This window comes from Eleutherodactylus coqui, unplaced genomic scaffold (genome assembly GCF_035609145.1).
Source record: "Eleutherodactylus coqui strain aEleCoq1 unplaced genomic scaffold, aEleCoq1.hap1 HAP1_SCAFFOLD_30, whole genome shotgun sequence".
Lineage (NCBI taxonomy): Eukaryota > Metazoa > Chordata > Amphibia > Anura > Eleutherodactylidae > Eleutherodactylus > Eleutherodactylus coqui.
The window spans coordinates 186,431-330,000 of record NW_027102247.1 but is presented as its reverse complement, the minus strand read 5'-3'; the positions used below and the strand labels follow the sequence as shown (position 1 = coordinate 330,000).

Below are 143,570 nucleotides of genomic sequence, written 5' to 3'. Positions count from 1 at the left end.
CTGTTCACTTCATTTTCATTACCTTCTATGACATTTATGGAAATGACACGGCACAGATTATTGTTAGGGGTTCCATCACACAAGGGGGAGACAGCGGCCTACCAAAATCTACTGGGTCATATGACGCGGCTGGCGGTGGGCGGGGAAGCGGTTTTTACTCTATCTTCCGCTGTGCTACAGCGGAAGATAGCGTGACGGACGGCTTCCATTGACTAGAATGGAGGCCGGCCACGCTTACACCCACGGCAAATAAAGCATACCGCGGGTGAGGTCGGGTGATTTCACGGTGCGGAAATCCGCAATGGAATGCCGCACCATGAGCATTGAGCTATTAGGTTCAATAGAACCTAATAGCTGCGGGCAATGCAGCGGACTTACGCAGCGTATTACGCATCGGAAATCCCTCCGTGGGAAGGAGCCCTAACTTTAGCCAGCAGAAGCATGTCTCCCTGCTGTCCTGTCACACAGCCGCCATTATCAGCCCTGAGGGTAATAGGTGGGCACAGCACTGTTGCACCAGCTCCCTGTATAGTCTGTCACTGAGCAGCACACCCCCAGCTACATGTCTCCCCTGTCCTGTCACACAGACGCCATTATCAGCCCTGGGGGTAATAGGTGGGCACTGCACTGCTGGTCCATGTATAGTCTGTCACTAAGCAGCACACCCCCAGCTACATGTTTCCCCGCTGTCCTGTCACACAGCCACCATTATCAGTCCTGGGGGTAATAGGTGGGCACCACACTGCTGGCCCATGTATAGTCTGTCAATCAGCAGCACACCCCCAGCTACATGTCTCCCCACTGTCTTGTCATAATTTCCTCCATTTGATATTGTATTTAGCTGGCGACGCTTAGCGATGACGCGGGTACCCACTGCCCGTACACAATGTAGTAACGTATGGGCTGTGGGTATATCCGTGACCATGAAGCACAATGGCCTCTATGTTGTGGATATCTGTGGTAAAATAGAACATGCTGCGTTCTGTTTCCTACGAGTGGATTACTTAATTCCGACCTGCTAATGTGAGCGGAAGTGTGTAATCCAATGCATTTGATTGATCCGTGTATTAGCACGGATCAAATGCGTGCGAATCCGCAATTTTTTATTAGGTCGTGTGAGACCGGCGTAAGGTAGATTGCTACCTTTTTATCACATGACCGGGGACCGCTGAACAAGGCTGCCGGTCACTGCTCCAGGCTCTCGGTTACCTTTAGTAGTCGGGAGCAGGAAGATTTTAAGTTTCCTGGACCCTCCCCGGCTCCTACGCATGTTTCCGGTATTTTGCAGGCAGATGTATGCGCAGAAGACGGCGAAGGTCCGAGGAGCAGGGTTGTGTCTGTGTTCAAATGCGGAGGCCTCAGGTAAGACGTTTCATCTGCTCTCACCAATCGCAACGGAGAGGGGAGATTAAACTTCAACTTTTACGTGATCACCATTATCATTTGGATAATGGTTGATCATGTGATGAAGGATAAAGATCCCGTCGGGGACATTGCCGGAGGCTTTAGGGAAATATTTTCATCTCCCCCTCACTGATTGGAGCCATGACGGGAGATGAAACATTAAACTTTTTTATTTTTACACGTAACCAGGGACCGCGGCCCATCGTGAAATCTCCAGGCTTTCAGCTACGTTTGCTAGCCAGCAACAGGGAGATTTTAAATTACCCCAGCAATCTGGGGTAAGGTCCGCGGATAAATCCGGGGGCTTTAGGTATGTAATTTCATCTCCACTCACGGATATGAGGAAAGATGAAATTTTTAATTTTTTAACTGTTTACTTGGATAACGGCAATAGCGTGACTGGGGGTCACTGCGGCAGCTTTCAACAAGGAGCTGTCATGTCCACAGCCCCCAGGGCTTTAATCCTCAGAGTGAGCATGTTTTTATGGCTGTGGGGATTAAAAACACTATAGGGCGGTCAATAAGGGGTTAAGGAGAAAACAGACGTTGTCACTAAGGCCTCTTTCACACAGAATGTTTTTTACAGCATTTAGCGTGGTTTGTGAAAAGCCGCAAAAAAACCCACTGATTGATCACAATGGAGCTTCTCAGGGAGCGTTCGAACACTACAATTTTCTAACGCTATCTGCTCTAGTTTAGTTTGTTTCAGCCCTTTTTAATGCCCCATATCACCCATTGTAATGATGGAGTGCGTTACACAACGCTGTTGAACACATTTAAAAATGGCGTTCGAAAACGCTTTAAAATGCAGCATTTTAACAGACGCCTGTGTGAAAGCAACCTTAGGGCTCATGTCCACGGGCGTATACGTAATACACTGTGGGTCTCCCGCGGTGTTTTATAAATTACAACCAATACTCTCTGCCGGCAGAGGTCGTGTATGTGGCAAGTATAGCACTGCGCATGCCCACTAATCTCACATCACGGACATGCGCAGTGTGATTTTTTTTTTTTTTTAAATTCCCGCTCTGTTCAGAGCAGGAATGTGTATCGAAACACTGCCCTCTCGCAATGTGTGCGTATGGACAGCGTATCATACGCAATCCATAAAAGGGCTGCATATCATGTGCAGAGAAATAGAGCATGTCCACTGACTTTCATTGCCTCCATTCACTGCGTGTCATGCAACGCACACTTGATACTCCATAAAAACACGGTCGTGGACATGAGCCCTGAGGCCAATTCACACGGGCGAGCGTGATGTGGGGCCGTGAATCCCGCCTCCATATCGTGCTGCTTACCATGTGATTTCCCCAGGGATGCGAGAGTTTTCATTGAAAAACAGCCTCGCATCCCTTCAGGGTCACAATTATCGCTGGGGAGTCACTATTACTGCCGCAGAGGTTTAGCCATTGCTTTCAATGAAGCCAGCGATGCTGCAGCCGACCCCATTAACCTCTTAGTGACCAAGCCTGTTTGCGCCTTAAAGGGGTTGTCTCGCGAAAGCAAGTGGGGTTATACACTTCTGTATGGCCATATTAATGCACTTTGTAATATACATCGTGCATTAAATATGAGCCATACAGAAGTTATTCACTTACCTGCTCCGTTGCTGGCGTCCCCGTCTCCATGGCTCCGTCTAATTTCGCTGGCTTCTTGCTTTTTTAGACGCGCTTGCGCTGTGCGGTCTTCTGCCTGGTGAATGGGGCCGCTCGTGCCGGAGAGCTGCTCACCGCGTCGTCATCGTAGCTCTGCCCCGTCACGTGTGCCGATTCCAGCCAATCAGGAGGCTGGAATCGGCAATGGAACGCAAGGAAGGAGAAGAAAATCCACGGTGCACCGTGGGAGAAGACTAGCGGCGCCATCTTTAAAAGAAGAATAGAAGAAGCTGCAGAACGCTGATGCAGGTAAGTGCAATGTGCTTTTTAAAAACTAACCTATGCTTTCTTTTTAACAGACTTTAAATGCACACAAAAGTAGAGCATGCAGCGGTTTTTTCGCATTTGGGCAAAAAAAGGAAACGAAAACCAATCCGTTGAAATCAATGGGTTTTATTCTCTGCATATTGTGCTCAGAAAGTTTGCGCATGCTAACACACGCGTGTAAATGTCCATGTGAAGGAACTCTTAAGCCTGGCTTCAGATGGGTGTTTTTGTGTGCGCATTTATGCAGCGAATAGAGCCCTAACGAACGGGTTCGTTCACAAGTGCGCATCTTTACATTTCATGCAAAAAAAAAAATATGCAGCATACTCTATTTTGCGGCACTTTTGCACACCAAAAGTCCCCATAGAAGTCAATGGGGATGCACAAATATACATGTGATATGCCAGGAGGTGCGTGATACGCTGCGTAATTGCGCAGGAAAGGAACACATCCAGAACTCGTTAGACTAATTCCATACATATTTTTAGGTGACTTGGACATTTTCGTTCCTAAGATCTGAGTTCGACCAACAGACCGGCCTAATGTCACACGATGTCAATAGTAAGTAGCTTGTGCCTCTTAATACTAGTAAGTAGCTTGTGTTCTCCCGCAGGGTTTTGAACGATAATTGTCCCATGTAAAAACATGCAGAAACTGAACGACTGGATCAGAATCGTCCAGTTGTTCACTTTTAAGCAGCTTAAAATCCAAACACATTTCTCGGTGTAAGCAGCAGCCGTCCAGTACTGAACGTCTGCTGCTTACAGTGAATGGAGGTGAGCAGAACTCTCCTCCAGCTGCCCCGCCTCCCTGCTGGCTGCGCTGTCAGCGATCCAGCAATGCTCGCTCCTGTGCAGAGCGAGCACCACAGGGATGAATGTCGGGCATTGTTTGCCTGACACTCGTTTTGTGTAAAAGGACCCTTGGACCTCCCTCACACAGGTGTTTTTGTACAGTTTTTAGTGCTGCGCTAAACGCTGTACAACGCACCCATACATTTCAATGGGGCTGCTCACACAAGGCTAAAAACGCTGTGTCTTCAACGCTGCGCTTTAACAGCGTTGCATGTTCTATTTTGGGACGTTTTCAGCCCTGTGTCACCCATTGAAATGAATGGGCAGCGGCCCGGGCTTCCCCTGCACTGACAAATGATCTATTGCTGTAAGCGAGGTTTGAGAACTCTCCTCCAGCAATAGATTGCTGTGATTGGACATCGAGCCAGCGTCGAGAAGCAATCACAGCCATTCATGGCTGTCCCAGGCAATCACAGCAGTCTATTGCTGGAGGCGAGTTCTCAAACCTTGTTTACAGCAATAGATCATTTGTCAGTGCAGGGGAAGCCCGGAGTAGTGGCAGAGATCGGTGGCCGGGACCCGGACGGCACATGCTTTTTTTTTTTCCAGCATCCTTGGCTGCTTTTTCAGCTGTGTGAGGGAAGCCTTAGACTGGTGTATAAAATGCTGGTTTAAGTAAATATCCTACAAAATGTTTAAAATTTGGAGACACGCTTTATTGTATACATATTTTTGATCAATTCAAAAAATGAAATACAATCCTATATAGATTTGGTTACATACTGTGCCATGTAATCCTGAACATTGTTTGCATATAAAAAATAATCCTTCTCCTCCTCCTCAGAGGGAACATAAACAGGCAGAAACTAAAAGGGAAAGATAAGGTCCAGTTAAAGGGAACATATCAGCACCCACATTATGGGGCTCAAAGCTGAGGGAGGAACTTGTAGAGGGGGGGGGGGGGGGGTGCTTTTTATACTCTCCAGGTCCCTCATTCCAGCGCTGTAACCCTGAGAAATCGGAGAAGCAGACAGCACGACTCTGCAGACGGCTCTGTAAGCATGCGCTCTCGTATAGAGTTTAATGAGAGAGCACATGCGCATTATCTTCTAAAAAGGGTCACGCTGCGCGTGTTCTGATTTCTCGGAGACACAGTGCTGGAAAAGAGGAACCTGGTGAGTATAAAGAGCAGCTCCCTGTTACCCCCAATTCCTTACCTTTCAGCCCCATAGCATAGTTTACTTTAATAAACAGGAATGATTCTACTACAGATCTCAGCTAAAACGTTTTGGGAACATTATATTTCATATAGTATTCCTTACCTCTACTTCTACATTGGTACAGACTTGACACACGGTCATGAGTAAAAGTTTTGCCCCGAGAATTGTAAGTAGAAGAAAAGCTGAATAAATAAATAAGTAAATAAATATAATAAGGGATCTTCCCATAGGATTATCATGTCCGTATGGGATACCTACTCCACTTAGCCAGAGGGGAGAGATGCCATCAAGCAATAGCTCTCGCTCAGGTAGACATTGGCCTTCTATGTAATACATGGCATTCATGTACTGGTCAGTAACACTAATACAGCTCTGTACTCCCAGAATACTGTAAACGTACAGGCCTATTGAACATTGAAGCTTCTAAGACTATGGCCAAAGACAAAAACTTGCTTGGTAGATCTCAGGGTAGGGCTTATATTTCAAGCCCCATTGAAAAATAATGGTAGAGCTTATTTTGTAGGTAGTTCTTATTTTTGGGGAAACAGGGTAGTTACTCCCATTCTCCACACCCTTTTTAGAGGACAGGATGTGTTAATGTAGAATATCCTAGCACCCCCGAAGGAAACAGACAGGCCTGGACAAGCTGATTTCTCCTGCGGAAACAAAGGCAAACCCCCATAGATTAAGGGCTCACTCAGACGGGAGTATGTGTCCCACGTATTTTTCATATGCACATTTACTACGCCTGTTAAATCCCCAAAAACTAGATAAGGTGCATATTCCGCACCAAAATAGGACACGTTGCAATTTTTTTTCCACAGACGTGAATAAAAAACGCTGGTGTGAGAAGCCCTAGACAAATCAGTGGGCTTTTAGCACTGCTTACTACGCATGTATTTTTCACATTGGGAGACATATGTCCATGTGAATTAGCCCTAAGGGTGTGTGTTCAGAGAAGAGTGCGCACAAGATACAAGCAGACCATGAGCATCTAGAATAGGGTTTTCCAACATTCCTTGGCCAAGTATTCCCTTCTCAAATAAATTACTTAAAAATTCAGCAAAGGTTATCATGGCACTATGTGTTGTACCTACCTTCATCACAATACCAGGACAGACTAAGTACTCCCTAGAGGCAATGACTGTACTCCTAGTCACTCTCCTGCCACACTAGTATTATAAATGGCACATGGTGGGGAAAGCCCTGTTAGGGCCCTAGAAGCTTCAAGGTACATCTCTAGCCCATGAGATACATATATGACTGGCTCAGAGCCAACCATCCGATGGTTTAACCCCTTAACGACCAGCCCATAGTGTTTTTACGTCCGATTAAATTGATACAACTGCCAAAATAATGAAAATTGAAATTTTTCCTACTGCTTAGATTTATTCAAAAATTGTGCGGTAAAAATACGCAGTACACCACTAGATGAATTCGTTAAGGGGTCTAGTTTTCAAAATGGGGTCATTTGTAGGGGTTCTCTGTCGTTTTGGCCGCTCAAGGGCTCTACAAGTGTGCTATGGGGCCGAAATCCCCTTCATGCTAAATTTCAGTTCTGAAAGCCACCGACTACTCCTTACATTTTGGGCCCCTTTGTGCATCCAGACATAAGATTAGGGCCACAATGGGTATGTCTCTGAACACTGGACAAACAGGGGTATCTATTTTGGGGTGCAAATCTTAATTCATGTGTGTGCTGTACAAAAATGCTGTTTTTAAAATGACAAAATTGCCAAAAAACGAAAATCACAATTTTTTTCCTTTTGCTTTGCTTGAATTCATTTAAAAGCTGTGGGGTCAAAATGTGCAGTACACCCCTAGATAAATTTGTTCTGGGGTCTAGTTTTCAAAATGGGGTCACTTGTGGGCGTTCTCTATGTAATGTGCAGGGGGGGGGGGGGGGGGATGGAAGAGCCAGGAGAAGGAACTGAGCTCTCGTCCCCCTCTCCGCCCCTCTGCACTATTTGCAATGGGAAGAGGCAGGGCGGGGCTAAGTTCTGAGAATTAGCCCCGCCCCTGTCCCACCTCTCCCCATTGCAAATAGTGCAGAGGGGCGGAGAGGAGGCAGAGAGGGGGGGCGGGAGCTCAGTTCCTGCTCCTGGCTCTTCCATCCCCCCCCCCTGCACACGAGGACAACGTATATCTGTGCATGGGGGAAGGGGGGAGAAAAAACCCCCCGCAGCTTTAGGCCTCTTTCATACAAGCGTTGCATTCACCCGCACCCGGCTTAGGTAGTTAACCATGTGCTGCCTGCTTGCTGGAGAAGAACCCCTCTGTCTGCTGGGAGTCCCCCAAACTATTGCAGATTTACATGCAATTCACCTAACAACCCTCCATCTGTAACCTGACTGACCAGCAGTGAATGCCCGCAGTTAACTCCTTCATGACTGACCTGGTTTAAGCACTAATGAGCAACCAGTTTTTCAGTCTTTATTTTTGTGCATTCCTGGGATCAGAACTATAAGGGGACTAAAGTACATTCGTGTGAAGGAGCCCTCGGCGCAATTTTATGCATATGAGAGCGAATTTGCTTACCCCCTTAGACTCTAATGGAATATCGGGAGCGCAAATGCACGTAAAAATCATTGCGGTTTCTGCGACCGCTTTTCTGCTAAATTTAGCACGCCGTGTGAAAGAGGCCCTAGGGCTTCGGTAGACGAATGTACACGCCAAGACTATTGTCGCAGTGGAGCGTATTTGTGCATAAACAAGGTTTACAGTAATCGGGTTGCGCTTGAAATGCCAGTTCACACGCGCGTTCACCCCTTTCCGTGGCATACAGTGGCGATGGTCATCTTCTCCCTGCGACGGCCGCCGGGTCACAACCCTTTCCTGTCATTTTTGTATGTAAAACGCAGAAAGATGAGGTGAGAAACACCCTTAGGGTCAGGGGCGTACCTAAAGGCTCAAGGGCCCGGGTGCAAAAGTTCAGCTCAGGGCCCCCCCTTACCTTTCTCACCGCGTACCCATACCTAAATCATGCTGCATACAGCTGCAAAATGAATTTCCATACATGAATTAGCCCTATTAACGCGTTTCCTGCACTAGATGAAAATCACACACACACACCGCTTTTTATTGCGGTATACTGCTTCCATTGATTTGAATGCGATTACTCAGACGTGAGCTCGGAAGCGGTGATTTTTAAGCGCTATCTGTCCTGTATTTGCGTTTTCTAACGCACCTCCCCACCCATCACAATTGTGGGGTGCATTAAAACCGCTTTACCATGCGTTCAAAAGTGCTGCTCAAAATTGAGGTAAAAAACCCACGATTTTAAGCTGTGTTTTCTGAATGCACGTCTTAGTGCAGAGGGGCGGAGAGGAGGCAGAGAGGGGGGGCGGAAATTCCACTGCCGGATTTCCTGCAGAATTTCCACCCATGGAAGCTGCCATAGGATTGCGTTAGAAAACGCAATCCTAGGCAGACGGCCGCGGTTTGTCCGCGCGAAATCACACGTGGAAAACAAACCGCGGCATGCTCTATTTCTGTGCGGGGTTCGCAGAGCCCCGCACAGAAACGTCACTCGCCGGCCGCTGGCACCGGTCTGCGCATTTAGGACGGCAACTCCCACAGCCTAGAAGTTTGTATGATCTAGAGGCTCAGTCACAGCAAATGTGGACACATAATACCATATGGAACCTGTATGCCTCAATTGCCCCCCATATCACATCTTGTATCCAAGCTAGAGGCGGTACAACAAAGTACTAGAGCCTCCATACTCGCCTGTATCACATCTTGTATCCAAGCTAGAGGTGGGACAACAGGGTACTAGAGCCTCCATGTTCGCCTGTATCACATCATCTTTTTTTATGATCGCAGGGAGAGAAAACGCATCAATTCTGCCATAGAATTTTGATTTTCTTTTTATAGCGTTAATCATGCAGCATAAATGATACACTACATTTTTTTCTGCGGGATGGTACGGTTACAATGATACCAAAATTCTTATATTTTTTTTAGGTTTTTCCACAATAAAAAGCCTTTTTTTGGAAATTATTATTTTTTTCTTAACTCACTGCATTCCAAGTCCTATAACTTTTTTATTTTCCCATGGACGGAGCTCTCTGAGGGCTTATTTTTTGCGGGACGAGCTGTAGTTTTTATTTGTACCATTTTGGGGTACATACGCTTTTTTAATCACTTTTATTGCGTTTTTTTGTGAGGCAAAATGCTAAAATACTTACTATAGCAATCTTAGGCGCTGGCAATACAGGACGCCAGTATCTGGCGTCCTGTTGCCATAACAACCAGCCGGGCTCTGCGATATGAATTCCTTTGGGTAAGTGAGATTTTTGGCCCGTGTGAAAGGGGCATTACTGTATGCTAAACTGTTCACTTCATTTTCATTGCCTTCTATGACATTTATGGAAATGGCACGGCACAAATTATTGTTAGGGGTTCCATCACAGGTGCGAAAATCAGCATCCCCACCACACTCCTTGTGCAGCTGTACCGCCTCCACACTCCCCGCATGTAACCGCGCCGCCTCCACACTCCCCGCATGTAACCGCGCCGCCTCCACACTCCCCGCATGTAACCGTGCCGCCTCCACACTCCCCGCATGTAAACGCACCGTCAATACACTCCCCAGCATGTAACCACACCGTCACCACACTCCCCGCATGTAACCCCACCATCACCACACCGCCCTTATGTAACCGTACCGCCACCACACTCCCAGCATGTAACCGTACCATCACCACACCTTCCTCATGTAACCATTGCGCCTCCACACTCTCCGCACATAACCGCACCGTCACCACACTCCCCGCACGTAACCACACCGTCACCACAATTCCCTCATGTTACCGCGCCGCCACCACACTCCCTGCACGTAACCGCGCCGTCACCACTCTCCCCGCACGTAACCGCGCCGTCACCACTCTCCCCGCACGTAACCGCGCCGTCACCACGCTCCCCGCACGTAACCGCGCCGTCACCACGCTCCCCGCACGTAACCGCGCCGTCACCACGCTCCCCGCACGTAACCGCGCCGTCACCACTCTCCCCGCACGTAACCCCGCCGTCACCACTCTCCCCGCACGTAACCCCGCCGTCACCACTCTCCCCGCACGTAACCCCGCCGTCACCACACTCCCTGCATGTAACCCCACCGTCACCACACTCTCTGCATGTAACCCCACCGTCTCCACACTCCCTGCATGTAACCGTACCGTCACCACACTCCCTGCATGTAACCCCAGGTCGCCACATTTCCCTCATGAAAACCCACTTCTCTCGCGTAACAATAACACCACCACACTCCCCTTATATAACCGTACCATCACCACACACCTCGTGTAACCCCACATAGGAATGTATATAAGAAAGATGGAGAGACCACACCATTCCCTGACTCACTTACACCCTAGGTGTCTCCACACACTTTTTGGGTGCTCACCTTAAGGAGAAAGGACACCGCTTATAATCCACATCATAGGCCCCTCACAGACTAAGCCAGAAGCCTGCTGCACACCTCCCCACCCATCACAATTGTGGGGTGCATTAAAACTGCTTTACCATGCGTTCAAAAGTGCTGCTCAAAATTGAGGTAAAAAACCCACGATTTTAAGCTGTGTTTTCTGAACGCACGTCTTAGAGCAGCCTTAGGCCCCGTGCACACGGGCGGAAATTCCGCTGCCGGATTTCCTGCAGAATTTCCACCCATGGAAGCTGCCATAGGATTGTGTTAGAAAACGCAATCCTAGGCAGACGGCCGCGGTTTGTCTGCGCGAAATCACACGTGGAAAACAAACCGCGGCATGCTCTATTTCTGTGCGGGGTTCGCAGAGCCCCGCACAGAAACGTCACTCGCCGGCCGCGGGCACCTGTCTGCGCATTTAGGATGGCAACTCCCACAGCCTAGAAGTTTGTATGATCTAGAGGCTCAGTCACAGCAAATGTGGACACATAATACCATATGGAACATGTATGCCTCAATTGCCCCCAATATCACATCTTGTATTCAAGCTAGATGCGGTACAACAAAGTACTAGAGCCTCCATGCTCGCCTGTATCACATCTTGTATCCAAGCTAGAGGTGGGACAACAGGGTACTAGAGCCTCCATGTTCGCCTGTATCACATCTTTTTTTATGATCGCAGGGAGAGAAAACGCATCAATTCTGCCATAGAATTTTGAGGTTTATTTATAGCGTTAATCATGCAGCACATGGTTAACTACCTGAGCCGGGTGCGGGTGGGTGCTGTCTGTCAAAGACCTCTGATGTCACCCAAAAAATGAGTAAGGAGACTTATAAGGTGATGCTAGCTCCTCTGGGATATCTATGCAAATAAGGATGGGAAAATACCTCTCTAGCGCCATCTATTGGATGACAGCATTCCTTCAAATCCAAGTGATTTATAACAAGCCTTAACAATGACTGGGAATATTAAACCAAGCCAGGAAGCCATGCTCAGACAGATTGTTTCATGGTGATTGCCCCTCCTCAGTGTGCAGCAGGCTTCTGGCTTAGTCTGTGAGTGGCCTATCATGTGGATTATAAGCGGTGTCCTATCTCCTTAAGGTGAGTATCCAAAAAGTGTGTGGAGACACCTAGGGGGTAAGTGAGTCAGGGAATAGTGGGGTCTCTCCATCTTTCTTATATACATTCCTATGTGGGGTTACACGAGGTGTGCGGTGATGGTACGGTTATATAAGGGGAGTGTGGTAGTGTTATGCACAGGTCCTTTCCTTAGGGTACTAGTGTATCTTGACGCCACCAGGATTTACTGGAGGAGTCAAGATTGACAGTGGTTGACGCCCCCTGTATCTGATTGGCTGGAACAGCTTGCTCTGCAGCAGGTCCTGTTAGTCCAGTAAGCTGAGGCAGCCGAAATGTTGGGATTCCTTTAGCTCCGTTTATTGCTGATCCGTGCATTGGGACACCTAAAACCCACTCCCCTTGCCCGGCAACAAGAACGGACCCCGCTGCTATGCAAGCCAGCTGAAACACCCTCGTCGTCGGCCCAAAAAAAGAATCCCCGCTTACATTCATGGAGGGCTGCACATATCTTTCTTGTTGGCCCCGCGCAGGAGGCGCGCATTGGTGTAGCTGAACGGGGCTCTCCGGCGGCAGGCAAGAGCAACGCACCCCGCTGTGTGTGACAGCGCTGAGCGGGGTGGCCTTCAGGGAACCCACAGGGCCGTGAAGCACGTTTCCCGGCGGCGGGGCTGAAGGGCCGCAGGTGGATTTGCCGCGGCCTAACACTGGACGGAATTTCCGTGACAAATCCGCCCTGTGTGAACCCAGCTGGTGAGATGCGGTGAACTAGACCGATCTGCACCAAATTCAGCACATGGGTCAATCGGGGGCTTTGGAAGGTTACAGACTGTGTATCGGCTCTCCAGAACCAAGACTCCAAAATAACGGGAGAGACGCGGCCAAACGACTGTTACACTTGCTGCCCATTTATGCAGAAGCTCCAATAACTCGCCAGCAATGTTCTAGAAGTAGATTACTGATTAAATACTTAAAAAAAACTGTCTTTGTTGCCCCTAGCAACCAGGGGGGCTTTCATTGTTGCAAACTGCTCTAGTAAAAGCAAAGTTGCCCTGTAATTGGTTGCTGCGGACAACAGAGTTTTTCTTGTAGCTAGTTCTAATAAATGAGGCCTGCTGTATATCAAACCAATGCTAGGTATTAGTGTACCTTGACGCCACCGGAAGCAAGGGGTTTGACAGGAAGAGGGAGGGGAGCGGAAGAAGACCAGAGACGAGAGACACAAGGAGAAGAAGGAAGATAGGAGCCGAGAAGACGAGCAGCAGAAAGAAAGAAAGCAACAGAAGACAGAAAATTGAGCAAGATCAGCAAAAGATCAGGACAGCGAAAAGAAGGCGAAATTCAGCAAAAGATCAGGACAGCGAAAAGAAGGCAAAATTCGCTTCAAGCGGCGAAAGCAAGCAAGAAGAGGGAGAGTGTGCCAGAGTGGTCCGTGGAAGCAAGAAGACCCAAGACTGAGGATGGAAGATTTGCGGCTACAGATTCAAGAAGCAATCCAGCGGGATGGCGCCGAGTGGCTGGAGGAGTTAATCGCCAGCTGCAGGTTGGGATCGGAGTCGGGGAGGCCACTCGAGCCAGCAGCAAGGGAGCCGGTATCCGGAGAGGAAGCAGCACAAGAGGGGGATGCCGGGCGAGGCCGCCCGAAGCGAAGAAACCCCCCCTTCCCCCCGGCGCGACTCAGCCCGAGTCCCGCTGCAAAGAGAGGCGGTCGTAAGAGCAGTCGCGGCGGCGAGAGGCCGCAAGGAGCAGGACGCGCCATGAGGTTTTTGGCGCCAAATTCAAACCGGGTGTCGGGGAGAGCGCCGGGACCGGTGCCCATCGTGAAATCTCCAGGCTTTCAGCTACGTTTGCTAGCCAGCAACAGGGAGATTTTAAATTACCCCGGCAATCTGGGGTAAGGTCCGCGGATAAATCCGGGGGCTTTAGGTATGTAATTTCATCTCCACTCACGGATATGAGGAAAGATGAAATTTTAAAGTTTTTAACTGTTTACTTGGATAACGGCAATAGCGTGACTGGGGGTCACTCGGGCAGCTGACAACAAGGAGCTGTCATGTCCACAGCCCCCAGGGCTGTAATCCTCAGCATGAGCATGTTTTTATGGCTGTGGGGATTAAAAACACTATAGGGCGGTCAATAAGGGGTTAAGGAGCAAACAGACTTTGTCACTAAGGCCTCTTTCACACAGAATGTTTTTTACAGCATTTAGCGTGGTTTGTGAAAAGCCGCAAAAAAACCCACTGATTGATCACAATGGAGCTTCTCAGGGAGCGTTCGAACACTACAATTTTCTAACGCTATCTGCTCTAGTTTAGTTTGTTTCAGCCCTTCTTAATGCCCCATATCACCCATTGTAATGATGGAGTGCGTTACACAATGCTGTTGAACACATTTAAAAATGGCGTTCGAAAACGCTTTAAAATGCAGCATTTTAACAGACGCCTGTGTGAAAGCAACCTTAGGGCTCATGTCCACGGGCGTATACGTAATACACTGTGGGTCTCCCGTGGTGTTTTACAAATTACAACCAATACTCTCTGCCGGCAGAGGTCGTGTATGTGGCAAGTATAGCACTGCGCATGCCCACTAATCTCACATCACGGACATGCGCAGTGTGATTTTTTTTTTTAAATTCCCGCTCTGTTCAGAGCAGGAATGTGTATCGAAACACTGCCCTCTCGCAATGTGTGCGTATGGACAGCGTATCATACGCAACCCATAAAAGGGCTGCATGTCATGTGCAGAGAAATAGAGCATGTCCACTGACTTTCATTGCCTCCATTCACTGCGTGTCATGCAACGCACCCTTGATACTCCGTAAAAACACGGTCGTGGACATGAGCCCTGAGGCCAATTCACACGGGCGAGCGTGATGTGGGGCCGTGAATCCCGTGGGTCCCGTGGGGACTATTCACTGCCAGAAAACAGTCTAGCTCGTTACAGAAGCTACAAAACTGACCTTCCTGTGAGCAGATTGAGTTTCTGGAGCATCACATTTGTGGGGTCAATTAAACGCTCAAAATGGCCAGAAAAAGAGAACTTTCATCTGAAACTCGACAGTCTATTCTTGTTCTTAGAAATGAAGGCTATTCCATGCGAGAAATTGCTAAGAAATTGAAGATTTCCTACAACGGTGTGTACTACTCCCTTCAGAGGACAGCACAAACAGGCTCTAACCAGAGTAGAAAAAGAAGTGGGAGGCCGCGTTGCACAACTAAGCAAGAAGATAAGCACATTAGAGTCTCTAGTTTGAGAAACAGACGCCTCACAGGTACCCAACTGACATCTTCATTAAATAGTACCCGCAAAACACCAGTGTCAACATCTACAGTGAAGAGGCGGCTGCGGGATTTTGGGCTTCAGGGCAGAGTGGCAAAGAAAAAGCCATATCTGAGACTGGCCAATAAAAGAAAAAGATTAAGATGGGCAAAAGAACATAGACATTGGACAGAGGAAGACTGGAAAAAAGTGTTGTGGACGGATGAATCCAAGTTTGAGGTGTTTGGATCACAAAGAAGAACGTTTGTGAGACGCAGAACAAATGAAAAGATGCTGGAAGAATGCCTGACGCCATCTGTTAAGCATGGTGGAGGTAATGTGATGGTCTGGGGTTGCTTTGGTGCTGGTAAGGTGGGAGATTTGTACAGGGTAAAAGGGATTCTGAATAAGGAAGGCTATCACTCCATTTTGCAACGCCATGCCATACCCAGTGGACAGCGCTTGATTGGAACCAATTTCATCCTACAACAGGACAATGACCCTAAACACACCTCCAAATTGTGCAAGAACTATTTACAGCAGAAGCAGGCAGCTGGTATTCTATCGGTAATGGAGTGGCCAGCGCAGTCACCAGATCTGAACCCCATTGAGCTGTTGTGGCAGCAGCTTGACCGTATGGTACGCCAGAAGTGCCCATCCAACCAATCCAACTTGTGGGAGATGCTTCTAGAAGCGTGGGGTGCAATTTCTCAAGCTTACCTCAACAAATTAACAGCTAGAATGTCAAAGGTGTGCAATGCTGTAATTGCTGCAAAAGGAGGATTCTTTGACGAAAGCAAAGTTTGATGTAAAAATAATGTTATTTCAAATACAAATCATTATTTCTAACCTTGTCAATGTCTTGACTCTATTTTCTATTCATTTCACAACGCATGGTGGTGAATAAGTGTGACTTTTCATGGAAAACACAAAATTGTTTGGGTGACCCCAAACTTTTGAACGGTAGTGTATGTATCTCATGGGCTAGAGATGTACCTTGAAGCTTCTAGGGCCCTAACAGGGCTTTCCCCACCATGTGCCATTTATAATACTAGTGTGGCAGGAGAGTGACTAGGAGTACAGTCATTGCCTCTAGGGAGTACTTAGTCTGTCCTGGTATTGTGATGAAGGTAGGTACAACACATAGTGCCATGATAACCTTTGCTGAATTTTTAAGTAATTTATTTGAGAAGGGAATACTTGGCCAAGGAATGTTGGAAAACCCTATTCTAGATGCTCATGGTCTGCTTGTATCTTGTGCGCACTCTTCTCTGAACACACACCCTTAGGGCTAATTCACATGGACATATGTCTCCCAATGTGAAAAATACACGCTACTCTGGGCTTCCCGCTACTCTGGGCTTCCCCTGCACTGACAAAGGATCTATTGCTGTAAGCAAGGTTTGAGAACTCGCCTCCAGCAATAGACTGCTGTGATTGGTTCTCGGCAATGGCTCGATGCCCAATCACAGCCATTCATTGACTGTCTCAGACAATCAGAGCTTGCCCGACATTCATCCCTGTGGTGCTCGCTCTGCACAGGAGCGAGCATTGCTGGATCGCTGACAGCGCAGCCAGCAGGGAGGCGGGGCAGCTGGAGGAGAGTTCTGCCCCCTGCTCACCTCCATTCACTGTAAGCAGCAGACGTTCAGTACTGGACGGCTGCTGCTTACACCGAGAAATGTGTTTGGATTTTAAGCTGCTTAAAAGTGAACAACTGGACGATTCTGATCCAGTCGTTCAGTTTCTGCATGTTTCTACATGGGACAATTATCGTTCAAAACCCCGCGGGAGAACACAAGCTACTTACTAGTATTAAGAGGCACAAGCTACTTACTATTGACATCGTGTGACATTAGGCCGGTCTGTTGGTCGAACGCAGATCTTAGGAACAAAAATGTCCAAGTCACCTAAAAATATGTATGGAATTAGTCTAACGAGTTCTGGATGTGTTCCTTTCCTGCGCAATTACGCAGCGTATCACGCACCTCCTGGCATATCACATGTATATTTGTGCATCCCCATTGACTTCTATGGGGACTTTTGGTGTGCAAAAGTGCCGCAAAATAGAGTATGCTGCATATTTTTTTTTTGCGTGAAATGTAAAGATGCGCACTTGTGAACGAACCCGTTCGTTAGGGCTCTATTCGCTGCATAAATGCGCACACAAACACACCCATGTGAAGCCAGGCTTAAGAGTTCCTTCACATGGACATTTACACGCGTGTGTTAGCATGCGCAAACTTTCTGAGCACAATATGCAGAGAATAAAACCCATTGATTTCAACGGATTGGTTTTCGTTTCCTTTTTTTGCCCAAATGCGAAAAAACCGTTGCATGCTCTACTTTTGTGTGCATTTAAAGTCTGTTAAAAAGAAAGTATAGGTTAGTTTTTAAAAAGCACATTGCACTTACCTGCATCAGCGTTCTGCAGCTTCTTCTATTCTTCTTTTAAAGATGGCGCCGCTGGTCTTCTCCCACGGTGGACCGCGGGTCTTCTCCCAGGGTGCACCGTGGATTTTCTTCTCCTTCCTTGCGTTCCATTGCCGATTCCAGCCTCCTGATTGGCTGGAATCGGCACACGTGACGGGGCGGAGCTACGATGGCGACGCGGTGAGCAGCTCTCCGGCACGAGCGGCCCCATTCACCAGGCAGAAGACCACACAGCGCAAGCGCGTCTAAAAAAGCAAGAAGCCAGCGAAATTAGACGGAGCCATGGAGACGGGGACGCCAGCAACGGAGCAGGTAAGTGAATAACTTCTGTATGGCTCATATTTAATGCACGATGTACATTACAAAGTGCATTAATATGGCCATACAGAAGTGTATAACCCCACTTGCTTTCGCGAGACAACCCCTTTAAGGCGCAAACAGGCTTGGTCACTAAGAGGTTAATGGGGTCCATTGTGGGTCCATTGTTTAATTTGGATACACTAATAGCTTTTATTTATTTTCTAGCAAACGTACAGGTGCCATCACAATACTGTACCAAATTAGCACACAGCTAACAAAGCTTCGGAAAAACATACCAATTGTCCAAATGAGATGTCTGGATCTATTAAAGTTGTGGTGAAGAAAAGCAGGGACAGTATGTAGCTTAGTATGTTTAGAGATTTATTAGCCACAAAGTACGCAAACCACCAGAATAAAGCAAACTTTTTTCCTTCTTCTTTACAGGTGAGCTGATAAGTTATTTCAAGATTACCACACTGCGTTTGCTCACAATCATTGTTGAAGCAGCAGAGAGACTGACGGTCCTAGATGTTGGCTCAGTAGGACGCTTTCAAGATGGGCATGTTTGCAAATCGAAGTGATTCTTACATTGTTTTTTCTGTGCCTTGTTGTACTTCGTTTAAGTGGTAAAAATGGGCAGTTAGAAGTTGTGTATATTAATTAAAATTAAGAATATTGACAACATTTTGAATAACTTGTAATTTTTTAACATTTGCAAATGTTATATCTCATATGTGCAAGCATACTCTACAAATCTTTGCCAACATATATTTCCATCTGTTCACTTTATTCTAGACGCACATTTGCAAAAACATCCTTTGTTTGGAACCATTTAGGAGACATTCAAGTTGAATCTTACTTTTCCTCATTTTGATAAACCCTTTTTTCTCCACCGAGCCAAGATTGCAAAGGCTCGTGGGTGTCAGAATACATACCCCCTAAAATGACCCTATTTTACAAAGTACACCCCTTAATGTGTTCACTGAGGGGTGTCAGGAGTAATTAGATCCCACATTTTCAGGAATTAATGCAATTTAGATTTAAAAAAAAAGTGTTCGGGTAATGTGCTATTCTAAATTTTTTTCCCCCAAAATCATTTTCATGTGCACTGACACCCCAAAATGGATACCCCTGTTTGTATTGTTTTCAGAAATGTACCCATTGTGGCCCTAATGTTATGTTAGTATGCACAAATGGGACCCAAAATGTAAACAGTACTATGTGGCTTTCTGAACAGACTGTTATGATCGTGTGGGCAGATTTAGCAGACTGCCAACACCATCGTGACCAAAGATGCACACAGGAAATTCACATGGAATCCATGCCACTGACCCTGTGCTAAAAGGGGGGGGGGGGGGTCGACAGTGGCCCAACCTAAGCGTAGACATCGCCCAAATAAGAGGGCGGCCCAGCGGTCTTCGGATCTGGGCCATAGCTGATCCTAGGAGCCACAGAACAGGACACACGCATGGCATATAACAGAGACGGAACAGAATACACAGAGATAGAAAACACTGCATACAGAAGCCAAAAATGCAACCACTACTAACAGATAGGCTGATTATAAAGAACAGGTATTACTTGACATTTTAGACAAAACGTGAAGCTAGCGGGCGAACTTCTAAGCTCCTGGTTATACCGCTATTCCCTACACTAATCATGAGTCCAGGAGACCCGGACAACATTCACACAGGAGATGAGGTAACACTAAACTGACAGAACGTAAACGTACAAACGGGCATGAAACTGCAAGACACAGATCACACAGAAAGCTTGCATCTGGGACAGGACAGAGCAGGGGGCACACTGCCAACTGCAAGTGGAGCAGGACATAGCATGGGGCACACCGCCAACTATCAAATATAGTGCCATCTCAATAATATAGGGGAATAGACAGTCAGCTACACAAGGTGAGATAGGAGACTGTGTCAAGTTACATTAACTGACACACAGAGCAGACAAGACGTACAGAGGCCACAGCTGTAAAGGGAATGCATATAACGGAGACGAGGACTACAGGTGTCCAAACCGTCTTCGGGAAGCTGAGAGACACATAACCACTTACAAGTTCTGCGTGGGAAAAAGGCAGATACCTCAAGACAAGGATTCATAACTGCTCAGTCTGAAACCCAGACACAGACTGCCAAGAGCTGGCTTTATATGTATGCACAGAGCCAGGAGATTGGCTTGCAGGAAGTACCACACCCAGGCAGCTCAATCAATTAACCCTCTCAGGGCTGTGCTGCTAGTAAACTGAAGCTTTGAGCAACATATACCAGCAGCAGACGTAACAGACATTTTGCTTGAAGGCCTTTAAAGCCCCATAGCACAGTTGTAGAGCTGTTGAGCAGCCACAAAATTTTAACAATACACCCCTTAATTAGTTTACCTAGGGGTATACTGCCCACTTGGCCTGTAGCAGCAGCCACAATGCATACTTGAGTATAGCCGATCCAAGTGTTAGCCGAGGTACCTAATATTACCCCTTGGCTTATACTCAAGTCAATAATTGACCCCAGGTTTTTGGGGTAAAAGTTGGTACCTTGGCTTATACTCAGGTCGGCTTAGACTGAAGTATATCTGATTACATGCAAAAACCTAATGAAATAAGAGCAATCGTTGCATGCAAAGCATTAACAGCGGGAATCGGTTGTCTCACCCATCCCCGCTGTGACTGCGGGAGGCCAACTGTCATTAGCAACAGTCTTCAGCAGTAGATGGGCTCAGATCTGTAGGATGTAGATGCAAGTCCATTCCAGAAAGCTGCTTTCTAACATATACATACATTCACGTGCTGCGGTGGCAAGGGGTTAAAAGGGTTCCCTGGGACTCCAGTACTGATGATCTATGCGCAGTGAAGTGTTGATCTGCCTCACAGAATCCCTGCCAATCAGCTGATGACGAGTGCGCACCGCTGCCACTTCAGTCTATGCCAGACGAAGCACCGTACATTTCCGGCTGTACACGCCTGCATAGGATTGCATTTCAATACGCAATCCTATGCAGAAGGCCGTGGTTTGTCTACGCGAAATCACGCGCAGAAAACAAACTGCGCCATGCTCTAATTCTGTGCGGGGTTCGCAGAGCCCCGGACATAAACGTCACTCGCTGGCTGCCGGCTCTGCGCATGTGCCGTCTGCTGGCACATGAGTTCCGCACTGCTCTCTGCAGGCGCTCAGGTCGGGTCCCGTTGCGAGCAGCTGGATGCGACACGGCCGTCTGCAGGCGGCCTTAGGCCTCATGTCCACTGGAAAAATACAATCCGCGTAGAATCAGCTTTCTATTGTATAATTTTTGCATGCAGATATCTGCACACATTGCTATCAATGTGATAGCAATGTGGCCGATCCGCGGTAAAATGGAGCATGCCGGGTTTTTTTCTCCCACGCGTGAAAAACGCAATTCTATTAAAATTCCATCCGCGGGTGCAAAAATCAGTTTAATGGACCACGGATGGCCAATGATTCCCTAGGGGCAAATCCGCTGCGGAAACCGCAATTCCATTTTGCTAGTGGACATGAGGCCTTAAGGCTCCTTCCCACAGACGGATCTATTCAACCTAATAGCTCAATGCTTACGGTGCGGAATTTCACAGCGGAATTCCGCACCGTAAAATCACCCCTCCTCACCCACGGCATGCTCTATTTGCCGCGGGTGTACGCGCGGACGGCTTCCATTGCAGTCTGTGGAAGCCGTCCATTCACGCTATCTTCCGCTGTAGCACAGCGGAAGATAGTGTGAAACCGCCTCTACGCCTACCGCGTCACATGCCGCTGCGGTGCGTCACGCGCTCGATTGCCCATGCGCGCTGAGGCGTCATGCGGGACTCCGAAACTGGAGGTAAGTATTGGGGTCTCTTGGGGCCGCCGTGACGGGCTCCGCCCCGGAATTCCATGGCGGAGCCCGTCACAGCCATGTGCAGCCGGCTTTACAGCGTGGGTAATCAGGAGTTAAAAACATAAATAAGGTAAAACAAAAAAACAAATTCAAATCACGTTTTATTATTTATTAAAAATGTGGATTTTACACCAAGTGTCATTCCCAGATAAAACAAAGGCCGCTGTGTTTGGGTATCTTTTCTGTTTACTCAATCGGTGTAAAATATTGCGCAGTTTTTCAGGATCCTCCGTCATAATTCTTTGAAAGAAAAAGCTTATTAAAAAAAAAAAAAAAGGTGAGTCACAGGCAAAAAGCAGTCCATAAAACGAAGGGTTTCAAGATTGCTGAACGTCGAGGGTCTCTTCACTGTCGGACAGCCTTCCCATTCTCAAGGACGTCAGATCTGCAGGAAATGATGAAAAATCAGCAGGTTAACAGTCACATCACACCAGTATTACTGATCTCTAGATCCGCTCCACCCACTTACATTGACCACTACTCCCCCAACCTGGTCAGAACAATCATATATAATAAATATATATACATACGTACACGTACGGCAATGCCTTATCAGTTACAGTAGTGATCATAGGTAATGGCAAGCAGGGACACCTGTTGTCATGGCAACCCATCGGCCCGCCATGATTACAAGGGCCAGACGACATAACATAGGGAGCACGCTCCCTTGGGGAATCCTTTACTTGCTGCCATCTCAAAACTTTGCAGGACAACCTATGGTTTCTCTTGGTATCATTTTGGACTACATGCCACTTTTTCATCGTTTTTTATGATATTTTTTTGGGGGGGGGAATTGAATGACCCAAAAAGTACAATTCTGACATTTTGGCTTTTTTTCTGACAACATAAATGATGCTGATTTTTTGAGAGTTCAAATTGTTATGGACACGAAGATACCAAATAGATTTTAGATGTTCTTATTTCATCACCGGTGCTCAGGAAAGATGTTACAGTATTGGAGGGGGTTCAAAGAAGAGCGACTAAACTAATACAGGGGACTCAGGCTAGCTGTGGTCCAGTTGCAAGGGCTGTGAAAAACCCAGTGGTAGACCCGGAGAGCTTGCCTTAGCTTGCTCGATGGGCCTGCCTCGATCTGGGAGGTCGAGGAGGGTCAACCGTTGAGGGCTGCGGGGTAGTGTAGGGACAGTTAGTAAAACAGACAGTTTCATTACTGCTAACCGTCATCAGAATATGCAGCATGATAGAAACACACGCTCATCATAACCTCAGGACACATTTTACCTGCACATAACCCTCAGGCGTCATTTGACGACACATTGCTCATTCTCGCCCCTGCCCTCTCCATCAAACTCAGAGAGATGGCGCTGATTTTGTACCTCCTTAACCCCTTATTGACCGCCCTATAGTGTTTTTAATCCCCACAGCCATAAAAACATGCTCATGCTGAGGATTACAGCCCTGGGGTCTGTGGACATGACAGCTCCTTGTTGTCAGCTGCCCGAGTGACCCCCAGTCACGCTATTGCCGTTATCCAAGTAAACAGTTAAAAACTTTAAAATTTCATCTTTCCTCATATCCGTGAGTGGAGATGAAATTACATACCTAAAGCCCCCGGATTTATCCGCGGACCTTACCCCAGATTGCCGGGGTAATTTAAAATCTCCCTGTTGCTGGCTAGCAAACGTAGCTGAAAGCCTGGAGATTTCACGATGGGCACCGGTCCCGGCGCTCTCCCCGACACCCGGTTTGAATTTGGCGCCAAAAACCTCATGGCGCGTCTTGCTCCTTGCGGCCTCTCGCCGCCGCGACTGCTCTTATGACCGCCTCTCTTTGCAGTGGGACTCGGGCTGAGTCGCGCCGGGGGGGGTGTTTCTTCGCTTCGGGCGGCCTCGCCCGGCATCCCCCTCTTGTGCTGCTCCCTCTCCGGATACCGGCTCCCTTGCTGCTGGCTCGAGTGGCCCCCCCGACTCCGATCCCGACCTGCAGCTGGCGATTAACTCCTCCAGCCACTCGGCGCCATTCCGCTGGATTGCTTCTTGAATCTGTAGCCGCAAATCTTCCATCCTCAGTCTTGGGTCTTCTTGCTTCCACGGACCACTCTGGCACACTCTCCCTCTTCTTGCTTGCCCGGAGCAGGTGAGTTTAATTCAGGCGCGGGTCTCCTGCGGATCCGGACGGCTTCCATAGGCCTCAATAGAAGCCTGCGGGAGCCGTCCCCGCGGGAGTCCCACGCCTGAATGTATCATGTCCGGATTTTTTTCTGCACATGGGACCCGCGCCTGCAGGAAAAATGACATCCGCAGATATTTTACTACCTGCGGGTGTCTAATGCATCCCTATGGGGCGTGGATCCGCGTGCAGGAAAAACGATGCGGATTCAAAATCCGAATTTGCCCGTGGACATGGGGCCTAAGGCGGATTTTAACTCTTCTCCTGCCCGCGGATCCGCATCCCATAGGGATGCATTGATCACCCGCGGGTAGATAAATACCCGCGGATGATCAATAAAAGTGATTTTTTTTAAAATTGAGCATGAAAAAATCTGGACCATGCTCCATTTTCGTGCGGGAGACCAAAATCGGAATTTACTCACCTGCTCCGGATCTTCCCTTCGCCGCGGCTGGCTGTATAACATATCCAGTCGTGTGAGACCGGCCTTCGGTAGATCGCTACCTTTTTATCACGTGACCAGGGACAGCTCAACGAGACCACCGATCACTGCTCCAGGCTCTTGGTGACCTTTGTTAGCCGGGAGCACAGAGATTTAAAATTTACCGGGCTCCCTAGCTGCTGCGCATGTGTCTGGCATTTTAAGGCAGGTTCATGCGCAGAAGCCGGAGAAGGTCCACGAAGGAGGATCACATCGAGGTTCAAATACGGAGGCCTCCGGTAAGAAGTTTCATCTCCTCTCACCGATCAAAGAGGGGAGATTAAACTTCAACTTTTTCTTAACTTTTACATGATCGCCGTTATCCAACCGAGGATAAGAATCCCGTCGGGGGACATCGCCGGAGGCCTTAGGGAAATATTTTCACCTTCCCTTACGGATTGGATTCGTGACAGGAGGTGAAGCTGTAACTCTTTTACTTTTACATGATCGCCGTTATCCATTGGCTAATGGCAATCACGTGACTGGGGACCACGTACTGCGGCCCACCATGAAATCTCCAGGCTCTCAGCTATGTTTGGTAGCCAGGAGCAGGGATATCTTAAATTACTCAGGCAATCTGCGGCTCTTGCATCGGCCAACGTTGACGACGGGCGCGTGCGCAGAAGCTGAGGTGAGGTCCAAGGGTAAATCCGGGGGCCTTAGGTATGTAATTGCATCTCCCCTCACGAATATGAGCGAAGATTACATTTTACCATTTTTTAACTTTCTGTTGACTTTTAAGGGTGACTGGTGGTCGCGCCAACAGCAGGGAGTTGTCATGTCAAGCACTGAGCTCCCATGAACGGCGGAGTCGTAGTCATGCAATGAGACTAGTGCTACGTGACCAAGATCGCTGTATAGCCCTGCGACCTCACACTCTCGGGCCGGCTTCACACCACCGGTTTCCTATTATTCAATCCACAGTCGTCGTCCACACGGAGGATCTGCAGCAAATCACATGCATTGAAAGATACATACTACTGCTACTTCCTTCACACTCGCGGTCATCTGCATTACAGAATCTGCAGGAACGCAGGGTCGCCGGCTGGGGTAACGGCCAGATTCCGCTGTGGTATCCCGCATTCGGAATGTGAAGCGGTCGTGTGCAGCTGGCCTTACTGAAGACAATGTAGTTGCGATACAACTCACAAGTAGCTACGACCAATATATTGCAAAAATCCAACCTCGGTGAGGTTTTAGCACTCTATAGGTTGTGGGAACTTGCGCGACCCCATTGATATATTTGAGAATGCAAGTTCACAGGGCTGCACAGCGATCTTTGGTCACATGACCCATGTCATGGCGAAAGACTCCATAGAGCTCCAGCCTTAGGGCTCATGTCCACGATTGTGTTCTCACCGCAGAGACGCAGCGTTTTACGCATACCACCGTGGGCTCTTCGGCCAGATTCACACAGATGTATTTGCGTAGCATATTACGCATGAAAAATATACATGCTAAATACACGTCAGTAGAACCCGCTGATTGCAGCGAGTTCCTTCACATAAGTGTATTTTGCATGCGCATTTTGTCCAAAAAAAAAGCAGTCCCCTTTATTTTCTCGTGCATTTCTGCAGGGGAAGAACATGTATTATTCTAATTACACTAATTGCCTATTTCAATAAATGGCGGCATGGTTGCGTGTTTTTTTGCGCTTGCAAATGTGCTTGATTCATGCTAACAAAAGTACAGTAAGGGCCGCTTCACACAAACATATTTGTTTCAATGGGTGCCTTCAGAATTCTCTTTACAATATAGTTGCGTATAGGCTGCGGGTATATCCGCGACCACGGAGCACAATAGGCTCTATGCTGCGGATATCCGCGGTAAAATAGAACCTGCTGCGTTCTCTTTTCTGCTTCCATGGGTGGAAATTCTGCAGGAAATCCGGCAGCGGAATTTCCGCCCGTGTGCACGGGGCCTAAGGCTGCTCTAAGACGTGCGTTCAGAAAACACAGCTTAAAATCGTGGGTTTTTTACCTCAATTTTGAGCAGCACTTTTGAACGCATGGTAAAGCGGTTTTAATGCACCCCACAATTGTGATGGGTGGGGAGGTGCGTTAGAAAACGCAAATACAGGACAGATAGCGCTTAAAAATCACCGCTTCCGAGCTCACGTCTGAGTAATCGCATTCAAATCAATAGAAACAGTATACCGCAATAAAAAGCGGTGTGTGTGTGTGATTCTCATCTAGCGCAGGAAACGCGTTAATAGGGCTAATTCATGTATGGAAATTCGTTTTGCAGCTTTCCTAGCTATCCTCCGGCACGGCTACTTACCCGAAGTGATGCGAGGCGGTTTTGAGATAAAAATGCCTCACATCCGCGGGGAAATTGCATGTTGGCGAGGGAGTGATTCACGGCCCGATATCGCACTCGTCCGTGTGACGTTAGCTTTATAGTTTGGGGGATAGTTCTGGTATACACGCTGATTTTGTAGCATAGATGCGCTGTGAATTGAGGTGAATATATATTTTGGCAAGTCAGTCAATGGACCTAAAAGAGGAGTCAAGGCATGATCTACTGACTTAGGGCTAATGCCCACGGATGGATTTCTGCCGCGTTTCATGAACCTAATAATAGCTTACTGCCTTTAAATGTTCACACAGCATGAAAGAAATCGTGCCATGTTCTAATTGCCACGGGAAAACGCGCAGCCGGCGTCCATTGCAGTCAATTGAAGCCATGCATCACGTGATACATGGCGGAAGTATAGCATGATTACGCGTTTTTTTTGTTTTTTTCAGCCTCACTGCGGCTGTAGATTGCTGCGCCCGTGTGAAGGAGTCCTAAAGAATATTTAACATTAAGCAAAAACTAGTGCCAGATTCTTGACAAGCACACAAGCTACCGCTAATCTCTGCGCCAAAACTATGCCAAATGATTGTGCCCCAATACCTTTACCTTACTTATATTTGTTACTGTATTACTTTATTATTGCAACACACTGTATGCAAATGAGCCAGGTGTCTGGCAGGCTGATGTCACTGCATTGTGAGGTCATCAATTTAGAAGTATAAATACCGGCAGCCATGTTAGTCAGTCTCCACTGCAGCTTGGAGACGGGAGGTGGGGGAAACCCTATCTCCTCCGAGAAGCCACAGAACTGGACCTTTTTTTATTTTTAGCTGAGTGCATTTTTAATGCAGCACACAAGGGGGAGACAGCGGCCTACCAAAATCTACTGGGTCATATGACGCGGCTGGCGGTGGGCGGGGAAGCGGTTTTTACTCTATCTTCCGCTGTGCTACAGCGGAAGATAGCGTGACGGATGGCTTCCATTGACTAGAATGGAGGCCGGCCACGCGTACACCCGCGGCAAATAAAGCATACCGCGGGTGAGGTCGGGTGATTTCACAGTGCGGAATTCCGCGATGGAATTCCGCACCGTGAGCATTGAGCTATTAGGTTCAATAGAACCTAATAGCTGCGGGCAATGCAGCGGACTTACGCAGCGTATTACGCAGCGGAAATCCCTCCGTGGGAAGGAGCCCTAACTTTAGCCAGCAGAAGGCGCCATAGTATAAGGCAGAAAAAGAAAAGCCCCTAGGCAACCCCGAATCCAAAATTGGATTGCAGAGGGTTAAAGAGGCCCTGTCCTTTTTAGAACGACGGGGTAAAATCATACGTCCTGATCAGCCCCGCCCCTGACACGTTGGCACTTTGCGATAAATAAGTGGCTTTTGTGTTGCAGTTTGGGTACCCAGTCTCTAAAAGGTTCGCCATCACTGATATAGAGGAAGCCCCGACATGTTGGACATGTTGGATACACATGGGAGTGCAGCGCCAAAAACACATGGAACCGTAGTGAGAGGAAAAACAGTGTGAAAATGGCCTTATAAAGATATATTTTTACATTTAGGCTGGATTCCGACGAGCTTACGCATATTTGCACAGACAAAGAAATAACACGCAACGATTATCTCAGCTAGTGAAATAGACAATTAGTATAATATGCGTTCTTTCCCTATGAGAATGTGCGAGAAAATATAGTATGCTGCGTATTTTTTTGTGCGATCGAAATGCACAATGTATGTACGTACGTGCGTGTATGTATGTACGTACGTGCATGTATGTATGTATGTACGTACGTGTATGTATGTACGTACGTGCGTGTATGTATGTACGTACGTGCGTGTATGTATGTACGTACGTGCGTGCATGTATGTACGTACGTGTATGTATGTATGTATGTACGTACGTGCATGTACGTGCGTGTATGTATGTACGTATGTACGTACATGCGTTTATGTATGTACGTGCGTGTATGTATGTACGTACGTACGCGTGTGTACGTACGCGTGTGTATGTACGTACGCGTGTGTACGTACGCGTGTGTATGTACGTACGCGTGTGTACACGTACGTCGAATTTGGACAATAATTTGCTGTGCTAAAATTTCATTTTATAGGCCGGATAACAGATTACATAAAATTTTTGAATTTTTATTTTTTATTTGGCATTTTTGGATACACTAATAGCTTTTATTTATTTTCTTGCAAACGTACAGGTGCCATCACAATACTGTACCAAATTAGCACACAGCTAACAAAGCTTCGGAAAAACATACTAATTGTCCAAATGAGATGTCTGGATCTATTAAAGTTGTGGTGAAGAAAAGCAGGGACAGTATGTAGCTTATAGCGGTTTAGAGATTTATTAGAGATCTCCTGTGTGATCGTTGTCCGGGTCTCCTGGACTCATGGTTAGTGTAGGGAATAGCGGTATAACCAGGAGCTTAGAAGTTCGCCCGCTAGCTTCACGTTTTGTCTAAAATGTCAAGTAATACCTGTTCTTTATAATCAGCCTATCTGTTAGTAGTGGTTGCATTTTTGGCTTCTGTATGCAGTGTTTTCTATCTCTGTGTATTCTGTTCCGTCTCTGTTATATGCCATGCGTGTGTCCTGTTCTGTGGCTCCTAGGATCAGCTATGGCCCAGTTCCGAAGACCGCTGGGCCGCCCTCTTATTTGGGCGATGTCTACGCTTAGGTTGGGCCACTGTCGACCCCCCCCCCCCCTTTTAGCACAGGGTCAGTGGCATGGATTCCATGTGAATTTCCTGTGTGCATGTATACTACTAGACTACTAGTCCTTTGGTCACGATGGTGTTGGCAGTCTGCTAAATCTGCCGACACGATCATAACAGTCTGTTCAGAAAGCCACATAGTACTGATTACATTTTGGGTCCTATTTGTGCATACTAACATAACATTAGGGCCACAATGGGTACATTTCTGAAAACAATACAAACAGGGGTATCCATTTTGGGGTGTCAGTGCACATGAAAATGATTTTGGGGGAAAAAATTTTAGAATAGCACATTACCCGAACCCTTTTTTTTTTTTTTTAATCTAAATTGCATTAATTTCTGAAAATGTGGGATCTAAATAATGTGGCGCGCATGCGCAGAAGCGGGCGAGCCCGGCAAATTCAAAATCTCCCTGCACCCGGCTGTCACAGATAGCCGAGTGCAGGGAGATATGACTGGGATAACGGTGATCATATAAAGTTAAAAAGTAAAAAAAAAAAAAAAGTTAAAAGTTTAAAAAGTTAAAGTTTCATCTCCCCTTACGGATCGTATCCGTAAGGGGGATGAAATTACGTACCCAAGGTCCCGGATTTGTTCCCTGGTGGGATGTTGATCCGTGGACCTTACCCCAGCTTCTGCGCATGCGCCCGTCAGCATGATGGCGGACGCATGCGCAAAAGTGAAAGATTGCCCAATAAATGTAACATCTCCCTGCTGCTGGCTACCAAAGGTCGCCAAGAGCCTGGAGATGTCACGGGGAGCCGCGGTATACGGTTACTGGTCACGTGATCGCCGTTATCCAATGCATAATGGCGATCACGTAAAAGTTCTTTAAAAAGTGGCAGTTTCATCTCCCCTCACCGAAGCGATCGGTGAGAGGAGATGAAACATCTTCTCGGAGGCTTCCGCATTTGAATCCAGATGCGATTATCCTCCATGGATCCTGCCAGCTCCTGGGTATGCGCCCGCCGGCAAAATGCCGGACACATTCGCAGGAGCTGGGGAGCCCAGGAAATTTTAAATCTCCTTGCTCCCAGCGACCAATGGTTGCTGCGTGCTTGGAGCAGTGACCGGGGGCCTCGTTGAGCGGTCCCCGGTCACATGATAAAGTAGCGAACTAACATTAGGCCGGTCACACATGACCGGAGAGGAATTACGGGTTCTGCATGCGCTTGATCAACGGTAATCCACGGATCAATCGCATGCATTGGATTACACAATTCCCCCCAATTAGCAGGTCGGAATTGCGTAATCCACTCGCAGAAACCACACACACATATATACACACACACACACGGCTCTCACCCTGCAGCTGCTCCTCCTCAGCGATGCTCTCCTTGCTGCAGAGATCATGTTCTCTGCACTCCCCTTCCCTCCTCCGCGGCCGTTGTCAGTCTGCTATCGGCACTCCTCTATTACTGTCTGCATTAGACAGAACAAGCCGAGAGCAGACTGCCTACTGACAGCAGCACGGAGGAGTGAGGGAACTTACTGCATAGGCGGCGGGCCGGATTCGGCCTGCGGGCATTGTTTGACACCTGTGCTCTAGATCATACAAACTTCTAGGCTGTGGGAGTTGCCGTCCTAAATGCGCAGACCGGTGCCAGCGGCCGGGGAGTGACGTTTCTGTGTGGGGCTCTGCGATCCCTGCACAGAAATAGAGCATGCCGCGGTTTGTTTTCCACGTGTGATTTCGCGCGGACAAACCGCGGCCGTCTGCCTAGGATTGCGTTTTCTAACGCAATCCTATAGCAGCTTCCATGGGTGGAAATTCTGCGGGAAATCCGGCAGCGGAATTTCCGCCCGTGTGCACGGGGCCTAGGGCTGCTCTAAGACGTGCATTCAGAAAACACAGCTTAAAATCGTGGGTTTTTTACCTCAATTTTTAGCAGCACTTTTGAACGCATGGTAAAGCGGTTTTAATGCACCCCACAATTGTGATGGGTGGGGAGGTGCGTTAGAAAACGCAAATACAGGACAGATAGCGCTTAAAAATCACCGCTTCCGAGCTCACGTCTGAGTAATCGCATTCAAATCAATGGAAGCAGTATACCGCAATAAAAAGTGGTGTGTGTGTGTGATTTTCATCTAGTGCAGGAAACGCGTTAATAGGGCTAATTCATGTATGGAAATTCGTTTTGCAGCTGTATGCAGCATGATTTAGGTATGGGTACGCGGTGAGAAAGGTAAGGGGGGGGCCCTGAGCTGAACTTTTGCACCCGGGCCCTTGAGCCTTTAGGTACGCCCCTGACCCTAAGGGTGTTTCTCACCTCATCTTTCTGCATTTTATATACAAAAATGACAGGAAAGGGTTGTGACCCGGCGGCCGTCGCAGGGAGAAGATGACCATCGCCACTGTATGCCACGGAAAGGGGTGAACGCGCGTGTGAACTGGCATTTCAAGCGCAACCCGATTACTGTAAACCTTGTTTATGCACAAATACGCTCCACTGCGACAATAGTCTTGGCGTGTACACTCGTCTGCCGAAGCCCTAGGGCCTCTTTCACACGGCGTGCTAAATTTAGCAGAAAAGCGGTCGCAGAAACCGCAATGATTTTTACGTGCATTTGCGCTCCCGATATTCCATTAGAGTCTAAGGGGGTAAGCAAATTCGCTCTCATATGCATAAAATTGCGCCGAGGGCTCCTTCACACGAATGTACTTTAGTCCCCTTATAGTTCTGATCCCAGGAATGCACAAAAATAAAGACTGAAAAACTGGTTGCTCATTGGCAACCCCTGGCTGGGGTTCTGTACCAGCGAGAGATTATTTTAAAATTTAGTTCTTGGAGTCTGGAGTATACCGACCCCTTGTGTGTCAGGGCAAACGCTTTGACCCAATCATTCGGCTGCAGGTGCCTTCCCAATTCTTCTTCCCACGCGTGGACAAAGTCTAGGGGACCATCCCCCATCTCCCGGTCCAGCATCATCTTATAAAGTACTGAGATTGGGTGGCTGATGGGGGCTGTGGACATGCACAATTTTTCAAAGTCAGTGGGGTCTTCCGCCCCCCGGGACTCAGGACCCAGGGTGTCTATCGCACTCCTCAGCTGGAAGTATTCTAGCCACGTCCCTGGTGGAACGATGCGTCCTTCAAATAGTTCCGTCAGTGGTTTCAGATTGTCTCCTGTCATTACGTCTCTTAGTCGTGGCGCGGGGTTTATTGACGTGGTCGCTAGGGTTTTTCGGTGTAGGAAGGCCTCAAATTGGGGGTTAGCTAGTAGAGGTGTGAAGGGGCCTGGCACTGAGATCAGTTCTGTATCCCTTGCAAAGCCCGACCAGGCTCTTGTTAGCTGGTTCAGCAGTGGGGACATTACTGTAAGGCGCCTAATTAAGGTCTGCGGGATCCAGAATACTCCCTGCGTCTGCCTGGCATCTAGGTCGTATTCTAGTTCAACCCAGAGCTTGGAGCTCCGGTTCCTGAGCAGGTTTAGCACGCAGTTCGCTATGTTAGCTTTATAATACAGTGAAAAGTCTGGGAGGCCCAGGCCTCCCCTGGGTTTGTCTCTGGTCAGGGTTCTGTATTTAAGTCTGGGACTGCGGCCTCGCCAGACAAACTTAGTAATCAGGGAGCGGATGTGCTTAAAATAGGCCCTGTGCAGTTTTATGGGGAATGCTTGGCATATGTACAGGAACTTTGGTAAGACGTCCATTTTGACCGCGTTCACCCTTCCCGCCCAGGATAGGAAGAGGGGACTCCATTTCCCCAGGTCTCTCTCTAAGTTTGTTAGGAAGGGTTTAAAGTTTAGGTCGTATACGTTTGCGGGGTCTTCCGGCAGTTGTATTCCTAAGTATTTGAGGGATTTCGATTGCCATTTGAGTGGGAAAAGTTCCTGTAGGGAGTGTGCTTCGTCCCTTGGGAGGGAGATATTTAGCATTTCGGTTTTTTGCAGGTTGATTTTGAAGTTGCTAATTGCACTAAATTTGTCGAATTCCTGCAGAAGAACCGGGATCCCTATTCTCGGGCAGGATAAATATAGCAGGAGGTCGTCTGCGAATAAAGAGAGTTTAAGCTCCCTCTGGCCCAGTTTAACCCCTCTTATGGCATCGTTTTTTCTTATGGCGTTGGCCAGGGACTCCATCGTCAATATGTATAAAAAGGGGGACAGCGGGCAGCCCTGTCGCGTTCCGTTTCGTATGGGGATGTTATCTGAGAGGGCGCCGTTGATTCTGATCCTCGCCGAGGGGTTCCCGTATAGCGCCATAATCCACTCCCTCATGCGGGGCCCCAGTCCCACTCTCCCCAGTGTGCCCTCTAAGAACCTCCATCCGACCCTGTCGAAGGCCTTTTCGGCGTCGACCGCCATAAGGCCTAATGGAGACCTCTCTTGTCGGGCCCGCGAGATCAGTGACATGGTTTTTATTATATTGTCCCTCCCCTCTCTTCCCGGGACAAACCCCACCTGGTCTCTATGTATTAGTTTCGGGATGTATGGCTGAAGTCGGGTGGCGATTGACTTGGCGAAAAGTTTAACGTCTACGTTTAGGAGTGAAATAGGCCTGTAACTACCGCACTCCGTAGCGTCTTTTCCCGGTTTGGGTATTACGACCAGGTGTGCCTGCAAGGCCTGAGTCGGGAAGGGGCAGCCTCTGTTTATTGCATTGAAAGAATTGGTCAGCAATGGGGCTAATTCGTTTTTGAATAGTTTATAGAATTTTGGGGTCAGTCCGTCTGGGCCCGGGCTCTTGCCTACTTTTAGCTCTTTGATGAGGGCTGAGACTTCTGTGGGGGAGAAGTCCTCTTCCATTTCCGCGGACGCTTCTGGATCTATAGGTCCAGGAGCGTGGCTGTCTAGGTATTCCTCGACTTCACTGTCCCTCGGGGTCCGAGCGGGGTCTCTCTCTATGTTATATAGGCTGCTATAGTATTCGCGGAAGGCCTCGAGAATTTCGGTAGTTGAGTGGGCTACTCCTCCCTGTCGCTTTTGTATTTTCGGGATATAAGTCAGGGGGGCCTTGGGGTGTAGGGTCTTTGAGAGCCATTTCCCACATTTATCTCCATACTCGAACGCGCATCTGCGCATCTTGTCTCTGAATCCTAGTGTCCTTTGGTCCAGTATCGAGAGGATTTGTTGACGAATTGTGGAGATTTCCACTTTCGTGTTCTCTGTGGGTCTACCTTTGTTTAGTCTCTCTTTTGTCTGTAATTCTTCTAAGAGTCTTTTCAGTTTTGCTGACCTGTCTTTTTTTAAGCGGGATCCATGGGAGATGAAGACGCCTCGTAGGACGCACTTCAGGGCCTCCCATTTAATGGGGGGGTCTGTGTGGTCCTCCCTGTGTGTTTCCGCGAACATCTCTATTGTTTTTTTGATGTCTCCGGCGCAGACAGCGTCGTTAAGCAAATTGTCGTTGAGTTTCCACTGAAATGTTTTGGGAGGTCCTCCCACTCTAGAGAGACCCCCATAGATAGGGGCGTGGTCTGACCACAGGAAGGGGCCTATGGAGCACGAGGGGCCATGGTCCAACAGTCTGTGGGATATAAAAAGGTGGTCTATTCGGCTGTAGCTGTTATGCACCGCCGAATGGAAGCTATAGTCCCTGACCCCGGGGTGCAAAATCCTCCACAGGTCCACCAACCTCAGCCTATCTAGTTCTTTTTTGAATGTGCGACGTGCTGCGTGGGAGATGGGGGACTTACCAACCGACGAGTCCAGTCCTGGGTCCATCACTAGATTAAGGTCGCCGCCTAGGATCACGTCAGAGCCATCGGCGAAGTCAGCCAGTTTTCTCAAAGTTGTCAGCCCGAAGGAGATCTGGTCCTGATTGGGGAAATAAATGTTAGCAATTGAGATTATTGAATTCATGACCTCTAGTTTTAAGAAGATGTAACGGCCCTGTGGGTCGACCATTTGATCGATCACCTCATGTTGGAAGGACTTGTGTAGTGCCACCGAGACCCCCCTCGCCTTTTTTGTGGGGTGCGGGCTGTGGACCCACGTGGTGTAGAATTTAGAGGAAAAGCGTGGAATGTTGTCTGCTTTAAAGTGGGTCTCTTGCAGTAAGGCTACCATTATTTTTTTCTTATGTAAGTGATACAGAACTTGGCTTCTTTTCCCCGGAGTGTTCAGGCCTTTAACATTGTAAGTGCAGACTGTTACGTTGGCCATATCTCTAGTAGTTGAGTGAGCGTGTTTTGGAATGCTAGGTGACCAATCTTAGGGTGTGGGGGGGGGGGGAGGGTAAGGCACAAGTGGGAGAGGTGGGAAGGGGGGGTGAAAGAACAACACAGAAACAGACAGGAGAAATATAACATATATGGGGTGAGGCCCCATTAAACTTTCCTCAGTGCAGTTTAAGGAAAACACCTTACGTGGCAGCGCCCGGGCTGCACCCTCTGCTGGGGAACGAACGAAACCTGGCATCGGAGCTGTGCCCCGTTACGGCCGCGGCTAGAACAAATATAACAGTTAAACAGAATAACATTTTAAGGCTATAGCTTAGTGGCTCCGTTCTCAGGAGCGTTAGTGATGTCTCAGCGGGTCTCTGGAGCGGGTGGGCAAGCGGGGACGTCGGCTTGCGTTTGTCTCTTGACAGTTGGTCGGCATCTCAGAAGAGAGGGTCTGGGTTGTCAGCGTTTGGTTTTGTCGCTGGCTCTTTGCCATGGGGAGCCCACAGCGGGAGCCAGCGCCCCTACGTGTCTGGGCCAGTCCGGTAAGTCAATCATCGGGAGTTCGAATGTGTGCAGGAAATTGGGCAGATCCCCCAGGGACCTAAAGGTTGCTCTTTTGTTCCCTTTGCGCGCCTGCAGTTGGAAGGGGTAGCCCCATTGATATAGAATGTCCTTATCTCTCAGCGCCGTCAGTAGTGGTTTTAGTGCTCTTCTTTGTTGAAGTGTGCGGCGGGAAAGGTCTTGTAGGATGAGAATGGGGGACCCCTTGTAGTGTAGATTTCCAGCATCTCTAGCGCTTCTCATTATCTGTTCTTTCTCCTGGAAGAAGTGCACTCTGCACACTACATCTCGCGGCCTTGCGGGGTCTGCGGAGCGCGGGCCCAGAGTGCGGTGTATTCTGTCGATCTCTATGAGGTCTTCTGGTGGGCGTTTCAGTAAGTCATTGAAGAATTTTTGTGCCCAGGTGGCAAGTTGGTTGTGCTCGACCCTTTCGTCTAGGCCTCTTATGCGCAAATTGTTCCGCCTATGGCGGTTTTCAAGGTCGTCTAAGTGAAGAAACAACTCCGAAATTTGGGCCGACTGTGCTTGGATGACCTTTCTGTGCGAGTCGACAGTGTCAATTAGCTTTTCCTGTATTTCCTCCACTTCCCCAAGGCGTTGACCTACGAGCAGGATGTCTTTTTGTAGACCTGTAATGTCTCTTTTGTGGGATTGTTCGAGCTTATATAGAGATTCGTCCAGATCTCTTTTGGTGGGGAGTGAACGCAGGTGTGCGCGCCAATCCCATTGCTCCTCTTCGCAATGTGAGTCTGGTGGAGGGTGCTGGCGTGGGCCCCTTGTGTTTGCCCCTGAGGGTGATGAATAGGGGGAGCATGGGGGGCTACAGGGCTCTTGAGATACTGCCAGTTCTTCTGTGTCCTTTGTGGGCCGCCCCTCCCCCGCTGCTGTTTGTGTGCCTGGTGGGGAGTGCTGTAGCTCGGCCTGTGGTGTTGCCGTGTCAGGGTGGATTTTATCTGACCTGCTTTGCGATCCTCCCTGCGACTGTGAGCAGTTTGTGGATCTGGGCTCCCTGGACTGGCAGCTTGCGCTATCGTCCGAGTCGTCCGTCTCAGCGGCTCTCTCCTTCTGCACGCTGCTGCTAGGTCGCGCCGGACCTCCCGTCGGCGCCATCTTGATTTTTCCCCGCTCACCGGCCGCCTCTGCTTGCGGTCTCAGGAACGGCTCCAAACTGCCTGCACTGCGTTCCGGAGTGCGCCCCGAGGTGTTCTGGGCTCTCTTGCGCCCCATGACGTCTCTCTGTGCCGCTGTGATAGCTTGTGGAGCCTTAAAGAAGCCGCGGCCGCCGGAGCGCGTCTCAGAAGCGACTTACTCCGGCATCAGGTAGCTCCGCCCCCCCCTTTTTAAACTTTTTAAAAACTTTTTAAACTTTTTTTTTACTTTTTCACACTTTTTTTTTAAACTTTACATGATCACTGTCATCCACCCAGACACATGTTTTTACGTCCTCAGGGATTAAGGCCCACTTGGGCAGGACGTAAAAACACTATGGGCTGGTCACTAAGGGGTTAAGAATTAAATTATGCAAACCGAATAATACGAAATGTAACGATTGGCCAATTTTGCATCTTTCAAATAATGTGGAATATGATTTAGACGCGTTACCACTGAGAAACAAGGCGAGGTTCATCCATAGACTCATCACAACAGTTCTTTTGTTTTATTATTGTGATTTGCATTTTATGTACTTTGTCAAATCAATAATTTAGAAAATCAAATAAATATTTGTTGATGAAAATGGACAAATGTTTCCGCTTACCTGTACAGAGCTGACGGAAAATGCGTTTTTCCCATGGAATCGGCTCTTTAACCCCTTAACGACGGCCCCATCGGGATTCTACGTCCTGGCCGGCTGGGCTTTATTCCTAGAGGACGTAGTTTTATGCATCCTCTAGGAATGACAGCCCTGCAGGCTCAGGACGTGATAGCTCCATGCTGCCGGTTACCGGAGGTAGCCGACAGCATGGAGCTGTCATCCCGGGCCGCGGGACCCCACCCCCGGTCACGCGATCGCGTTAAACTCAATGGAAAGTTAAAAACAATTAAAGTTTCAGCTCCCCTTACGGATCGGATCCGTAAGGGGAGCTGAGAGTACTCACCTCCGGTCCTCCGCAGCGTCCGGATCCTTCTGTCTTCTCCCCGGCACTGCCGCCGGCGTCTGCGCGTGCGCGCCAGACGCATTACGTCACGCGCATGCACAGAGAGCCGGGAGGCCCGGGAAATTTAAAAATTCCCTGCTCTCGACTAGAATGAGTAGCCGAGAGCAGGGAGCTGTCACCGGGAGCTGCTGTATGCGGTTCCCGCTCACATGATCCACCATTTTGCTTTTGTTGGTATCGGGTTGCATGCATTGATCGTGTCCTGTATGTGATAGTATAATATAGATATTTTCCCCGCTGTGGTGGTGGTGTTACCTATTATGTCCGCCACTATGTTCGTTGTCACTGTTATTTCCGCCAAATTCTTTTACATCTGTGACTGAAGGCTTAGAAGGGTATTTCAATCTCAGCAAATAAAAGTAATACCTTGTATAATCAAAAATTAAAATTTTCCAATATAATTTATAAGCGACTATATGCATAAAACAATGCGGGTGTCCCGTAGTGTACTAACGGTCTATGTGATGCCGACTCTGTCGGCAGAGACTGCGTATGGCAGCGAGTGTACTGCGCATGACTACGTATCTCACGTACACGATCATGCGATGTGTGACTGTCTTTTTTCTTCTAATTCCCTGCTCTGTTTCATCGTGGGGGTTGCATATGTATTGCGTATGGACAGTGCTGTATATACGCTGCCCATACAAAAGTATAGGGCTCACACTGCGTGGTATGTGGAGAAATAGAGCAAGCTGCCATCTTTTCCTCGCTCGGATCTACACACAGTGTTTACACGCTAATGTGAATGGATCAATAAAAGTCAGACAACAAAAAAAAAAAAATCACAGAGAGCGGCCATATACTCACTGATATACTGATTCACCACGTGTCACACGGCAGTACATCGCATGAGCCCTAAAGTAGAACATGCTGCGTACCTATTTATGTAGTCTAATAGAGCCTCATGAGTGTGAATAAGCTGGTTCCTTTGGGTAAGTGAGATTTTTGGCCCGTGCGAAAGGGGCATTACTGTATGCTAAACTGTTCACTTCATTTTCATTGCCTTCTATGACATTTATGGAAATGGCACGGCACAAATTATTGTTAGGGGTTCCATCACAGGTGCGAAAATCAGCATCCCCACCACACTCCCCTTGTGCAGCTGTACCGCCTCCACACTCCCCGCATGTAACCGCGCCGCCTCCACACTCCCCGCATGTAAACACACCGTCACTACACTCCCCAGCATGTAACCACACCGTCACCACACTCCCCGCATGTAACCCCACCATCACCACACCGCCCTTATGTAACCGTACCGCCACCACACTCCCAGCATGTAACCGTACCATCACCACACCTTCCTCATGTAACCATTGCGCCTCCACACTCTCCGCACCGTCACCACACTCCCCGCACATAACCGCACCGCCACCACAATTCCCTCATGTTACCGTGCCGCCACTACACTCCCTGCACGTAACCGCGCCGCCACCACACTCCCTGCACGTAACCGCGCCGCCACTGTCAAAATATGCAGTACATCCCTAGATAAATTCGTTAAGGGGTCTAGTTTTTAAAATGGGGTCATTTGTGGGGGTTCTATATGGTTTTGGGCGCTCAAGAACTCTACAAGTGGGCAATGGGGCCTAAAAGGACTTCAAGCAAAATCTATGTTCTGAAAGCCACCGATTACTCCTTTTATTTTGGGCCCCGTTGTGTATCCAGACATAAGATTAGGGCCACAATGGGTATGTCTCTGAACACGGGACAAACAGGGGTATCCATTTTTGGGTGCAAGTCTTCCTTCATATGTGTGCTGTACAAAAAAAGCTGTTTTTAAAATGACAGAATTGCCGAAAAAACGAAAATCACAATTTTTTCCTTTTGCTTGGTTTGAATTCATTCAAAAACTGTGGGGTCAAAATATGCAGTACACCCCTAGATAAATTCCTTAAGGGGTCTAGTTTTCAAAATGGGGTCATTTGTGGGGGGTTTCTATTGTTTTGGGCGCTCAAGAACTCTACATGTGTGCTATGGGGCCTAAAAGGACTTCAAGCAAAATTTCTGTTTTGAAAGACACTGACTACTCCTTTCATTTTGGGCCCCGTTGTGGACTCAGATATAACAATAGGGCCACAATGGGTATATTTCTGAACACGGGAGAAATAGGGGTATCCATTTTGGGGTGTAAATCATGATTTTCATGTAAACTATAGGAAAAAAATATGTCTTTAAAATAACAGATTTGCAAAAATATGAAATTTTACTTTTTCTCCTCTAAATTGAATTAATTCCTGAAAAAAAACTGTGGGGTCAAAATACTCATGACACCCCTCAGTGAATACATTAAGGGGTGTAGTTTTTAAAATGAGGTCATTTGGGGGGGGTATCTATTATTCTGACACTCATGAGCCTTTCCAATCTCGGCTTGGTATAGAAAAACAAAGTGTTCCTCAAAATGCTAAAAAGTAATGTTAAATTTGTACGTCTCCTAAATAGTTAAAAAAAACCGAAAGTTTTTCCAATGTGCGCCCAAAATAAAGTAAACGGGTGGAAATATAAATCTTAGCAAAAATTTCTATATTATGTTTGCACATATTTAAGATATTGCAGTTGGAAATGTGAAAAAATGACGATTTTTTTCAAAATTTTCCCAATTTTGGCGCTTTTAATAAATAAACACAATTTCTATCGGTCTATTTTTTCCGCCTAAATGAAGCACAACATGTGGCGAAAAAACAATGTCAGAATCGCTTGGATATGCAAAACCTTTCTGGTGTTTTTCCATGTTAAAGTGACACATGTCAGATTTGCCAAATTTGGCCTGGTCATTAAGGCGCAAACAGGCTTGGTCACTAAGGGGTTAAATATGAGCCATACAGAAGTTATTCACTTACCTGCTCCGTTGCTGGCGTCCCCGTCTCCATGGCTCCGTCTAATTTCGCTGGCTTCTTGCTTTTTTAGACGCGCTTGCGCTGTGCGGTCTTCTGCCTGGTGAATGGGGCCGCTCGTGCCGGAGAGCTGCTCACCGCGTCGTCATCGTAGCTCCGCCCCGTCACGTGTGCCGATTCCAGCCAGAAATCTTAGGCTTAGTTTTGTCCCAATATACGGCCGTGACAATCACCAGCGATCCTTTTTTTTAGAGGATTAAATCGCATCGCTGCCGCGCACATTAAAAACCGCATGTTTTTGTTTAACGTGCAAGTCGGTAGGACTTTCCAATGTTAACATTGCAGCGCATATTTTTCGCCTTGTGATGCGCTAAAACGCAGCCTCCATAGGATTACATGGGAGATTTTAAAAAACGCACTGCGCAGAAGGACACAGCAGGCTGTGATTTTCTCTCTCAACATCACATCAGTGAAAACCTTGCTGAAGGGAAGGGAACCGTCGGGAATCATTGGCTGCGAAATCTGCTTTTTTTTTTCAATAACCAACGCATCGGTTAAAAATGGCGCGATTTTACCCGCCGGTTTGAAACCACCCTAGAGAAAAATAGGGCAAAAAGATGGAGAACTGGGAGGTGACCCGCTAATCTCTATGGTGCTGTAAGTTTGGGTAAATCCAATAGGTGGTGCAGCACGTTTCTGTAAAACCAACAGAGGGCGCTGCAATGTTACTGTAGAAACCAATGGAAAGCATGGCAGGTAGCTATACATAAACTATACAAAATCTGATTGGTTGCTGCTGCCGCCGCCATTTTTTTAAAAGGTACGCTCAGTTCTTTCATAGAGAACAAGAAGGTAGGTACTTACAATTCAGGTAGGTAGGTTCAGTTTGGGCCTGGGAGAGACTCCAGTGGAGACTGACGGAAAAATGGCTGCTTACAACCTGTGGTCCTTGTTTCGGGTGCGTGTGTCACCATCGATCTAATGTATCTTACTGCATAGATATATATCTAGCTATAAAAATAGATAGTTATATATCAATATAGATATTTCTAAAAATATCTAGCTTTACGTATAAATGTAAACTTCTATAGTTATGGTTTTGTAAGGCTGAAAACAGACATACAGAATTTGTATTATTATCAGCATTATTCTTATAATTGCCATTGATGTTATTCCAGGGTCAGGTAATACACTGCATGAGGCTTTGACCAATTTTTACTATTTTAGGTAAAAAGCTGCATTGACTGCACTTCTGCATTTAGTGCGATATGGTAGGACTGCAAGCAAAGCCTGAGACAAGATCTTGGTGCGCCCCATGACAATACATATCAGGTAGGTATCCTGCCCTAGAGGTATGAAGGCACCATACAGCAGCACTCATCTGTAATCCAACCTGCAGGGACATTGTGTGCTGCTGTAAAGGGAGGCCGGAACCGGGGCCCGCAAGGCCGTAGGTGAAGGCGATCATGACGGGGTTAACGGGGAGGAAAGGGTTAATATTTTAAATGAAAATAAGGTGAGGTGGAGGTTAAAAGGGAGGGGGTGTAATGAGGGGGAGCAAAGGTTTATGGGATAGAAAGAGCGGGAAGAAAAGGGGGAGGAGTCATTCCGGGAGCAGCAGAGGAAGAAGAAGGACCTGGAACCTGGACGGGGAGAAGAGTGAAGACCGAAGAAAAAAGACAGCAGGATAAGAATTTAAGCGTGGCAGCTGAGGAGGATCGGGAGGACCTGAAGCAGAGGACGATCGGGTGAAGACAGAAGAAATTAGAAGACCTACCTGAAGACCTGAGCAGGAAGACCGCTGGTGAGAAGATCGGAGCAAGAAGACCGCTGGTGAGAAGACCAGAGCAGGAAGACCGCTGGTGAGGAGATCGGAGCAAGAAGACCGTTAGTGAGAAGACCGGAGCAGGAAGATCGCTGTTCAGAAGACCGGAGCACAAAACACCGTTGGTGACAGGACCTGAGCAGGAAGATTGCCCCCGGTGGAGATCGGAGGTACTGCAGTTCAAGAAGAGCCTGAAGAGATGGAAGCGCTGATGGAGAGGATCCGGGCAGCGGCAGCTGAGCGAGGAATCGGGTGGCTCGAAAGACTGGCAAGTGAGGGAGAGGGGGGAGCGGCGGCAGTTCCAGAGAGGGAGAGGAGGCCGCGTCGGGCGCGTGCGCCGGAGAGGCTTAGCCCCGAGCACGCGCCTGTGCGCCGGCGCCGCACAGGGAGCCCATCTGTGGAACCTCCAGCCGGGCCAGCCCCCGCAGCGGCAGGGGGGGGGGCCAGGGCTGGGAGGAATCCTAATCGGCGGCGTGGCGCTGCGTGCAGCGCAGGTACCCGGGCTGCGAGGGGGCCGGGACCTGCGACTGCACAGTCGGCTCCAGGAGCAGTTAGAGGGGGGGGGGGCACTCCAGCGGTGAGGGTAGCAGAGAGGAGCGCCCTTGTCCCAGTTCGGCGAGAGGATCCGTGTCAGGACAGAGCAGAGGGTCCAGAGCTGCTGGAGGGGAGCAGTGTGGACCCAGCGGGAGGGTTAGCCGGGGGACCAGGGGAGGGGAGCTGGAGCAGGTGTTCGGCGGAAGAAGGGGACAGCAGCAGGCTGGTCCGGAGGATTTTATTAATGCCGGTTTTTTGAGTTCCAGCGGGGCGGCTGCGCGCGCAGCGGAGAGGCGGCAGTCGGCGGAGGAATCAGACGGATCGGGCGGGACATGGACGGATCCCAGGATGAGACGCCAGGAAGACGGAGCGGCGGCTGGTGGGCCCACAGCACCTGCGCAGCCCGGTGAGTCTACCACACAAAACACTGTAAATGTTATTGCTAGATCTGTGCCTGTAGGGGGGGGTATAGGTAGTGGTGCGGTCAGTTTTGCTGGTGCGCATGGGGGGGATAACGATTTGAGGGCACTTATGGGTTGTATGTGGGAATTCCTGCGGAGGCAGGAAATGGGGTCGGTCGGTTTGCCTGGAACGGCGTTTAACACGCCGGGTAGTGTGTCGTCTGGCGGGGAGGGCTTCCCCGCTGGGGCGACTGGGGGAGTCCAGGCAGGGGGAACGGGAGGGCCGGACGTGGGGCCATCGCCGGTGGCTGCATGGAGTACTTCAATGGCAACCCCTTCCAGTAGGGTAAGTACTCTAGGGGTCAGCTCGGGGGGGGCAGATGAAACGGCGTCAGGGGTGACGGTTGCCGTACAAACGGAAAGGGACGGGGAAGCAGTGCGGTTGGACGATAGGGCAAAAGGGGAGGTATACGTGTGTTTCGAGGGCCCGTTGGGAGCACATCTTAAGAAGGAAACGAGGGAGAAGATATGGCGGGACGAATTTGTAGAGATATTCTCCCTCTTGCCTTTGGAGAAATTTAATTTGGACAAAGGCAAAAGGACCGAATACAAGAAGGAGGAGGAAGAAAAACGCAGATGGCGTTTAATTCCTCAAACATTTAATAATTGGTTGCAGGCGTTCGCTATATTGGCCAGCGTAATTGGGGAGAAGGCGCCGGAGAACTGTTCCGGCCTCTTCTGTTATCTAGATTCGATAGGCGAGGCGTATCGGGTTTACGGGGGTCAAACCTGGTTAAGGTACGACGAACAGTTTAGGCAACGTAAGGCGGTGAGGCCGTCAATCCGTTGGGACCAAAAAGATATTGGTCTGTGGCTTCGGGTCATGGCACCTAGTCGATTTGGGCAGCCTTTTCACGGGGGAGCCGGGCCATCAGGCCTGGCTTCAACCTCACAGGGGGGAAACCAGGGGGGTCAGTCAGGGGGTAATAGAGTCGGTTTGTGTTGGCAATTTAATGAGGGCCAATGCAAATTCGGAGCAGGCTGCAGATTTAAGCATGTCTGCTCACACTGCAATGGCGGGTCACAAGGAGCATCAAAATGCTTTAAGAAAGGAAAAGGAAAGGCCGCAGGAGGGGGTGGAAAAAGGGAGGACGCCGGTGAGGCTGGAAGAGATGGTCAGGTTTCTAAATAGGTATCCTGACAGGGAAAAGGCGAAATTGTTGGAAGAAGGTTTTCGGGGGGGGTTTCACATCCCTCCCCCAAAACATGAGATTCCGTTATCAACAAAAAACCTACTCTCGGCCATGAGGAATCCGGAAGTGGTTTCGGAGAAACTGGCAAAAGAAATTAGCTTAGGGCGGATGGCAGGCCCCTTTCAGGAGCCTCCCCTCCGGAACTTCGTAGTGTCTCCCCTGGGAGTAGTACCTAAGAGGGAACCGAATAAGTTTCGGTTAATACACCATCTTTCTTATCCGAAAGGGGCATCAGTGAACGATGGTATAGACCCTGAGCTCTGTTCGGTGGTTTATACATCTTTTGATGCGGCACTAAAATGGGTAAGAAGGTATGGGAGGGGGGCGCTGTTAGCGAAAGCCGACATTGAGTCGGCGTTCCGCCTTTTGCCGGTTTCTCCAGATAGTATTCGCTTACTTGGTTGTTTTTGGGGAGGTAAGTATTTCGCCGATCGGTGTCTGCCCATGGGATGTTCAATCTCATGTGCATACTTCGAAGCCTTCAGCACTTTCTTGGAATGGGTAGTGAAAGACACTGCAAAGCAGCAGTCAGTAATTCACTACCTTGACGATTTTTTGTGTATTGGCCCAGCGGAATCGCCGATGTGTGCGACTCTGCTGGGAACGTTACAGTGGGTGGCGGATCGGTTCGGGGTGCCTTTGGCTCCCGACAAGACAGAGGGCCCTGCAACTTCTCTTCAGTTTTTGGGCATCTGGATTGATACGGAGGCGATGGTATGTCAATTACCGGAAGATAAGTTGCGGGATTTAAAATGCGAGGTAGAAAAGACACGGAAAGTCAAGAAAGTCACGCTGAAGGGGCTTCAGTCATTATTGGGCAAGTTGAATTTCGCTTGCAGAATAATGCCTATGGGGCGAATATTTTGTCGAAGAATGGCATCGGCCACGGCGGGAATTCGAGCCCCGCATCACTACATCAGAGTGGGGAGGAGTTTAAAAGGGGACCTAGCAGTCTGGGCTTCCTTTTTAAACAAATACAATGGGAGGTCCATGATAATCTCGGAAGTGAGTGAGAATGTGGACTACGAGTTGTTTACAGACGCGGCAGGGAGTGCGGGATTTGGGGCATTTTGCCAGGGGCAATGGTGTGTTGGGGAATGGCCAGTCAGATGGCGGGAGGAAGGTTTGACGAAGAATCTGGTATTGTTGGAACTGTTTCCAATAGTGGTGGCCGTGGCGCTTTGGGGCGATCGCCTTCAGAACAAGAAGGTGAGGTTCCATTGTGACAATATGGGGGTGGTGCAGGTGATCAATGCTTTGACCGCCTCATCACCCCCGGTGGTGAATTTGTTGCGCCACCTGGTATTGGAAACATTGAAGATGAATATTTGGATAGTGGCGGTGCACGTGCCGGGGATTGAGAATTCAATCGCGGATGCTCTTTCTCGGTTTCAGTGGGAGCGATTCAGGACCCTGGCCCCTCAGGCGGAGGACCGAGGGAGGACGTGCCCGTCTCATCTTTGGAGTGTGGTAAGAGAGCAGTGGGGCATCTAATCGAGAGGTCACTGGCTCAGGGTACTAGAGCTGCGTATATAGCAGCGTGGCAGGAGTGGGAAGGCTGGGTAGGTCAGCTTGGGATAGGAGAGGCGGAGGAAGATAGAGTGGGGGCGCTGTTAAGTTGGTTGGGTAAGGCAGAGCAGGATAATGTTTCGGTGTCACGAGCGAACAGGTTCATGGCAGGGGTAGCATTTGGGTGTAAGTTAAGGGGGGTGGGGGATATAACGAAGAATTTCCTAGTGAGACAAGCGTTGAAGGGTTTTAGAAAAGGTAAAGGCAGTGTGGACTTACGTAGACCAGTTTCGTTTGAGTTGTTAGAAAAGTTAGGGGGGGTACTGGAAGGCCTCTGCGATACGTTGTTCGAAAGATCGTTATTCAGGTTAGCGTTTTCACTGGCATTTTTTTGGGGCATTTAGGGTGGGGGAGTTGGTGTCCCCTAGTAAATCAGTTGGGGGAGGTTTACAGGGGGGGGGATGTTAGAAAAGTTGATGACCATTTAGAGTTGGTCATACGCCGATCAAAAACAGATCAGGCTGGGCGGGGACATTTGATTAGATTGGGTAGGGTTCACGGGTCAATAATGTGCCCCGTGTCGGCATGGGTTAGCTATACTGAGGTAGCGGGTAAGAGATTAGGCCCTTTATTGCAGCATGAGGGGGGCCAGTTTTTGTCACGCTTCCAGTTTACAGCGATCTTTGGGAAGGCGCTGAGGGAGCTCGGTTTAGATGAGTCGCAATTTGGGACACACTCGTTTAGGGTGGGGGCGGCTACAGAGGCACAGGTGCAAGGTTTGTCGGGCGAGTCGATTAGAAAAATCGGTAGGTGGCAATCTGGGAGATATAAATTGTATGTTCGTCCCCAGTTGCTGTAACAGTGTTAGGGGGGTAGGGGGTATAATGATAATCAAGGGGTGTTGGTCAATTTTGTTTTCTCCTTTTTGTTTCAGGTCCACAATCGGCGCTTGTGTGGATTATGGGCCACTCATATGTTTATTGGGGGGCGGAGAGGGCTAGTGTGAGGCAGGACGGGAGACAGTTGAGGTTTCCTAGGTCAGAGGCGGTCCTGAGATGGATGGGAGTTAGAGGGATGTCGTGGTGCAAAGTGTTGGAGGAGTTTGAGAGGATGGTGGGTTTAGACAGGGCCCCGGACATAGTTGTTATACATGCAGGGGGGAATGATTTGGGGAAAAGGCCCTTCAGGGATCTATCGAGGGATATCAGGTATGATATCCTGAGATTGTTAGCGGCGCATAAGAAGATGGTGGTGGTCTGGTCAGAGATCGTGCCTAGGCAGGTATGGAAGTTTGTGCGGACTGCAAGAGGATTAGACAAAGCGAGAATAAAGCTTAATAGGGAAGTATCTCGCTTTGTGGGAAGGAATGGGGGGGTCGCGGTGCGACACATAGACCTAGAGTCTGGCAGGGGGAATTATTGGAGACAAGATGGGGTGCATTTAAATGAGATAGGTTTGGACTTGTGGTTAGAGGCAGTTCAGGAGGGAGTGGAGCGCGCCTTGTTGTTGTGGAGGGCGGCGCAGGCTTGAGGTTTCAAGCCATGCTGGCTGTGGCGGTTAGGGAGGGGTCCTTGGAGTCAATATAAGAGGGGGTAAGGGGGGAGGCAGGGGTTAGTAGAGTTACCTCCTCCCCCCTCTGGTTAGTTTTAAATTGTAGGTGGGTCTGTCGCCTCTTGTTTGGCAGGGGGTTACCTGCTAAAGTTGTGGTTGTTAATAGCCGGGGTATGGCTAGATAGCCTCGGGGTCGGGAGGTTGGTGACTCGAGGTAAATGGCGAGTCTCCTGAGTCAGGTGATTGGAGACGGGAGGCGTAGTTTGGAAGATAGGGTTTCCCGAGTCAGGATTTTTAGGAGACGGGAGACAGTTACACCTATCTTCCTTGTTTTTTGGGTGAGGCGACAGATAATTTTGTGGGGAACTCCAAGGATCTCTCCATAGTAGTTAGGATAAGGGTTAAAAAAGTGTTATTCAGGATTTATTGTTGTATGTTATAATAAAATTGGCTGCTGTGGCCAAATTTAATCCAAAAAGAAGTTGTCGGTGTTTATTTTAGATAAGCTAGGTTAAAAGGGGTAATGGGGGGGTAAGTGGTCACAGCGACGACTCCGTTGTACCTAGTCATGCCCCAAAGTTACTGTAAGATTCTATTGCTTTACTGGTTTTTGCTTTTTTTGGTGTTTTTTATCTTTCATCCCAGTGCTACAAAGACCGAGGACAGAAAGCTCTGGCACTGAAATACTGTGATGAGGCTTCAGCCATGCCACTGGTTACTAAAGAGGTGAGGACTGTCAGTAGTAACGTGGTAACACAATTCAACTGTTATTTCAGCCATTGATTTACTGACCTACTCCACTGCTTACTGTATTGATTCTCTAGAATAGAGCCTCCATAGCCGCCTGTTCCCCATCTTCTATTCTAGAAGCTAGAAGTGGTACAACGGGGTACTAGAGTCCCCTTGCCTGTCCTTATCTTATCTTTTATCCAAGCTACAAGGCGTACAACAGGGTACTAGAGCCTCCATTCCCATCTGTATAACCTCTTGTATCCAAGCTAGAAGTGGTACAACAGGATACCAGAGCCTCCTTGCCCACATGTTTGAATTCTGAAGGCACCCATTGAAACAAATATGTTTGTGTGAAGCGGCCCTTACTGTACTTTTGTTAGCATGAATCAAGCACATTTGCAAGCGCAAAAAAACACGCAACCATGCTGCCATTTATTGAAATGGGCAATTAGTGTAATTAGAATAATACATGTTCTTCCCCTGCAGAAATGCACGAGAAAATAAGGGGGAATGCTTTTTTTTTGGACAAAATGCGCATGCAAAATACACTTATGTGAAGGAACTCGCTGCAATCAGCGGGTTCTACTGACGTGTATTTAGCATGTATATTTTTCATGCGTAATATGCTACGCAAATACATCTGTGTGAATCTGTCCGAAGAGCCCACGGTGGTATGCGTAAAACGCTGCGTCTCTGCGGTGAGAACACAATCGTGGACATGAGCCCTAAGGCTGGAGCTCTATGGAGTCTTTCGCCATGACATGGGTCATGTGACCAAAGATCGCTGTGCAGCCCTGTGAACTTGCATACTCAAATATATCAATGGGGTCGCGCAAGTTCCCACAACCTATAGAGTGCTAAAACCTCACCGAGGTTGGATTTTTGCAATATATTGGTCGCAGCTACTTGTGAGTTGTATCGCAACTACATTGTCTTCAGTAAGGCCAGCTGCACACGACCGCTTCACATTCCGAATGCGGGATACCACAGCGGAACCTGGCCGTTACCCCAGCGTTCCTGCAGAATCTGTAATGCAGATGACCGCGAGTGTGAAGGAAGTAGCAGTAGTATGTATCTTTCAATGCATGTGATTTGCTGCAGATCCTCCGTGTGGACGATGACTGCGGATTGAACAATAGGAAACCGGTGGTGTGAAGCCGGCCCGAGAGTGTGAGGTCGCAGGGCTATACAGCGATCTTGGTCACGTAGCACTAGTCTCATTGCATGACTACGACTCTGCCGTTCATGGGAGCTCAGTGCTTGACATGACAACTCCCTGCTGTTGGCGCGACCACCAGTCACCCTTAAAAGTAAACAGAAAGTTAAAAAATGGTAAAATGTAATCTTCGCTCATATTCGTGAGGGGAGATGCAATTACATACCTAAGGCCCCCGGATTTACCCTTGGACCTCACCTCAGCTTCTGCGCACGCGCCCGTCGTCAATGTTGGCCGATGCAAGAGCCGCAGATTGCCTGAGTAATTTAAGATATCCCTGCTCCTGGCTACCAAACATAGCCGAGAGCCTGGAGATTTCATGGTGGGCCGCAGTACGTGGTCCCCAGTCACGTGATTGCCATTAGCCAATGGATAACGGCGATCATGTAAAAGTAAGAGTTACAGCTTCACCTCCTGTCACGAATCCAATCCGTAAGGGAAGGTGAAAATATTTCCCTAAGGCCTCCGGCGATGTCCCCCGACGGGATCCTTATCCTCGGTTGGATAACGGCGATCATGTAAAAGTTAAGAAAAAGTTGAAGTTTAATCTCCCCTCTTTGATCGGTGAGAGGAGATGAAACTTCTTACCGGAGGCCTCCGTATTTGAACCTCGATGTGATCCTCCTCCGTGGACCTTCTCCGGCTTCTGCGCATGAACCTGCCTTAAAATGCCAGACACATGCGCAGCAGCTGGGGAGCCCGGTACATTTTTTAATCTCTGTGCTCCCGGCTAACAAAGGTCACCGAGAGCCTGGAGCTCAATTCTGCCGTTTTCTCTCCCTGCGATCATAAAAAAAGATGATGTGATACAGGCGAACATGGAGGCTCTAGTACCCTGTTGTCCCACCTCTAGCTTGGATACAAGATGTGATACAGGCGAGTATGGAGGCTCTAGTACTTTGTTGTACCGCCTCTAGCTTGGATACAAGATGTGATATGGGGGGCAATTGAGGCATACAGGTTCCATATGGTATTATGTGTCCACATTTGCTGTGACTGAGCCTCTAGATCATACAAACTTCTAGGCTGTGGGAGTTGCCATCCTAAATGCGCAGACCGGTGCCAGCGGCCGGCGAGTGACGTTTCTGTGCGGGGCTCGCAGAGCCCCGCACAGAAATAGAGCATGCCGCGGTTTGTTTTCCACGTGTGATTCTAGGCTCTATTCTAGAGAATCAATACAGTAAGCAGTGGAGTAGGTCAGTAAATCAATGGCTGAAATGAACAGTTGAATTGTGTTACCACGTTACTACTGATAGTCCTCACCTCTTTAGTAACCGGTGGCATGGCTGAAGCCTCATCACAGTATTTCAGTGCCAGAGCTTTCTGTCCTCGGTCTTTGTAGCACTGGGATGAAAGATAAAAAACACCAAAAAAAGCAAAAACCAGTAAAGCAATAGAATCTTACAGTAACTTTGGGGCATTACAGCAGCACACAATGTCCCTGCAGGTTGGATTACAGATGAGTGCTGCTGTATGGTGCCTTCATACCTCTAGGGCAGGATACCTACCTGATATGTATTGTCATGGGGCGCACCAAGATCTTGTCTCAGGCTTTGCTTGCAGTCCTACCATATCGCACTAAATGCAGAAGTGCAGTCAATGCAGCTTTTTACCTAAAATAGTAAAAATTGGTCAAAGCCTCATGCAGTGTATTACCTGACCCTGGAATAACATCAATGGCAATTATAAGAATAATGCTGATAATAATACAAATTCTGTATGTCTGTTTTCAGCCTTACAAAACCATAACTATAGAAGTTTAAATTTATACGTAAAGCTAGATATTTTTAGAAATATCTATATTGATATATAACTATCTATTTTTATAGCTAGATATATATCTATGCAGTAAGATGCATTAGATCGATGGTGACACGCGCACCCGAAACAAGGACCACAGGTTGTAAGCAGCCATTTTTCCGTCAGTCTCCACTGGAGTCTCTCCCAGGCCCAAACTGAACCTACCTACCTGAATTGTAAGTACCTACCTTCTTGTTCTCTATGAAAGAACTGAGCGTACCTTTTAAAAAAATGGCGGCAGCAGCAGCAACCAATCACATTTTGTATAGTTTATGTATAGCTACCTGCCATGCTGTCCATTGGTTTCTACAGTAACATTGCAGCGCCCTCTGTTGGTTTTACAGAAACGTGCTGCACCACCTATTGGATTTACCCAAACTTACAGCACCATAGAGATTAGCGGGTCACCTCCCAGTTCTCCATCTTTTTGCCCTATTTTTCTCTAGGGTGGTTTCAAACCGGCGGGTAAAATCGCGCCATTTTTAACCGATGCGTTGGTTATTGAAAAAAAAGCAGATTTCGCAGCCAATGATTCCCAACGGTTCCCTTCCCTTCAGCAAGGTTTTCACTGATGTGATGTTGAGAGAGAAAATCACAGCCTGCTGTGTCCTTCTGCGCAGTGCGTTTTTTAAAATCTCCCATGTAATCCTATGGAGGCTGCGTTTTATCGCATCACAAGGCGAAAAATATGCGCTGCATGTTAACATTGGAAAGTCCTACCGACTTGCGCGTTAAACAAAAACATGCGGTTTTTAATGTGCGCGGCAGCGATGCGATTTATTCCTCTAAAAAAAAAGCATCGCTGGTGATTGTCACGGCCGTATATTGGGACAAAACTAAGCCTAAGATTTCTGTGGTTTCGTTTTCACCAGCAGTATTCTCTCCCGTTAATACTTGACCGAGAAAATATAGGACCTCCCCTATGAATACTATGTGCGTAAAAGATCAGGCGGCCGCCATATTCCCACCATTTATTTTGTTTCTTACAGTTGCTCCTACAGCGGTGTGTGTTTGTGTTTGTATATGTATGTGTGTATGTATGTGTATATATTTTACACACATACACACATCGCAATGCATTGTTCTTACAAGGCGCACTGCACTGGCAGACACACTCGCATATTTGCCATGCGAGATATTGGTTTGAGTTTCTCGGGCTGATATAGTGCTCACTTGTGTAAAATCAGCCACAGAGAATGAATTTAACATCACCAAAGACATAAAGCTATACATTGCCCTCTATTGTCAGCATGCTGTTATCCTGACCCCCAAGTGTCAATGCATAATGCATCCCAAGTGGCAGCTTGCCCACCCATATCACGTCTTGTAGCCAAGCTAGAGGCGATACAACAGGGTCTGTTTCACATTTTGTATCCAAGCTAGAGGTAGTACAACTTTAACTTTTTTCCTTCTGCTTTGCTCAGATTCATTCAAATACTGTGGGTCAAAATACGCAGCACAGCCCTAGAGGAATTCGTTAAGGGGTCTAGTTTTTTTAAACAGGGTCATTTGTGGGGGTTCTCCAACAGCACCTAGCGGACATGGCGCGGCCCCAACTGCACCGCTCTGCGCCATCTGCGTGCAGCGCGGGGACTTCTTACAGATGCGACACTATTGTACCCTTTACATTCCACGGTCAGCATAGATTGCTGTCAGTCCCAACCAGCTCCCACTGTGAACCCTTTACATTCCACGGTCAGCATAGATTGCTGTCAGCCCAAGCCAGCTCCCACTGTGCTCCCTTTATATGCCGCGGTCAGCATAGATTGCTGTCAGCCCCAGCCAGCTCCCTCTGTAAACCTTTTACATGCCACGGTCAGCATAGATTGCTGTCAGCCCCAGCCAGCTCCCTCTGTGAACCCTTTACATGTCACGGTCAGCATAGATTGCTGTCAGCCCCAGCTAGCTCCCTCTGTAAACCCTTTACATGCCGTGGTCAGCATTTATTGCTTTCAATCCCAGCCAGCTCCCACTGTGAACCCTTTACATGTCGCGATCAGCGTAGATTGCTGTCAGTCCCAGCCAGCTCCCTCTGCGAACCCTTTACATGTCGCGATCAGCGTAGATTGCTGTCAGTCCCAGCCAGCTCCCTCTGTGCTCCCTTCACATGCCGCGGTCAGCATAGATGGCTGTCAGTCCCAGCCAGCTCCCTCTGTAAACCTTTTACATGCCCAGTCAGCATAGATTGCTGTCAGTCCCAGCCAGCTCCCTCTGCGAACCCTTTACATGCCACAGTCAGCATAGATTGCTGTCAGTCCCAGCCAGCTCCCTCTATAAACCCTTTACATGCCACGGTCAGCATAGATTGCTGTGAGCCCCAGCCAGCTCCCACTGTGCACTCCCCGCATGTAAACGCACCGTCAATACACTCCCCAGCATGTAACCACACCGTCACCACACTCCCCGCATGTAACCCCACCATCACCACACCGCCCTTATGTAACCGTACCGCCACCACACTCCCAGCATGTAACCCCACCGTCTCCACACTCCCTGCATGTAACCGTACCGTCACCACACTCCCTGCATGTAACCCCAGGTCGCCACATTTCCCTCATGAAAACCCACTAGTCATTTGAGGGGGTTCTTTATAGTTTTGGCCGCTCAATGGCTCTATAAGTGGGCAATGGGGCCTGAAATTTATTCAGTGGTACCCTGAAATCCAACGGGTATTCCTTTCATTGTAGGCCTAGCCATGGGTCCTGTAAGTCTATTAGGGCCACAATGGGTATGTTTCTGAACACGGGACAAACAGGGGTATCGATTTTGGGGTGAAAGCCTTCATTTATATGTGTGCTGTACAAAAAAAACTGTTTTTAAATTGACACAATAGCCCAAAAAATGAAAATCCTATTTTTTTCCTTTTGCTTTGCTTGAATTTATTCAAAAACTGTGGGGTCAAAATATGCAGTACATCCCTAGATAAATTCGTTAAGGGGTCTAGTTTTTAAAATGGGGTCATTTGTGGGGGTTCTATATGGTTTTGGGCGCTCAAGAACTCTACAAGTGGGCAATGGGGCCTAAAAGGACTTCAAGCAAAATCTATGTTCTGAAAGCCACCGATTACTCCTTTTATTTTGGGCCCCGTTGTGTATCCAGACATAAGATTAGGGCCACAATGGGTATGTCTCTGAACACGGGACAAACGGGTATCCATTTTTGGGTGCAAGTCTTCCTTCATATGTGTGCTGTACAAAAAAAGCTGTTTTTAAAATGACAGAATTGCCGAAAAAACGAAAATCACAATTTTTTCCTTTTGCTTGGTTTGAATTCATTCAAAAACTGTGGGGTCAAAATATGCAGTACACCCCTAGATAAATTCCTTAAGGGGTCTAGTTTTCAAAATGGGGTCATTTGTGGGGGGTTTCTATTGTTTTGGGCGCTCAAGAACTCTACATGTGTGCTATGGGGCCTAAAAGGACTTCAAGCAAAATTTCTGTTTTGAAAGACACTGACTACTCCTTTCATTTTGGGCCCCGTTGTGGACTCAGATATAACAATAGGGCCACAATGGGTATATTTCTGAACACGGGAGAAATAGGGGTATCCATTTTGGGGTGTAAATCCTGATTTTCATGTAAACTATAGGAAAAAAATATGTCTTTAAAATAACAGATTTGCAAAAATATGAAATTTTACTTTTTCTCCTCTAAATTGAATTAATTCCTGAAAAAAAACTGTGGGGTCAAAATACTCATGACACCCCTCAGTGAATACATTAAGGGGTGTAGTTTTTAAAATGAGGTCATTTGGGGGGGTATCTATTATTCTGACACTCATGAGCCTTTCCAATCTCGGCTTGGTATAGAAAAACAAAGTGTTCCTCAAAATGCTAAAAAGTAATGTTAAATTTGTACGTCTCCTAAATAGTTAAAAAAAAACGAAAGTTTTTCCAATGTGCGCCCAAAATAAAGTAAACGGGTGGAAATATAAATCTTAGCAAAAATTTCTATATTATGTTTGCACATATTTAAGATATTGCAGTTGGAAATGTGAAAAAATGACGATTTTTTTCAAAATTTTCCCAATTGTGGCGCTTTTAATAAATAAACACAATTTCTATCGGTCTATTTTTTCCGCCTAAATGAAGCACAACATGTGGCGAAAAAACAATGTCAGAATCGCTTGGATATGCAAAACCTTTCTGGTGTTTTTCCATGTTAAAGTGACACATGTCAGATTTGGAAAATTTGGCCTGGTCATTAAGGCGCAAACAGGCTTGGTCACTAAGGGGTTAAATATGAGCCATACAGAAGTTATTCACTTACCTGCTCCGTTGCTGGCGTCCCCGTCTCCATGGCTCCGTCTAATTTCGCTGGCTTCTTGCTTTTTTAGACGCGCTTGCGCTGTGCGGTCTTCTGCCTGGTGAATGGGGCCGCTCGTGCCGGAGAGCTGCTCACCGCGTCGTCATCGTAGCTCCGCCCCGTCACGTGTGCCGATTCCAGCCAATCAGGAGGCTGGAATCGGCAATGGAACGCAAGGAAGGAGAAGAAAATCCACGGTGCACCATGGGAGAAGACCCGCGGTCCACCGTGAGAGAAGACCAGCGGCGCCATCTTTAAAAGAAGAATAGAAGAAGCTGCAGAACGCTGATGCAGGTAAGTGCAATGTGCTTTTTAAAAACTAACCTATGCTTTCTTTTTAACAGACTTTAAATGCACACAAAAGTAGAGCATGCAGCGGTTTTTTCGCATTTGGGCAAAAAAAGGAAACGAAAACCAATCCGTTGAAATCAATGGGTTTTATTCTCTGCATATTGTGCTCAGAAAGTTTGCGCATGCTAACACACGCGTGTAAATGTCCATGTGAAGGAACTCTTAAGCCTGGCTTCACATCGGTGTGTTTGTGTGCGCATTTATGCAGCGAATAGAGCCCTAATGAACGGGTTCGTTCACAAGTGCGCATCTTTACATTTCATGCAAAAAAAAATATGCAGCATACTCTATTTTGCGGCACTTTTGCACACCAAAAGTCCCCATAGAAGTCAATGGGGATGCACAAATATACATGTGATATGCCAGGAGGTGCGTGATACGCTGCGTAATTGCGCAGGAAAGGAACACATCCAGAACTCGTTAGACTAATTCCATACATATTTTTAGGTGACTTGGACATTTTCGTTCCTAAGATCTGAGTTCGACCAACAGACGGGCCTAATGTCACACGATGTCAATAGTAAGTAGCTTGTGTTCTCCCGCAGGGTTTTGAACGATAATTGTCCCATGTAAAAACATGCAGAAACTGAACGACTGGATCAGAATCGTCCAGTTGTTCACTTTTAAGCAGCTTAAAATCCAAACACATTTCTCGGTGTAAGCAGCAGCCGTCCAGTACTGAACGTCTGCTGCTTACAGTGAATGGAGGTGAGCAGAACTCTCCTCCAGCTGCCCCGCCTCCCTGCTGGCTGCGCTGTCAGCGATCCAGCAATGCTCGCTCCTGTGCAGAGCGAGCACCACAGGGATGAATGTCGGGCATTGTTTGCCTGACACTCGTTTTGTGTAAAAGGACCCTTGGACCTCCCTCACACAGGTGTTTTTGTACAGTTTTTAGTGCTGCGCTAAACGCTGTACAACGCACCCATACATTTCAATGGGGCTGCTCACACAAGGCTAAAAATGCTGTGTCTTCAACGCTGCGCTTTAACAGCGTTGCATGTTCTATTTTGGGACGTTTTCAGCCCTGTGTCACCCATTGAAATGAATGGGCAGCGGCCCGGGCTTCCCCTGCACTGACAAATGATCTATTGCTGTAAGCGAGGTTTGAGAACTCTCCTCCAGCAATAGATTGCTGTGATTGGACAGCATGGAGCTGTCATCCCGGGCCGCGGGACCCCACCCCCGATCACGCGATCGCGTTAAACTCAATGGAAAGTTAAAAACAATTAAAGTTTCAGCTCCCCTTACGGATCGGATCCGTAAGGGGAGCTGAGAGTACTCACCTCCGGTCCTCAGCAGCGTCCGGATCCTTCTGTCTTCTCCCCGGCACTGCCGCCGGCGTCTGCGCGTGCGCGCCAGACGCATTACGTCACGCGCATGCACAGAGCCGGGAGGCCCGGGAAATTTAAAAATTCCCTGCTCTCGACTAGAATGAGTAGCCGAGAGCAGGGAGCTGTCACCGGGAGCCGCTGTATGCGGTTCCCGCTCACATGATCCACCATTTTGCTTTTGTTGGTATCGGGTTGCATGTATTGATCGTGTCCTGTATGTGATAGTATAATATAGATATTTTCCCCGCTGTGGTGGTGGCGTTACCTATTATGTCCGCCACTATGTTCGTTGTCACTGTTATTTCCGCCAAATTCTTTTACATCTGTGACTGAAGGCTTAGAAGGGTATTTCAATCTCAGCAAATAAAAGTAATACCTTGTATAATCAAAAATTAAAATTTTCCAATATAATTTATAAGCGACTATATGCATATGCATAAATATATATATATCCTAGAATATCCTAGCATCCCCGAAGGAAACAGACAGGCCTGGACAAGCTGATTTCTCCTGCGGAAACAAAGGCAAACCCCCATAGATTAAGGGCTCACTCAGACGGGAGTATGTGTCCCACGTATTTTTCATATGCACATTTACTACGCCTGTTAAATCCCCAAAAACTAGATAAGGTGCATATTCCGCACCAAAATAGGACACGTTGCAATTTTTTTTCCACAGACGTGAATAAAAAACGCTGGTGTGAGAAGCCCTAGACAAATCAGTGGGCTTTTAGCACTGCTTACTACGCATGTATTTTTCACATTGGGAGACATATGTCCATGTGAATTAGCCCTAAGGGTGTGTGTTCAGAGAAGAGTGCGCACAAGATACAAGCAGACCATGAGCATCTAGAATAGGGTTTTCCAACATTCCTTGGCCAAGTATTCCCTTCTCAAATAAATTACTTAAAAATTCAGCAAAGGTTATCATGGCACTATGTGTTGTACCTACCTTCATCACAATACCAGGACAGACTAAGTACTCCCTAGAGGCAATGACTGTACTCCTTGATAGAGAAATAAGGTGTACAGAGGTGGCAGTCATGACGCGGGTATATCGGATGTGACCTCTGTGACCTAACCCAAACCTCCCCCTTTCTTCAATTAAAACGCTGCAACTTCTAGCTTGGATAAATTTTTGGCCACAGCGGCCATTTATTAAAATTCTTATTAACAATTGATAAAAACATCAAATAAAACAACCCACTGAAAAGGGGGAAGTCCCTGGAGCCTCCAACCCCCTCTGTCGCCTCCCCAACAGGGAAAAGGATTTCCGTCCTGCCTCCCGCCGCTCTCTCCCTCTATCCGACTCGGGAGACTGAAATCCTTCCCGCTAAAACCCTCCCGTCGCAAGACAGCCGACTCGGGAGGCAACACACAACCGGTTGCCCCTAGTCGCCCTCCTCCTCCCGACTCAGAGAGGCGCGAGCCGTTCCTCGGCTAGCCACGTTTCTCTGCAGGGACTACGGCCTGACAGAGCCGGGAGGCGACAGGCTGACCACACACACTATACCCAAAAAGGGGGAGGGGGGGGGGGGAGGTAGCCATCAGCCCCCGTTCCCCCCCCCCCGCCCCGCACATCAGCTGGCTCCAAGAACTCTCCCCCCCCCCCCTTCCGAACGCCGCTATGACAATGTTACGATACCTCTACGACCCTTTCTACTAACTAAACTGCCCCCTATATGCTAAAGTAAGGGCGGGTGGGTGGGACTTCCTCGTGGCCTCCGTCTTCTCCTTCTGCTTCTTCTTCCTCCGTTGCCGCCTAGGGATGCTCCTCCCCCTGCTGTTCCCGCACTTTCTCTCTAACTTCCCCCTCTACTCCTCCCTATACTACACACCCCCCCCCTCTTCACCCTTCCATTAACCCTGGCCTCCCCGTTAACCCTGTCATGGGCTGCCTCCATATATATCCCCGGGGGCTACTATTCCGGCGCCTCTTGACGCGGGTATATCGGATGTGACCTCTGTGACCTAACCCAAACCTCCCCCTTTCTTCAATTAAAACGCTGCAACTTCTAGCTTGGATAAATTTTTGGCCACAGCGGCCATTTATTAAAATTCTTATTAACAATTGATAAAAACATCAAATAAAACAACCCACTGAAAAGGGGGAAGTCGCTGGAGCCTCCAACCCCCTGTCGCCTCCCCAACAGGGAAAAGGATTTCCGTCCTGCCTCCCGCCGCTCTCTCCCTCTATCCGACTCGGGAGACTGAAATCCTTCCCGCTAAAACCCTCCCGTCGCAAGACAGCCGACTCGGGAGGCAACACACAACCGGTTGCCCCTAGTCGCCCTCCTCCTCCCGACTCAGAGAGGCGCGAGCCGTTCCTCGGCTAGCCACGTTTCTCTGCAGGGACTACGGCCTGACAGAGCCGGGAGGCGACAGGCTGACCACACACACACTATACCCAAAAAGGGGGAGGGGGGGGGGGAGGTAGCCATCAGCCCCCGTTCCCCCCCCCCCCCCCCGCCCCGCACATCAGCTGGCTCCAAGAACTCCCCCCCCCCCCCCTTCCGAACGCCACCGCCAGCATGGCATGACCACCTCATGCCTGCGCAGCACCCCACAGAACTAACGCGCGTTCTATTCCCTCCTGAACCCCCTCTAACCACAGATCCGTCCCAATCTCGTTGAGATGCACGCCATCGCTCCTCCAATAGTTTCCTACTCCCTTCTCAAGATCTATGTGCCGAACGGCCACTCCTCCATTATGCGCAACGAAGCGTGAAACCTCCCGGTTAACCTTGATCCTGGCCTTGTCTATCCCCCGCACTGAGCGCGCGTTGCGCCACACCTTGCGAGGGACCATCTCTGACCAGACCACGATCAAGCCCCGGTACATCTGCATCATACGAAGCATATCGTACCGGATGTCCCTACCTAGGTCCCTAAAGGGTCTCTGCCCCAAATCGTTGCCCCCGACGTGCAGTACGAGGATGTTAGGCGGCCTGTCTAGGGAGACTAAGCGCTGAACGTCCTGTAACACCCGGAACCAGGCCATGCCCCGCACTCCGATCCATCGAATTACCGCCGTCTCTCTACTCAGCCTTAACTGTCTACCGTTAGGCCTGATCTTAGCCCTCTCCCCCCCCCCAATACACAAAAGAGTGGCCCATTATCCACACCAACGCGGCTCGATGATCTGTAACAAAAGAAAAAACAACTAGTCGTAATTAACCCCGCCGCAAAAACGTACCCCCCCCCCCCGCTTAAAGCAAGTGCGGCCTGATATAACGTTTAAACCGTCCCGACTGCCACCGACCGATGCCCATCACCGCCTGACTATCCAGTCCCCTCTCTGCTGCCTCCGTTGCCGCGCCTATTCTAAAAGAATGTGTCCCGAAATTAGAGCTGTCTAACCCCAGCGTATCTATCGCTCTTCTTAACACCGCCTCGAACTGGAACCTTGACAAAAAACGACCATCTCGGTGCTGCAGAAGAGGCCCCACCCTGACTCCTGCTAACAAACTGTAGTCCTCCCAACATTTAACTGGGCACATGGACTCTCCCCGCACTTGTCCTAGCGACACTCTCCGACCTCTACCCTCCTGATCCATCTTAGAACGACGGATGACTAATTCCAACCGCCCTTTTATAACCTTGGTATCCTCGCTTTGTAAACCCCCCCCTTTCTTTTTGCTGGGGGAAACCAGTTCCCCCAGCCGAAGAGCCCCAAAGAAAGCTAATGAAAAAGCCAACTTAAAAAGCGAGTATTCAAACCCGTCCCCGCATATCTCCCCCAATGCGCCCCCCAATCTCTTCAACAAGTCGAACGAGATTGGCCGACGCATATCTGACCCCCCCCCCGCCCCCTTCTAAACCCCTTTAGTGCCTGTCTGACTACAAAATTCTTTGTAACATCAGTCAAACCCCGCAACTTAGCGCCAAACGCCACTCCTCCCATAAATTTGTTAACTCTGGCGACTGACAACCCTGTCTCAGAACTTTTCCCCAACCATCCTAACAACGCCCCTACCCTGTCCTCGTCTGAACGCACGATTCCCCACTGCTGCAGCCACTCCTCCCATTCCGACCAGGCTGCCCTATAAGACGTCCACGTACTCCGAGCCAGTGAGGTACCTATCAAGTGCCTCACTGCTCGCTGACCACGCTCCAGATGTGTCTCGGGCAAGACACCCCTTCCTTCTCTGCTGCCGGGGCCAAACGTCGGAATCGCTCCCACTGGCAACGAGAAAGAGCATCCGCTAGTGAATTGCTCACCCCCGGCACATGTACCGCACCTATCCAAGCGTTAAGTGATAACGCTTTCAGCACCAGGTGGCGCAGTAAGGCCACCACTGGAGGGGACGATGCAGACAATTTATTTATCGCCTGCACGACCCCCAGGTTGTCGCAGTGAAAGCGTACTCTCTTGTTCCTAAATTGCTCGCCCCATATCTCCACCGCCACTATAATGGGGAAGAGCTCGAGTAGCACCAAGTTCCTTACCAACCCTGACGAGAACCAATCGCTCGGCCATCCGGCCGCGCACCACTGGCCCTGGAAGTAAATCCCAAAACCCGAACTCCCTGCGGCGTCAGTAAACAATTCCCAATCAAAATTGTTTACCATTTCCTCCATCATTACTGACCGACCGTTGTAGTTCTCTAGAAACGCCGCCCATACTGCTAAATCTTTCTTGAGTTCCTTACCTAGCCGGATAAAATGGTGGGGTAACCGAACCCCCGCCGTTGCTGACGCTAGCCTTCTGCTGAAAATTCGCCCCATCGGCATTATTCGGCAAGCGAAATTAAGCTTGCCCAATAACGATTGGAGCTCCCTCAAAGTGACCTTGGTGACAACCCTTGCTCTTTTTACCTCCGCCTTTAACTCTGTCAACTTCTCCTCGGGCAATCTGCATTCCATTGCAACCGTGTCAATGGTAATGCCCAGGAACTTTAAACATGTATTGGGCCCCTCTGTCTTCCCAGGCGCCAAAGGCACCCCGAATTGACCGGAAACCCATTGAAGTGACCCCAGCAAAGTTGCACAAATAGGCGAACCTGCTGGCCCTATGCATAGGAAGTCATCCAAATAATGGATCACTGACCTAATCCCCGTGCAATCCCTAACTACCCATTCTAAAAAGGAACTGAACGCTTCAAAATAAGCGCAAGAAATGGAACAGCCCATGGGTAGGCACCTATCCGCAAAATAACTTCCCTCCCAAAAACACCCTAACAAACGAATGCTCTCGGGAGCAACTGGGAGCAACCTAAACGCAGACTCGATATCCACCTTTGCCAGCTTCGCTCCCTGCCCATACCTGCGGACCCATTTTATTGCGGCGTCAAATGAAGTATACACCACAGAACAAATTTCCGGGTCTATACCGTCATTTACTGACGCCCCCTTTGGGTATGACAGATGGTGTATGAGTCGAAACTTGTTAGGTTCCTTCTTAGGAACAACCCCCAGCGGTGAGACCACCAGGTCCGCCACGGGCGGGGAACGGAACGGTCCCGCCATGCGGCCTAACTGAACCTCCTTAAACAATTTTTCGGTCACCACAGCCGATTGCCGAATCGCTGACGGCAAATTCTTGGTTGTGACCGGAACCCTATGAACTGGGGCGGGAATTCTAAAACCGTCCCTAAAACCCTCAAACAGTAAACTAGCCTTATCTCGGTCGGGGTACCTATTTAGAAACGGCACCATCTTTGCCAGTTTCACTGGTGTCATCCCTTTTTCCAGGTGCCCCGAAACCCTTTCCTTTTCCTTTTTTAAAGCACTTTGCTGCTCCATGTGACGTGCCGTTACACACGGAGCAGACGTGCTTGAACCTGCAAGAGTTCCCGAATTTGCATTGGCCGTCGTTAAACTGCCAACACAATCCGAGCCTATGACTCCCTGACTGTCCTCCCTGCCCCCCCCCTTGGGAACCACTGGCCGAGCTGCTAGTCCCGGCCCCCCCCTGAAAGGGCTGGCCAAACCTAACTGGGGCCATTACCCGCAACCATAGGCCAATATCTTTCTGATCCCACCGAATAGACGGTCGGATCGCTTTCCGCTGACGAAATTGTTCGTCGTACCTAAGCCACGTCTGGCCCCCGTACACCCTGTACGCCTCACCTATCGCATCGAGATAGCAAAAAAGGCTGGAGCAATTCTCAGGCGCCTTTTCACCTATAACGCTGGCCAGAATAGCGAAGGCTTGCATCCAGTTGGAGAACGTCTGTGGAATCAGTCTCCACCGACGTTTCTCCTCCTCTTCCTTCTTATATTCTGTCCTTTTCCCTTTATCTAAATTGAATTTTTCCAAAGGGAGAAGGGAAAAGATCTCGACGTATTCGTCGCGCCAAATCTTTTCTCTAACCTCCTTCTTTAAGTGTGCACCTAGGGGGCCCTCGAAACACACATAAACTTCCCCCTTTGCTCTGTCATCCAAGCGAATCCCTTCCCCATCTTTCTCTGTCTGGACCCCTACCGTAACGGGCGCTACCTGCTGCCCTACAGACGCCCCCGCCGTGCTACCACCCCTAGCGCTATCGTCGGCGATCGACGCATTGGACGGTAGCGTCCAAGCAGCTACTGGCGACGGCCCTGCTCTTGCGTCTTGCTTGCGCCACAACTCCCATAATCCACCCAGAAATAACCCAAAATCACTCGCTGCGCCATGTGTGCCTGCCATCGCCCCCCCATCCCCTGTCCACCCCCCAAAACTATCTCCCGCGTGCGCAACGCGGCTAACTGCATGTAATGTACTGTCCCCGTGTGTTTGCTCACCTGGCTGCGTAGGGGCTGTAGTCCCACCAGCCGCCGATCCTCCCTCCAGCGGATCCGATTCCTCGTCCGAATGTGGTCCGAACTGACGACCGGGGTCCTCCTCTGGCTGCATACGCACCTCCGGATTCGCAGCCGCCTGCCTGCTGCTCGGCCTGGCTCTCACGGGCCGCACTTCAGCTTGTCCCTGGAAGTCACTGTGGGGCTGCTCTGCTACCACCGGCTCTCCTGCAGAGCGGCCCCACGCTGTAGCTCGGTTCACCGCCGACAGCCCGGTGTTAGGCCCCGCCCCCCTGGCAGCACGGGACCTAGTGCCGGACGCTGCGCCGTGCCGCCCGGCGAGATTCCTCCCGGGCCTGCGCTCCCCCGATGGCATGGATGGTGCAGGGAGCCGGCCCGGAGGGGCCCGTGAGGGACTCTCTATGCGGCGCCGACGCTGTGGAGCCTGATCAGGGCTCAGACGCGCCGGAGCGCGGGCCCTCCTAGTACTCGGCCCTCTCGCCGATGCTGCCGGTGTCTGCCTGCTCCCTCCTGCCTCCTCCCTCCGGCCGCTAGCAGTCCCCGACAGTGCTCCCGCTGCTGCCTCCGGTGTGCGGCTCCCCGCAGCGGCTGTCCTTCGCCCCCTTTCTCTCACCGCAGTTGCTGCAGGGGCTCCGGACGCCTCTCCCCCCGATGCTGCTGACCGTGCGGGTGCCGCTTCCACCTCCGATGGGCCCGGGGCCCCGACATCCAGGACCCTCATGAGCCAGTCGATGCCCCGCTCCTCCACCGCTGCCCGGATCTTCTCCATGGCGGCCTCCATGTCCGGTAAGTCCTCTTCTGGGCGCTTCCTGACGATCACCTTCGGGCTCTTCACGGACAGGTCTGGGGACTTCGGTCTGCAGACTTCGGTCTTGGGACTCCTGTCTGGGGTCTTGGGACTTCTGCCTGGGGTCTTGGGACTTCTGCCTGGGGTCTTGGGACTTCTGCCTGGGGTCTTGGGACTTCTGCCTGGGGTCTTGGGACTTCTGCCTGGGGTCTTGGGTCTTCTCTACCTCTTCCCTCTTCTTCCTCGTGGCCTCCGTCTTCTCCTTCTGCTTCTTCTTCCTCCGTTGCCGCCTAGGGATGCTCCTCCCCCTGCTGTTCCCGCACTTTCTCTCTAACTTCCCCCTCTACTCCCCCCTATACTACACACCCCCCCCCCCTCTTCACCCTTCCATTAACCCTGGCCTCCCCGTTAACCCTGTCATGGGCTGCCTCCATATATATCCCCGGGGGCTACTATTCCGGCGCCTCTTTACAATGGGTGATATGGGGCATTAAAAAGGGCTGAAACAAACTAAACTAGAGCAGATAGCATTAGAAAATTGTAGTGTTCGAACGCTCCCTGAGAAGCTCCATTGTGATCAATCAGTGGTTTTTTTTGCGGCTTTTCACAAACCACGCTAAATGCTGTAAAAAACATTCTGTGTGAAAGAGGCCTTAGTGACAAAGTCTGTTTGCTCCTTAACCCCTTATTGACCGCCCTATAGTGTTTTTAATCCCCACAGCCATAAAAACATGCTCATGCTGAGGATTACAGCCCTGGGGGCTGTGGACATGACAGCTCCTTGTTGTCAGCTGCCAGAGTGACCCCCAGTCACGCTATTGCCGTTATCCAAGTAAACAGTTAAAAACTTTAAAATTTCATCTTTCCTCATATCCGTGAGTGGAGATGAAATTACATACCTAAAGCCCCCGGATTTATCCGCGGACCTTACCCCAGATTGCCGGGGTAATTTAAAATCTCCCTGTTGCTGGCTAGCAAACGTAGCTGAAAGCCTGGAGATTTCACGATGGGCACCGGTCCCGGCGCTCTCCCCGACGCCCGGTTTGAATTTGGCGCTAAAAACCTCATGGCACGTCCTGCTCCTTGCGGCCTCTCGCCGCCGCGACTGCTCTTACGGCCGCCTCTCTTTGCAGCGGGACTCGGGCTGAGTCGCGCCGGGGGGGGGGGGTGTTTCTTTGCTTCGGGCGGCCTCGCCCGGCATCCCCCTCTAGTGCTGCTCCCTCTCCGGATACCGGCTCCCTTGCTGCTGGCTCGAGTGGCCTCCCCGACTCCGATCCCGACCTGCAGCTGGCGATTAACTCCTCCAGCCACTCGGCGCCATCCCGCTGGATTGCTTCTTGAATCAAACACTGTGTGTAGATCCGAGCGAGGAAAAGATGGCAGCTTGCTCTATTTCTCCACATACCACGCAGTGTGAGCCCTATACTTTTGTATGGGCAGCGTATATACAGCACTGTCCATACGCAATACATATGCAACCCCCACGATGAAACAGAGCAGGGAATTAGAAGAAAAAAGACAGTCACACATCGCATGATCGTGTACGTGAGATACGTAGTCATGCGCAGTACACTCGCTGCCATACGCAGTCTCTGCCGACAGAGTCGGCATCACATAGACCGTTAGTACACTACGGGACACCCGCATTGTTTTATGCATATAGTCGCTTATAAATTATATTGGAAAATTTTAATTTTTGATTATACAAGGTATTACTTTTATTTGCTGAGATTGAAATACCCTTCTAAGCCTTCAGTCACAGATGTAAAAGAATTTGGCGGAAATAACAGTGACAACGAACATAGTGGCGGACATAATAGGTAACGCCACCACCACAGCGGGGAAAATATCTATATTATACTATCACATACAGGACACGATCAATACATGCAACCCGATACCAACAAAAGCAAAATGGTGGATCATGTGAGCGGGAACCGCATACAGCGGCTCCCGGTGACAGCTCCCTGCTCTCGGCTACTCATTCTAGTCGAGAGCAGGGAATTTTTAAATTTCCCGGGCCTCCCGGCTCTCTGTGCATGCGCGTGACGTAATGCGTCTGGCGCGGACGCGCAGACGCCGGCGGCAGTGCCGGGGAGAAGACAGAAGGATCCGGACGCTGCGGAGGACCGGAGGTGAGTACTCTCAGCTCCCCTTACGGATCCGATCCGTAAGGGGAGCTGAAACTTTAATTGTTTTTAACTTTCCATTGAGTTTAACGCGATCGCGTGACCGGGGGTGGGGTCCCGCGGCCCGGGATGACAGCTCCATGCTGTCCAATCACAGCAATCTATTGCTGGAGGAGAGTTCTCAAACCTCGCTTACAGCAATAGATCATTTGTCAGTGCAGGGGAAGCCCGGGCCGCTGCCCATTCATTTCAATGGGTGACACAGGGCTGAAAACGTCCCAAAATAGAACATGCAACGCTGTTAAAGCGCAGCGTTGAAGACACAGCATTTTTAGCCTTGTGTGAGCAGCCCCATTGAAATGTATGGGTGCGTTGTACAGCGTTTAGCGCAGCACTAAAAACTGTACAAAAACACCTGTGTGAGGGAGGTCCAAGGGTCCTTTTACACAAAACGAGTGTCAGGCAAACAATGCCCGACATTCATCCCTGTGGTGCTCGCTCTGCACAGGAGCGAGCATTGCTGGATCGCTGACAGCGCAGCCAGCAGGGAGGCGGGGCAGCTGGAGGAGAGTTCTGCTCACCTCCATTCACTGCAAGCAGCAGACGTTCAGTACTGGACGGCTGCTGCTTACACCGAGAAATGTGTTTGGATTTTAAGCTGCTTAAAAGTGAACAACTGGACGATTCTGATCCAGTCGTTCAGTTTCTGCATGTTTTTACATGGGACAATTATCGTTCAAAACCCCGCGGGAGAACACAAGCTACTTACTATTGACATCGTGTGACATTAGGCCCGTCTGTTGGTCGAACTCAGATCTTAGGAACGAAAATGTCCAAGTCACCTAAAAATATGTATGGAATTAGTCTAACGAGTTCTGGATGTGTTCCTTTCCTGCGCAATTACGCAACGTATCACGCACCTCCTGGCATATCACATGTATATTTGTGCATCCCCATTGACTTCTATGGGGACTTTTGGTGTGCAAAAGTGCCGCAAAATAGAGTATGCTGCATATTTTTTTTTGCATGAAATGTAAAGATGCGCACTTGTGAACGAACCCGTTCATTAGGGCTCTATTCGCTGCATAAATGCGCACACAAACACACCGATGTGAAGCCAGGCTTAAGAGTTCCTTCACATGGACATTTACACGCGTGTGTTAGCATGCGCAAACTTTCTGAGCACAATATGCAGAGAATAAAACCCATTGATTTCAACGGATTGGTTTTCGTTTCCTTTTTTTGCCCAAATGCGAAAAAACCGCTGCATGCTCTACTTTTGTGTGCATTTAAAGTCTGTTAAAAAGAAAGCATAGGTTAGTTTTTAAAAAGCACATTGCACTTACCTGCATCAGCGTTCTGCAGCTTCTTCTATTCTTCTTTTAAAGATGGCGCCGTTGGTCTTCTCCCACGGTGGACCGCGGGTCTTCTCCCATGGTGCACCGTGGATTTTCTTCTCCTTCCTTGCGTTCCATTGCCGATTCCAGCCTCCTGATTGGCTGGAATCGGCACACGTGACGGGGCGGAGCTACGATGACGACGCGGTGAGCAGCTCTCTGGCACGAGCGGCCCCATTCACCAGGCAGAAGACCGCACAGCGCAAGCGCGTCTAAAAAAGCAAGAAGCCAGCGAAATTAGACGGAGCCATGGAGACGGGGACGCCAGCAACGGAGCAGGTAAGTGAATAACTTCTGTATGGCTCATATTTAACCCCTTAGTGACCAAGCCTGTTTGCGCCTTAATGACCAGGCCAAATTTTCCAAATCTGACATGTGTCACTTTAACATGGAAAAACACCAGAAAGGTTTTGCATATCCAAGCGATTCTGACATTGTTTTTTCGCCACATGTTGTGCTTCATTTAGGCGGAAAAAATAGACCGATAGAAATTGTGTTTATTTATTAAAAGCGCCACAATTGGGAAAATTTTGAAAAAAATCGTCATTTTTTCACATTTCCAACTGCAATATCTTAAATATGTGCAAACATAATATAGAAATTTTTGCTAAGATTTATATTTCCACCCGTTTACTTTATTTTGGGCGCACATTGGAAAAACTTTCGTTTTTTTTTAACTATTTAGGAGACGTACAAATTTAACATTACTTTTTAGCATTTTGAGGAACACTTTGTTTTTCTATACCAAGCCGAGATTGGAAAGGCTCATGAGTGTCAGAATAATAGATACCCCCCCAAATGACCTCATTTTAAAAACTACACCCCTTAATGTATTCACTGAGGGGTGTCATGAGTATTTTGACCCCACAGTTTTTTTTCAGGAATTAATTCAATTTAGAGGAGAAAAAGTAAAATTTCATATTTTTGCAAATCTGTTATTTTAAAGACATATTTTTTTCCTATAGTTTACATGAAAATCAGGATTTACACCCCAAAATGGATACCCCTATTTCTCCCGTGTTCAGAAATATACCCATTGTGGCCCTATTGTTATATCTGAGTCCACAACGGGGCCCAAAATGAAAGGAGTAGTCAGTGTCTTTCAAAACAGAAATTTTGCTTGAAGTCCTTTTAGGCCCCATAGCACACATGTAGAGTTCTTGAGCGCCCAAAACAATAGAAACCCCCCACAAATGACCCCATTTTGAAAACTAGACCCCTTAAGGAATTTATCTAGGGGTGTACTGCATATTTTGACCCCACAGTTTTTGAATGAATTCAAACCAAGCAAAAGGAAAAAATTGTGATTTTCGTTTTTTCGGCAATTCTGTCATTTTAAAAACAGCTTTTTTTGTACAGCATACATATGAAGGAAGACTTGCACCCAAAAATGGATACCCGTTTGTCCCGTGTTCAGAGACATACCCATTGTGGCCCTAATCTTATGTCTGGATACACAACGGGGCCCAAAATAAAAGGAGTAATCGGTGGCTTTCAGAACATAGATTTTGCTTGAAGTCCTTTTATGCCCCATTGCCCACTTGTAGAGTTCTTGAGCGCCCAAAACCATATAGAACCCCCACAAATGACCCCATTTTAAAAACTAGACCCCTTAACGAATTTATCTAGGGATGTACTGCATATTTTGACCCCACAGTTTTTGAATAAATTCAAGCAAAGCAAAAGGAAAAAAATAGGATTTTCATTTTTTGGGCTATTCTGTCAATTTAAAAACAGTTTTTTTTGTACAGCACACATATAAATGAAGGCTTTCACCCCAAAATCGATACCCCTGTTTGTCCCGTGTTCAGAAACATACCCATTGTGGCCCTAATAGACTTACAGGACCCATGGCTAGGCCTACAATGAAAGGAATACCCGTTGGATTTCAGGGTACCACTGAATAAATTTCAGGCCCCATTGCCCACTTATAGAGCCATTGAGCGGCCAAAACTATAAAGAACCCCCTCAAATGACTAGTGGGTTTTCATGAGGGAAATGTGGCGACCTGGGGTTACATGCAGGGAGTGTGGTGACGGTACGGTTACATGCAGGGAGTGTGGAGACGGTGGGGTTACATGCTGGGAGTGTGGTGGCGGTACGGTTACATAAGGGCGGTGTGGTGATGGTGGGGTTACATGCGGGGAGTGTGGTGACGGTGTGGTTACATGCTGGGGAGTGTATTGACGGTGCGTTTACATGCGGGGAGTGCACAGTGGGAGCTGGCTGGGGCTCACAGCAATCTATGCTGACCGTGGCATGTAAAGGGTTTATAGAGGGAGCTGGCTGGGACTGACAGCAATCTATGCTGACTGTGGCATGTAAAGGGTTCGCAGAGGGAGCTGGCTGGGACTGACAGCAATCTATGCTGACTGGGCATGTAAAAGGTTTACAGAGGGAGCTGGCTGGGACTGACAGCCATCTATGCTGACCGCGGCATGTGAAGGGAGCACAGTGGGAGCTGGCTGGGATTGAAAGCAATAAATGCTGACCACGGCATGTAAAGAATTTACAGAGGGAGCTAGCTGGGGCTGACAGCAATCTATGCTGACCGTGACATGTAAAGGGTTCACAGAGGGAGCTGGCTGGGGCTGACAGCAATCTATGCTGACCGCGGCATATAAAGGGAGCACAGTGGGAGCTGGCTGGGACTGACAGCAATCTACGCTGATCGCGACATGTAAAGGGTTCACAGTGGGAGCTGGCTGGGATTGAAAGCAATAAATGCTGACCACGGCATGTAAAGGGTTTACAGAGGGAGCTAGCTGGGGCTGACAGCAATCTATGCTGACCGTGACATGTAAAGGGTTCACAGAGGGAGCTGGCTGGGGCTGACAGCAATCTATGCTGACCGTGGCATGTAAAAGGTTTACAGAGGGAGCTGGCTGGGGCTGACAGCAATCTATGCTGACCGCGGCATATAAAGGGAGCACAGTGGGAGCTGGCTTGGGCTGACAGCAATCTATGCTGACCGTGGAATGTAAAGGGTTCACAGTGGGAGCTGGTTGGGACTGACAGCAATCTATGCTGACCGTGGAATGTAAAGGGTACAATAGTGTCGCATCTGTAAGAAGTCCCCGCGCTGCACGCAGATGGCGCAGAGCGGTGCAGTTGGGGCCGCGCCATGTCCGCTAGGTGCTGTTGGAGAACCCCCACAAATGACCCTGTTTAAAAAAACTAGACCCCTTAACGAATTCCTCTAGGGCTGTGCTGCGTATTTTGACCCACAGTATTTGAATGAATCTGAGCAAAGCAGAAGGAAAAAAGTTAAAGTTGTACTACCTCTAGCTTGGATACAAAATGTGAAACAGACCCTGTTGTATCGCCTCTAGCTTGGCTACAAGACGTGATATGGGTGGGCAAGCTGCCACTTGGGATGCATTATGCATTGACACTTGGGGGTCAGGATAACAGCATGCTGACAATAGAGGGCAATGTATAGCTTTATGTCTTTGGTGATGTTAAATTCATTCTCTGTGGCTGATTTTACACAAGTGAGCACTATATCAGCCCGAGAAACTCAAACCAATATCTCGCATGGCAAATATGCGAGTGTGTCTGCCAGTGCAGTGCGCCTTGTAAGAACAATGCATTGCGATGTGTGTATGTGTGTAAAATATATACACATACATACACACATACATATACAAACACAAACACACACCGCTGTAGGAGCAACTGTAAAAAACAAAATAAATGGTGGGAATATGGCGGCCGCCTGATCTTTTACGCACATAGTATTCATAGGGGAGGTCCTATATTTTCTCGGTCAAGTATTAACGGGAGAGAATACTGCTGGTGAAAACGAAACCACAGAAATCTTAGGCTTAGTTTTGTCCCAATATACGGCCGTGACAATCACCAGCGATGCTTTTTTTTTAGAGGATTAAATCGCATCGCTGCCGCGCACATTAAAAACCGCATGTTTTTGTTTAACGCGCAAGTCGGTAGGACTTTCCAATGTTAACATGCAGCGCATATTTTTCGCCTTGTGATGCGATAAAACGCAGCCTCCATAGGATTACATGGGAGATTTTAAAAAACGCACTGCGCAGAAGGACACAGCAGGCTGTGATTTTCTCTCTCAACATCACATCAGTGAAAACCTTGCTGAAGGGAAGGGAACCGTTGGGAATCATTGGCTGCGAAATCTGCTTTTTTTTCAATAACCAACGCATCGGTTAAAAATGGCGCGATTTTACCCGCCGGTTTGAAACCACCCTAGAGAAAAATAGGGCAAAAAGATGGAGAACTGGGAGGTGACCCGCTAATCTCTATGGTGCTGTAAGTTTGGGTAAATCCAATAGGTGGTGCAGCACGTTTCTGTAAAACCAACAGAGGGCGCTGCAATGTTACTGTAGAAACCAATGGACAGCATGGCAGGTAGCTATACATAAACTATACAAAATGTGATTGGTTGCTGCTGCTGCCGCCATTTTTTTAAAAGGTACGCTCAGTTCTTTCATAGAGAACAAGAAGGTAGGTACTTACAATTCAGGTAGGTAGGTTCAGTTTGGGCCTGGGAGAGACTCCAGTGGAGACTGACGGAAAAATGGCTGCTTACAACCTGTGGTCCTTGTTTCGGGTGCGTGTGTCACCATCGATCTAATGCATCTTACTGCATAGATATATATCTAGCTATAAAAATAGATAGTTATATATCAATATAGATATTTCTAAAAATATCTAGCTTTACGTATAAATTTAAACTTCTATAGTTATGGTTTTGTAAGGCTGAAAACAGACATACAGAATTTGTATTATTATCAGCATTATTCTTATAATTGCCATTGATGTTATTCCAGGGTCAGGTAATACACTGCATGAGGCTTTGACCAATTTTTACTATTTTAGGTAAAAAGCTGCATTGACTGCACTTCTGCATTTAGTGCGATATGGTAGGACTGCAAGCAAAGCCTGAGACAAGATCTTGGTGCGCCCCATGACAATACATATCAGGTAGGTATCCTGCCCTAGAGGTATGAAGGCACCATACAGCAGCACTCATCTGTAATCCAACCTGCAGGGACATTGTGTGCTGCTGTAATGCCCCAAAGTTACTGTAAGATTCTATTGCTTTACTGGTTTTTGCTTTTTTTGGTGTTTTTTATCTTTCATCCCAGTGCTACAAAGACCGAGGACAGAAAGCTCTGGCACTGAAATACTGTGATGAGGCTTCAGCCATGCCACCGGTTACTAAAGAGGTGAGGACTGTCAGTAGTAACGTGGTAACACAATTCAACTGTTATTTCAGCCATTAATTTACTGACCTACTCCACTGCTTACTGTATTGATTCTCTAGAATAGAGCCTCCATAGCCGCCTGTTCCCCATCTTCTATACTAGAAGCTAGAAGTGGTACAACGCAGTACTAGAGTCCCCTTGCCTGTCCTTATCTTATCTTTTATCCAAGCTACAAGGCGTACAACAGGGTACTAGAGCCTCCATTCCCATCTGTATAACCTCTTGTATCCAAGCTAGAAGTGGTACAACAGGACACCAGAGCCTCCTTGCCCACGTTTCATGTTTTGTCACCAGCTGCTTCCTTTGGGTAAGTGAGAATAGTGAGAATTTTGGCCCATGTGAAAGTGCAATTACTGTATGCTAAACTGTTCATTTTCATTACCTTCTATGACATTTATGGAAATGACACGGCACAGATTATTGTTAGGGGTTCCATCACACTCCCCTTCTGTAGCCGCACCGCCTCCACGCTCCCCTCATGTAAGCCCACTTTCCTAGTGTAACCGTATTGTCACCACACCCCCCTTATGTAACCATACCGTCTTCACACTCCCCGCATGTAACCATACCACGGTTCGAAAAGTGTCATAATAGAGCCTTAAAGGGGTTCTGTCATTAAAAACAAAAAAATATACTGTATACTTACCTATTGCTCCCCAGGGAGCCTGCTTACCTCTTCTTCTTATCCCAAATCTTCTCCTGGAGCCGCTTGTCACTTCGGTCACGTGACCTCCAGCAACCCGATTTTCCTCCATCCGGTCAAAAAGTGTACATTGCGCTACCTTCCGCTTCCTTCACTAGTGACGTATGCGTACATTGCCTTGTCAGGAAGCACGGAATGAAAGCAGCCGTGCGAGACAATGGCGCGACTGCGCACCCCGCACACGACTGCGCATGCAGCTATCCTGGAGATAGCTATAGTCTATGGAATATACACGGGCTTTAGCCTTGGCAGTCGTCGTCTTTAAAATCTATGTATAGCTACCTCCCATGCTGTCCATTGGTTTCTACAGTAACATTGCAGCGCCCTCTATTGGTTTTACAGAAACGTGCTGCACCTATGCTCCCTTTAATAAATGATCCCCAAATAGGGGACGTATCAGATGCAACACGCTCAGGCAGCACTCCGGGCGCACCCACAATGCTCTGAGGGAGCTGGAAGACCTTTGCATAGCCCCACCCAACGCTTTCTCAACCGCGCCCTCCCCCCTCCCCCTCACATCCTCCTCAGTCCTTCCTCTTGCACCGTGCTCACGCATCCTAGGCTTGCAGAGCCTGCAGGACTCGTCACCTCCCTACGCAGGATGGTTAAGCAGACGATGACACTAGAAGCAAGCACTAGTTTGCCTCTGAAGGTGCGTCCGTCGGTCGTTTTGAGAGATCTCTTTTGGTGGACGCTCGGATCCGTAAGGGGAGCTGAAACTTTAATTGTTTTTAACTTTCCATTGAGTTTAACGCGATCGCGTGACCGGGGGTGGGGTCCCGCGGCCCGGGATGACAGCTCCATGCTGTCGGCTACCTCCGGTAACCGGCAGCATGGAGCTATCACGTCCTGAGCCTGCAGGGCTGTCATTCCTAGAGGATGCATAAAACTACGTCCTCTAGGAATAAAGCCCAGCCGGCCAGGACGTAGAATCCCGATGGGGCCGTCGTTAAGGGGTTAAAGAGCCGATTCCATGGGAAAAACGCATTTTCCGTCAGCTCTGTACAGGTAAGCGGAAACATTTGTCCATTTTCATCAACAAATATTTAATTGATTTTCTAAATTATTGATTTGACAAAGTACATAAAATGCAAATCACAATAATAAAGTATATAATAAAACAAAAGAACTGTTGTGATGAGTCTATGGATGAACCTCGCCTTGTTTCTCAGTGGTAACGCGTCTAAATCATATTCCACATTATTTGAAAGATGCAAAATTGGCCAATCGTTACATTTCGTATTATTCGGTTTGCATAATTTAATTCTTAACCCCTTAGTGACCAGCCCATAGTGTTTTTACGTCCTGCCCAAGTGGGCCTTAATCCCTGAGGACGTAAAAACATGTGTCTGGGTGGATGACAGTGATCATGTAAAGTTAAAAAAAAAAGTGTGAAAAAGTAAAAAAAAAGTTTAAAAAGTTTTTAAAAAGTTTAAAAAGGGGGGGGGCGGAGCTACCTGATGCCGGAGTAAGTAGCTTCTGAGACGCGCTCCGGCGGCCGCGGCTTCTTTAAGGCTCCACAAGCTATCACAGCGGCACAGAGAGACGTCATGGGGCGCAAGAGAGCCCAGAACACCTCGGGGCGCACTCCGGAACGCAGTGCAGGCAGTTTGGAGCCGTTCCTGAGACCGCAAGCAGAGGCGGCCGGTGAGCGGGGAAAAATCAAGATGGCGCCGACGGGAGGTCCGGCGCGACCTAGCAGCAGCGTGCAGAAGGAGAGAGCCGCTGAGACGGACGACTCGGACGATAGCGCAAGCTGCCAGTCCAGGGAGCCCAGATCCACAAACTGCTCACAGTCGCAGGGAGGATCGCAAAGCAGGTCAGATAAAATCCACCCTGACACGGCAACACCACAGGCCGAGCTACAGCACGGAGGAGTGAGGGAACCTACTGCATAGGCGGCGGGCCGGATTCGGCCCGCGGGCATTGTTTGACACCTGTGCTCTAGATCATACAAACTTCTAGGCTGTGGGAGTTGCCGTCCTAAATGCGCAGACCGGTGCCAGCGGCCAGGGAGTGACGTTTCTGTGTGGGGCTCTGCGATCCCTGCACAGAAATAGAGCATGCCGCGGTTTGTTTTCCACGTGTGATTTCGCGCGGACAAACCGCGGCCGTCTGCCTAGGATTGCGTTTTCTAACGCAATCCTATAGCAGCTTCCATGGGTGGAAATTCTGCGGGAAATCCGGCAGCGGAATTTCCGCCCGTGTGCACGGGGCCTAGGGCTGCTCTAAGACGTGCATTCAGAAAACACAGCTTAAAATCGTGGGTTTTTTACCTCAATTTTTAGCAGCACTTTTGAACGCATGGTAAAGCGGTTTTAATGCACCCCACAATTGTGATAGGTGGGGAGGTGCGTTAGAAAACGCAAATACAGGACAGATAGCGCTTAAAAATCACCGCTTCCGAGCTCACGTCTGAGTAATCGCATTCAAATCAATGGAAGCAGTATACCGCAATAAAAAGTGGTGTGTGTGTGTGTGATTTTCATCTAGTGCAGGAAACGCGTTAATAGGGCTAATTCATGTATGGAAATTCGTTTTGCAGCTGTATGCAGCATGATTTAGGTATGGGTACGCGGTGAGAAAGGTAAGGGGGGGCCCTGAGCTGAACTTTTGCACCCGGGCCCTTGAGCCTTTAGGTACGCCCCTGACCCTAAGGGTGTTTCTCACCTCATCTTTCTGCGTTTTATATACAAAAATGACAGGAAAGGGTTGTGACCCGGCGGCCGTCGCAGGGAGAAGATGACCATCGCCACTGTATGCCACGGAAAGGGGTGAACGCGCATGTGAACTGGCATTTCAAGCGCAACCCGATTACTGTAAACCTTGTTTATGCACAAATACGCTCCACTGCGACAATAGTCTTGGCGTGTACACTCGTCTGCCGAAGCCCTAGGGCCTCTTTCACACGGCGTGCTAAATTTAGCAGAAAAGCGGTCGCAGAAACCGCAATGATTTTTACGTGCATTTGCGCTCCCGATATTCCATTAGAGTCTAAGGGGGTAAGCAAATTCGCTCTCATATGCATAAAATTGCGCCGAGGGCTCCTTCACACGAATGTACTTTAGTCCCCTTATAGTTCTGATCCCAGGAATGCACAAAAATAAAGACTGAAAAACTGGTTGCTCATTGGCAACCCCTGGCTGGGGTTCTGTACCAGCAAGAGATTATTTTAAAATTTAGTTCTTGGAGTCTGGAGTATACCGACCCCTTGTGTGTCAGGGCAAACGGTTTGACCCAATCATTCGGCTGCAGGTGCCTTCCCAATTCTTCTTCCCACGCGTGGACAAAGTCTAGGGGACCATCCCCCATCTCCCGGTCCAGCATCATCTTATAAAGTACTGAGATTGGGTGGCTGATGGGGGCTGTGGACATGCACAATTTTTCAAAGTCAGTGGGGTCTTCCGCCCCCCGGGACTCAGGACCCAGGGTGTCTATCGCACTCCTCAGCTGGAAGTATTCTAGTCACGTCCCTGGTGGAACGATGCGTCCTTCAAATAGTTCCGTCAGTGGTTTCAGATTGTCTCCTGTCATTACGTCTCTTAGTCGTGGCGCGGGGTTTATTGACGTGGTCGCTAGGGTTTTTCGGTGTAGGAAGGCCTCAAATTGGGGGTTAGCTAGTAGAGGTGTGAAGGGGCCTGGCACTGAGATCAGTTCTGTATCCCTTGCAAAGCCCGACCAGGCTCTTGTTAGCTGGTTCAGCAGTGGGGACATTACTGTAAGGCGCCTAATTAAGGTCTGCGGGATCCAGAATACTCCCTGCGTCTGCCTGGCATCTAGGTTGTATTCTAGTTCAACCCAGAGCTTGGAGCTCCGGTTCCTGAGCAGGTTTAGCACGCAGTTCGCTATGTTAGCTTTATTATACAGTGAAAAGTCTGGGAGGCCCAGGCCTCCCCTGGGTTTGTCTCTGGTCAGGGTTCTGTATTTAAGTCTGGGACTGCGGCCTCGCCAGACAAACTTAGTAATCAGGGAGCGGATGTGCTTAAAATAGGCCCTGTGCAGTTTTATGGGGAATGCTTGGCATATGTACAGGAACTTTGGTAAGACGTCCATTTTGACCGCGTTCACCCTTCCCGCCCAGGATAGGAAGAGGGGACTCCATTTCCCCAGGTCTCTCTCTAAGTTTGTTAGGAAGGGTTTAAAGTTTAGGTCGTATACGTTTGTGGGGTCTTCCGGCAGTTGTATTCCTAAGTATTTGAGGGATTTCGATTGCCATTTGAGTGGGAAAAGTTCCTGTAGGGAGTGTGCTTCGTCCCTTGGGAGGGAGATATTTAGCATTTCGGTTTTTTGCAGGTTGATTTTGAAGTTGCTAATCGCACTAAATTTGTCGAATTCCTGCAGAAGAACCGGGATCCCTATTCTCGGGCAGGATAAATATAGCAGGAGGTCGTCTGCGAATAAAGAGAGTTTAAGCTCCCTCTGGCCCAGTTTAACCCCTCTTATGGCATCGTTTTTTCTTATGGCGTTGGCCAGGGACTCCATCGTCAATATGTATAAAAAGGGGGACAGCGGGCAGCCCTGTCGCGTTCCGTTTCGTATGGGGATGTTATCTGAGAGGGCGCCGTTGATTCTGATCCTCGCCGAGGGGTTCCCGTATAGCGCCATAATCCACTCCCTCATGCGGGGCCCCAGTCCCACTCTCCCCAGTGTGCCCTCTAAGAACCTCCATCCGACCCTGTCGAAGGCCTTTTCGGCGTCGACCGCCATAAGGCCTAATGGAGACCTCTCTTGTCGGGCCCGCGAGATCAGTGACATGGTTTTTATTATATTGTCCCTCCCCTCTCTTCCCGGGACAAACCCCACCTGGTCTCTATGTATTAGTTTCGGGATGTATGGCTGAAGTCGGGTGGCGATTGACTTGGCGAAAAGTTTAACGTCTACGTTTAGGATGCGGTGAACTAGACCGATCTGCACCAAATTCAGCACATGGGTCAATCGGGGGCTTTGGAAGGTTACAGACTGTGTATCGGCTCTCCAGAACCAAGACTCCCATTGCAGGCTGCCCAGAGACTGCTGCAGAGGTGAGTAGAGAAGGAATTATAATTATATATGTATAGCTGGTATAAGTTATATCAGCTGTATATATATAATTATATAGAGGGAATACACAGGTTACACCAGCCTTGGCCAGACATGCCACTATATACAGGGGGATACACAAACACACACACATACATATATATATATATATATATATATATATATATGACACACATACATACATATACACACACACATATATATATATATACACACACACACACACACACACACACACACACACACAAGGCTCTCACCCTGCAGCTGCTCCTCCTCAGCGATGCTCTCCTTGCTGCAGAGATCATGTTCTCTGCACTCCCCTTCCCTCCTCCGCGGCCGTTGTCAGTCTGCTATCGGCACTCCTCTATTACTGTCTGCATTAGACAGAACAAGCCGAGAGCAGACTGCCTACTGACAGCAGCACGGAGGAGTGAGGGAACTTACTGCATAGGCGGCGGGCCGGATTCGGCCCGCGGGCATTGTTTGACACCTGTGCTCTAGATCATACAAACTTCTAGGCTGTGGGAGTTGCCGTCCTAAATGCGCAGACCGGTGCCAGCGGCCGGCGAGTGACGTTTCTGTGCGGGGCTCTGCGACCCCCGCACAGAAATAGAGCATGCCGCGGTTTGTTTTCCACGTGTGATTTCGCGCGGACAAACCGCGGCCGTCTGCCTAGGATTGCGTTTTCTAACGCAATCCTATGGCAGCTTCCATGGGTGGAAATTCTGCGGGAAATCCGGCAGCGGAATTTCCGCCCGTGTGCACGGGGCCTAAGGCTGCTCTAAGACGTGCATTCAGAAAACACAGCTTAAAATCGTGGGTTTTTTACCTCAATTTTTAGCAGCACTTTTGAACGCATGGTAAAGCGGTTTTAATGCACCCCACAATTGTGATGGGTGGGGAGGTGCGTTAGAAAACGCAAATACAGGACAGATAGCGCTTAAAAATCACCGCTTCCGAGCTCACGTCTGAGTAATCGCATTCAAATCAATGGAAGCAGTATACCGCAATAAAAAGCGGTGTGTGTGTGTGTGATTTTCATCTAGTGCAGGAAACGCGTTAATAGGGCTAATTCATGTATGGAAATTCATTTTGCAGCTGTATGCAGCATGATTTAGATATGGGTACGCGGTGAGAAAGGTAAGGGGGGGCCCTGAGCTGAACTTTTGCACCCGGGCCCTTGAGCCTTTAGGTACGCCCCTGACCCTAAGGGTGTTTCTCACCTCATCTTTCTGCGTTTTACATACAAAAATGACAGGAAAGGGTTGTGACCCGGCGGCCGTCGCAGGGAGAAGATGACCATCGCCACTGTATGCCACGGAAAGGGGTGAACGCGCGTGTGAACTGGCATTTCAAGCGCAACCCGATTACTGTAAACCTTGTTTATGCACAAATACGCTCCACTGCGACAATAGTCTTGGCGTGTACATTCGTCTACCGAAGCCCTAGGGCCTCTTTCACACGGCGTGCTAAATTTAGCAGAAAAGCGGTTGCAGAAACCGCAATGATTTTTACGTGCATTTGCGCTCCCGATATTCCATTAGAGTCTAAGGGGGTAAGCAAATTCGCTCTCATATGCATAAAATTGCGCCGAGGGCTCCTTCACACGAATGTACTTTAGTCCCCTTATAGTTCTGATCCCAGGAATGCACAAAAATAAAGACTGAAAAACTGGTTGCTCATTAGTGCTTAAACCAGGTCAGTCATGAAGGAGTTAACTGCGGGCATTCACTGCTGGTCAGTCAGGTTACAGATGGAGGGTTGTTAGGTGAATTGCATGTAAATCTGCAATAGTTTGGGGGACTCCCAGCAGACAGAGGGGTTCTTCTCCAGCAAGCAGGCAGCACATGGTTAACTACCTAAGCCGGGTGCGGGTGAATGCAACGCTTGTATGAAAGAGGCCTAAAGCTGCGGGGGTTTTTTTCTCCCCCCTTCCCCCATGCACAGATATACGTTGTCCTCGTGTGCAGGGGGGGGGGGGATGGAAGAGCCAGGAGCAGGAACTGAGCTCCCGCCCCCCCTCTCTGCCTCCTCTCCGCCCCTCTGCACTATTTGCAATGGGGAGAGGTGGGACAGGGGCGGGGCTAATTCTCAGAACTTAGCCCCGCCCTGCCTCTTCCCATTGCAAATAGTGCAGAGGGGCGGAGAGGGGGACGAGAGCTCAGTTCCTTCTCCTGGCTCTTCCATCCTCCCCCCCCCCCCCCTGCACATTACATAGAGAACGCCCACAAGTGACCCCATTTTGAAAACTAGACCCCAGAACAAATTTATCTAGGGGTGTACTGCACATTTTGACCCCACAGCTTTTAAATGAATTCAAGCAAAGCAAAAGGAAAAAAATTGTGATTTTCGTTTTTTGGCAATTTTGTCATTTTAAAAACAGCATTTTTGTACAGCACACACATGAATTAAGATTTGCACCCCAAAATAGATACCCCTGTTTGTCCAGTGTTCAGAGACATACCCATTGTGGCCCTAATCTTATGTCTGGATGCACAAAGGGGCCCAAAATGTAAGGAGTAGTCGGTGGCTTTCAGAACTGAAATTTAGCATGAAGGGGATTTCGGCCCCATAGCACACTTGTAGAGCCCTTGAGCGGCCAAAACGACAGAGAACCCCTACAAATGACCCCATTTTGAAAACTAGACCCCTTAACGAATTCATCTAGTGGTGTACTGCGTATTTTTACCGCACAATTTTTGAATAAATCTAAGCAGTAGGAAAAATTTCAATTTTCATTATTTTGGCAGTTGTATCAATTTAATCGGACGTAAAAACACTATGGGCTGGTCGTTAAGGGGTTAAACCATCGGATGGTTGGCTCTGAGCCAGTCATATACACTACCGTTCAAAAGTTTGGGGTCACATTGAAATGTCCTTATTTTTGAAGGAAAAGCACTGTACTTTTCAATGAAGATAACTTTAAACTAGTCCTAACTTTAAACAAATGCACTCTATACATTGCTAATGTGGTAAATGACTATTCTAGCTGCAAATGCCTGTTTTTTTGTGCAAAATCTACAAAGGTGAATAGAGGCCCCTTTCCAGCAACTATCACTCCAGTGTTCTAATGGTACAATGTGTTTGCTCATTGGCTCAGAAGGCTAATTGATGATTAGAAAACCCTTGTGCAATCATGTTCACACATCTGAAAACAGTCTAGCTCGTTACAGAAGCTACAAAACTGACCTTCCTGTGAGCAGATTGAGTTTCTGGAGCATCACATTTGTGGGGTCAATTAAACGCTCAAAATGGCCAGAAAAAGAGAACTTTCATCTGAAACTCGACAGTCTATTCTTGTTCTTAGAAATGAAGGCTATTCCATGCGAGAAATTGCTAAGAAATTGAAGATTTCCTACAACGGTGTGTACTACTCCCTTCAGAGGACAGCACAAACAGGCTCTAACCAGAGTAGAAAAAGAAGTGGGAGGCCGCGTTGCACAACTAAGCAAGAAGATAAGCACATTAGAGTCTCTAGTTTGAGAAACAGACGCCTCACAGGTACCCAACTGACATCTTCATTAAATAGTACCCGCAAAACACCAGTGTCAACATCTACAGTGAAGAGGCGGCTGCGGGATTTTGGGCTTCAGGGCAGAGTGGCAAAGAAAAAGCCATATCTGAGACTGGCCAATAAAAGAAAAAGATTAAGATGGGCAAAAGAACATAGACATTGGACAGAGGAAGACTGGAAAAAAGTGTTGTGGACGGATGAATCCAAGTTTGAGGTGTTTGGATCACAAAGAAGAACGTTTGTGAGACGCAGAACAAATGAAAAGATGCTGGAAGAATGCCTGACGCCATCTGTTAAGCATGGTGGAGGTAATGTGATGGTCTGGGGTTGCTTTGGTGCTGGTAAGGTGGGAGATTTGTACAGGGTAAAAGGGATTCTGAATAAGGAAGGCTATCACTCCATTTTGCAACGCCATGCCATACCCAGTGGACAGCGCTTGATTGGAACCAATTTCATCCTACAACAGGACAATGACCCTAAACACACCTCCAAATTGTGCAAGAACTATTTACAGCAGAAGCAGGCAGCTGGTATTCTATCGGTAATGGAGTGGCCAGCGCAGTCACCAGATCTGAACCCCATTGAGCTGTTGTGGCAGCAGCTTGACCGTATGGTACGCCAGAAGTGCCCATCCAACCAATCCAACTTGTGGGAGATGCTTCTAGAAGCGTGGGGTGCAATTTCTCAAGCTTACCTCAACAAATTAACAGCTAGAATGTCAAAGGTGTGCAATGCTGTAATTGCTGCAAAAGGAGGATTCTTTGACGAAAGCAAAGTTTGATGTAAAAATAATGTTATTTCAAATACAAATCATTATTTCTAACCTTGTCAATGTCTTGACTCTATTTTCTATTCATTTCACAACGCATGGTGGTGAATAAGTGTGACTTTTCATGGAAAACACAAAATTGTTTGGGTGACCCCAAACTTTTGAACGGTAGTGTATGTATCTCATGGGCTAGAGATGTACCTTGAAGCTTCTAGGGCCCTAACAGGGCTTTCCCCACCATGTGCCATTTATAATACTGGGTTTCGTTCTCCCATGTTATATCTGGGTAATTAAAGTCCCCCATGATAATTACTTCGTTTCGTTTTGACACCTCTTCTATCTGCCTTAGTAGTAAGTCTTCAGTTTCTTCTGTTGCTTTTGGTGGTCGATAGAAGACCCCTATCAGGATTTTGTTATTTTTTCCTCCCTGTATTTCTACCCACAGAGATTCCACCTGTTCGTCTCCTACCCCTATATCCTCCCGTAGCCTCGGCTTCAAGTTCGATTTGACGTACAGACATACCCCTCCCCCTTTCTGGTTCCTTCGGTCTCTTCTGAAGAGATTGTACCCCTGCAAATTCACCGCCCAATCGCACTTATCATCAAGGTTTACAGAGGGAGCTGGCTTGGGCTGACAGCAATCTATGCTGACCGTGACATGTAAAGGGTTCACAGAGGGAGCTGGCTGGGGCTGACAGCAATCTATGCTGACCGTGGCATGTAAAAGGTTTACAGAGGGAGCTGGCTGGGGCTGACAGCAATCTATGCTGACCGTGGCATATAAAGGGAGCACAGTGGGAGCTGGCTTGGGCTGACAGCAATCTATGCTGACCGTGGAATGTAAAGGGTTCACAGTGGGAGCTGGTTGGGACTGACAGCAATCTATGCTGACCGTGGAATGTAAAGGGTACAATGGTGTCGCATCTGTAAGAAGTCCCCGCGCTGCACGCAGATGGCGCAGAGCGGTGCAGTTGGGGCCGCGCCATGTCCGCTAGGTGCTGTTATTCACCCGCCCCTCCAGCCTCCTGTGCGGCAGTAGCCATGCATGAAGACTCGGCCTGCGCTGTGCAGCTGCTTCTGTTGTGCGCATAAACCTCTCCATTTATGACCCCACTAGTCCCAGCGAAGACTAGAGAGCCCTCCCCATTACCCACAATGCCCCAGCGGAGACTATGGCCCGCCCATTACCCACAATGCCCTGGTTAAAGCAGCTGTAAACACTAATGCCCACTAGAGATATGATAGCCTCATCTGCTGGATGTGCAGCTCTGCCTGCAGGAACTGAAGTCCGGCCACCGCACCCACCCCAAAAGACATGAAGTTCAGAACTGCTGCGTTAAAAAACTAGACCCCTTAACGAATTCTTCTAGGGCTGTGCTGCGTATTTTGACCCACAGTATTTGAATGAATCTGAGCAAAGCAAAAGGAAAAAATTACAATTTTAATTTTTTGGGCAATTGTGTCATTTTAAAAGCATTTTTTTGTACAGTGTACATAGGAATGAAGACTTTCACTCCAAAATGGATCCCCGTTTGTCCCGTGTTCAGAAACCTACCCATTGTGGCCCTAATATTATGACCGTATGCACAACAGGGCCCAAACCGAAAGGCGCATCAAACGTCAACTGTGTCTTAACATTTACGTAATCGCCATTATCCATCGGATAACAGCGATCACATGACCGGGGACCGCTCACTGCGGCCCTCAGTCACTGCTCCAGGCTCTCGGCTACCTTTAGTAGCCAGGAGTAAGGAGACTTTAAATTTACCAGGCCCTCTGCAGCTTCTGCGCTTGCGTCCACCATCTTGCTGATGGGCATATGCGCTCACATGGACCATGCTCCATTTTCGTGCGGGAGACCAAAATCGGAATTTACTCACCTGCTCCGGATCTTCCCTTCGCCGCGGCTGGCTGTATAACATATCCAGTCGTGTAACGATCACAATAAAGCTGCGCTGCGAACACACAGGATAGATGATGTATACTCACTTAGGAGAGGGGAGTGTCAGCCTCCCCCCTCAGGAGTCCGAGATGGCTCTAAACAATTGTTAACTCCGAAGACTACCTCCACCAGAATCGAAAGTTGCTTCCTCACGATCCAATATCAGGAAATAGTTTTTATTATTAAACAAACACAAATAGGTCCCTTTTTGAGGGGACCCGGCATATACATACAACGCGTTTCGGCTGTTGGAAGCCTTTTTCAAGTATATCCTGCCACTCATAGATAGCTAACTTAAATATAAAATTACTAGACATACAATTCAATCACCTGGAAGAGCCACGTTGTATCGGGCGAAGTATACATCCTGGCGTGCGTCCCTGCATTGCCACCGGCTCACGCGTCATAATAACGCTGCTGGAGGACCTGTGATGATGCCGAAAAGTGGGCGGAGCAAGCGGTCACATGACTGGCAATGTCATGTGACACCGCAGATGGAATTGACAGTGAGGAGGTCACGTGACTGGCACTGTCATGTGAGCGGCACAGACACGGCACATTACGTATGGGGGTTCACAGCGGGAGAGGTGGGCTAGCCGTCACCTATTATCCCGGCTGACATGTAAAGCTCCTTCCCATGTAATAACATGATAGGCATCCTATAATGTGATACACCATGACATATCAAAAAAGGCCCATTATATAAATATATATATAAATATATATATATTATATAAATATATAAATTATATAAGTGATTTTTTTTAAAATGGAGCATGAAAAAATCTGGACCATGCTCCATTTTCGTGCGGGAGACCAAAATCGGAATTCACCTGCTCCAGATCTTCCCTTCGCCGCGGCTGGCTGTATAACATATCCAGTCGTGTGAGACCGGCCTTCGGTAGATCACTACCTTTTTATCACGTGACCAGGGACAGCTCAACGAGACCACCGATCACTGCTCCAGGCTCTCGGTGACCTTTGGTAGCCGGGAGCACAGAGATTTAAAATTTACCGGGCTCCCCAGCTGCTGCGCATGTCTCTGGCATTTTAAGGCAGGTTCATGCGCAGAAGCCGGAGAAGGTCCACGGAGGAGGATCACATTGAGGTTCAAATACGGAGGCCTCCGGTAAGAAGTTTCACCGATCTAAGAGGGGAGATTAAACTTCAACTTTTTCTTAACTTTTACATGATTGCCGCTATCCAACCGAGGATAAGGATCCCGGGGGACATCTCTGGAGGCCTATAGAAATATTGTCACCTTCCTTTACGGATTGGATTCGTTACGGAATGGATATCCATTGGCTAACGGCAATCACGTGACTGGGGACCATGTACTGCGGCCCACCATGAAATCTCCAGGCTCTCGGCTATGTTTGGTAGCCAGGAGCAGGGATATCTTAAATTACTCAGGCAAACTGCGGCTCTTGCATCGGCCAACGTTGACGACGGGCGCGTGCGCAGAAGCCGAGGTGAGGTCCAAGGGTAAATCCGGGGGCCTTAGGTATGTAATTACATCTCCCCTCACGAATATGAGCGAAGATTACATTTTACCATTTTTTAACTTTGTTTACTTTTAAGGGTGACTGGTGGTCGCGCCAACAGCAGGGAGCTGTCATGTCCACAGCCCCCAGGGCTTTAATCCCCAGAGCAAGTGTCTTTTTACGGCCCTGGAGATTAAAGGCCGCTTAGGCAGGAAGTCACTAAGGGGTTAAGGAGCAAACAGACTTCGTCACTAGGGCCGCTCTCACACAGACAGTTTTTACAGCGTTTAGCTCGGCGTTTGAAAAGCCACGGTAAACACTGTAAAACACCTCCATTGATTTCAGTGGAGCTTCTCAGTGATGTGGATTTATTTTGGGGTCTACGGCGTAATCAATAGGAATGTTTGTACCCTTCCAGATTTATGTTCAGAGATTGTGCGCACAATGTAAGAGATCACACGGAGACAAGACTGTCAGTGAAGAAAGTCTTCCTGACTGTTTATTAGTAGGCGTATAGCATCTTATATAGCATGATGAGTTAATTGCCCTTTATGGGCAGCAGGAAGCAATACGTGGTTGGGAATCAAAGCATGGGATTGGGTGGTCCAAATATGGTCTTTTTCCATACGGTCCTGCGTGAGTTGCTGTAGTCATGGACGTCCGACATCACGTGGTTTCAGGTACAAAATCAGCGCCATCTCTCCGAGTTTGATGGAGAGGGCAGGGGCGAGAATGAGCAATGTGTCGTCAAATGACGCCTGAGGGTTATGTGCAGGTAAAATGTGTCCTGAGGTTATGAGCGTGTGTTTCTATAATGCTGCATATTCTGATGACGGTTAGCAGTAATGAAACTGTCTGTTTTACTAACTGTCCCTACACTACCCCGCAGCCCTCAACGGTTGACCCTCCTCGACCTCCCAGATCGAGGCAGGCCCATCGAGCAAGCTAAGGCAAGCTCTCCGGGTCTACCACAGGGTTTTTCACAGCCCTTGCGACTGGACCACAGCTAGCCTGAGTCCCCTGTATTAGTTTAGTCGCTCTTCTTTGAACCCCCTCCAATACTGTAACATCTTTCCTGAGCACCGGTGATGAAATAAGAACATCTAAAATCTATTTGGTATCTTCGTGTCCATAACAATTTGAACTCTCAAAAAATCTGCATCATTTATGTTGTCAGAAAAAAAGCCAAAATGTCAGAATTGTACTTTTTGGGTCATTCAATTCCCCCCCCCCCCAAAAAAATATCATAAAAAACGTCCACGGTCCAAGGGTAAATCCGGGGGCCTTAGGTATGTAATTGCATCTCCCCTCACGAATATGAGCGAAGATTACATTTTACCATTTTTTAACTTTCTGTTGACTTTTAAGGGTGACTGGTGGTCGCGCCAACAGCAGGGAGTTGTCATGTCAAGCACTGAGCTCCCATGAACGGCGGAGTCGTAGTCATGCAATGAGACTAGTGCTACGTGACCAAGATCGCTGTATAGCCCTGCGACCTCACACTCTCGGGCCGGCTTCACACCACCGGTTTCCTATTGTTCAATCCGCAGTCGTCGTCCACACGGAGGATCTGCAGCAAATCACATGCATTGAAAGATACATACTACTGCTACTTCCTTTACACTCGCGGTCATCTGCATTACAGAATCTGCAGGAACGCAGGGTCGCCGGCTGGGGTAACGGCCAGATTCTGCTGTGGTATCCCGCAATCGGAATGTGAAGCGGTTGTGTGCAGCTGGCCTTACTGAAGACAATGTAGTTGCGATACAACTCACAAGTAGCTGCGACCAATATATTGCAAAAATCCAACCTCGGTGAGGTTTTAGCACTCTATAGGTTGTGGGAACTTGCGCGACCCCATTGATATATTTGAGAATGCAAGTTCACAGGGCTGCACAGCGATCTTTGGTCACATGACCCATGTCATGGCGAAAGACTCCATAGAGCTCCAGCCTTAGGGCTCATGTCCACGATTGTGTTCTCACCGCAGAGACGCAGCGTTTTACGCATACCACCGTGGGCTCTTCGGCCAGATTCACACAGATGTATTTGCGTAGCATATTACGCATGAAAAATATACATGCTAAATACACGTCAGTAGAACCCGCTGATTGCAGCGAGTTCCTTCACATAAGTGTATTTTGCATGCGCATTTTGTCCAAAAAAAAAGCAGTCCCCTTTATTTTCTCGTGCATTTCTGCAGGGGAAGAACATGTATTATTCTAATTACACTAATTGCCTATTTCAATAAATGGCGGCATGGTTGCGTGTTTTTTTGCGCTTGCAAATGTGCTTGATTCATGCTAACAAAAGTACAGTAAGGGCCGCTTCACACAAACATATTTGTTTCAATGGGTGCCTTCAGAATTCTCTTTACAATATAGTTGCGTATAGGCTGCGGGTATATCCGCGACCACGGAGCACAATAGGCTCTATGCTGCGGATATCCGCGGTAAAATAGAACCTGCTGCGTTCTCTTTTCTGCTTCCATGGGTGGAAATTCTGCAGGAAATCCGGCAGCGGAATTTCCGCCCGTGTGCACGGGGCCTAAGGCTGCTCTAAGACGTGCGTTCAGAAAACACAGCTTAAAATCGTGGGTTTTTTACCTCAATTTTGAGCAGCACTTTTGAACGCATGGTAAAGCGGTTTTAATGCACCCCACAATTGTGATGGGTGGGGAGGTGCGTTAGAAAACGCAAATACAGGACAGATAGCGCTTAAAAATCACCGCTTCCGAGCTCACGTCTGAGTAATCGCATTCAAATCAATAGAAACAGTATACCGCAATAAAAAGCGGTGTGTGTGTGTGATTCTCATCTAGCGCAGGAAACGCGTTAATAGGGCTAATTCATGTATGGAAATTCGTTTTGCAGCTTTCCTAGCTATCCTCCGGCACGGCTACTTACCCGAAGTGATGCGAGGCGGTTTTGAGATAAAAATGCCTCACATCCGCGGGGAAATTGCATGTTGGCGAGGGAGTGATTCACGGCCCGATATCGCACTCGTCCGTGTGACGTTAGCTTTATAGTTTGGGGGATAGTTCTGGTATACACGCTGATTTTGTAGCATAGATGCGCTGTGAATTGAGGTGAATATATATTTTGGCAAGTCAGTCAATGGAGCTAAAAGAGGAGTCAAGGCATGATCTACTGACTTAGGGCTAATGCCCACGGATGGATTTCTGCCGCGTTTCATGAACCTAATAATAGCTTACTGCCTTTAAATGTTCACACATCATGAAAGAAATCGTGCCATGTTCTAATTGCCACGGGAAAACGCGCAGCCGGCGTCCATTGCAGTGAATTGAAGCCATGCATCACGTGATACATGGCGGAAGTATAGCATGATTACGCGTTTTTTTTCAGCCTCACTGCGGCTGTAGATTGCTGCGCCCGTGTGAAGGAGTCCTAAAGAATATTTAACATTAAGCAAAAACTAGTGCCAGATTCTTGACAAGCACACAAGCTACCGCTAATCTCTGCGCCAAAACTATGCCAAATGATTGTGCCCCAATACCTTTACCTTACTTATATTTGTTACTGTATTACTTTATTATTGCAACACACTGTATGCAAATGAGCCAGGTGTCTGGCAGGCTGATGTCACTGCATTGTGATGTCATCAATTTAGAAGTATAAATACCGGCAGCCATGTTAGTCAGTCTCCACTGCAGCTTGGAGACGGGAGGTGGGGGAACCCCTATCTCCTCCGAGAAGCCACAGAACTGGACCTTTTTTTATTTTTAGCTGAGTGCATTTTTAATGCAGCACACAAGGGGGAGACAGCGGCCTACCAAAATCTACTGGGTCATATGACGCGGCTGGCGGTGGGCGGGGAAGCGTTTTTTACTCTATCTTCCGCTGTGCTACAGCGGAAGATAGCGTGACGGACGGCTTCCATTGACTAGAATGGAGGCCGGCCACGCGTACACCCGCGGCAAATAAAGCATACCGCGGGTGAGGTCGGGTGATTTCACAGTGCGGAATTCCGCGATGGAATTCCGCACCGTGAGCATTGAGCTATTAGGTTCAATAGAACCTAATAGCTGCGGGCAATGCAGCGTATTACGCAGCGGAAATCCCTCCGTGGGAAGGAGCCCTAACTTTAGCCAGCAGAAGGCGCCATAGTATAAGGCAGAAAAAGAAAAGCCCCTAGGCAACCCCGAATCCAAAATTGGATTGCAGAGGGTTAAAGAGGCCCTATCCTTTTTAGAACGACGGGGTAAAATCATACGTCCTGATCAGCCCCGCCCCTGACACGTTGGCACTTTGCGATAAATAAGTGGGTTTTGTGTTGCAGTTTGGGTACCCAGTCTCTAAAAGGTTCGCCATCACTGATATAGAGGAAGCCCCGACATGTTGGACATGTTGGATACACATGGGAGTGCAGCGCCAAAAACACATGGAACCGTAGTGAGAGGAAAAACAGTGTGAAAATGGCCTTATAAAGATATATTTTTACATTTAGGCTGGATTCCGACGAGCTTACGCATATTTGCACAGACAAAGAAATAACACGCAACGATTATCTCAGCTAGTGAAATAGACAATTAGTATAATATGCGTTCTTTCCCTATGAGAATGTGCGAGAAAATATAGTATGCTGCGTATTTTTTTGTGCGATCGAAATGCACAATGTATGTACGTACGTGCGTGTATGTATGTAAGTACGTGCGTGTATGTATGTACGTACGTGCGTGCATGTATGTATGTATGTACGTACGTGCGTGTATGTATGTACGTACGTGCGTGTATGTGTGTACGTGCATGTATGTATGTACGTGCGTGTATGTACGTGCGTGTATGTATGTACGTATGTACATGTGTTTATGTATGTACGTGCGTGTATGTATGTACGCGTACGTACGTGTATGTATGTACGTACGCGTGTGTACGTACGCGTGTGTATGTACGTACGCGTGTGTACGTACGCGTGTGTATGTACGTACGCGTGTGTACACGTACGTCGAATTTGGACAATAGTATGCTGTGCATACTAACATAACATTAGGGCCACAATGGGTACATTTCTGAAAACAATACAAACAGGGGTATCCATTTTGGGGTGTCAGTGCACATGAAAATGATTTTGGGGGAAAAAATTTTAGAATAGCACATTACCCGAACACTTTTTTTTTTTTTTTAATCTAAATTGCATTAATTCCTGAAAATGTGGGATCTAAATAATGTGGCGCGCATGCGCAGAAGCCGGCGAGCCCGGCAAATTCAAAATCTCCCTGCACCCGGCTGTCACAGATAGCCGAGTGCAGGGAGATATGACTGGGATAACGGTGATCATATAAAGTTAAAAAGTAAAAAAAAAAAAAAGTTAAAAGTTTAAAAAGTTAAAGTTTCATCTCCCCTTACGGATCGTATCCGTAAGGGGGATGAAATTACGTACCCAAGGTCCCGGATTTGTTCCCTGGTGGGATGTTGATCCGTGGACCTTACCCCAGCTTCTGCGCAAAAGTGAAAGATTGCCCAATAAATGTAACATCTCCCTGCTGCTGGCTACCAAAGGTCGCCAAGAGCCTGGAGATGTCACGGGGAGCCGCGGTATACGGTTACTGGTCACGTGATCGCCGTTATCCAATGCATAATGGCGATCACGTAAAAGTTCTTTAAAAAGTGGCAGTTTCATCTCCCCTCACCGAAGCGATCGGTGAGAGGAGATGAAACATCTTCTCGGAGGCTTCCGCATTTGAATCCAGATGCGATTATCCTCCATGGATCCTGCCAGCTCCTGGGTATGCGCCCGCCGGCAAAATGCCGGACACATTCGCAGGAGCTGGGGAGCCCAGGAAATTTTAAATCTCCTTGCTCCCAGCGACCAATGGTTGCTGCGTGCTTGGAGCAGTGACCGGGGGCCTCGTTGAGCGGTCCCCGGTCACATGATAAAGTAGCGAACTAACATTAGGCCGGTCACACATGACCGGAGAGGAATTACGGGTTCTGCATGCGCTTGATCAACGGTAATCCACGGATCAATCGCATGCATTGGATTACACAATTCCCCCCAATTAGCGGGTCGGAATTGCGTAATCCACTCGCAGAAACCACACACACATATATACACACACACACACACAAGGCTCTCACCCTGCAGCTGCTCCTCCTCAGCGATGCTCTCCTTGCTGCAGAGATCATGTTCTCTGCACTCCCCTTCCCTCCTCCGCGGCCGTTGTCAGTCTGCTATCGGCACTCCTCTATTACTGTCTGCATTAGACAGAACAAGCCGAGAGCAGACTGCCTACTGACAGCAGCACTCCCCACCAGGCACACAAACAGCAGCGGGGGAGGGGCGGCCCACAAAGGACACAGAAGAACTGGCAGTATCTCAAGAGCCCTGTAGCCCCCCATGCTCCCCCTATTCATCACCCTCAGGGGCAAACACAAGGGGCCCACGCCAGCACCCTCCACCAGACTCACATTGCGAAGAGGAGCAATGGGATTGGCGCGCACACCTGCGTTCACTCCCCACCAAAAGAGATCTGGACGAATCTCTATATAAGCTCGAACAATCCCACAAAAGAGACATTACAGGTCTACAAAAAGACATCCTGCACGTAGGTCAACGCCTTGGGGAAGTGGAGGAAATACAGGAAAAGCTAATTGACACTGTCGACTCGCACAGAAAGGTCATCCAAGCACAGTCGGCCCAAATTTCGGAGTTGTTTCTTCACTTAGACGACCTTGAAAACCGCCATAGGCGGAACAATTTGCGCATAAGAGGCCTAGACGAAAGGGTCGAGCACAACCAACTTGCCACCTGGGCACAAAAATTCTTCAACGACTTACTGAAACGCCCACCAGAAGACCTCATAGAGATCGACAGAATACACCGCACTCTGGGCCCGCGCTCCGCAGACCCCGCAAGGCCGCGAGATGTAGTGTGCAGAGTGCACTTCTTCCAGGAGAAAGAACAGATAATGAGAAGCGCTAGAGATGCTGGAAATCTACACTACAAGGGGTCCCCCATTCTCATCCTACAAGACCTTTCCCGCCGCACACTTCAACAAAGAAGAGCACTAAAACCACTACTGACGGCGCTGAGAGATAAGGACATTCTATATCAATGGGGCTACCCCTTCCAACTGCAGGCGCGCAAAGGGAACAAAAGAGCAACCTTTAGGTCCCTGGGGGATCTGCCCAATTTCCTGCACACATTCGAACTCCCGATGATTGACTTACCGGACTGGCCCAGACACGTAGGGGCGCTGGCTCCCGCTGTGGGCTCCCCATGGCAAAGAGCCAGCGACAAAACCAAACGCTGACAACCCAGACCCTCTCTTCTGAGATGCCGACCAACTGTCAAGAGACAAACGCAAGCCAACGTCCCCGCTTGCCCACCCGCTCCAGAGACCCGCTGAGACATCACTAACGCTCCTGAGAACGGAGCCACTAAGCTATAGCCTTAAAATGTTATTCTGTTTAACTGTTATATTTGTTCTAGCCGCGGCCGTAACGGGGCACAGCTCCGATGCCAGGTTTCGTTCGTTCCCCAGCAGAGGGTGCAGCCCGGGCGCTGCCACGTAAGGTGTTTTCCTTAAACTGCACTGAGGAAAGTTTAATGGGGCCTCACCCCATATATGTTATATTTCTCCTGTCTGTTTCTGTGTTGTTCTTTCACCCCCCCTTCCCACCTCTCCCACTTGTGCCTTACCCCCCCCCCCCCACACCCTAAGATTGGTCACCTAGCATTCCAAAACACGCTCACTCAACTACTAGAGATATGGCCAACGTAACAGTCTGCACTTACAATGTTAAAGGCCTGAACACTCCGGGGAAAAGAAGCCAAGTTCTGTATCACTTACATAAGAAAAAAATAATGGTAGCCTTACTGCAAGAGACCCACTTTAAAGCAGACAACATTCCACGCTTTTCCTCTAAATTCTACACCACGTGGGTCCACAGCCCGCACCCCACAAAAAAGGCGAGGGGGGTCTCGGTGGCACTACACAAGTCCTTCCAACATGAGGTGATCGATCAAATGGTCGACCCACAGGGCCGTTACATCTTCTTAAAACTAGAGGTCATGAATTCAATAATCTCAATTGCTAACATTTATTTCCCCAATCAGGACCAGATCTCCTTCGGGCTGACAACTTTGAGAAAACTGGCTGACTTCGCCGATGGCTCTGACGTGATCCTAGGCGGCGACCTTAATCTAGTGATGGACCCAGGACTGGACTCGTCGGTTGGTAAGTCCCCCATCTCCCACGCAGCACGTCGCACATTCAAAAAAGAACTAGATAGGCTGAGGTTGGTGGACCTGTGGAGGATTTTGCACCCCGGGGTCAGGGACTATAGCTTCCATTCGGCGGTGCATAACAGCTACAGCCGAATAGACCACCTTTTTATATCCCACAGACTGTTGGACCATGGCCCCTCGTGCTCCATAGGCCCCTTCCTGTGGTCAGACCACGCCCCTATCTATGGGGGTCTCTCTAGAGTGGGAGGACCTCCCAAAACATTTCAGTGGAAACTCAACGACAATTTGCTTAACGACGCTGTCTGCGCCGGAGACATCAAAAAAACAATAGAGATGTTCGCGGAAACACACAGGGAGGACCACACAGACCCCCCCATTAAATGGGAGGCCCTGAAGTGCGTCCTACGAGGCGTCTTCATCTCCCATGGATCCCGCTTAAAAAAAGACAGGTCAGCAAAACTGAAAAGACTCTTAGAAGAATTACAGACAAAAGAGAGACTAAACAAAGGTAGACCCACAGAGAACACGAAAGTGGAAATCTCCACAATTCGTCAACAAATCCTCTCGATACTCGACCAAAGGACACTAGGATTCAGAGACAAGATGCGCAGATGCGCGTTCGAGTATGGAGATAAATGTGGGAAATGGCTCTCAAAGACCCTACACCCCAAGGCCCCCCTGACTTATATCCCGAAAATACAAAAGCGACAGGGAGGAGTAGCCCACTCAACTACCGAAATTCTCGAGGCCTTCCGCGAATACTATAGCAGCCTATATAACATAGAGAGAGACCCCGCTCGGACCCCGAGGGACAGTGAAGTCGAGGAATACCTAGACAGCCACGCTCCTGGACCTATAGATCCAGAAGCGTCCGCGGAAATGGAAGAGGACTTCTCCCCCACAGAAGTCTCAGCCCTCATCAAAGAGCTAAAAGTAGGCAAGAGCCCGGGCCCAGACGGACTGACCCCAAAATTCTATAAACTATTCAAAAACGAATTAGCCCCATTGCTGACCAATTCTTTCAATGCAATAAACAGAGGCTGCCCCTTCCCGACTCAGGCCTTGCAGGCACACCTGGTCGTAATACCCAAACCGGGAAAAGACGCTACGGAGTGCGGTAGTTACAGGCCTATTTCACTCCTAAACGTAGACGTTAAACTTTTCGCCAAGTCAATCGCCACCCGACTTCAGCCATACATCCCGAAACTAATACATAGAGACCAGGTGGGGTTTGTCCCGGGAAAAGAGGGGAGGGACAATATAATAAAAACCATGTCACTGATCTCGCGGGCCCGACAAGAGAGGTCTCCATTAGGCCTTATGGCGGTCGACGCCGAAAAGGCCTTCGACAGGGTCGGATGGAGGTTCTTAGAGGGCACACTGGGGAGAGTGGGACTGGGGCCCCGCATGAGGGAGTGGATTATGGCGCTATACGGGAACCCCTCGGCGAGGATCAGAATCAACGGCGCCCTCTCAGATAACATCCCCATACGAAACGGAACGCGACAGGGCTGCCCGCTGTCCCCCTTTTTATACATATTGACGATGGAGTCCCTGGCCAACGCCATAAGAAAAAACGATGCCATAAGAGGGGTTAAACTGGGCCAGAGGGAGCTTAAACTCTCTTTATTCGCAGACGACCTCCTGCTATATTTATCCTGCCCGAGAATAGGGATCCCGGTTCTTCTGCAGGAATTCGACAAATTTAGTGCGATTAGCAACTTCAAAATCAACCTGCAAAAAAACGAAATGCTAAATATCTCCCTCCCAAGGGACGAAGCACACTCCCTACAGGAACTTTTCCCACTCAAATGGCAATCGAAATCCCTCAAATACTTAGGAATACAACTGCCGGAAGACCCCGCAAACGTATACGACCTAAACTTTAAACCCTTCCTAACAAACTTAGAGAGAGACCTGGGGAAATGGAGTCCCCTCTTCCTATCCTGGGCGGGAAGGGTGAACGCGGTCAAAATGGACGTCTTACCAAAGTTCCTGTACATATGCCAAGCATTCCCCATAAAACTGCACAGGGCCTATTTTAAGCACATCCGCTCCCTGATTACTAAGTTTGTCTGGCGAGGCCGCAGTCCCAGACTTAAATACAGAACCCTGACCAGAGACAAACCCAGGGGAGGCCTGGGCCTCCCAGACTTTTCACTGTATAATAAAGCTAACATAGCGAACTGCGTGCTAAACCTGCTCAGGAACCGGAGCTCCAAGCTCTGGGTTGAACTAGAATACAACCTAGATGCCAGGTAGACGCAGGGAGTATTCTGGATCCCGCAGACCTTAATTAGGCGCCTTACAGTAATGTCCCCACTGCTGAACCAGCTAACAAGAGCCTGGTCGGGCTTTGCAAGGGATACAGAACTGATCTCAGTGCCAGGCCCCTTCACACCTCTACTAGCTAACCCCCAATTTGAGGCCTTCCTACACCGAAAAACCCTAGCGACCACGTCAATAAACCCCGCGCCACGACTAAGAGACGTAATGACAGGAGACAATCTGAAACCACTGACGGAACTATTTGAAGGACGCATCGTTCCACCAGGGACGTGACTAGAATACTTCCAGCTGAGGAGTGCGATAGACACCCTGGGTCCTGAGTCCCGGGGGGCGGAAGACCCCACTGACTTTGAAAAATTGTGCATGTCCACAGCCCCAATCAGCCACCCAATCTCAGTACTTTATAAGATGATGCTGGACCGGGAGATGGGGGATGGTCCCCTAGACTTTGTCCACGCGTGGGAAGAAGAATTGGGAAGGCACCTGCAGCCGAATGATTGGGTCAAACCGTTTGCCCTGACACACAAGGGGTCGGTATACTCCAGACTCCAAGAACTAAATTTTAAAATAATCTCTCGCTGGTACAGAACCCCAGCCAGGGGTTGCCAATGAGCAACCAGTTTTTCAGTCTTTATTTTTGTGCATTCCTGGGATCAGAACTATAAGGGGACTAAAGTACATTCGTGTGAAGGAGCCCTCGGCGCAATTTTATGCATATGAGAGCGAATTTGCTTACCCCCTTAGACTCTAATGGAATATCGGGAGCGCAAATGCACGTAAAAATCATTGCGGTTTCTGCGACCGCTTTTCTGCTAAATTTAGCACGCCGTGTGAAAGAGGCCCTAGGGCTTCGGCAGACGAGTGTACACGCCAAGACTATTGTCGCAGTGGAGCGTATTTGTGCATAAACAAGGTTTACAGTAATCGGGTTGCGCTTGAAATGCCAGTTCACACGCGCGTTCACCCCTTTCCGTGGCATACAGTGGCGATGGTCATCTTCTCCCTGCGACGGCCGCCGGGTCACAACCCTTTCCTGTCATTTTTGTATATAAAACGCAGAAAGATGAGGTGAGAAACACCCTTAGGGTCAGGGGCGTACCTAAAGGCTCAAGGGCCCGGGTGCAAAAGTTCAGCTCAGGGCCCCCCCTTACCTTTCTCACCGCGTACCCATACCTAAATCATGCTGCATACAGCTGCAAAACGAATTTCCATACATGAATTAGCCCTATTAACGCGTTTCCTGCACTAGATGAAAATCACACACACACACACCACTTTTTATTGCGGTATACTGCTTCCATTGATTTGAATGCGATTACTCAGACGTGAGCTCGGAAGCGGTGATTTTTAAGCGCTATCTGTCCTGTATTTGCGTTTTCTAACGCACCTCCCCACCTATCACAATTGTGGGGTGCATTAAAACCGCTTTACCATGCGTTCAAAAGTGCTGCTAAAAATTGAGGTAAAAAACCCACGATTTTAAGCTGTGTTTTCTGAATGCACGTCTTAGAGCAGCCCTAGGCCCCGTGCACACGGGCGGAAATTCCGCTGCCGGATTTCCCGCAGAATTTCCACCCATGGAAGCTGCTATAGGATTGCGTTAGAAAACGCAATCCTAGGCAGACGGCCGCGGTTTGTCCGCGCGAAATCACACGTGGAAAACAAACCGCGGCATGCTCTATTTCTGTGCGGGGTTCGCAGAGCCCCACACAGAAACGTCACTCCCCGGCCGCTGGCACCGGTCTGCGCATTTAGGACGGCAACTCCCACAGCCTAGAAGTTTGTATGATCTAGAGCACAGGTGTCAAACAATGCCCGCGGGCCGAATCCGGCCCGCCGCCTATGCAGTAGGTTCCCTCACTCCTCCGTGCTGTAGCTCGGCCTGTGATGTTGCCGTGTCAGGGTGGATTTTATCTGACCTGCTTTGCGATCCTCCCTGCGACTGTGAGCAGTTTGTGGATCTGGGCTCCCTGGACTGGCAGCTTGCGCTATCGTCCGAGTCGTCCGTCTCAGCGGCTCTCTCCTTCTGCACGCTGCTGCTAGGTCGCGCCGGACCTCCCGTCGGCGCCATCTTGATTTTTCCCCGCTCACCGGCCGCCTCTGCTTGCGGTCTCAGGAACGGCTCCAAACTGCCTGCACTGCGTTCCGGAGTGCGCCCCGAGGTGTTCTGGGCTCTCTTGCGCCCCATGACGTCTCTCTGTGCCGCTGTGATAGCTTGTGGAGCCTTAAAGAAGCCGCGGCCGCCGGAGCGCGTCTCAGAAGCGACTTACTCCGGCATCAGGTAGCTCCGCCCCCCCCTTTTTAAACTTTTTAAAAACTTTTTAAACTTTTTTTTTACTTTTTCACACTTTTTTTTTTAACTTTACATGATCACTGTCATCCACCCAGACACATGTTTTTACGTCCTCAGGGATTAAGGCCCACTTGGGCAGGACGTAAAAACACTATGGGCTGGTCACTAAGGGGTTAAGAATTAAATTATGCAAACCGAATAATACGAAATGTAACGATTGGCCAATTTTGCATCTTTCAAATAATGTGGAATATGATTTAGACGCGTTACCACTGAGAAACAAGGCGAGGTTCATCCATAGACTCATCACAACAGTTCTTTTGTTTTATTATATACTTTATTATTGTGATTTGCATTTTATGTACTTTGTCAAATCAATAATTTAGAAAATCAATTAAATATTTGTTGATGAAAATGGACAAATGTTTCCGCTTACCTGTACAGAGCTGACGGAAAATGCGTTTTTCCCATGGAATCGGCTCTTTAACCCCTTAACGACGGCCCCATCGGGATTCTACGTCCTGGCCGGCTGGGCTTTATTCCTAGAGGACATAGTTTTATGCATCCTCTAGGAATGACAGCCCTGCAGGCTCAGGACGTGATAGCTCCATGCTGCCGGTTACCGGAGGTAGCCGACAGCATGGAGCTGTCATCCCGGGCCGCGGGACCCCACCCCCGGTCACGCGATCGCGTTAAACTCAATGGAAAGTTAAAAACAATTAAAGTTTCAGCTCCCCTTACGGATCGGATCCGTAAGGGGAGCTGAGAGTACTCACCTCCGGTCCTCCGCAGCGTCCGGATCCTTCTGTCTTCTCCCCGACACGTCACGCACGTCACGCGCATGCACAGAGAGCCGGGAGGCCCGGGAAATTTAAAAATTCCCTGCTCTCGACTAGAATGAGTAGCCGAGAGCAGGGAGCTGTCACCGGGAGCTGCTGTATGCGGTTCCCGCTCACATGATCCACCATTTTGCTTTTGTTGGTATCGGGTTGCATGCATTGATCGTGTCCTGTATGTGATAGTATAATATAGATATTTTCCCCGCTGTGGTGGTGGCGTTACCTATTATGTCCGCCACTATGTTCGTTGTCACTGTTATTTCCGCCAAATTCTTTTACATCTGTGACTGAAGGCTTAGAAGGGTATTTCAATCTCAGCAAATAAAAGTAATACCTTGTATAATCAAAAATTAAAATTTTCCAATATAATTTATAAGCGACTATATGCATAAAACAATGCGGGTGTCCCGTAGTGTACTAACGGTCTATGTGATGCCGACTGCGTATGGCAGCGAGTGTACTGCGCATGACTACGTATCTCATGTACACGATCATGCGATGTGTGACTGTCTTTTTTCTTCTAATTCCCTGCTCTGTTTCATCGTGGGGGTTGCATATGTATTGCGTATGGACAGTGCTGTATATACGCTGCCCATACAAAAGTATAGGGCTCACACTGCGTGGTATGTGGAGAAATAGAGCAAGCTGCCATCTTTTCCTCGCTCGGATCTACACACAGTGTTTACACGCTAATGTGAATGGATCAATAAAAGTCAGACAACAAAAAAAAAAAATCACAGAGAGCGGCCATATACTCACTGATATACTGATTCACCACGTGTCACACGGCAGTACATCGCATGAGCCCTAAAGTAGAACATGCTGCGTACCTATTTATGTAGTCTAATAGAGCCTCATGAGTGTGAATAAGCTGGTTCCTTTGGGTAAGTGAGATTTTTGGCCCGTGCGAAAGGGGCATTACTGTATGCTAAACTGTTCACTTCATTTTCATTGCCTTCTATGACATTTATGGAAATGGCACGGCACAAATTATTGTTAGGGGTTCCATCACAGGTGCGAAAATCAGCATCCCCACCACACTCCCCTTGTGCAGCTGTACCGCCTCCACACTCCCCGCATGTAACCGCGCCGCCTCCACACTCCCCGCATGTAAACACACCGTCACTACACTCCCCAGCATGTAACCACACCGTCACCACACTCCCCGCATGTAACCCCACCATCACCACACCGCCCTTATGTAACCGTACCGCCACCACACTCCCAGCATGTAACCGTACCATCACCACACCTTCCTCATGTAACCATTGCGCCTCCACACTCTCCGCACCGTCACCACACTCCCCGCACGTAACCGCACCGCCACCACAATTCCCTCATGTTACCGTGCCGCCACTACACTCCCTGCACGTAACCGCGCCGCCACTGTCAAAATATGCAGTACATCCCTAGATAAATTCGTTAAGGGGTCTAGTTTTTAAAATGGGGTCATTTGTGGGGGTTCTATATGGTTTTGGGCGCTCAAGAACTCTACAAGTGGGCAATGGGGCCTAAAAGGACTTCAAGCAAAATCTATGTTCTGAAAGCCACCGATTACTCCTTTTATTTTGGGCCCCGTTGTGTATCCAGACATAAGATTAGGGCCACAATGGGTATGTCTCTGAACACGGGACAAACAGGGGTATCCATTTTTGGGTGCAAGTCTTCCTTCATTTGTGTGCTGTACAAAAAAAGCTGTTTTTAAAATGACAGAATTGCCGAAAAAACGAAAATCACAATTTTTTCCTTTTGCTTGGTTTGAATTCATTCAAAAACTGTGGGGTCAAAATATGCAGTACACCCCTAGATAAATTCCTTAAGGGGTCTAGTTTTCAAAATGGGGTCATTTGTGGGGGGTTTCTATTGTTTTGGGCGCTCAAGAACTCTACATGTGTGCTATGGGGCCTAAAAGGACTTCAAGCAAAATTTCTGTTTTGAAAGACACTGACTACTCCTTTCATTTTGGGCCCCGTTGTGGACTCAGATATAACAATAGGGCCACAATGGGTATATTTCTGAACACGGGAGAAATAGGGGTATCCATTTTGGGGTGTAAATCCTGATTTTCATGTAAACTATAGGAAAAAAATATGTCTTTAAAATAACAGATTTGCAAAAATATGAAATTTTACTTTTTCTCCTCTAAATTGAATTAATTCCTGAAAAAAAACTGTGGGGTCAAAATACTCATGACACCCCTCAGTGAATACATTAAGGGGTGTAGTTTTTAAAATGAGGTCATTTGGGGGGGTATCTATTATTCTGACACTCATGAGCCTTTCCAATCTCGGCTTGGTATAGAAAAACAAAGTGTTCCTCAAAATGCTAAAAAGTAATGTTAAATTTGTACGTCTCCTAAATAGTTAAAAAAAAACGAAAGTTTTTCCAATGTGCGCCCAAAATAAAGTAAACGGGTGGAAATATAAATCTTAGCAAAAATTTCTATATTATGTTTGCACATATTTAAGATATTGCAGTTGGAAATGTGAAAAAATGACGATTTTTTTCAAAATTTTCCCAATTGTGGCGCTTTTAATAAATAAACACAATTTCTATCGGTCTATTTTTTCCGCCTAAATGAAGCACAACATGTGGCGAAAAAACAATGTCAGAATCGCTTGGATATGCAAAACCTTTCTGGTGTTTTTCCATGTTAAAGTGACACATGTCAGATTTGGAAAATTTGGCCTGGTCATTAAGGCGCAAACAGGCTTGGTCACTAAGGGGTTAAATATGAGCCATACAGAAGTTATTCACTTACCTGCTCCGTTGCTGGCGTCCCCGTCTCCATGGCTCCGTCTAATTTCGCTGGCTTCTTGCTTTTTTAGACGCGCTTGCGCTGTGCGGTCTTCTGCCTGGTGAATGGGGCCGCTCGTGCCGGAGAGCTGCTCACCGCGTCGTCATCGTAGCTCCGCCCCGTCACGTGTGCCGATTCCAGCCAATCAGGAGGCTGGAATCGGCAATGGAACGCAAGGAAGGAGAAGAAAATCCACGGTGCACCATGGGAGAAGACCCGCGGTCCACCGTGGGAGAAGACCAGCGGCGCCATCTTTAAAAGAAGAATAGAAGAAGCTGCAGAACGCTGATGCAGGTAAGTGCAATGTGCTTTTTAAAAACTAACCTATGCTTTCTTTTTAACAGACTTTAAATGCACACAAAAGTAGAGCATGCAGCAGTTTTTTCGCATTTGGGCAAAAAAAGGAAACGAAAACCAATCCGTTGAAATCAATGGGTTTTATTCTCTGCATATTGTGCTCAGAAAGTTTGCGCATGCTAACACACGCGTGTAAATGTCCATGTGAAGGAACTCTTAAGCCTGGCTTCACATCGGTGTGTTTGTGTGCGCATTTATGCAGCGAATAGAGCCCTAATGAACGGGTTCGTTCACAAGTGCGCATCTTTACATTTCATGCAAAAAAAAATATGCAGCATACTCTATTTTGCGGCACTTTTGCACACCAAAAGTCCCCATAGAAGTCAATGGGGATGCACAAATATACATGTGATATGCCAGGAGGTGCGTGATACGCTGCGTAATTGCGCAGGAAAGGAACACATCCAGAACTCGTTAGACTAATTCCATACATATTTTTAGGTGACTTGGACATTTTCGTTCCTAAGATCTGAGTTCGACCAACAGACGGGCCTAATGTCACACGATGTCAATAGTAAGTAGCTTGTGTTCTCCCGCGGGGTTTTGAACGATAATTGTCCCATGTAAAAACATGCAGAAACTGAACGACTGGATCAGAATCGTCCAGTTGTTCACTTTTAAGCAGCTTAAAATCCAAACACATTTCTCGGTGTAAGCAGCAGCCGTCCAGTACTGAACGTCTGCTGCTTACAGTGAATGGAGGTGAGCAGAACTCTCCTCCAGCTGCCCCGCCTCCCTGCTGGCTGCGCTGTCAGCGATCCAGCAATGCTCGCTCCTGTGCAGAGCGAGCACCACAGGGATGAATGTCGGGCATTGTTTACCTGACACTCGTTTTGTGTAAAAGGACCCTTGGACCTCCCTCACACAGGTGTTTTTGTACAGTTTTTAGTGCTGCGCTAAACGCTGTACAACGCACCCATACATTTCAATGGGGCTGCTCACACAAGGCTAAAAATGCTGTGTCTTCAACGCTGCGCTTTAACAGCGTTGCATGTTCTATTTTGGGACGTTTTCAGCCCTGTGTCACCCATTGAAATGAATGGGCAGCGGCCCGGGCTTCCCCTGCACTGACAAATGATCTATTGCTGTAAGCGAGGTTTGAGAACTCTCCTCCAGCAATAGATTGCTGTGATTGGACAGCATGGAGCTGTCATCCCGGGCCGCGGGACCCCACCCCCGATCACGCGATCGCGTTAAACTCAATGGAAAGTTAAAAGCAATTAAAGTTTCAGCTCCCCTTACGGATCGGATCCGTAAGGGGAGCTGAGAGTACTCACCTCCGGTCCTCCGCAGCGTCCGGATCCTTCTGTCTTCTCCCCGGCACTGCCGCCGGCGTCTGCGCGTGCGCGCCAGACGCATTACGTCACGCGCATGCACGGAGAGCCGGGAGGCCCGGGAAATTTAAAAATTCCCTGCTCTCGACTAGAATGAGTAGCCGAGAGCAGGGAGCTGTCACCGGGAGCCGCTGTATGCGGTTCCCGCTCACATGATCCACCATTTTGCTTTTGTTGGTATCGGGTTGCATGTATTGATCGTGTCCTGTATGTGATAGTATAATATAGATATTTTCCCCGCTGTGGTGGTGGCGTTACCTATTATGTCCGCCACTATGTTCGTTGTCACTGTTATTTCCGCCAAATTCTTTTACATCTGTGACTGAAGGCTTAGAAGGGTATTTCAATCTCAGCAAATAAAAGTAATACCTTGTATAATCAAAAATTACAATTTTCCAATATAATTTATAAGCGACTATATGCATATGCATAAATATATATATATCCTAGAATATCCTAGCATCCCCGAAGGAAACAGACAGGCCTGGACAAGCTGATTTCTCCTGCGGAAACAAAGGCAAACCCCCATAGATTAAGGGCTCACTCAGACGGGAGTATGTGTCCCACGTATTTTTCATATGCACATTTACTACGCCTGTTAAATCCCCAAAAACTAGATAAGGTGCATATTCCGCACCAAAATAGGACACGGTGCAATTTTTTTTCCACAGACGTGAATAAAAAACGCTGGTGTGAGAAGCCCTAGACAAATCAGTGGGCTTTTAGCACTGCTTACTACGCATGTATTTTTCACATTGGGAGACATATGTCCATGTGAATTAGCCCTAAGGGTGTGTGTTCAGAGAAGAGTGCGCACAAGATACAAGCAGACCATGAGCATCTAGAATAGGGTTTTCCAACATTCCTTGGCCAAGTATTCCCTTCTCAAATAAATTACTTAAAAATTCAGCAAAGGTTATCATGGCACTATGTGTTGTACCTACCTTCATCACAATACCAGGACAGACTAAGTACTCCCTAGAGGCAATGACTGTACTCCTTGATAGAGAAATAAGGTGTACAGAGGTGGCAGTCACTCTCCTGCCACACTAGTATTATAAATGGCACATGGTGGGGAAAGCCCTGTTAGGGCCCTAGAAGCTTCAAGGTACATCTCTAGCCCATGAGATACATATATGACTGGCTCAGAGCCAACCATCCGATGGTTTAACCCCTTAACGACCAGCCCATAGTGTTTTTACGTCCGATTAAATTGATACAACTGCCAAAATAATGAAAATTGAAATTTTTCCTACTGCTTAGATTTATTCAAAAATTGTGCGGTAAAAATACGCAGTACACCACTAGATGAATTCGTTAAGGGGTCTAGTTTTCAAAATGGGGTCATTTGTAGGGGTTCTCTGTCGTTTTGGCCGCTCAAGGGCTCTACAAGTGTGCTATGGGGCCGAAATCCCCTTCATGCTAAATTTCAGTTCTGAAAGCCACCGACTACTCCTTACATTTTGGGCCCCTTTGTGCATCCAGACATAAGATTAGGGCCACAATGGGTATGTCTCTGAACACTGGACAAACAGGGGTATCTATTTTGGGGTGCAAATCTTAATTCATGTGTGTGCTGTACAAAAATGCTGTTTTTAAAATGACAAAATTGCCAAAAAACGAAAATCACAATTTTTTTCCTTTTGCTTTGCTTGAATTCATTTAAAAGCTGTGGGGTCAAAATGTGCAGTACACCCCTAGATAAATTTGTTCTGGGGTCTAGTTTTCAAAATGGGGTCACTTGTGGGCGTTCTCTATGTAATGTGCAGGGGGGGGGGGGGGGAGGATGGAAGAGCCAGGAGAAGGAACTGAGCTCCCGTCCCCCTCTCCGCCCCTCTGCACTATTTGCAATGGGAAGAGGCAGGGCGGGGCTAAGTTCCGAGAATTAGCCCCGCCCCTGCCCCACCTCTCCCCATTGCAAATAGTGCAGAGGGGCGGAGAGGAGGCAGAGAGGGGGGGGCGGGAGCTCAGTTCCTGCTCCTGGCTCTTCCATCCCCCCCCCCTGCACACGAGGACAACGTATATCTGTGCATGGGGGAAGGGGGGAGAAAACCCCCCCCGCAGCTTTAGGCCTCTTTCATACAAGCGTTGCATTCACCCGCACCCGGCTTAGGTAGTTAACCATGTGCTGCCTGCTTGCTGGAGGAGAACCCCTCTGTCTGCTGGGAGTCCCCCAAACTATTGCAGATTTACATGCAATTCACCTAACAACCCTCCATCTGTAACCTCACTGACCAGCAGTGAATGCCCGCAGTTAACTCCTTCATGACTGACCTGGTTTAAGCACTAATGAGCAACCAGTTTTTCAGTCTTTATTTTTGTGCATTCCTGGGATCAGAACTATAAGGGGACTAAAGTACATTCGTGTGAAGGAGCCCTCGGCGCAATTTTATGCATATGAGAGCGAATTTGCTTACCCCCTTAGACTCTAATGGAATATCGGGAGCGCAAATGCACGTAAAAATCATTGCGGTTTCTGCGACCGCTTTTCTGCTAAATTTAGCACGCCGTGTGAAAGAGGCCCTAGGGCTTCGGCAGACGAGTGTACACGCCAAGACTATTGTCGCAGTGGAGCGTATTTGTGCATAAACAAGGTTTACAGTAATCGGGTTGCGCTTGAAATGCCAGTTCACACGCGCGTTCACCCCTTTCCGTGGCATACAGTGGCGATGGTCATCTTCTCCCTGCGACGGCCGCCGGGTCACAACCCTTTCCTGTCATTTTTGTATATAAAACGCAGAAAGATGAGGTGAGAAACACCCTTAGGGTCAGGGGCGTACCTAAAGGCTCAAGGGCCCGGGTGCAAAAGTTCAGCTCAGGGCCCCCCCTTACCTTTCTCACCGCGTACCCATACCTAAATCATGCTGCATACAGCTGCAAAACGAATTTCCATACATGAATTAGCCCTATTACCGCGTTTCCTGCACTAGATGAAAATCACACACACACACCGCTTTTTATTGCGGTATACTGCTTCCATTGATTTGAATGCGATTACTCAGACGTGAGCTCGGAAGCGGTGATTTTTAAGCGCTATCTGTCCTGTATTTGCGTTTTCTAACGCACCTCCCCACCCATCACAATTGTGGGGTGCATTAAAACCGCTTTACCATGCGTTCAAAAGTGCTGCTCAAAATTGAGGTAAAAAACCCACGATTTTAAGCTGTGTTTTCTGAATGCACGTCTTAGAGCAGCCCTAGGCCCCGTGCACACGGGCGGAAATTCCGCTGCCGGATTTCCCGCAGAATTTCCACCCATGGAAGCTGCTATAGGATTGCGTTAGAAAACGCAATCCTAGGCAGACGGCCTCGGTTTGTCCGCGCGAAATCACACGTGGAAAACAAACCGCGGCATGCTCTATTTCTGTGCGGGGATCGCAGAGCCCCACACAGAAACGTCACTCGCCGGCCGCTGGCACCGGTCTGCGCATTTAGGACGGCAACTCCCACAGCCTAGAAGTTTGTATGATCTAGAGCACAGGTGTCAAACAATGCCCGCGGGCCGAATCCGGCCCGCCGCCTATGCAGTAAGTTCCCTCACTCCTCCGTGCTGCTGTCAGTAGGCAGTCTGCTCTCGGCTTGTTCTGTCTAATGCAGACAGTAATAGAGGAGTGCCGATAGCAGACTGACAACGGCCGCGGAGGAGGGAAGGGGAGTGCAGAGAACATGATCTCTGCAGCAAGGAGAGCATCGCTGAGGAGGAGCAGCTGCAGGGTGAGAGCCTTGTGTGTGTGTGTGTATATATGTGTGTGTGGTTTCTGCGAGTGGATTACGCAATTCCGACCCGCTAATTGGGGGGAATTGTGTAATCCAATGCATACGATTGATCCGTGGATTACCGTTGATCAAGCGCATGCAGAACCCGTAATTCCTCTCCGGTCATGTGTGACCGGCCTAATGTTAGTTTGCTACTTTATCATGTGACCGGGGACCGCTCAACGAGGCCCCCGGTCACTGCTCCAAGCACGCAGCAACCATTGGTCGCTGGGAGCAAGGAGATTTAAAATTTCCTGGGCTCCCCAGCTCCTGCGAATGTGTCTGGCATTTTGCCGGCGGGCGCATACCCAGGAGCTGGCAGGATCCATGGAGGATAATCGCATCTGGATTCAAATGCGGAAGCCTCCGAGAAGATGTTTCATCTCCTCTCACCGATCGCTTCGGTGAGGGGAGATGAAACTGCCACTTTTTAAAGAACTTTTACGTGATCGCCATTATGCATTGGATAACGGCGATCACGTGACCAGTAACCGTATACCGCGGCTCCCCATGACATCTCCAGGCTCTTGGCGACCTTTGGTAGCCAGCAGCAGGGAGATGTTACATTTATTGGGCAATCTTTCACTTTTGCGCATGCGTCCGCCATCATGCTGACGGGCGCATGCGCAGAAGCTGGGGTAAGGTCCACGGATCAACATCCCACCAGGGAACAAATCCGGGACCTTGGGTACGTAATTTCATCCCCCTTACGGATACGATCCGTAAGGGGAGATGAAACTTTAACTTTTTAAACTTTTAACTTTTTTTTTTTTTTTACTTTTTAACTTTATATGATCACCGTTATCCCAGTCATATCTCCCTGCACTCGGCTATCTGTGACAGCCGGGTGCAGGGAGATTTTGAATTTGCCGGGCTCGCCGGCTTCTGCGCATGCGCGCCAAATTATTTAGATCCCACATTTTCAGGAATTAATGCAATTTAGATTTTTTTTTTTTTAATGTGTTCGGGTAATGTGCTATTCTAAAATTTTTTCCCCCAAAATCATTTTCATGTGCACTGACACCCCAAAATGGATACCCCTGTTTGTATTGTTTTCAGAAATGTACCCATTGTGGCCCTAATGTTATGTTAGTATGCACAAATGGGACCCAAAATGTAATCAGTACTATGTGGCTTTCTGAACAGACTGTTATGATCGTGTGGGCAGATTTAGCAGACTGCCAACACCATCGTGACCAAAGGACTAGTAGTCTAGTAGTATACATGCACACAGGAAATTCACATGGAATCCATGCCACTGACCCTGTGCTAAAAGGGGGGGGGGGGGGGGTCGACAGTGGCCCAACCTAAGCGTAGACATCGCCCAAATAAGAGGGTGGCCCAGCGGTCTTCGGAACTGGGCCATAGCTGATCCTAGGAGCCACAGAACAGGACACACGCATGGCATATAACAGACGGAACAGAATACACAGAGATAGAAAACACTGCATACAGAAGCCAAAAATGCAACCACTACTAACAGATAGGCTGATTATAAAGAACAGGTATTACTTGACATTTTAGACAAAACGTGAAGCTAGCGGGCGAACTTCTAAGCTCCTGGTTATACCGCTATTCCCTACACTAACCATGAGTCCAGGAGACCCGGACAACGATCACACAGGAGATCTCTAATAAATCTCTAAACCGCTATAAGCTACATGACTAGGTACAACGGAGTCGTCGCTGTGACCACTTACCCCCCCCCCATTACCCCTTTTAACCTAGCTTATCTAAAATAAACACCGACAACTTCTTTTTGGATTAAATTTGGCCACAGCAGCCAATTTTATTATAACATACAACAATAAATCCTGAATAACACTTTTTTAACCCTGATCCTAACTACTATGGAGAGATCCTTGGAGTTCCCCACAAAATTATCTGTCGCCTCACCCAAAAAACAAGGAAGATAGGTGTAACTGTCTCCCGTCTCCTAAAAATCCTGACTCGGGAAACCCTATCTTCCAAACTACGCCTCCCGTCTCCAATCACCTGACTCAGGAGACTCGCCATTTACCTCGAGTCACCAACCTCCCGACCCCGAGGCTATCTAGCCATACCCCGGCTATTAACAACCACAACTTTAGCAGGTAACCCCCTGCCAAACAAGAGGCGACAGACCCACCTACAATTTAAAACTAACCAGAGGGGGGAGGAGGTAACTCTACTAACCCCTGCCTCCCCCCTTACCCCCTCTTATATTGACTCCAAGGACCCCTCCCTAACCGCCACAGCCAGCATGGCTTGAAACCTCAAGCCTGCGCCGCCCTCCACAACAACAAGGCGCGCTCCACTCCCTCCTGAACTGCCTCTAACCACAAGTCCAAACCTATCTCATTTAAATGCACCCCATCTTGTCTCCAATAATTCCCCCTGCCAGACTCTAGGTCTATGTGTCGCACCGCGACCCCCCCATTCCTTCCCACAAAGCGAGATACTTCCCTATTAAGCTTTATTCTCGCTTTGTCTAATCCTCTTGCAGTCCGCACAAACTTCCATACCTGCCTAGGCACGATCTCTGACCAGACCACCACCATCTTCTTATGCGCCGCTAACAATCTCAGGATATCATACCTGATATCCCTCGATAGATCCCTGAAGGGCCTTTTCCCCAAATCATTCCCCCCTGCATGTATAACAACTATGTCCGGGGCCCTGTCTAAACCCACCATCCTCTCAAACTCCTCCAACACTTTGCACCACGACATCCCTCTAACTCCCATCCATCTCAGGACCGCCTCTGACCTAGGAAACCTCAACTGTCTCCCGTCCTGCCTCACACTAGCCCTCTCCGCCCCCCAATAAACATATGAGTGGCCCATAATCCACACAAGCGCCGATTGTGGACCTGAAACAAAAAGGAGAAAACAAAATTGACCAACACCCCTTGATTATCATTATACCCCCTACCCCCCTAACACTGTTACAGCAACTGGGGACGAACATACAATTTATATCTCCCAGATTGCCACCTACCGATTTTTCTAATCGACTCGCCCGACAAACCTTGCACCTGTGCCTCTGTAGCCGCCCCCACCCTAAACGAGTGTGTCCCAAATTGCGACTCATCTAAACCGAGCTCCCTCAGCGCCTTCCTAAAGATCGCTGTAAACTGGAAGTGTGACAAAAACTGGCCCCCCTCATGCTGCAATAAAGGGCCTAATCTCTTACCCGCTACCTCAGTATAGCTAACCCATGCCGACACGGGGCACATTATTGACCCGTGAACCCTACCCAATCTAATCAAATGTCCCCGCCCAGCCTGATCTGTTTTTGATCGGCGTATGACCAACTCTAAATGGTCATCAACTTTTCTAACATCCCCCCCCCTGTAAACCTCCCCCAACTGATTTACTAGGGGACACCAACTCCCCAACCCTAAATGCCCCAAAAAATGCCAGTGAAAACGCTAACCTGAATAACGATCTTTCGAACAACGTATCGCAGAGGCCTTCCAGTACCCCCCCTAACTTTTCTAACAACTCAAACGAAACTGGTCTACGTAAGTCCACACTGCCTTTACCTTTTCTAAAACCCTTCAACGCTTGTCTCACTAGGAAATTCTTCGTTATATCCCCCACCCCCCTTAACTTACACCCAAATGCTACCCCTGCCATGAACCTGTTCGCTCGTGACACCGAAACATTATCCTGCTCTGCCTTACCCAACCAACTTAACAGCGCCCCCACTCTATCTTCCTCCGCCTCTCCTATCCCAAGCTGACCTACCCAGCCTTCCCACTCCTGCCACGCTGCTATATACGCAGCTCTAGTACCCTGAGCCAGTGACCTCTCGATTAGATGCCCCACTGCTCTCTTACCACACTCCAAAGATGAGACGGGCACGTCCTCCCTCGGTCCTCCGCCTGAGGGGCCAGGGTCCTGAATCGCTCCCACTGAAACCGAGAAAGAGCATCCGCGATTGAATTCTCAATCCCCGGCACGTGCACCGCCACTATCCAAATATTCATCTTCAATGTTTCCAATACCAGGTGGCGCAACAAATTCACCACCGGGGGTGATGAGGCGGTCAAAGCATTGATCACCTGCACCACCCCCATATTGTCGCAATGGAACCTCACCTTCTTGTTCTGAAGGCGATCGCCCCAAAGCGCCACGGCCACCACTATTGGAAACAGTTCCAACAATACCAGATTCTTCGTCAAACCTTCCTCCCGCCATCTGACCGGCCATTCCCCAACACACCATTGCCCCTGGCAAAATGCCCCAAATCCCGCACTCCCTGCCGCGTCTGTAAACAACTCGTAGTCCACATTCTCACTCACTTCCGAGATTATCATGGACCTCCCATTGTATTTGTTTAAAAAGGAAGCCCAGACTGCTAGGTCCCCTTTTAAACTCCTCCCCACTCTGATGTAGTGATGCGGTGCTCGAATTCCCGCCGTGGCCGACGCCATTCTTCGACAAAATATTCGCCCCATAGGCATTATTCTGCAAGCGAAATTCAACTTGCCCAATAATGACTGAAGCCCCTTCAGCGTGACTTTCTTGACTTTCCGTGTCTTTTCTACCTCGCATTTTAAATCCCGCAACTTATCTTCCGGCAATTGACATACCATCGCCTCCGTATCAATCCAGATGCCCAAAAACTGAAGAGAAGTTGCAGGGCCCTCTGTCTTGTCGGGAGCCAAAGGCACCCCGAACCGATCCGCCACCCACTGTAACGTTCCCAGCAGAGTCGCACACATCGGCGATTCCGCTGGGCCAATACACAAAAAATCGTCAAGGTAGTGAATTACTGACTGCTGCTTTGCAGTGTCTTTCACTACCCATTCCAAGAAAGTGCTGAAGGCTTCGAAGTATGCACATGAGATTGAACATCCCATGGGCAGACACCGATCGGCGAAATACTTACCTCCCCAAAAACAACCAAGTAAGCGAATACTATCTGGAGAAACCGGCAAAAGGCGGAACGCCGACTCAATGTCGGCTTTCGCTAACAGCGCCCCCCTCCCATACCTTCTTACCCATTTTAGTGCCGCATCAAAAGATGTATAAACCACCGAACAGAGCTCAGGGTCTATACCATCGTTCACTGATGCCCCTTTCGGATAAGAAAGATGGTGTATTAACCGAAACTTATTCGGTTCCCTCTTAGGTACTACTCCCAGGGGAGACACTACGAAGTTCCGGAGGGGAGGCTCCTGAAAGGGGCCTGCCATCCGCCCTAAGCTAATTTCTTTTGCCAGTTTCTCCGAAACCACTTCCGGATTCCTCATGGCCGAGAGTAGGTTTTTTGTTGATAACGGAATCTCATGTTTTGGGGGAGGGATGTGAAACCCCCCCCGAAAACCTTCTTCCAACAATTTCGCCTTTTCCCTGTCAGGATACCTATTTAGAAACCTGACCATCTCTTCCAGCCTCACCGGCGTCCTCCCTTTTTCCACCCCCTCCTGCGGCCTTTCCTTTTCCTTTCTTAAAGCATTTTGATGCTCCATGTGACCCGCCATTGCAGTGTGAGCAGACATGCTTAAATCTGCAGCCTGCTCCGAATTTGCATTGGCCCTCATTAAATTGCCAACACAAACCGACTCTATTACCCCCTGACTGACCCCCCTGGTTTCCCCCCTGTGAGGTTGAAGCCAGGCCTGATGGCCCGGCTCCCCCGTGAAAAGGCTGCCCAAATCGACTAGGTGCCATGACCCGAAGCCACAGACCAATATCTTTTTGGTCCCAACGGATTGACGGCCTCACCGCCTTACGTTGCCTAAACTGTTCGTCGTACCTTAACCAGGTTTGACCCCCGTAAACCCGATACGCCTCGCCTATCGAATCTAGATAACAGAAGAGGCCGGAACAGTTCTCCGGCGCCTTCTCCCCAATTACGCTGGCCAATATAGCGAACGCCTGCAACCAATTATTAAATGTTTGAGGAATTAAACGCCATCTGCGTTTTTCTTCCTCCTCCTTCTTGTATTCGGTCCTTTTGCCTTTGTCCAAATTAAATTTCTCCAAAGGCAAGAGGGAGAATATCTCTACAAATTCGTCCCGCCATATCTTCTCCCTCGTTTCCTTCTTAAGATGTGCTCCTAACGGGCCCTCGAAACACACGTATACCTCCCCTTTTGCCCTATCGTCCAACCGCACTGCTTCCCCGTCCCTTTCCGTTTGTACGGCAACCGTCACCCCTGACGCCGTTTCATCTGCCCCCCCCGAGCTGACCCCTAGAGTACTTACCCTACTGGAAGGGGTTGCCATTGAAGTACTCCATGCAGCCACCGGCGATGGCCCCACGTCCGGCCCTCCCGTTCCCCCTGCCTGGACTCCCCCAGTCGCCCCAGCGGGGAAGCCCTCCCCGCCAGACGACACACTACCCGGCGTGTTAAACGCCGTTCCAGGCAAACCGACCGACCCCATTTCCTGCCTCCGCAGGAATTCCCACATACAACCCATAAGTGCCCTCAAATCGTTATCCCCCCCATGCGCACCAGCAAAACTGACCGCACCACTACCTATACCCCCCCCTACAGGCACAGATCTAGCAATAACATTTACAGTGTTTTGTGTGGTAGACTCACCGGGCTGCGCAGGTGCTGTGGGCCCACCAGCCGCCGCTCCGTCTTCCTGGCGTCTCATCCTGGGATCCGTCCATGTCCCGCCCGATCCGTCTGATTCCTCCGCCGACTGCCGCCTCTCCGCTGCGCGCGCAGCCGCCCCGCTGGAACTCAAAAAACCGGCATTAATAAAATCCTCCGGACCAGCCTGCTGCTGTCCCCTTCTTCCGCCGAACACCTGCTCCAGCTCCCCTCCCCTGGTCCCCCGGCTAACCCTCCCGCTGGGTCCACACTGCTCCCCTCCAGCAGCTCTGGACCCTCTGCTCTGTCCTGACACGGATCCTCTCGCCGAACTGGGACAAGGGCGCTCCTCTCTGCTACCCTCACCGCTGGAGCGCCCCCCCCCTCTAACTGCTCCTGGAGCCGACTGTGCAGTCGCAGGTCCCGGCCCCCTCGCAGCCCGGGTACCTGCGCTGCACGCAGCACCACGCCGCCGATTAGGATTCCTCCCAGCCCTGGCCCCCCCCCCTGCCGCTGCGGGGGCTGGCCCGGCTGGAGGTTCCACAGATGGGCTCCCTGTGCGGCGCCGGCGCACAGGCGCGTGCTCGGGGCTAAGCCTCTCCGGCGCACGCGCCCGACGCGGCCTCCTCTCCCTCTCTGGAACTGCCGCCGCTCCCCCCTCTCCCTCACTTGCCAGTCTTTCGAGCCACCCGATTCCTCGCTCAGCTGCCGCTGCCCGGATCCTCTCCATCAGCGCTTCCATCTCTTCAGGCTCTTCTTGAACTGCAGTACCTCCGATCTCCACCGGGGGCAATCTTCCTGCTCAGGTCCTGTCACCAACGGTGTTTTGTGCTCCGGTCTTCTGAACAGCGATCTTCCTGCTCCGGTCTTCTCACTAACTGTCTTCTTGCTCCGATCTCCTCACCAGCGGTCTTCCTGCTCTGGTCTTCTCACCAGCGGTCTTCTTGCTCCGATCTTCTCACCAGCGGTCTTCCTGCTCCGGTCTTCAGGTAGGTCTTCTAATTTCTTCTGTCTTCACCCGATCGTCCTCTGCTTCAGGTCCTCCCGATCCTCCTCAGCTGCCACGCTTAAATTCTTATCCTGCTGTCTTTTTTTCTTCGGTCTTCACTCTTCTCCCCGTCCAGGTTCCAGGTCCTTCTTCTTCCTCTGCTGCTCCCGGAATGACTCCTCCCCCTTTTCTTCCCGCTCTTTCTATCCCATAAACCTTTGCTCCCCCTCATTACACCCCCTCCCTTTTAACCTCCACCTCACCTTATTTTCATTTAAAATATTAACCCTTTCCTCCCCGTTAACCCCGTCATGATCGCCTTCACCTACGGCCCTGCGGGCCCCGTTTCCTGCCTCCCTTACTGTCCCTGCTTTTCTTCACCACAACTTTAATAGATCCAGACATCTCATTTGGACAATTAGTATGTTTTTCCGAAGCTTTGTTAGCTGTGTGCTAATTTGGTACAGTATTGTGATGGCACCTGTACGTTTGCAAGAAAATAAATAAAAGCTATTAGTGTATCCAAAAATGCCAAATAAAAAATAAAAATTCAAAAATTTTATGTAATCTGTTATCCGGCCTATAAGATGAAATTTTAACACAGCAAATTATTGTCCAAATTCGACGTACGTGTACACACGCGTACGTACATACACACGCGTACGTACGTACATACATACACGTACGTACGCGTACATACATACACGCACGTACATACATAAACGCATGTACGTACATACGTACATACATACACGCACGTACATACACGCACGCACGTACATACATACATACACGCACGTACATACATACACGCACGTACGTACATACAAACACGCACGTACATACATACATACATACATGCATGCACGTACGTACATACATGCACGCACGTACGTACATACATACACGCACGTACTTACATACATACACGCACGTACGTACATACATTGTGCATTTCGATCACACAAAAAAATACGCAGCATACTATATTTTCTCGCACATTCTCATAGGGAAAGAACGCATATTATACTAATTGTCTATTTCACTAGCTGAGATAATCGTTGCGTGTTATTTCTTTGTCTGTGCAAATATGCGTAAGCTCGTCGGAATCCAGCCTAAATGTAAAAATATATCTTTATAAGGCCATTTTCACCCTGTTTTTCCTCTCACTACGGTTCCATGTGTTTTTGGCGCTGCACTCCCATGTGTATCCAACATGTCGGGGCTTCCTCTATATCAGTCGTGTGAGACCGGCCTTCGGTAGATCGCTACCTTTTTATCACGTGACCAGGGACAGCTCAACGAGACCACCGATCACTGCTCCAGGCTCTTGGTGACCTTTGTTAGCCGGGAGCACAGAGATTTAAAATTTACCGGGCTCCCTAGCTGCTGCGCATGTGTCTGGCATTTTAAGGCAGGTTCATGCGCAGAAGCCGGAGAAGGTCCACGGAGGAGGATCACATCGAGGTTCAAATACGGAGGCCTCCGGTAAGAAGTTTCATCTCCTCTCACCGATCAAAGAGGGGAGATTAAACTTCAACTTTTTCTTAACTTTTACATGATCGCCGTTATCCAACCGAGGATAAGGATCCCGTCGGGGGACATCGCCGGAGGCCTTAGGAAAATATTTTCACCTTCCCTTACGGATTGGATTCGTGACAGGAGGTGAAGCTGTAACTCTTTTACTTTTACATGATCGCCGTTATCCATTGGCTAATGGCAATCACGTGACTGGGGACCACGTACTGCGGCCCACCATGAAATCTCCAGGCTCTCAGCTATGTTTGGTAGCCAGGAGCAGGGATATCTTAAATTACTCAGGCAATCTGCGGCTCTTGCATCGGCCAACGTTGACGACAGGCGTGTGCGCAGAAGCTGAGGTGAGGTCCAAGGGTAAATCCGGGGGCCTTAGGTATGTAAATGCATCTCCCCTCACGAATATGAGCGAAGATTACATTTTACCATTTTTTAACTTTCTGTTGACTTTTAAGGGTGACTGGTGGTCGCGCCAACAGCAGGGAGTTGTCATGTCAAGCACTGAGTTCCCATGAACGGCGGAGTCGTAGTCATGCAATGAGACTAGTGCTACGTGACCAAGATCGCTGTATAGCCCTGCGACCTCACACTCTCGGGCTGGCTTCACACCACCGGTTTCCTATTGTTCAATCCGCAGTCGTCGTCCACACGGAGGATCTGCAGCAAATCACATGCATTGAAAGATACATACTACTGCTACTTCCTTCACACTCGCGGTCATCTGCATTACAGAATCTGCAGGAACGCAGGGTCGCCGGCTGGGGTAACGGCCAGATTCCGCTGTGGTATCCCGCATTCGGAATGTGAAGCGGTCGTGTGCAGCTGGCCTTACTGAAGACAATGTAGTTGCGATACAACTCACAAGTAGCTGCGACCAATATATTGCAAAAATCCAACCTCGGTGAGGTTTTAGCACTCTATAGGTTGTGGGAACTTGCGCGACCCCATTGATATATTTGAGAATGCAAGTTCACAGGGCTGCACAGCGATCTTTGGTCACATGACCCATGTCATGGCGAAAGACTCCATAGAGCTCCAGCCTTAGGGCTCATGTCCACGATTGTGTTCTCACCGCAGAGAGGCAGCGTTTTACGCATACCACCGTGGGCTCTTCGGCCAGATTCACACAGATGTATTTGCGTAGCATATTACACATGAAAAATATACATGCTAAATACACGTCAGTAGAACCCGCTGATTGCAGCGAGTTCCTTCACATAAGTGTATTTTGTATGCGCATTTTGTCCAAAAAAAAAGCAGTCCCCTTTATTTTCTCGTGCATTTCTGCAGGGGAAGAACATGTATTATTCTAATTACACTAATTGCCTATTTCAATAAATGGCGGCATGGTTGCGTGTTTTTTTGCGCTTGCAAATGTGCTTGATTCATGCTAACAAAAGTACAGTAAGGGCCGCTTCACACAAACATATTTGTTTCAATGGGTGCCTTCAGAATTCTCTTTACAATATAGTTGCGTATAGGCTGCGGGTATATCCGCGACCACGGAGCACAATAGGCTCTATGCTGCGGATATCCGCGGTAAAATAGAACCTGCTGCGTTCTCTTTTCTGCTTCCATGGGTGGAAATTCTGCAGGAAATCCGGCAGCGGAATTTCCGCCCGTGTGCACGGGGCCTAAGGCTGCTCTAAGACGTGCGTTCAGAAAACACAGCTTAAAATCGTGGGTTTTTTACCTCAATTTTGAGCAGCACTTTTGAACGCATGGTAAAGCGGTTTTAATGCACCCCACAATTGTGATGGGTGGGGAGGTGCGTTAGAAAACGCAAATACAGGACAGATAGCGCTTAAAAATCACCGCTTCCGAGCTCACGTCTGAGTAATCGCATTCAAATCAATAGAAACAGTATACCGCAATAAAAAGCGGTGTGTGTGTGTGATTCTCATCTAGCGCAGGAAACGCGTTAATAGGGCTAATTCATGTATGGAAATTCGTTTTGCAGCTTTCCTAGCTATCCTCCGGCACGGCTACTTACCCGAAGTGATGCGAGGCGGTTTTGAGATAAAAATGCCTCACATCCGCGGGGAAATTGCATGTTGGCGAGGGAGTGATTCACGGCCCGATATCGCACTCGTCCGTGTGACGTTAGCTTTATAGTTTGGGGGATAGTTCTGGTATACACGCTGATTTTGTAGCATAGATGCGCTGTGAATTGAGGTGAATATATATTTTGGCAAGTCAGTCAATGGACCTAAAAGAGGAGTCAAGGCATGATCTACTGACTTAGGGCTAATGCCCACGGATGGATTTCTGCCGCGTTTCATGAACCTAATAATAGCTTACTGCCTTTAAATGTTCACACAGCATGAAAGAAATCGTGCCATGTTCTAATTGCCACGGGAAAACGCGCAGCCGGCGTCCATTGCAGTCAATTGAAGCCATGCATCACGTGATACATGGCGGAAGTATAGCATGATTACGCGTTTTTTTTGTTTTTTTCAGCCTCACTGCGGCTGTAGATTGCTGCGCCCGTGTGAAGGAGTCCTAAAGAATATTTAACATTAAGCAAAAACTAGTGCCAGATTCTTGACAAGCACACAAGCTACCGCTAATCTCTGCGCCAAAACTATGCCAAATGATTGTGCCCCAATACCTTTACCTTACTTATATTTGTTACTGTATTACTTTATTATTGCAACACACTGTATGCAAATGAGCCAGGTGTCTGGCAGGCTGATGTCACTGCATTGTGATGTCATCAATTTAGAAGTATAAATACCGGCAGCCATGTTAGTCAGTCTCCACTGCAGCTTGGAGACGGGAGGTGGGGGAACCCCTATCTCCTCCGAGAAGCCACAGAACTGGACCTTTTTTTATTTTTAGCTGAGTGCATTTTTAATGCAGCACACAAGGGGGAGACAGCGGCCTACCAAAATCTACTGGGTCATATGACGCGGCTGGCGGTGGGCGAGGAAGCGGTTTTTACTCTATCTTCCGCTGTGCTACAGCGGAAGATAGCGTGACGGATGGCTTCCATTGACTAGAATGGAGGCCGGCCACGCGTACACCCGCGGCAAATAAAGCATACCGCGGGTGAGGTTGGGTGATTTCACAGTGCGGAATTCCGCGATGGAATTCCGCACCGTGAGCATTGAGCTATTAGGTTCAATAGAACCTAATAGCTGCGGGCAATGCAGCGGACTTACACAGCGTATTACGCAGCGGAAATCCCTCCGTGGGAAGGAGCCCTAACTTTAGCCAGCAGAAGGCGCCATAGTATAAGGCAGAAAAAGAAAAGCCCCTAGGCAACCCCGAATCCAAAATTGGATTGCAGAGGGTTAAAGAGGCCCTGTCCTTTTTAGAACGACGGGGTAAAATCATACGTCCTGATCAGCCCCGCCCCTGACACGTTGGCACTTTGCGATAAATAAGTGGCTTTTGTGTTGCAGTTTGGGTACCCAGTCTCTAAAAGGTTCGCCATCACTGATATAGAGGAAGCCCCGACATGTTGGACATGTTGGATACACATGGGAGTGCAGCGCCAAAAACACATGGAACCGTAGTGAGAGGAAAAACAGTGTGAAAATGGCCTTATAAAGATATATTTTTACATTTAGGCTGGATTCCGACGAGCTTACGCATATTTGCACAGACAAAGAAATAACACGCAACGATTATCTCAGCTAGTGAAATAGACAATTAGTATAATATGCGTTCTTTCCCTATGAGAATGTGCGAGAAAATATAGTATGCTGCGTATTTTGTTTGTGCGATCGAAATGCACAATGTATGTACGTGCGTGCATGTATGTATGTACGTACGTGCATGTATGTATGTATGTATGTATGTACGTACGTGTATGTATGTACGTACGTGCGTGTATGTATGTACGTGCGAGTATGTATGTATGTATGTACGTGCGTGTATGTACGTGCGTCTATGTATGTACGTATGTACATGTATGTACGTACATGCGTTTATGTATGTACGTGCGTGTATGTATGTACGTACGTACGCGTGTGTATGTACGTACGCGTGTGTACACGTACGTCGAATTTGGACAATAATTTGCTGTGTTAAAATTTCATCTTATAGGCCGGATAACAGATTACATAAAATTTTTGAATTTTTATTTTTTATTTGGCATTTTTGGATACACTAATAGCTTTTATTTATTTTCTTGCAAACGTACAGGTGCCATCACAATACTGTACCAAATTAGCACACAGCTAACAAAGCTTCGGAAAAACATACTAATTGTCCAAATGAGATGTCTGGATCTATTAAAGTTGTGGTGAAGAAAAGCAGGGACAGTATGTAGCTTATAGCGGTTTAGAGATTTATTAGAGATCTCCTGTGTGATCATTGTCCGGGTCTCCTGGACTCATGGTTAGTGTAGGGAATAGCGGTATAACCAGGAGCTTAGAAGTTCGCCCGCTAGCTTCACGTTTTGTCTAAAATGTCAAGTAATACCTGTTCTTTATAATCAGCCTATCTGTTAGTAGTGGTTGCATTTTTGGCTTCTGTATGCAGTGTTTTCTATCTCTGTGTATTCTGTTCCGTCTCTGTTATATGCCATGCGTGTGTCCTGTTCTGTGGCTCCTAGGATCAGCTATGGCCCAGTTCCGAAGACCGCTGGGCCGCCCTCTTATTTGGGCGATGTCTACGCTTAGGTTGGGCCACTGTCGACCCCCCCCCCCCTTTTAGCACAGGGTCAGTGGCATGGATTCCATGTGAATTTCCTGTGTGCATGTATACTACTAGACTACTAGTCCTTTGGTCACGATGGTGTTGGCAGTCTGCTAAATCTGCCCACACGATCATAACAGTCTGTTCAGAAAGCCACATAGTACTGATTACATTTTGGGTCCTATTTGTGCATACTAACATAACATTAGGGCCACAATGGGTACATTTCTGAAAACAATACAAACAGGGGTATCCATTTTGGGGTGTCAGTGCACATGAAAATGATTTTGGGGGAAAAAATTTTAGAATAGCACATTACCCGAACACTTTTTTTTTTTTTTTAATCTAAATTGCATTAATTTCTGAAAATGTGGGATCTAAATAATGTGGCGCGCATGCGCAGAAGCCGGCGAGCCCGGCAAATTCAAAATCTCCCTGCACCCGGCTGTCACAGATAGCCGAGTGCAGGGAGATATGACTGGGATAACGGTGATCATATAAAGTTAAAAAGTAAAAAAAAAAAAAAGTTAAAAGTTTAAAAAGTTAAAGTTTCATCTCCCCTTACGGATCGTATCCGTAAGGGGGATGAAATTACGTACCCAAGGTCCCGGATTTGTTCCCTGGTGGGATGTTGATCCGTGGACCTTACCCCAGCTTCTGCGCAAAAGTGAAAGATTGCCCAATAAATGTAACATCTCCCTGCTGCTGGCTACCAAAGGTCGCCAAGAGCCTGGAGATGTCACGGGGAGCCGCGGTATACGGTTACTGGTCACGTGATCGCCGTTATCCAATGCATAATGGCGATCACGTAAAAGTTCTTTAAAAAGTGGCAGTTTCATCTCCCCTCACCGAAGCGATCGGTGAGAGGAGATGAAACATCTTCTCGGAGGCTTCCGCATTTGAATCCAGATGCGATTATCCTCCATGGATCCTGCCAGCTCCTGGGTATGCGCCCGCCGGCAAAATGCCGGACACATTCGCAGGAGCTGGGGAGCCCAGGAAATTTTAAATCTCCTTGCTCCCAGCGACCAATGGTTGCTGCGTGCTTGGAGCAGTGACCGGGGGCCTCGTTGAGCGGTCCCCGGTCACATGATAAAGTAGCGAACTAACATTAGGCCGGTCACACATGACCGGAGAGGAATTACGGGTTCTGCATGCGCTTGATCAACGGTAATCCACGGATCAATCGCATGCATTGGATTACACAATTCCCCCCAATTAGCGGGTCGGAATTGCGTAATCCACTCGCAGAAACCACACACACATATATACACACACACACACACACACACACACAAGGCTCTCACCCTGCAGCTGCTCCTCCTCAGCGATGCTCTCCTTGCTGCAGAGATCATGTTCTCTGCACTCCCCTTCCCTCCTCCGCGGCCGTTGTCAGTCTGCTATCGGCACTCCTCTATTACTGTCTGCATTAGACAGAACAAGCCGAGAGCAGACTGCCTACTGACAGCAGCACGGAGGAGTGAGGGAACTTACTGCATAGGCGGCGGGCCGGATTCGGCCTGCGGGCATTGTTTGACACCTGTGCTCTAGATCATACAAACTTCTAGGCTGTGGGAGTTGCCGTCCTAAATGCGCAGACCGGTGCCAGCGGCCGGGGAGTGACGTTTCTGTGTGGGGCTCTGCGATCCCTGCACAGAAATAGAGCATGCCGCGGTTTGTTTTCCACGTGTGATTTCGCGCGGACAAACCGCGGCCGCCTGCCTAGGATTGCGTTTTCTAACGCAATCCTATAGCAGCTTCCATGGGTGGAAATTCTGCGGGAAATCCGGCAGCGGAATTTCCGCCCGTGTGCACGGGGCCTAGGGCTGCTCTAAGACGTGCATTCAGAAAACACAGCTTAAAATCGTGGGTTTTTTACCTCAATTTTTAGCAGCACTTTTGAACGCATGGTAAAGCGGTTTTAATGCACCCTACAATTGTGATGGGTGGGGAGGTGCGTTAGAAAACGCAAATACAGGACAGATAGCGCTTAAAAATCACCGCTTCCGAGCTCACGTCTGAGTAATCGCATTCAAATCAATGGAAGCAGTATACCGCAATAAAAAGCGGTGTGTGTGTGTGATTTTCATCTAGTGCAGGAAACGCGTTAATAGGGCTAATTCATGTATGGAAATTCGTTTTGCAGCTGTATGCAGCATGATTTAGGTATGGGTACGCGGTGAGAAAGGTAAGGGGGGGCCCTGAGCTGAACTTTTGCACCCGGGCCCTTGAGCCTTTAGGTACGCCCCTGACCCTAAGGGTGTTTCTCACCTCATCTTTCTGCGTTTTATATACAAAAATGACAGGAAAGGGTTGTGACCCGGCGGCCGTCGCAGGGAGAAGATGACCATCGCCACTGTATGCCACGGAAAGGGGTGAACGCGCGTGTGAACTGGCATTTCAAGCGCAACCCGATTACTGTAAACCTTGTTTATGCACAAATACGCTCCACTGCGACAATAGTCTTGGCGTGTACACTCGTCTGCCGAAGCCCTAGGGCCTCTTTCACACGGCGTGCTAAATTTAGCAGAAAAGCGGTCGCAGAAACCGCAATGATTTTTACGTGCATTTGCGCTCCCGATATTCCATTAGAGTCTAAGGGGGTAAGCAAATTCGCTCTCATATGCATAAAATTGCGCCGAGGGCTCCTTCACACGAATGTACTTTAGTCCCCTTATAGTTCTGATCCCAGGAATGCACAAAAATAAAGACTGAAAAACTGGTTGCTCATTGGCAACCCCTGGCTGGGGTTCTGTACCTGCGAGAGATTATTTTAAAATTTAGTTCTTGGAGTCTGGAGTATACCGACCCCTTGTGTGTCAGGGCAAAAGCTTTGACCCAATCATTCGGCTGCAGGTGCCTTCCCAATTCTTCTTCCCACGCGTGGACAAAGTCTAGGGGACCATCCCCCATCTCCCGGTCCAGCATCATCTTATAAAGTACTGAGATTGGGTGGCTGATGGGGGCTGTGGACATGCACAATTTTTCAAAGTCAGTGGGGTCTTCCGCCCCCCGGGACTCAGGACCCAGGGTGTCTATCGCACTCCTCAGCTGGAAGTATTCTAGCCACGTCCCTGGTGGAACGATGCGTCCTTCAAATAGTTCCGTCAGTGGTTTCAGATTGTCTCCTGTCATTACATCTCTTAGTCGTGGCGCGGGGTTTATTGACGTGGTCGCTAGGGTTTTTCGGTGTAGGAAGGCCTCAAATTGGGGGTTAGCTAGTAGAGGTGTGAAGGGGCCTGGCACTGAGATCAGTTCTGTATCCCTTGCAAAGCCCGACCAGGCTCTTCTTAGCTGGTTCAGCAGTGGGGACATTACTGTAAGGCGCCTAATTAAGGTCTGCGGGATCCAGAATACTCCCTGCGTCTGCCTGGCATCTAGGTCGTATTCTAGTTCAACCCAGAGCTTGGAGCTCCGGTTCCTGAGCAGGTTTAGCACGCAGTTCGCTATGTTAGCTTTATTATACAGTGAAAAGTCTGGGAGGCCCAGGCCTCCCCTGGGTTTGTCTCTGGTCAGGGTTCTGTATTTAAGTCTGGGACTGCGGCCTCGCCAGACAAACTTAGTAATCAGGGAGCGGATGTGCTTAAAATAGGCCCTGTGCAGTTTTATGGGGAATGCTTGGCATATGTACAGGAACTTTGGTAAGACGTCCATTTTGACCGCGTTCACCCTTCCCGCCCAGGATAGGAAGAGGGGACTCCATTTCCCCAGGTCTCTCTCTAAGTTTGTTAGGAAGGGTTTAAAGTTTAGGTCGTATACGTTTGCGGGGTCTTCCGGCAGTTGTATTCCTAAGTATTTGAGGGATTTCGATTGCCATTTGAGTGGGAAAAGTTCCTGTAGGGAGTGTGCTTCGTCCCTTGGGAGGGAGATATTTAGCATTTCGGTTTTTTGCAGGTTGATTTTGAAGTTGCTAATCGCACTAAATTTGTCGAATTCCTGCAGAAGAACCGGGATCCCTATTCTCGGGCAGGATAAATATAGCAGGAGGTCGTCTGCGAATAAAGAGAGTTTAAGCTCCCTCTGGCCCAGTTTAACCCCTCTTATGGCATCGTTTTTTCTTATGGCGTTGGCCAGGGACTCCATCGTCAATATGTATAAAAAGGGGGACAGCGGGCAGCCCTGTCGCGTTCCGTTTCGTATGGGGATGTTATCTGAGAGGGCGCCGTTGATTCTGATCCTCGCCGAGGGGTTCCCGTATAGCGCCATAATCCACTCCCTCATGCGGGGCCCCAGTCCCACTCTGCCCAGTGTGCCCTCTAAGAACCTCCATCCGACCCTGTCGAAGGCCTTTTCGGCGTCGACCGCCATAAGGCCTAATGGGGACCTCTCTTGTCGGGCCCGCGAGATCAGTGACATGGTTTTTATTATATTGTCCCTCCCCTCTCTTCCCGGGACAAACCCCACCTGGTCTCTATGTATTAGTTTCGGGATGTATGGCTGAAGTCGGGTGGCGATTGACTTGGCGAAAAGTTTAACGTCTACGTTTAGGAGTGAAATAGGCCTGTAACTACCGCACTCCGTAGCGTCTTTTCCCGGTTTGGGTATTACGACCAGGTGTGCCTGCAAGGCCTGAGTCGGGAAGGGGCAGCCTCTGTTTATTGCATTGAAAGAATTGGTCAGCAATGGGGCTAATTCGTTTTTGAATAGTTTATAGAATTTTGGGGTCAGTCCGTCTGGGCCCGGGCTCTTGCCTACTTTTAGCTCTTTGATGAGGGCTGAGACTTCTGTGGGGGAGAAGTCCTCTTCCATTTCCGCGGACGCTTCTGGATCTATAGGTCCAGGAGCGTGGCTGTCTAGGTATTCCTCGACTTCACTGTCCCTCGGGGTCCGAGCGGGGTCTCTCTCTATGTTATATAGGCTGCTATAGTATTCGCGGAAGGCCTCGAGAATTTCGGTAGTTGAGTGGGCTACTCCTCCGTCGCTTTTGTATTTTCGGGATATAAGTCAGGGGGGCCTTGGGGTGTAGGGTCTTTGAGAGCCATTTCCCACATTTATCTCCATACTCGAACGCGCATCTGCGCATCTTGTCTCTGAATCCTAGTGTCCTTTGGTCGAGTATCGAGAGGATTTGTTGACGAATTGTGGAGATTTCCACTTTCGTGTTCTCTGTGGGTCTACCTTTGTTTAGTCTCTCTTTTGTCTGTAATTCTTCTAAGAGTCTTTTCAGTTTTGCTGACCTGTCTTTTTTTAAGCGGGATCCATGGGAGATGAAGACGCCTCGTAGGACGCACTTCAGGGCCTCCCATTTAATGGGGGGGTCTGTGTGGTCCTCCCTGTGTGTTTCCGCGAACATCTCTATTGTTTTTTTGATGTCTCCGGCGCAGACAGCGTCGTTAAGCAAATTGTCGTTGAGTTTCCACTGAAATGTTTTGGGAGGTCCTCCCACTCTAGAGAGACCCCCATAGATAGGGGCGTGGTCTGACCACAGGAAGGGGCCTATGGAGCATGAGGGGCCATGGTCCAACAGTCTGTGGGATATAAAAAGGTGGTCTATTCGGCTGTAGCTGTTATGCACCGCCGAATGGAAGCTATAGTCCCTGACCCCGGGGTGCAAAATCCTCCACAGGTCCACCAACCTCAGCCTATTTAGTTCTTTTTTGAATGTGCGACGTGCTGCGTGGGAGATGGGGGACTTACCAACCGACGAGTCCAGTCCTGGGTCCATCACTAGATTAAGGTCGCCGCCTAGGATCACGTCAGAGCCATCGGCGAAGTCAGCCAGTTTTCTCAAAGTTGTCAGCCCGAAGGAGATCTGGTCCTGAATGTAACGGCCCTGTGGGTCGACCATTTGATCGATCACCTCATGTTGGAAGGACTTGTGTAGTGCCACTGAGACCCCCCTCGCCTTTTTTGTGGGGTGCGGGCTGTGGACCCACGTGGTGTAGAATTTAGAGGAAAAGCGTGGAATGTTGTCTGCTTTAAAGTGGGTCTCTTGCAGTAAGGCTACCATTATTTTTTTCTTATGTAAGTGATACAGAACTTGGCTTCTTTTCCCCGGAGTGTTCAGGCCTTTAACATTGTAAGTGCAGACTGTTACGTTGGCCATATCTCTAGTAGTTGAGTGAGCGTGTTTTGGAATGCTAGGTGACCAATCTTAGGGTGGGGGGGGGGGGGGGGGGTAAGGCACAAGTGGGAGAGGTGGGAAGGGGGGGTGAAAGAACAACACAGAAACAGACAGGAGAAATATAACATATATGGGGTGAGGCCCCATTAAACTTTCCTCAGTGCAGTTTAAGGAAAACACCTTACGTGGCAGCGCCCGGGCTGCACCCTCTGCTGGGGAACGAACGAAACCTGGCATCGGAGCTGTGCCCCGTTACGGCCGCGGCTAGAACAAATATAACAGTTAAACAGAATAACATTTTAAGGCTATAGCTTAGTGGCTCCGTTCTCAGGAGCGTTAGTGATGTCTCAGCGGGTCTCTGGAGCGGGTGGGCAAGCGGGGACGTCGGCTTGCGTTTGTCTCTTGACAGTTGGTCGGCATCTCAGAAGAGAGGGTCTGGGTTGTCAGCGTTTGGTTTTGTCGCTGGCTCTTTGCCATGGGGAGCCCACAGCGGGAGCCAGCGCCCCTACGTGTCTGGGCCAGTCCGGTAAGTCAATCATCGGGAGTTCGAATGTGTGCAGGAAATTGGGCAGATCCCCCAGGGACCTAAAGGTTGCTCTTTTGTTCCCTTTGCGCGCCTGCAGTTGGAAGGGGTAGCCCCATTGATATAGAATGTCCTTATCTCTCAGCGCCGTCAGTAGTGGTTTTAGTGCTCTTCTTTGTTGAAGTGTGCGGCGGGAAAGGTCTTGTAGGATGAGAATGGGGGACCCCTTGTAGTGTAGATTTCCAGCATCTCTAGCGCTTCTCATTATCTGTTCTTTCTCCTGGAAGAAGTGCACTCTGCACACTACATCTCGCGGCCTTGCGGGGTCTGCGGAGCGCGGGCCCAGAGTGCGGTGTATTCTGTCGATCTCTATGAGGTCTTCTGGTGGGCGTTTCAGTAAGTCGTTGAAGAATTTTTGTGCCCAGGTGGCAAGTTGGTTGTGCTCGACCCTTTCGTCTAGGCCTCTTATGCGCAAATTGTTCCGCCTATGGCGGTTTTCAAGGTCGTCTAAGTGAAGAAACAACTCCGAAATTTGGGCCGACTGTGCTTGGATGACCTTTCTGTGCGAGTCGACAGTGTCAATTAGCTTTTCCTGTATTTCCTCCACTTCCCCAAGGCGTTGACCTACGTGCAGGATGTCTTTTTGTAGACCTGTAATGTCTCTTTTGTGGGATTGTTCGAGCTTATATAGAGATTCGTCCAGATCTCTTTTGGTGGGGAGTGAACGCAGGTGTGCGCGCCAATCCCATTGCTCCTCTTCGCAATGTGAGTCTGGTGGAGGGTGCTGGCGTGGGCCCCTTGTGTTTGCCCCTGAGGGTGATGAATAGGGGGAGCATGGGGGGGCTACAGGGCTCTTGAGATACTGCCAGTTCTTCTGTGTCCTTTGTGGGCCGCCCCTCCCCCGCTGCTGTTTGTGTGCCTGGTGGGGAGTGCTGTAGCTCGGCCTGTGGTGTTGCCGTGTCAGGGTGGATTTTATCTGACCTGCTTTGCGATCCTCCCTGCGACTGTGAGCAGTTTGTGGATCTGGGCTCCCTGGACTGGCAGCTTGCGCTATCGTCCGAGTCGTCCGTCTCAGCGGCTCTCTCCTTCTGCACGCTGCTGCTAGGTCGCGCCGGACCTCCCGTCGGCGCCATCTTGATTTTTCCCCGCTCACCGGCCGCCTCTGCTTGCGGTCTCAGGAACGGCTCCAAACTGCCTGCACTGCGTTCCGGAGTGCGCCCCGAGGTGTTCTGGGCTCTCTTGCGCCCCATGACGTCTCTCTGTGCCGCTGTGATAGCTTGTGGAGCCTTAAAGAAGCCGCGGCCGCCGGAGCGCGTCTCAGAAGCGACTTACTCCGGCATCAGGTAGCTCCGCCCCCCCTTTTTTAAACTTTTAAAAAACTTTTTAAACTTTTTTTTTACTTTTTCACACTTTTTTTTTTAACTTTACATGATCACTGTCATCCACCCAGACACATGTTTTTACGTCCTCAGGGATTAAGGCCCACTTGGGCAGGACGTAAAAACACTATGGGCTGGTCACTAAGGGGTTAAGAATTAAATTATGCAAACCGAATAATACGAAATGTAACGATTGGCCAATTTTGCATCTTTCAAATAATGTGGAATATGATTTAGACGCGTTACCACTGAGAAACAAGGCGAGGTTCATCCATAGACTCATCACAACAGTTCTTTTGTTTTATTATATACTTTATTATTGTGATTTGCATTTTATGTACTTTGTCAAATCAATAATTTAGAAAATCAATTAAATATTTGTTGATGAAAATGGACAAATGTTTCCGCTTACCTGTACAGAGCTGACGGAAAATGCGTTTTTCCCATGGAATCGGCTCTTTAACCCCTTAACGACGGCCCCATCGGGATTCTACGTCCTGGCCGGCTGGGCTTTATTCCTAGAGGACATAGTTTTATGCATCCTCTAGGAATGACAGCCCTGCAGGCTCAGGACGTGATAGCTCCATGCTGCCGGTTACCGGAGGTAGCCGACAGCATGGAGCTGTCATCCCGGGCCGCGGGACCCCACCCCCGGTCACGCGATCGCGTTAAACTCAATGGAAAGTTAAAAACAATTAAAGTTTCAGCTCCCCTTACGGATCGGATCCGTAAGGGGAGCTGAGAGTACTCACCTCCGGTCCTCCGCAGCGTCCGGATCCTTCTGTCTTCTCCCCGACACGTCACGCACGTCACGCGCATGCACAGAGAGCCGGGAGGCCCGGGAAATTTAAAAATTCCCTGCTCTCGACTAGAATGAGTAGCCGAGAGCAGGGAGCTGTCACCGGGAGCTGCTGTATGCGGTTCCCGCTCACATGATCCACCATTTTGCTTTTGTTGGTATCGGGTTGCATGCATTGATCGTGTCCTGTATGTGATAGTATAATATAGATATTTTCCCCGCTGTGGTGGTGGCGTTACCTATTATGTCCGCCACTATGTTCGTTGTCACTGTTATTTCCGCCAAATTCTTTTACATCTGTGACTGAAGGCTTAGAAGGGTATTTCAATCTCAGCAAATAAAAGTAATACCTTGTATAATCAAAAATTAAAATTTTCCAATATAATTTATAAGCGACTATATGCATAAAACAATGCGGGTGTCCCGTAGTGTACTAACGGTCTATGTGATGCCGACTGCGTATGGCAGCGAGTGTACTGCGCATGACTACGTATCTCATGTACACGATCATGCGATGTGTGACTGTCTTTTTTCTTCTAATTCCCTGCTCTGTTTCATCGTGGGGGTTGCATATGTATTGCGTATGGACAGTGCTGTATATACGCTGCCCATACAAAAGTATAGGGCTCACACTGCGTGGTATGTGGAGAAATAGAGCAAGCTGCCATCTTTTCCTCGCTCGGATCTACACACAGTGTTTACACGCTAATGTGAATGGATCAATAAAAGTCAGACAACAAAAAAAAAAAATCACAGAGAGCGGCCATATACTCACTGATATACTGATTCACCACGTGTCACACGGCAGTACATCGCATGAGCCCTAAAGTAGAACATGCTGCGTACCTATTTATGTAGTCTAATAGAGCCTCATGAGTGTGAATAAGCTGGTTCCTTTGGGTAAGTGAGATTTTTGGCCCGTGCGAAAGGGGCATTACTGTATGCTAAACTGTTCACTTCATTTTCATTGCCTTCTATGACATTTATGGAAATGGCACGGCACAAATTATTGTTAGGGGTTCCATCACAGGTGCGAAAATCAGCATCCCCACCACACTCCCCTTGTGCAGCTGTACCGCCTCCACACTCCCCGCATGTAACCGCGCCGCCTCCACACTCCCCGCATGTAAACACACCGTCACTACACTCCCCAGCATGTAACCACACCGTCACCACACTCCCCGCATGTAACCCCACCATCACCACACCGCCCTTATGTAACCGTACCGCCACCACACTCCCAGCATGTAACCGTACCATCACCACACCTTCCTCATGTAACCATTGCGCCTCCACACTCTCCGCACCGTCACCACACTCCCCGCACGTAACCGCACCGCCACCACAATTCCCTCATGTTACCGTGCCGCCACTACACTCCCTGCACGTAACCGCGCCGCCACCACACTCCCTGCACGTAACCGCGCCGCCACTGTCAAAATATGCAGTACATCCCTAGATAAATTCGTTAAGGGGTCTAGTTTTTAAAATGGGGTCATTTGTGGGGGTTCTATATGGTTTTGGGCGCTCAAGAACTCTACAAGTGGGCAATGGGGCCTAAAAGGACTTCAAGCAAAATCTATGTTCTGAAAGCCACCGATTACTCCTTTTATTTTGGGCCCCGTTGTGTATCCAGACATAAGATTAGGGCCACAATGGGTATGTCTCTGAACACGGGACAAACAGGGGTATCCATTTTTGGGTGCAAGTCTTCCTTCATTTGTGTGCTGTACAAAAAAAGCTGTTTTTAAAATGACAGAATTGCCGAAAAAACGAAAATCACAATTTTTTCCTTTTGCTTGGTTTGAATTCATTCAAAAACTGTGGGGTCAAAATATGCAGTACACCCCTAGATAAATTCCTTAAGGGGTCTAGTTTTCAAAATGGGGTCATTTGTGGGGGGTTTCTATTGTTTTGGGCGCTCAAGAACTCTACATGTGTGCTATGGGGCCTAAAAGGACTTCAAGCAAAATTTCTGTTTTGAAAGACACTGACTACTCCTTTCATTTTGGGCCCTGTTGTGGACTCAGATATAACAATAGGGCCACAATGGGTATATTTCTGAACACGGGAGAAATAGGGGTATCCATTTTGGGGTGTAAATCATGATTTTCATGTAAACTATAGGAAAAAAATATGTCTTTAAAATAACAGATTTGCAAAAATATGAAATTTTACTTTTTCTCCTCTAAATTGAATTAATTCCTGAAAAAAAACTGTGGGGTCAAAATACTCATGACACCCCTCAGTGAATACATTAAGGGGTGTAGTTTTTAAAATGAGGTCATTTGGGGGGGTATCTATTATTCTGACACTCATGAGCCTTTCCAATCTCGGCTTGGTATAGAAAAACAAAGTGTTCCTCAAAATGCTAAAAAGTAATGTTAAATTTGTACGTCTCCTAAATAGTTAAAAAAAAACGAAAGTTTTTCCAATGTGCGCCCAAAATAAAGTAAACGGGTGGAAATATAAATCTTAGCAAAAATTTCTATATTATGTTTGCACATATTTAAGATATTGCAGTTGGAAATGTGAAAAAATGACGATTTTTTTCAAAATTTTCCCAATTGTGGCGCTTTTAATAAATAAACACAATTTCTATCGGTCTATTTTTTCCGCCTAAATGAAGCACAACATGTGGCGAAAAAACAATGTCAGAATCGCTTGGATATGCAAAACCTTTCTGGTGTTTTTCCATGTTAAAGTGACACATGTCAGATTTGGAAAATTTGGCCTGGTCATTAAGGCGCAAACAGGCTTGGTCACTAAGGGGTTAAATATGAGCCATACAGAAGTTATTCACTTACCTGCTCCGTTGCTGGCGTCCCCGTCTCCATGGCTCCGTCTAATTTCGCTGGCTTCTTGCTTTTTTAGACGCGCTTGCGCTGTGCGGTCTTCTGCCTGGTGAATGGGGCCGCTCGTGCCGGAGAGCTGCTCACCGCGTCGTCATCGTAGCTCCGCCCCGTCACGTGTGCCGATTCCAGCCAATCAGGAGGCTGGAATCGGCAATGGAACGCAAGGAAGGAGAAGAAAATCCACGGTGCACCATGGGAGAAGACCCGCGGTCCACCGTGGGAGAAGACCAGCGGCGCCATCTTTAAAAGAAGAATAGAAGAAGCTGCAGAACGCTGATGCAGGTAAGTGCAATGTGCTTTTTAAAAACTAACCTATGCTTTCTTTTTAACAGACTTTAAATGCACACAAAAGTAGAGCATGCAGCGGTTTTTTCGCATTTGGGCAAAAAAAGGAAACGAAAACCAATCCGTTGAAATCAATGGGTTTTATTCTCTGCATATTGTGCTCAGAAAGTTTGCGCATGCTAACACACGCGTGTAAATGTCCATGTGAAGGAACTCTTAAGCCTGGCTTCACATCGGTGTGTTTGTGTGCGCATTTATGCAGCGAATAGAGCCCTAATGAACGGGTTCGTTCACAAGTGCGCATCTTTACATTTCATGCAAAAAAAAATATGCAGCATACTCTATTTTGCGGCACTTTTGCACACCAAAAGTCCCCATAGACGTCAATGGGGATGCACAAATATACATGTGATATGCCAGGAGGTGCGTGATACGCTGCGTAATTGCGCAGGAAAGGAACACATCCAGAACTCGTTAGACTAATTCCATACATATTTTTAGGTGACTTGGACATTTTCGTTCCTAAGATCTGAGTTCGACCAACAGACCGGCCTAATGTCACACGATGTCAATAGTAAGTAGCTTGTGCCTCTTAATACTAGTAAGTAGCTTGTGTTCTCCCGCGGGGTTTTGAACGATAATTGTCCCATGTAAAAACATGCAGAAACTGAACGACTGGATCAGAATCGTCCAGTTGTTCACTTTTAAGCAGCTTAAAATCCAAACACATTTCTCGGTGTAAGCAGCAGCCGTCCAGTACTGAACGTCTGCTGCTTACAGTGAATGGAGGTGAGCAGAACTCTCCTCCAGCTGCCCCGCCTCCCTGCTGGCTGCGCTGTCAGCGATCCAGCAATGCTCGCTCCTGTGCAGAGCGAGCACCACAGGGATGAATGTCGGGCATTGTTTGCCTGACACTCGTTTTGTGTAAAAGGACCCTTGGACCTCCCTCACACAGGTGTTTTTGTACAGTTTTTAGTGCTGCGCTAAACGCTGTACAACGCACCCATACATTTCAATGGGGCTGCTCACACAAGGCTAAAAATGCTGTGTCTTCAACGCTGCGCTTTAACAGCGTTGCATGTTCTATTTTGGGACGTTTTCAGCCCTGTGTCACCCATTGAAATGAATGGGCAGCGGCCCGGGCTTCCCCTGCACTGACAAATGATCTATTGCTGTAAGCGAGGTTTGAGAACTCTCCTCCAGCAATAGATTGCTGTGATTGGACAGCATGGAGCTGTCATCCCGGGCCGCGGGACCCCACCCCCGGTCACGCGATCGCGTTAAACTCAATGGAAAGTTAAAAACAATTAAAGTTTCAGCTCCCCTTACGGATCGGATCCGTAAGGGGAGCTGAGAGTACTCACCTCCGGTCCTCCGCAGCGTCCGGATCCTTCTGTCTTCTCCCCGGCACTGCCGCCGGCGTCTGCGCGTCCGCGCCAGACGCATTACGTCACGCGCATGCACAGAGAGCCGGGAGGCCCGGGAAATTTAAAAATTCCCTGCTCTCGACTAGAATGAGTAGCCGAGAGCAGGGAGCTGTCACCGGGAGCCGCTGTATGCGGTTCCCGCTCACATGATCCACCATTTTGCTTTTGTTGGTATCGGGTTGCATGTATTGATCGTGTCCTGTATGTGATAGTATAATATAGATATTTTCCCCGCTGTGGTGGTGGCGTTACCTATTATGTCCGCCACTATGTTCGTTGTCACTGTTATTTCCGCCAAATTCTTTTACATCTGTGACTGAAGGCTTAGAAGGGTATTTCAATCTCAGCAAATAAAAGTAATACCTTGTATAATCAAAAATTAAAATTTTCCAATATAATTTATAAGCGACTATATGCATATGCATAAATATATATATATCCTAGAATATCCTAGCATCCCCGAAGGAAACAGACAGGCCTGGACAAGCTGATTTCTCCTGCGGAAACAAAGGCAAACCCCCATAGATTAAGGGCTCACTCAGACGGGAGTATGTGTCCCACGTATTTTTCATATGCACATTTACTACGCCTGTTAAATCCCCAAAAACTAGATAAGGTGCATATTCCGCACCAAAATAGGACACGTTGCAATTTTTTTTCCACAGACGTGAATAAAAAACGCTGGTGTGAGAAGCCCTAGACAAATCAGTGGGCTTTTAGCACTGCTTACTACGCATGTATTTTTCACATTGGGAGACATATGTCCATGTGAATTAGCCCTAAGGGTGTGTGTTCAGAGAAGAGTGCGCACAAGATACAAGCAGACCATGAGCATCTAGAATAGGGTTTTCCAACATTCCTTGGCCAAGTATTCCCTTCTCAAATAAATTACTTAAAAATTCAGCAAAGGTTATCATGGCACTATGTGTTGTACCTACCTTCATCACAATACCAGGACAGACTAAGTACTCCCTAGAGGCAATGACTGTACTCCTTGATAGAGAAATAAGGTGTACAGAGGTGGCAGTCATGACGCGGGTATATCGGATGTGACCTCTGTGACCTAACCCAAACCTCCCCCTTTCTTCAATTAAAACGCTGCAACTTCTAGCTTGGATAAATTTTTGGCCACAGCGGCCATTTATTAAAATTCTTATTAACAATTGATAAAAACATCAAATAAAACAACCCACTGAAAAGGGGGAAGTCCCTGGAGCCTCCAACCCCCTCTGTCGCCTCCCCAACAGGGAAAAGGATTTCCGTCCTGCCTCCCGCCGCTCTCTCCCTCTATCCGACTCGGGAGACTGAAATCCTTCCCGCTAAAACCCTCCCGTCGCAAGACAGCCGACTCGGGAGGCAACACACAACCGGTTGCCCCTAGTCGCCCTCCTCCTCCCGACTCAGAGAGGCGCGAGCCGTTCCTCGGCTAGCCACGTTTCTCTGCAGGGACTACGGCCTGACAGAGCCGGGAGGCGACAGGCTGACCACACACACTATACCCAAAAAGGGGGAGGGGGGGGGGGGGGAGGTAGCCATCAGCCCCCGTTCCCCCCCCCCCCCCGCCCCGCACATCAGCTGGCTCCAAGAACTCCCCCCCCCCCTCCGAACGCCGCTATGACAATGTTACGATACCTCTACGACCCTTTCTACTAACTAAACTGCCCCCTATATGCTAAAGTAAGGGCGGGTGGGTGGGACTTCCTCGTGGCCTCCGTCTTCTCCTTCTGCTTCTTCTTCCTCCGTTGCCGCCTAGGGATGCTCCTCCCCCTGCTGTTCCCGCACTTTCTCTCTAACTTCCCCCTCTACTCCCCCCTATACTACACCCCCCCCCCCTCTTCACCCTTCCATTAACCCTGGCCTCCCCGTTAACCCTGTCATGGGCTGCCTCCATATATATCCCCGGGGGCTACTATTCCGGCGCCTCTTGACGCGGGTATATCGGATGTGACCTCTGTGACCTAACCCAAACCTCCCCCTTTCTTCAATTAAAACGCTGCAACTTCTAGCTTGGATAAATTTTTGGCCACAGCGGCCATTTATTAAAATTCTTATTAACAATTGATAAAAACATCAAATAAAACAACCCACTGAAAAGGGGGAAGTCCCTGGAGCCTCCAACCCCCTCTGTCGCCTCCCCAACAGGGAAAAGGATTTCCGTCCTGCCTCCCGCCGCTCTCTCCCTCTATCCGACTCGGGAGACTGAAATCCTTCCCGCTAAAACCCTCCCGTCGCAAGACAGCCGACTCGGGAGGCAACACACAACCGGTTGCCCCTAGTCGCCCTCCTCCTCCCGACTCAGAGAGGCGCGAGCCGTTCCTCGGCTAGCCACGTTTCTCTGCAGGGACTACGGCCTGACAGAGCCGGGAGGCGACAGGCTGACCACACACACTATACCCAAAAAGGGGGAGGGGGGGGGGGAGGTAGCCATCAGCCCCCGTTCCCCCCCCCCCCGCCCCGCACATCAGCTGGCTCCAAGAACTCCCCCCCCCCCCCCCTTCCGAACGCCACCGCCAGCATGGCATGACCACCTCATGCCTGCGCAGCACCCCACAGAACTAACGCGCGTTCTATTCCCTCCTGAACCCCCTCTAACCACAGATCCGTCCCAATCTCGTTGAGATGCACGCCATCGCTCCTCCAATAGTTTCCTACTCCCTTCTCAAGATCTATGTGCCGAACGGCCACTCCTCCATTACGCGCAACGAAGCGTGAAACCTCCCGGTTAACCTTGATCCTGGCCTTGTCTATCCCCCGCACTGAGCGCGCGTTGCGCCACACCTTGCGAGGGACCATCTCTGACCAGACCACGATCAAGCCCCGGTACATCTGCATCATACGAAGCATATCGTACCGGATGTCCCTACCTAGGTCCCTAAAGGGTCTCTGCCCCAAATCGTTGCCCCCGACGTGCAGTACGAGGATGTTAGGCGGCCTGTCTAGGGAGACTAAGCGCTGAACGTCCTGTAACACCCGGAACCAGGCCATGCCCCGCACTCCGATCCATCGAATTACCGCCGTCTCTCTACTCAGCCTTAACTGTCTACCGTTAGGCCTGATCTTAGCCCTCTCCACCCCCCCAATACACAAAAGAGTGGCCCATTATCCACACCAACGCGGCTCGATGATCTGTAACATAAGAAAAAACAACTAGTCGTAATTAACCCCGCCGCAAAAACGTACCCCCCCCCCCCCGCTTAAAGCAAGTGCGGCCTGATATAACGTTTAAACCGTCCCGACTGCCACCGACCGATGCCCATCACCGCCTGACTATCCAGTCCCCTCTCTGCTGCCTCCGTTGCCGCGCCTATTCTAAAAGAATGTGTCCCGAAATTAGAGCTGTCTAACCCCAGCGTATCTATCGCTCTTCTTAACACCGCCTCGAACTGGAACCTTGACAAAAAACGACCATCTCGGTGCTGCAGAAGAGGCCCCACCCTGACTCCTGCTAACAAACTGTAGTCCTCCCAACATTTAACTGGGCACATGGACTCTCCCCGCACTTGTCCTAGCGACACTCTCCGACCTCTACCCTCCTGATCCATCTTAGAACGACGGATGACTAATTCCAACCGCCCTTTTATAACCTTGGTATCCTCGCTTTGTAAACCCCCCCCTTTCTTTTTGCTGGGGGAAACCAGTTCCCCCAGCCGAAGAGCCCCAAAGAAAGCTAATGAAAAAGCCAACTTAAAAAGCGAGTATTCAAACCCGTCCCCGCATATCTCCCCCAATGCGCCCCCCAATCTCTTCAACAAGTCGAACGAGATTGGCCGACGCATATCTGACCCCCCCCCCGCCCCCTTCTAAACCCCTTTAGTGCCTGTCTGACTACAAAATTCTTTGTAACATCAGTCAAACCCCGCAACTTAGCGCCAAACGCCACTCCTCCCATAAATTTGTTAACTCTGGCGACTGACAACCCTGTCTCAGAACTTTTCCCCAACCATCCTAACAACGCCCCTACCCTGTCCTCGTCTGAACGCACGATTCCCCACTGCTGCAGCCACTCCTCCCATTCCGACCAGGCTGCCCTATAAGACGTCCACGTACTCCGAGCCAGTGAGGTACCTATCAAGTGCCTCACTGCTCGCTGACCACGCTCCAGATGTGTCTCGGGCAAGACACCCCTTCCTTCTCTGCTGCCGGGGCCAAACGTCGGAATCGCTCCCACTGGCAACGAGAAAGAGCATCCGCTAGTGAATTGCTCACCCCCGGCACATGTACCGCACCTATCCAAGCGTTAAGTGATAACGCTTTCAGCACCAGGTGGCGCAGTAAGGCCACCACTGGAGGGGACGATGCAGACAATTTATTTATCGCCTGCACGACCCCCAGGTTGTCGCAGTGAAAGCGTACTCTCTTGTTCCTAAATTGCTCGCCCCATATCTCCACCGCCACTATAATGGGGAAGAGCTCGAGTAGCACCAAGTTCCTTACCAACCCTGACGAGAACCAATCGCTCGGCCATCCGGCCGCGCACCACTGGCCCTGGAAGTAAATCCCAAAACCCGAACTCCCTGCGGCGTCAGTAAACAATTCCCAATCAAAATTGTTTACCATTTCCTCCATCATTACTGACCGACCGTTGTAGTTCTCTAGAAACGCCGCCCATACTGCTAAATCTTTCTTGAGTTCCTTACCTAGCCGGATAAAATGGTGGGGTAACCGAACCCCCGCCGTTGCTGACGCTAGCCTTCTGCTGAAAATTCGCCCCATCGGCATTATTCGGCAAGCGAAATTAAGCTTGCCCAATAACGATTGGAGCTCCCTCAAAGTGACCTTGGTGACAACCCTTGCTCTTTTTACCTCCGCCTTTAACTCTGTCAACTTCTCCTCGGGCAATCTGCATTCCATTGCAACCGTGTCAATGGTAATGCCCAGGAACTTTAAACATGTATTGGGCCCCTCTGTCTTCCCAGGCGCCAAAGGCACCCCGAATTGACCGGAAACCCATTGAAGTGACCCCAGCAAAGTTGCACAAATAGGCGAACCTGCTGGCCCTATGCATAGGAAGTCATCCAAATAATGGATCACTGACCTAATCCCCGTGCAATCCCTAACTACCCATTCTAAAAAGGAACTGAACGCTTCAAAATAAGCGCAAGAAATGGAACAGCCCATGGGTAGGCACCTATCCGCAAAATAACTTCCCTCCCAAAAACACCCTAACAAACGAATGCTCTCGGGAGCAACTGGGAGCAACCTAAACGCAGACTCGATATCCACCTTTGCCAGCTTCGCTCCCTGCCCATACCTGCGGACCCATTTTATTGCGGCGTCAAATGAAGTATACACCACAGAACAAATTTCCGGGTCTATACCGTCATTTACTGACGCCCCCTTTGGGTATGACAGATGGTGTATGAGTCGAAACTTGTTAGGTTCCTTCTTAGGAACAACCCCCAGCGGTGAGACCACCAGGTCCGCCACGGGCGGGGAACGGAACGGTCCCGCCATGCGGCCTAACTGAACCTCCTTAAACAATTTTTCGGTCACCACAGCCGATTGCCGAATCGCTGACGGCAAATTCTTGGTTGTGACCGGAACCCTATGAACTGGGGCGGGAATTCTAAAACCGTCCCTAAAACCCTCAAACAGTAAACTAGCCTTATCTCGGTCGGGGTACCTATTTAGAAACGGCACCATCTTTGCCAGTTTCACTGGTGTCATCCCTTTTTCCAGGTGCCCCGAAACCCTTTCCTTTTCCTTTTTTAAAGCACTTTGCTGCTCCATGTGACGTGCCGTTACACACGGAGCAGACGTGCTTGAACCTGCAAGAGTTCCCGAATTTGCATTGGCCGTCGTTAAACTGCCAACACAATCCGAGCCTATGACTCCCTGACTGTCCTCCCTGCCCCCCCCCCCTTGGGAACCACTGGCCGAGCTGCTAGTCCCGGCCCCCCCCTGAAAGGGCTGGCCAAACCTAACTGGGGCCATTACCCGCAACCATAGGCCAATATCTTTCTGATCCCACCGAATAGACGGTCGGATCGCTTTCCGCTGACAAAATTGTTCGTCGTACCTAAGCCACGTCTGGCCCCCGTACACCCTGTACGCCTCACCTATCGCATCGAGATAGCAAAAAAGGCTGGAGCAATTCTCAGGCGCCTTTTCACCTATAACGCTGGCCAGAATAGCGAAGGCTTGCATCCAGTTGGAGAACGTCTGTGGAATCAGTCTCCACCGACGTTTCTCCTCCTCTTCCTTCTTATATTCTGTCCTTTTCCCTTTATCTAAATTGAATTTTTCCAAAAGGAGAAGGGAAAAGATCTCGACGTATTCGTCGCGCCAAATCTTTTCTCTAACCTCCTTCTTTAAGTGTGCACCTAGGGGGCCCTCGAAACACACATAAACTTCCCCCTTTGCTCTGTCATCCAAGCGAATCCCTTCCCCATCTTTCTCCGTCTGGACCCCTACCGTAACGGGCGCTACCTGCTGCCCTACAGACGCCCCCGCCGTGCTACCACCCCTAGCGCTATCGTCGGCGATCGACGCATTGGACGGTAGCGTCCAAGCAGCTACTGGCGACGGCCCTGCTCTTGCGTCTTGCTTGCGCCACAACTCCCATAATCCACCCAGAAATAACCCAAAATCACTCGCTGCGCCATGTGTGCCTGCCATCGCCCCCCCATCCCCTGTCCACCCCCCAAAACTATCTCCCGCGTGCGCAACGCGGCTAACTGCATGTAATGTACTGTCCCCGTGTGTTTGCTCACCTGGCTGCGTAGGGGCTGTAGTCCCACCAGCCGCCGATCCTCCCTCCAGCGGATCCGATTCCTCGTCCGAATGTGGTCCGAACTGACGACCGGGGTCCTCCTCTGGCTGCATACGCACCTCCGGATTCGCAGCCGCCTGCCTGCTGCTCGGCCTGGCTCTCACGGGCCGCACTTCAGCTTGTCCCTGGAAGTCACTGTGGGGCTGCTCTGCTACCACCGGCTCTCCTGCAGAGCGGCCCCACGCTGTAGCTCGGTTCACCGCCGACAGCCCGGTGTTAGGCCCCGCCCCCCTGGCAGCACGGGACCTAGTGCCGGACGCTGCGCCGTGCCGCCCGGCGAGATTC

The 143,570-nt window shown here is 48.8% G+C and overlaps 1 long non-coding RNA gene across 2 annotated transcripts; it reads right to left on the bottom strand.

The window, feature by feature from the left end:
- Positions 1-21,955: 21,955 nt before the first annotated feature.
- Positions 21,956-116,214, bottom strand: LOC136601077 (uncharacterized). Of its 2 annotated transcripts, XR_010789290.1 has the most exons (4): positions 116,014-116,214; positions 113,296-113,370; positions 35,018-35,138; positions 21,956-22,124 (listed from the first exon to the last, which is right to left on the bottom strand). It is a non-coding gene; the product is annotated as an uncharacterized lncRNA (long non-coding RNA). The 2 variants fall into 2 exon arrangements; XR_010789289.1 differs by lacking the exons at positions 21,956-22,124; positions 35,018-35,138 and adding an exon at positions 112,103-112,323.
- Positions 116,215-143,570: the final 27,356 nt, after the last annotated feature.